At 36.4% G+C, this 144,179-nt stretch overlaps 8 protein-coding genes, 1 long non-coding RNA gene and 1 pseudogene across 10 annotated transcripts; 6 read left to right on the top strand and 4 right to left on the bottom strand.

Moving 5' to 3' along the window:
• The first annotated feature begins 6,499 nt into the window (after window positions 1-6,499).
• On the top strand, window positions 6,500-12,798 carry LOC143608971 (hydroxyproline O-arabinosyltransferase NOD3-like). 2 transcript variants are annotated; one of them, XM_077083855.1, is made up of 9 exons: window positions 6,501-6,667; window positions 7,759-8,240; window positions 10,440-10,507; window positions 10,589-10,790; window positions 10,956-11,053; window positions 11,150-11,219; window positions 12,206-12,277; window positions 12,362-12,475; window positions 12,560-12,798. In XM_077083855.1, exons 2-9 carry the CDS (start codon window positions 7,845-7,847, stop codon window positions 12,620-12,622), a joined length of 1,083 nt encoding a protein of 360 aa, XP_076939970.1. In that variant the 5' UTR covers window positions 6,501-6,667; window positions 7,759-7,844; the 3' UTR covers window positions 12,623-12,798. The 2 variants fall into 2 exon arrangements, with proteins under 2 accessions (XP_076939969.1, XP_076939970.1); XM_077083854.1 differs by having other exon boundaries at window positions 6,500-6,667; window positions 10,440-10,790.
• Window positions 12,799-29,911: 17,113 nt separating this feature from the next.
• Window positions 29,912-32,513, top strand: LOC143608953 (aspartyl protease AED3-like). The gene is made up of 3 exons (XM_077083843.1): window positions 29,912-30,377; window positions 31,316-31,790; window positions 32,049-32,513. Exons 1-3 carry the CDS (start codon window positions 29,916-29,918, stop codon window positions 32,393-32,395), a joined length of 1,284 nt encoding a protein of 427 aa, XP_076939958.1. The 5' UTR covers window positions 29,912-29,915; the 3' UTR covers window positions 32,396-32,513.
• Window positions 32,514-33,577: 1,064 nt separating this feature from the next.
• Window positions 33,578-36,994, bottom strand: LOC143608969 (uncharacterized). The gene is made up of 2 exons (XM_077083853.1): window positions 36,114-36,994; window positions 33,578-34,204 (listed from the first exon to the last, which is right to left on the bottom strand). Exons 1-2 carry the CDS (start codon window positions 36,819-36,821, stop codon window positions 33,791-33,793), a joined length of 1,122 nt encoding a protein of 373 aa, XP_076939968.1. The 5' UTR covers window positions 36,822-36,994; the 3' UTR covers window positions 33,578-33,790.
• An 18,259-nt stretch (window positions 36,995-55,253) lies between these two features.
• Window positions 55,254-56,015, bottom strand: LOC143608987 (uncharacterized). The gene is made up of 3 exons (XR_013149359.1): window positions 55,976-56,015; window positions 55,685-55,772; window positions 55,254-55,551 (listed from the first exon to the last, which is right to left on the bottom strand). It is a non-coding gene; the product is annotated as an uncharacterized LOC143608987 (long non-coding RNA).
• Window positions 56,016-61,551: 5,536 nt separating this feature from the next.
• On the top strand, window positions 61,552-62,268 carry LOC143609008 (uncharacterized). Its single transcript, XM_077083885.1, has one exon. It carries the CDS (start codon window positions 61,552-61,554, stop codon window positions 62,266-62,268), a length of 717 nt encoding a protein of 238 aa, XP_076940000.1.
• Window positions 62,269-68,733: 6,465 nt separating this feature from the next.
• LOC143609007 (U-box domain-containing protein 4-like) lies at window positions 68,734-69,797 on the bottom strand. The gene has a single exon (XM_077083884.1). The coding sequence runs from the start codon at window positions 69,697-69,699 to the stop codon at window positions 68,734-68,736; it is 966 nt and encodes a 321-aa protein (XP_076939999.1). The 5' UTR covers window positions 69,700-69,797.
• An 18,539-nt stretch (window positions 69,798-88,336) lies between these two features.
• Window positions 88,337-99,213, top strand: LOC143608974 (E3 ubiquitin-protein ligase KEG-like). The gene is made up of 16 exons (XM_077083857.1): window positions 88,337-89,232; window positions 91,343-91,705; window positions 91,832-92,062; window positions 92,179-92,304; window positions 93,237-93,573; window positions 94,272-94,429; window positions 94,508-94,665; window positions 95,284-95,405; window positions 95,564-95,698; window positions 95,776-95,900; window positions 95,965-96,069; window positions 96,146-96,379; window positions 96,549-96,882; window positions 96,964-97,152; window positions 97,263-97,568; window positions 97,674-99,213. Exons 1-16 carry the CDS (start codon window positions 88,502-88,504, stop codon window positions 98,895-98,897), a joined length of 4,878 nt encoding a protein of 1,625 aa, XP_076939972.1. The 5' UTR covers window positions 88,337-88,501; the 3' UTR covers window positions 98,898-99,213.
• A 2,703-nt stretch (window positions 99,214-101,916) lies between these two features.
• Window positions 101,917-104,496, top strand: LOC143609006 (uncharacterized; annotated as a pseudogene).
• A 1,708-nt stretch (window positions 104,497-106,204) lies between these two features.
• On the top strand, window positions 106,205-114,156 carry LOC143608988 (DNA-directed RNA polymerase I subunit 2-like). Its single transcript, XM_077083871.1, has 27 exons — window positions 106,205-106,549; window positions 108,465-108,547; window positions 108,642-108,770; window positions 108,915-108,991; window positions 109,091-109,154; window positions 109,250-109,320; window positions 109,426-109,503; window positions 109,583-109,628; window positions 109,698-109,878; window positions 109,981-110,033; window positions 110,118-110,191; window positions 110,258-110,375; window positions 110,458-110,545; window positions 110,634-110,749; window positions 110,827-110,954; window positions 111,055-111,134; window positions 111,218-111,453; window positions 111,528-111,692; window positions 111,784-111,948; window positions 112,037-112,111; window positions 112,193-112,296; window positions 112,371-112,446; window positions 112,525-112,653; window positions 112,733-112,873; window positions 112,967-113,179; window positions 113,249-113,491; window positions 113,561-114,156. The coding sequence occupies exons 1-27, from the start codon at window positions 106,342-106,344 to the stop codon at window positions 113,972-113,974; spliced, it is 3,555 nt and encodes a 1,184-aa protein (XP_076939986.1). The 5' UTR covers window positions 106,205-106,341; the 3' UTR covers window positions 113,975-114,156.
• Window positions 114,157-119,994: 5,838 nt separating this feature from the next.
• LOC143608982 (stromal processing peptidase, chloroplastic-like) lies at window positions 119,995-128,129 on the bottom strand. The gene is made up of 22 exons (XM_077083866.1): window positions 127,891-128,129; window positions 126,661-126,855; window positions 126,330-126,580; window positions 126,055-126,253; window positions 125,881-125,928; window positions 125,282-125,389; window positions 125,020-125,208; window positions 124,655-124,942; window positions 124,477-124,578; window positions 124,035-124,394; window positions 122,957-123,160; window positions 122,697-122,864; window positions 122,463-122,612; window positions 122,235-122,372; window positions 121,910-122,137; window positions 121,662-121,814; window positions 121,437-121,563; window positions 121,220-121,352; window positions 120,940-121,141; window positions 120,740-120,841; window positions 120,510-120,663; window positions 119,995-120,414 (listed from the first exon to the last, which is right to left on the bottom strand). The coding sequence occupies exons 1-22, from the start codon at window positions 128,065-128,067 to the stop codon at window positions 120,323-120,325; spliced, it is 3,768 nt and encodes a 1,255-aa protein (XP_076939981.1). The 5' UTR covers window positions 128,068-128,129; the 3' UTR covers window positions 119,995-120,322.
• Between the last annotated feature and the right edge of the window lie 16,050 nt (window positions 128,130-144,179).

Below are 144,179 nucleotides of genomic sequence, written 5' to 3'. Positions count from 1 at the left end.
TTTACCTTATAATCCTTTAAAAACATGCAACAAATGTTGTATCATTAACGATAACATTCGTAATAATGATCAAGTAATTTAATAGAGGTGCAATTAGAAGATAAAGAAATTATGATGTCACAAATGAAAAAGTAGGTTTTTACGTATTTATCAACTATTGTTTCAAACAGAATTAGGTTTGTGTTTGTGCAACAAAAGTATACAACTAACTTAAATTTCTTAATCTTCTTTCGGAAAATTGTATGTGATCATTGACTAATATTAGTTTAAATCCTTATTGCACATGTTTTGATGTCACACTAGAAAAATAGTGAAAAATAATCTTGGTGAAATGGTTCATATTTGGATTTAAAGCTACACATTTGTTTTTTCCCCAGACTATACACATTAATTTGTGTTATACTCCCACTAAGAGGTGAAACACACGAGTTAAAAGCGTGTTTATATGTTTATGCACTCGTTTAACGAAGGCGTTAAAACTAAATACCATTTTAAAAGTTGAACGCGATGAGTAACAACTAACAAGATGTGTCTGAAATGTAAAATATGAAAACACCTTTATTTAATTTTTAAAAATGAAAAAATGATAAATAATATTATAGAGTTTATTAAGCATATAGATTGTTTTCATGCAAGGGACTATATATCTGTCACTACCACTTAAAGTTATATTTTAGGCCACGTTTATTGTATAGGGCAACAAGGTATGTTAGCTAACTTTGGTACATATAACATGGAACATCTTAAATATGGAAAAAAGTAATTCAGACGTTTCATGCTTTCGCCCATCCATGTGTCTCTTGTTACACATTATTTTCTTCATTTACATGTTAATAATGTTCACAGATCACATGAACACACCAGAATGCATTAAAATGAAAGTGTCGTTTGTTAATCAAAGTGAATTAGTGGTGAACTAACTTGCAAATATGGATGTAAATAAGAAGAGCTCAGTAGAGCTTTTCGTGAGTTAATCGAAGTCGACTTGCTAGACGTTTGAATCGAGTTGAACTTAAACGAGCTTGAGCCAAAATTTGGAATTCATTTAATAAACAAGCTTGAGAACTGAGCTTCACATAATGCGTTTGACTATTCTCAAGGGGCTAAAACGAGTCTCTTATTTGTATATATATAAATTTTGTATCTTATTTTATATGGTGCATGTAGGATTACAAATTAAATATGTGTGTGTGAGGCATAAATAGATATTAAATAATTTAGTAAATAATAATCGTATTAGGCTCAAGCTGAACTTGAGTTTGAAAGTTTATTAACGAGTTGAGCTCTAGTTTAGCTAAAAAAATCAAGCTCGACTCGGTCGTTTACACCCGAATTGTGAATTACGGTAGGAGAACTTTAACATGATTTTAAGAAAATTCTAATATTTAAATAATTTAATAAAAAACAATAAAATTGACAAAAATATAAAGCTAAATTCTATGTCCTCTTAGTTTGCAAGTATTATTTTCGTAAAAGTTGTAAATAAAATTGACAAATATATAGAACTAAATTCTATGTCCTCTTAGTTTGCGGGTATTATTTTCGTAAAAAATGTATATAGCTTTGTTGTCTTCAATGGACATGATGTGGTTGTAATGTGTCCCCTCTGTAATTTAGAGATGAACGAGGATTCGAATCATATATAATTATGGTTTTAATTTGCCGTTAAAAAAATATATAGCTTTGTTGTTGACTTGTTGTATCACGTTAATTATTGTATTTGGAGAATTCAAGAACGGCACCATTTATGTGAAACAAGAATACTACATATTGTAGTTGAATAATCAAACCACCATTTGTGGAAACGATATATTTTTTTTATTTTTTCTAGAAATTAGAGAAATCTCACTTTATAAATAAACTAAAACCAATATCCTATGTACTGATGTATATAAAGAATTAACGTTGGAGGATGACCCTAGGGAGTTACAACTTACAAGTGCTGGAAGTCACATGTGAATAATGTAACACTTTTTTTTCTTTTAAAAAGCAAGTTCACACACATACTTTGCACATATGTCATTGATAAAACATGTAAAACCAATATAAATGAGAGAAACTTTAATCTAAACATTAATAGATAGGTCACCAACGGATTGTGGAGGATAATTAGATAAAGATCATTTGGTATACACGTGAAATAATGGCGTACAAAATTATAATATTGTCAACGGGCATGGTGTTAAACTTTTATTTTAATGTATCAAAAATATGAGGACGAGACATGACATGAGAGATATATGAAATGAAGTCTTTACTATTATTTAAAATAATTTTTATCAAGCATTGAACAATCCATTTGAATAGTTTTCGTTTTATCTTTGCATCTAACTAATCACATTATTATTAATTTAATTTAAATTACATTAGATAATACACGTTTTTTTAAACAAACAATGAAATATCACTGTTAAAGAGACTCAAAATGTTCTAAATGATATTGACAAGTTTGCCTAAACAAACGTGACCACATAGACAAATATTTGAAAGATATCGTTACACACATATACATTCACACCTAGATACATTGATTGTACATTGGGCCAAGAATTAAACCATCCATTTAACTTATACTATAAATTCGATATTGTAACACAAGCAAAAGAACCTTTTAAATGAGTTCAATTATGCATATATATATATATATATATATATATATATATATATATAACTGAAATTTGTTTCATTAAAGGTCAAATTAAGTAACAACTTTACGTAATACAATGTCAACCAAAATTACAAGTTTTCTTTATAGAATAGGGTGTATTAATAGTTGAAGATAAGATGTATTTAAATGAAACTTGACAACCTTTTATTATACACACCGCAAAACACATGTCAAATCATCAACGTCTATTCCAGAATCTCATTGTCGAGATCTTGTGAAGAAGCGTAATAACCTTCTGATATCACACATCCAAATACTCATTTTACTTATATGACCATCATATACCATAATTAAATGTTTCAACATTTTTAGCGTCATGTTATCAATGTAAATTTCAATTAACTTATAACTTAGTGACTCGATCCAAATTAAAATTCAGTTCATTAACAACACCTATATCATAACTTGTTACACTCACATACATGCAACCAGTGGCGGATTTAGAACTAAATTACAGGGGTAACCTAATTTTTTTTGTTTTCATCATACATTCATGTAAAAAAAAAGACGATAACAAATAAAGTTAAACACGCCTACCTAATAAATGATCTCTCCTCTTTGGCATTTGATAGCTTGAAATCGAGTCATTACATCGTCTTCCATTACTTTATCAAATGTTTCTCTTTTGACCGCACAAATTAGAGCATTGTTCAAATAATCGTCACCCATTCGATTGCGTAAATCGGTATTGATAAGCTTCAATTTAGAAAAACATCTTTCAACGGTTGCGGTTGCAACCGGTAAAACCAACGCTAGCTGTCAACCATCCGAACATGTTCTTTTAAAGCACCTGGTTTACTCCAATTACAAAGCCTTCAGTTGAAAAAGTATCTCTTCCACCTTGACTACCAACACTTTCTTTAAACAAGTAGCAACATAAGCAATATGCTTTGTCTACTTTTATGCTATACTCTAACCACTGATATTTGCTTTGAATGGAAAGTTATGATTTCGTGGTTGAAAAGCCTTTTTAACAAGATAATGTCATCTTATGTCATCTCTTTGATTAGGGTGATAACTAGCAATAGGTGGACTATCAAATTGATCCGAATGAAGATCATTCAAATCAATTGTATGTGGAATTGTAGGACTTGAAGTTGAAGGAATGTTTAGACCAATATTATCATCATCATCTTGTTCTTGCACATCATTACCAATATTTGGACTTCCATTAACGTCGTCAAAGCCTTGAAATTTTCCTTTAAAAAATTTGCCAATAAGAACTTGTTTAGGATGTGGTTTCATCTTCAAAGTTCCAAATACCCTAATGGCCTAATTATATAAGAAAGTAAGAGTTAAAGTCTTAATTATAAACAAAGACAATAACTAAAATTAACAACCAAACCCTAACCCAAAGTCCAATTTCATCTCTTTTACATATAACTATATAAACCCTCAAATAAAAAAAACAAACAAGAACAAAACCTTTGAAGAAAGGGTCGGCGGACAGCGGTGGTGACTGGAGAAAGGGTCGGCGGACGGCGGTGGTGGCTGAAGAAGGGGCCGGCGGTGGTGGCTGGAGTGATGGTTGGTCTGGATATGGTGGGAGCAGAGACCAGGACCAGAGGGAGGGATCGATGGTAATTGTTTTATTATATTATATTTTTGGTTTTATTTATTTAAGTTGTGTGGGCTTTTAACTAATGTGTGGACTTATAAAAATCTTTGAGGGGTAACCTAGTTTTCGTTTAAGGGTAACCCGATATATAAAACGACGAAAATAAAAAAAAATTTACACTACGGAATGGAAGTTGAGGGGTAACCCGGGTTACCCCTGCCTATACCATATGTCCGCCGCTGCATGCAACTCACATAATTCATTTATGTTTTATAAGCTTTAGGGAAGATGTACCGGCTTCACCATTTATAACGTATAAAACATTTTAACAAGAGATATCACCAACTATGCACTCTGATTGTGTCTAACTTGCAGGGCCGTCTCCCAGAACTTAAATACCTCGGCCGAGTCAAAATAAAAAGGCCCGTAGGCCTTAACGAAAAAATTTTATTCGCTAATGTAGTGAATAAAACTTTTATCGACCGATTTATTATAAGCATAAACCATTCTGAACATGTAATTATCTCATAAACCATTGTCAATAACCTTATTTTTTACACCAAAAAAACATATATAGGTAATATGTATAAAAAAGTTTGTGCCCCCAAAACTTATGTGCCCCCGCCGATGGTGCGGCTCGCACACCCTCCAAGGCTCCCCTGCTAACTTGTATAATTAAATGCTTACACCATCTTTTTCTTTATGGCATACCTAGCACGACTATAATGTTACTAAGGTCCTTACACACGATCGTCGATTATGGTACAAAATCACAATGTTGTTATAATACGTATCAAAATCCATTTTATTTAACAATCTCTACTAGTTATTGATTTCATTGCAAGTGCATGACAAAACAATTACAAACATTTAATGTATATGTCTTTTATCTATTTGTCCGTCAATTTTGCATCAAGTTATACATATTTCACATTCTATATTGGTTACTTATTATTACCATGTATACATCGAATTAAAATATGAGAAAATCTTTCACCAATTACCTTCAAGTCAATATGGCTCCATATACAATTATAATACACGTTTATCAATATAATCATTTTAACATGTGTACAAATATAATTGATGGCTCAGATGAATCAAACAATCAGATCAAACAAACAAATGTATAGGAGATATTGAGGAGACAACCCATACTCGTTTATAATAATCAAACTAACTTAATAAACTTACAAAGAAAGAGACTTAGTAAAAACAATAATCAAGACCCATATTTATAAACCTAATTAACTTCTTTTCCAATACATGCATTTTCTAAATCTAATACAATTCAATTAATTCACATAAATAAACTCTAATAAAACATAAAAACTAAACCTTTAACTTTACTAATAATTAGAAATTAACCTTCAGTAACTTGATTAACATAAATCATTTTCACATTCTTTAATTAGCTGAAGTGTCACGATGACGTCAAAAGATGTCTCGTGCATGACGCTTGGTTGCTCGAGGTCAACCATCATGGCCCACTTACTGATATAAGTAAATGGTTTCATCCTATCATAGACTCATTATGTTAGTGGCCACAATTCAAACATAACGGTATGTGGTCATGCGTGAAGTGCAAGCACTTCCAAATTAAAAAAAAAATCATCATAATTATTTAACAGAAGAGGGAGACGGGAAATCAAAATTTAGGCTTCATCAAAAGTCGACACGTGACATCTAGGGGTGCAAACGAGCTGAGCTACTCAATCTGAGATCCATAAAAAGCTTGAAACGAGCTGAGTTTTTTTCAAGCTCGAGCCGAGTTGTGCCGCAAATAAAGTTCGTTTGGTTTTCAAACCCAAGCTCAAGCCTTGCACGGAATGCTCATTTAGGCTTGTCGAGCCTTATATATTTTTAAGTCTTATCACTTTTGGACTTTGATGCATCAGTTTCACACTTCACAACCAAACTCGACCCTAGCTTTGGCTCGTCTAAGGTACTACACGAGTTCGAGCTAGTCTTTCTCACAATAATTAAAAAAAGTACAAAAAACAATTAACAAGTAATAAATAAGCTGAGCTCAAGCTTTAGAATAGCTCGTGTTTACACACGTAGAGTAACATCCATTAAATACAAGAGACGTAAAAACCAACTTTTAGACCGGTCTGCAAAACCGCACAAACAAAAATAAAAATCAAATAATATTACTCGTTCCCCCCGTGGCGCACTAATTATATATACTTCGTCAAATCACAGATGCAGGCGACCTGTAACAGTTCCTTTTCGTCTCTCTCTCGGATCTAAACTCTCATACATAATAATATTATTATTATTATTATTATTATTATTATTATTATTATTCACACCGTTGAATCCATTTGCCTATACACACACCATATTCAAATACCTTCATCATTCTTCACTGCGTGTTTCACCTTCACGTTTCATTTCTTCTGCTCAAAGCTTCTTCGGCTATCATTTACTCAATTAAGGTATAATAATAAACCTAGATTACTCATATATTACTTTATAATTTCATGTTTTATCGTTTCAAGTTTCAACTACTCGTAATCTGCATACTGTTACAGTCAATTTTGAATCACAGGCGTTTGTTGAGTCAAATTTGGCGATCATTACACTTTTCCTAGGGTTTATGAAGGTTTTGTAATGGAATTATTCATGATCCTTAGGTTTTGAGGTTCAATTAGAGAGTTATGTGTAGGTTATTGTAGCTACATTATACTTAGGGCTCATAATTTCAAGTTTTTAGAAAATTTTGTATGCTAATTTAGGTTTTAATGGCTCGAGTTGACCGAATCGAGGTTTTAATGATTTTAGGGGAATTTTTTGTTTTTATGTTGAATATATGTATGTGATGTATTTGCATGATTAACTCATTAAAGTCAACTGGTTGACTTACATTTGACTTTTATTGTGTTGATGCAGATTGATTTGTGAGCATAATGTCAAGTTTTTAGAATATTTTGTATACAAATTTAGGTTTTAATGGTTTGAGTTGACGGAGTCGAGGTTTTAATGATTTTAGGGGAAGCTTTTGTTGTTTATGTTGAATATATGTATGTGATGTATTTGTATGATTAACTCATTAAAGTCAGCTGGTTGACTTACATATGTTTGACTTTTATTTTGTTGATGCAGATTGATTTGTGAGCATAATTTGAAGTTTTTAGAAAAGTTTGTATGCAAATTTAGGTTTTAATGGTTCGAGTTGACGGAATCGAGGTTTTAATGATTTTAGGGGGATTTTTTTATGTTTGTTGAATGTATGTATGTGATGTATTTGTTTGATTACCTCATTAAAGTCAACTGGTTGACTTACATGTGTTTGACTTAAATTGTGTTGATGCAGATTGATTTGTGAGCATAATTTGAAGTTTTTAGAAAATTTTGTATGCAAATTTGGGTTTTAATGGTTCAATTTGACGGAATCGAGGTTTTAATGATTTTAGGGGAGTTTTTTGATGTTTGTGTTGAATATATGTATGTGATGTATTTGTATGATTAACTCATTAAAGTCAACTGGTTGACTTACATATGTTTGACTTTGAACGTGTCTATGCAGATTGATTTATGAGTTTTGAGACAAATTAAGGGGATATATGTAAAATTTGTAATTTAAAGGCTTGTGTTTATGTAACGGAAGCGAAAATGGCAAGGAAAAGTTTTAGTTGTTCGTCGACGTTGTTTCTTGTTCTTTTGGCTGTTGGATCATTTTTTGCGACGTATAATTTGTTAACAATGGCGGTTCATTACAAAGCAGTGAATTCTCTAGGGTTAGCTAATGATCCGATTGTTGAGATGCCTGATAATATGAGAAGATCGAGGGGTGGCAAGGCGTTGTATCATGTTGCGTTGACCGCTACGGATGCTCCTTATAGCAAATGGCAGTGTCGGATTATGTATTATTGGTATAAAAAGACGAAAGATATGGCTGGATCAGAGATGGGAAAGTTCACCAGGATTCTGCATTCGGGTGTACCCGATAATCTGATGGATGAGATTCCAACCTTTGTTGTTGACCCACTTCCGTCTGGTTTGGATCGAGTAAGACCGAATCTTTCTTTATTCTTTTTCCATCCCCTTATCACAGACAAATATATATTGATTGTAAACGGTAATAATCAAACCAACTAGTAATATAATAAGTAAATGAACACCAAAACGTCTATATATCTACGTGAGTAGTGTGTGGGAGTTCCCAACATCCCATGACGATTTACACTCTACTTTACTTAGATACATATAAAATAACTATTAAACTATATGTAAACTCACTGCAATATGCAAGCAGCAAAAACTACCCTCCACTAAGAACCTTTTTTAAGTCTCGGGTTTACGAATCGACAATTTCAAATTGATAACAATATGTGTAACAAAATACAAGTTTCTTAACAAGAGGGTTGTACAACATTGATCCACGAACACATAGAAGAACAAGTTGCAAAGAAACAAAAAAAGGATTGTGCGAACCCCTTGAAAGTACCTATGACTCCCTATATAGTATGTACGCCAAGACCCATCTAAGGCAAAAGTAAGGCTTAGGCAAAGGAAAATGTAGGTAAAAAGTAAAAGAAATCAAGTGTGGGCAAACCTAGGGTCCCAACACAATACTAGGCAAAAGATGTTGCTTTTTAAATTTTCTAGATGATGTGAAGAGCCTTTCACTCTTCAAGCTGGAAAATTTATATATCAATTCTTAAAAGGAATATAACAAGCCTCAAACTTAAACGGGTCAACCTACAAACCCTAAACATCACCATTTTTTAAATGAGTCTAATTGAACATGGCTCGTTTAATAAACAATTTATACTGATCAACCCAAACCTTATTATTTTCTTGTCTTTTTAGGAGATGCAATCCCTAATACACTATTTATGGATTACTTTATAGTATTCACAAGTGAAGACACTAATTTCCATTTTGATTAGGTACAAATAAATGCTCAAATTATTCAAAGAATAAGTAACTTAACCAATATATCCACTTCCATGCAAGTGAATAACCAAATATTGAATACATTTCACCCCGGGCGTTAGATATGTTGTAGGTCACTTATTTGTCCCGCTGCATCAAATCGCACATAAGTTTTTGTTAGGCTACTATTCATTAAACAATATAACTACGATTAAGCAGCTATATGGTTACTTATAATTATTAAACAACATAGATTTGCTTCACTACTATGCTTAGCTAGCTTTGTGGTTACCAATTATTAAACTATATTTTACTTTTGAGGCTTTACCAACATTGTGGTTACTTAAACTATGCACATGCAGATGCCGAAATGTGTAAACATAAATAAATCACAATTTGATGTAATTTGACAACTTACTATATCATTTAAAAAATCTTCCTTTTCATTTTATTAACTTTTACTAAGATACATTTTGATGCGTGATCTCATCTAGAAAATTTTTTGTACTCGCCTTTGCCAAATTCAAATAAATTCCTAGCTTCTTCAATCCAAGCTTTAATCTTCAGCATTTGTCTAATGCTTCAACTTATTTACGAATTGAAAATTGCTTATACATAAGCATCCTCGTATGTGTTCCTATTAATCATTTTTCATTCTACTGGTCTGCATAACATCATAGTGACGGGTTAAAAGATATAGTTATGCTTATCTGAACAATTTTTAAACCCAATGTTGCATCAAATCTAGTTTGAAAAGGTTTAGTCGAACAAAAGTGTCATAGGTCTGTATATTGTCGTTAATACCATTTGATTCTTTGAATCGTTTCTAGTTCATGGTAGTTTAATTGTGTAATTGTGTTGAAGGTAAGTTCGGTTAGTCTTTTTATGAGAATACAAACAATTGATTGCTTGAAGTCCATTTAGTTGATCAACTAGTTCAAACCAAATTATAATGTATACTGAGTAATGCATGTATCCCGTTGAAAAAAAGTATTAAAGTTGAGACAGTTCCCAAGTTTCCTAGGAATCATGTCTATTTATATTTTCCCCAATATTTCTAGGCTTTTTGGTTATATACATGAAGGATATTTAGAAGCATCATGTCTATTTATAGAACTTATTGCGGCTCGCATAGAATTGATTAAAAAAAATAATAATAAAAAAATAAAAAATAAACCTTTGTGTTGCATGCGTATGCTTGTTTTCCATTATGACAGACACCTATTTGTGCATGTTGGAAGTTTTAAATGTTGAATTAATAGCTTTCATATCAATTTATATATAATTATATATCTTTGGTTTATGACATGGATATTATTTGGTGTACAGGGATACATTGTTTTGAACAGACCTTGGGCATTTGTGCAATGGCTGGAGAGGGCTACTATAGAAGAGGAGTCAGTATTCTTTTCCCACTCATGCATTCCTATATCATATTTTATACAAAGAAATTTTAATGACTATTTTGCCCTTTGCAGTTACATATTGATGGCAGAGCCTGATCACGTGTTTGTAAATCCACTGCCTAATTTGGCCCGTGGAGAGTTTCCTGCTGGATTCCCGTTTTTCTACATCAAACCCGCTGAGAACGAAAAAATTATCAGAAAATATTTTCCTAAGGAAAATGGGCCTGTAACTAGTATAGATCCAATTGGTAATTCTCCTGTTATTATAAGAAAGGTACTACTAAAATAGTTTTCATAGATTACATACCTTCCATGTTTCTTGAAATAATATTTGTATAAAGTAACAATTGCAAAGTGGACCGAACGGGTTAAAAAATATGTTTTTTAGTGCCACTTGTACTCAAAGAATGTAACAGAGAGACTGATTGAGTTTACACAGGATCTACTTGAAAACATTGCTCCCACTTGGATGAATGTTTCTTTAAGGATGAAGGATGATCCCGAGACTGATAAAGCTTTTGGATGGGTGCTAGAAATGTGAGTTAAAGTTCACGAAGATAATTTTTAATTTTACACTTTTGCATATTTTGTATCTAGTCAACAAATTTGACTTTTATTTTGGTTTTCTCTTAGGTATGCGTATGCTGTGGCCTCCGCATTGCATGGCGTACAACACATTCTTCGGAAAGATTTTATGCTCCAGGTATTTAATTTACTAACGATTGCTAATATTAACGGATAGTACCATAAAAACCAACTTTAGTAATTAAATCCCTGAATTTGTATAAAATGAACAAACCTTAAATTAATGGTGAACATCATTTACTAGCAGAATCATCACTATTATTTGTTGATGTGGATACAATGTAGGCTATGTTGCTGACATGGAACACCACCTTATGAAAAATGACAAATTTAAATAAAAATTCATATTATCAAACATAGTACAATTATTGTCCACATCATGATTTTTGCATACTTGTAACATCACCTCATCAGAATTTGATTGGTTCACAAGGGGTAATTAGTCATTTTTTTAAAATAAAATTTCTTGAGTACGTTTAACTTTGACCAAACAAACGATCGAACACAAACAATTAAACGTACAGAGTTTCCTCTTTGTGTTTTTCTTCGTTAAGAAAATGAGCGTGTTCGTTTTCCTTTTATGTTCGTTCATAAATAGTATAAACAAACGGTTCAAGAACATATACGAACGAACATAACTGAAAACAGATGGATGGACATAACTGAGTGTTCACTAATTAAAAAGAAACATGAACATCAATGCGTTAGATCAAAAAAATTAGTAACACTAGACTAAGTTGTAATAGGTGACATTTTAATTTCATAAAGCTAGACTAAATTGTAATGTGTTATATCTTCATAAACATGTAAACAAATGAACATGAACGAACAAAAAACAAATTTAAATGAAGAAACTAAATGAATGTTCACGAACATATATAAACGAACGAGACATGTCTTCATGTTCGTTCGTTTAACTAAATAAACTAAAAAATATGTTCATGTTCGTTTCTTTTAAATAAATGGACATAAACGAACTTCCTGCCAAACGTTTCATTGAACGTTCGGTTAGTTTGCAGTCCTAGACTTTAGTTTCATTGAAAGTATGTTGGGTATTAACCCTAAAGTTAAATGTGTTCTTAAAACTTAACTTCAATTTGTCAGCCCCCATGGGACTTGGAAGTTGGCAAACGGTTTATCATTCATTACACATATGGATGTGACTACAACAAGAAGGTAATTGTTAATTAAATCTTTGAACGGGCCGGTCTGGTTGCCTTTTTTTTTTTTGTTTCAAAAGTTGGGCTGTTAATTTTGAAGGGTGAGCTAACATATGGAAAGATTGGCGAATGGCGGTTTGATAAAAGATCACATCTACGCGGGCCACCACCAAGAAATCTGTCTTTGCCTCCACCCGGGGTTCCTGAAAGTGTGGTAAGTACTAAGTATACTTCTGATAGACCAGTTAATGCATTGTTATACGTTTATACTCGAGTTCTCATTATATGCATGATGCAGGTGACTCTTGTAAAAATGGTGAATGAAGCCACTGCCAACATTCCAGATTGGGATACTTCATAGCCGATTTTCATATACAAAAACAACCGAAGATTATTAAACAATATCTAAAGTGAAGAGGAGCTAACACAGACAAAAAACTAGATCATCCTTTTGTTCTCGATACGCCTTAATGAATGTAATTAGTTAACTTTTTGGTTGGTGACTCGCTTTTACTATCTTTTTTACAGGAACGTAACGTGTCTCTCGCTTATCTTTTATCTTTTACCTTAATGACTGTGTTTAAAGTTTTATTTGTCGTATCATTTTAATGTTTTTTTAAGAATGGGTTTACATTTTATAGATTTGAAAAAAAAGAAAAATGAAATGTTTAGACTGACTGACAAGCAGTTGGCCTTCTGTTCCAATGACATGGGGTTGATGGTTATTGAGATTTTTTGGTCTCAGGTTTTAAACCTGATTCGATGGGGGTTTTCCCACATTGGTGGGTTTCTTCATTGATGGTGTTTTTGTGTGAGGCAGACAGCCAGACATAGAGCGTAAAATTAGTATGGACGATTGATATCCCGTCTTAGAAATGTTCACTCAGGTATCGAGATTTGGGAGTAGTTTCTTAAAAAAATAATTGACTGGCAAGTCAAAGGAGGAGACAAACCGAGTTGGAATAATACAGGCAGGCTCAGTCGGTGGTCGATCACATGGTGAAGTAGTAGTTCACAGTTCACGCCACACCCAATCACTGAACCTTTTGACTTTTACTCCACCATCATTTGTTTTCTAAACAACACAAAAACTCACTTTTACGACAAATCAAGGAGATCTTTTATGTTTTTTATAGGCATCAGAATATTACTGATTTAACAAGAAGAAAAAATAGAAGGGATTGGTACGTTTGACATAATCTTTTCTCGGTCAAAATGTTACACTTTCGCCTTGTCCATGTAGGACTTTAGCCCCTACTACACCACGCCGGGTGAATCAAAGGGGAGTGTCAAAGTGAGAAGCGCCAACCCATAAACGCCGGTGAAGGAACCATTGAGAAGGGGCCTACCTCTAATCAACCAATCACACCTCAATGTTTTTTTTTAATAAATAAACCGCAACAATGGTTTGTTAGCTAACGCTTATTGTCCACATAGCAGGACATTATGCATTTTTTTAAAAACCATCACACATAACCTTACTGCTACAAATTTAAAGAGAGTGACAAATAAAATGAAAGAGAAGAGTTACACTTCATTATTCATCATTCTCCACCATTTCATTTATTTATACTATTTAAAACCCAAAAGAAAAGAAAAGAAAAAAGGGGACTGGGCAAAAAACAGGTGAGGCTTCCGTAAGGTGTGTGATGGTGATCAGGCCATCACGTCACGCATGAAATGGGGATAATGATACCATTCTCCATCATTTTGTCCATGTACGATATCATTCCCCTAAGGGTAAAAACGTAAAATGACATGATGTGAGCAAAATGCAGCCATGCAGTGTATGTGGCATGGACTGTGCACGAGGTCCAAAAAGTCTTAACGCGTGAATCAAATGTACCATTTTGGGCCTTTTGGCAAATTAAAACAACTTGAAATCAGATAGTCTTGTTTTTATTCTTATTGTTTATTAGTATGCATACTCTTTGTAATTATTAGAGAAGACAAAAATCTTGTGAGTTGTTTTTGTAATTTTGATGATATCTCAAGATAATTGAAACGTAAATGACCATCATTGGTTTTTGTTATTGATGTTATTGTTATTGGCCTTACTTTGAAAACAAACCATATATTATTCTAAAACAATTAAAAAATGTAATTAATAAAAGTTTTATAAACTTTAATAGTGGAGTAAGTGAGTAACTTTTCTTCGAACCATAAAAGTAACTTTTTCTATCAACCTGGCTTTTTACGAATTAAGAAGATAAAAATGAAATATATCAAGATAATCAGTTGATTTTAGTTTATAAGAGATCTTTAATGCGAGTTATTTGAAACTTTCAAAAACACAAAATATCTTTAGTAGACGTGTATGCATTGCGTAAGATACAAAACATGAGAAAATCAAAAAACTAATAAACTAAACAACCGACGTCCAAAATAGCCAACAACGTATAGAGGATGAACAAATAAGAAACATGAAAACCGCAAACAACGCTACTTATACTAGCAAAAGGTTGAATATGTGAGACATCCCAAGAGTCTAGGTCTTTGATATCGTCCGACACTTTTGAGGTTGGATATTGTACTTCATTAAAAACGAAAGTAACAAGTGATTTTCACACGAACAAGAAAAAAATTATAACTTTTCTCCTTGCATTTAGCAAATCATGTAAGACTCCGTTATGGTGAGTGAGTGAGTGTCTCACCCTCACTGCCATATTATCACCACGTTACCAAGCTTCTCACTCGCTAAATAAAAAAAAGAATATAAATAAACATGACATTAATTAAAATACTTAAAATCATTAGATAATATAAATAAATTCCATATATTTGTTTAATTTTAATTTCTACAATTCTATCATATCTGATCTTATTAGAAGATCTGTGTTGTATTTTAGGTAAAGTTTCGAATTTTTTTAATTTAAGTTGTAAAACGACTATTTTCTCAATCGTTGAAGAAAATATAATCCTCGCTTCCTCTAAAGCGCGTGAGCTCACTCACACAAAACAATACAACTCATGGATGGCTACCGCAGCATGCCCACGTGAGCCATCCGACATGTTGGCTCTCGCCCGAACCTCTTATGCAGTACTCTAGATAGTCTAAACTCTAAAGGTAATATAATATTGTTGTCACGTCAAAAAGATTTAAAATATACTCCATATGTTTTATCTAAACATTTTATGTTTTATGATGACGCTAATGTCAAAAAAGTATTCGTAGCTAATATTTAAACAAGTCTACCACATGGACTATAAATATAAACATTTTAGATCTTTTATAAGAAGTTTGGTCATTTCTCATCTAATCCTATGAGGAATTCAGGTGAAGGAGAGGCAAAAGAGAGTGAAAAACATAAGATACGTGAGTTAGGGATTAGCAAATTCGATATTAACACTGATTGATAATGGTACCGAATCGGTAACAAAGTTTTGAGTTTTTGGTAGTACTGGTATCTGTATTTCTCGAAGTTTTACCTTAAATACCGGTTCTGTCCCGGTACCGATACCTAACTAAACATTTCGGTACCGGTATCGATACAAAAGATTTACGATTTTCGGTATCGGGATTTTCGATACTAGTCCTGACATGAGTAGAAAGATAGAAGAAAAATGATTGAAGGTTTGGATCTATGGGAATATGGGATGCAATGGCCCATGGATGCTTTAAGAATATGATGATGGATTACTCTTTTAAATATAAAATCTTACATCCTATAGTGACTAATGTTTTTGTGCATGTACTAATAAATAAAGTATTATATGTATTCAAATATATATATTTATGTTAAGTGTTATGAGAGGTGTGAATGTGCTATGTGACTTTATCATATAGGCAACACATAGGCATCGGAGCTTTTATATTTCATAGTAAGTTGAATGTATTATGGTGAAGTGTAATGCGATCGTGGGCTTGGTTGAGATATATAAACAATTGATTTTATAATTAATAAATAACTAAAAACATAAATAAATAAAATTAATCATGTAACTTGCACTAGCGCTTACTGAGAGCCTCGCGCTCCCACGCCAAATTTAGCGCCAACATGTGATTGTGTTTGTTAAGGATCATGCTAAGTGACATTTCTCGTGTTCTCTATCAACGTCTCCATAACAAATAGCCCTAGAATTCACATAATCTACTTATGTACCAAAATACTAGCTTTGTAATTTGTGCCAAACTATTTGCATATGATATCCCACAAGTTTCATCTTCTTACATAATTAACCTCATAACTTTTTAATATGTTAAATCTCAAATTTCATTAACTATTACTTAATTAACACCACAACTTTTTAGTATGAAAACTCTTAAGCTCCATTAAGTTATACAAACGACCCCACAAACTTTTAGCATGGTAATTAGAAATTTGTAAAATTTTTAAAATGGTAGCGAAGCAATACTGACCGAAATACCGCCCGTTACGCAAGATTTTCTTTCACTCTATGTATACAACTTCCCTGCCGTAACATGAGGATACAAACAACCAACCAGTTTAATAAACATACTTTATAATAAAAGCAGCAATCAGTGATAATTAAAAAATTCAGATAATGTAGACCCACCAATTATTTAAAAAGATTTATTGGATTTGTGATTTTACCTACTCATTAGTGAGATCACTTTATTTTAAATATCACATTCTTTTTGTTTTATTTCCAAAAGTAGAATAATTAGTACGTATTATAATCTATTAAATTACCTAGCAATTCTTACATTTATTTAGATAGTATAAAAGACAGAAAAAAGTACACCGACAAAACACATGCAATGTTCATCGTATTCCGAAACCACTATAACTCGTATTTTATACCATCATTTACATATATTAATGAATGTTATTGTTAGGGTGAGAAAAAATTGAACAATGACTGAAAATCGACCCGTTAACAGAGAAAACTAACTAAAACTAACTAAAACTAATCATAACCGAACAAAATCAACATTTATGGTTAAATGAATATGATTAACTGACCAATCGATTATGATGATGGTTAATGGATCTCCGTTAACCGACTTTAACCTTAACAGAACTGAAGCGAACTTTTTATATTTATGTTTTTTTTCCAAACTTTATACCTCTATGTACATCTTTTACACGTCAATTTTCATATTTTATAGCTCTATTTTCATCTTTTATACATCTATTTTCAAATTTATAACTATATTATCATTTTTTACTCCATAAGTGAAACAATTTCAACTACAACAAAGGGGAAAAAACACATAAAAAATACATTAGACAATTAACCGAACTTAACATAAATCGACACATAACCAATGGTTAACCGATTTATGGTTAACCTACCATTCGATTATGGTTAAGCATTCTTTCAAAACCGAACCTTGGTTATGGTTATTGTTGAGCCCCCATAACCGAACCAAATTTGCACACCCCTAGTTTTGGTTGGTCGCTAAAAAAATTGTTTTAACAAAAGACTTGTATTTACAAAAAAAAAAAGGAAAAAAAACATTATTAATGTGTAATATTAATAACATTTAGATATCAGTTATGTCCCTATAAAAATAGTATGAGTAACTTATTTGATACAGTGAAGTTTTTCCAATGATAAATTGCACCATATGTTATAGGCCATAATTTAGAAGTACATGCTTCTTTAAGATAAACAACAAAAACCTACATTATTTTGAGGAGACAAAAAGACTCACACTAGAAGAATATAATGCAGATGTATAGCCATGTAGACCCCCTCTTTTTTATAGCTTTTCTTCTGTATTAAATTATTTTGGTTAATTATTGGTATGGTTTGTTTTGTTAGACTATGTGTTATGGGAGTAATGAAAAGGGTAATTTGAAATGGGCAAATCACGACACGGCGATACGTAAGCGCTAAGGTGGTAAAAGGGGTTTCACATTTCACACATAGTTAGGTGTGTTATACTAGATTGAAAGTAAAAAAGTGATTGCGGGTGAGAAAGAGATATATAATTGGTTTAATAACTAATTAAAAATAAAACAATTAAAATCCCAAATCTTTGTTTTGCACCCGTCATTGCTTTAGTGCTAAAAACGGGGAATACTTTTCATGCCCAGTTGTGTAATGGTGGTAGCATTGATACATGCTGACGTGGAAGGTACATAGTGGTGCGGTGGTGCCCTGCTTTGGTGTTTCCACAAAACTCATATATGGCTCTCGGTTGCCTTGGCTCTCTTCCTTTCTAGGTCCTGACGACACGCAAACTTCTTTCCTCGCCTCGTCCTCTACAAGTCTAGCAAGAGCGATGGGCTATGACATGGTAGGATGATGACAATGATGTCATTGAGTGAATAGAAGTGCATTGATTTTGAGTTCACTTGGTTGTAAGTAATATTCATTTCCTTCCACCACTTTATGACATAGTGTTGAATTTTGATTTGGCTGAAAGAGGTTTGTTGCCTTGTTGGTTCTAACAATGTGTTTCTGAGTTCTACTTAATGAATGTTATGATTGACCATGTTTGACTTTTAAAAAATAATTAGAGACTTGTTTTTGTGACTTGAAGTTCGGGATGGATTGGGCATGAATATGGCTTTCTTGATTATATAATTCTATGTATGCGTATATTATTACTATTAATTTTGTTGCTAATCTTTAAGCATAAGTATAGATGTTAAATTAGTTATATGTAATTTGATTGTGCTACACTTTGGTTAGAGTATACGAGTGTTTGTTTAGTTCGAACTTAATTCTTTTAGCGTGTTATAATTGGCCATCTTTTACCTATATTTGCTTTTTAAATCTTATCAGAAACTTGTATCTGTTGTATTGTATGCAGTTATTTTGCTTGGAATGGGAAAATAAACAATCTACGTGATATGACATCTAAGCGATGAAGCACATTAAAATGAAATAGTTATGTATTAATTTCTACAAAGACCAAATCTTTAATCTAATTACACAAGTAGCATTTCAACATATAAAAAGACTAAATTGCCCTCCTGTGCAACCCAGTAAGTCACACGACCAGACATAATTGACAAATTTGACTTCCATTAGTGAAAATAACGAACCAGGCAAAGGTTTTTGAACATAAAGTATGATTCCTGACATTTTTAAAGGTGAAAGACATACACCGAAGAATTGTGTAAACTTAAAGGATGGAAAATGTGATTTGCTATCTATCTTTTCTTTTGAAATTCTACTTCATAATATAAACTTACTTGATTTGCAGTTTCAAGTTATGACATAAAAGATTCACAGTTAAAAAAAAATAATAACAATTTAGATGTTTAAATAACATATATGTGTGCAGGCTTTTCAATTGAAATTGAAATTATTACATTACATAATCCAAATAAAATGTCTTCTGATACCAGAACACATAAAAGATCCATAATTGGAAAAAGCAAATAAAACCACCACTAATTATTTTATCTGTTTCAACTCAATGTGACAACACTTCACATGTAAACAACACAAACAATCCTTTCTTGCACAATTGTACACCACCACTTGCCATGTCATTATTAGGTGGATCTCTTAGCATCATTATATTATTATGAAAATTATATGTATCAAAATGGATCCATGTTTGTAGTTTTCTGCTTAAAATAAGATTTAGTACAAAATGTTCGTAAGTTTGCGGGTAACATGTTTGATTGTATAGCGAAGACACGAAGTGAAATATCAATCACTTTGTCCTTGCTTATCCCTCTCCAAAAAAATAATGTTAATGTGTATGCGCTCAAGCTTGTTCATGTATATGTCATATACATTGTACACATGTTTTTGTTAGTGGATGTTTTCTATTACATGTAGCGATTGAATATAATAAACAAATAAACAATTCTATCAGGTAGAATTCCACTAATAGCAGTATTTATTTATAGGGTATGGAGGATGGGATGGGAACAAATCTTACCTCTATCTAGCTAGAGAGATTTCTCTTGATAAAACTCTGACTCCCGGCTCTAAAAAAAATTTACATGTTCAATATAATATAGTTTAGTAATCAAGATAATATATAATGTGGCTATGGGAATTGGATAGACAATCATTAATAGTGTTTTATAAAACGAAAATTAACGAAGTAGCAAACATGCTACTATGCTAGAACTCGTCATTACGTCATAATTTTTTTAAGACAAAAACTTGAAATTATAACTTTAAATAATCAGGGCTGGCTCGGGGAATGTGCAATCCGCACCGTCGGTGGGGGCACGTAGGTTTCAGAGGCCCAAATTTGTTTATACATATATGTTATATAAAAGTACTTGAGTCAAACGACATCGTAGATTAGTTGATTCGTTCATTAATTTGGTGTTTAAAATTCACTGGAAAATCGGTTCGCCGGATCATTTTGCAGGAAAGTCGTGGTGGAGAAGATAACAACAAAATCAAGTTTCAAATAATAGCAAAAATAGCCATTGTTCTTTATTTAATAATTAAATCTATTATTTACATACTCACCCCTTTTAGTTTTATTTAGCATTGCTATTGGTGGGATATACCTGAGTACGATGTACTTTAAACGCCCTGCTTGCGGTGCGCGCATATAATGTATATATGTGTGAACCCTCGGGTGGGCAAAAGTAAAATTGCACTAATTTTGACATTATTTTACTAATCTCATGAAAATAACGTTAAAAGTGGCGGAAGGTTAATCAGGCATCATGTGGTGGCGTTGATAGCCGAAAGACAAGGGCACATGCACCAATCAGCCGGTGTCCCGATGATTGAGTGTTATGTGCCTTATGTCCAAGGCTTGATGCAAAACTACTATCGAGCCGGGGGTCTCACCGGAAGCAGCCTCTAGAGGTAAGGCTGTCTACATCTTACCCTCCTCAGACCCTACCATAGCATTGCTATTGGTGGGATATACATGAGTACGATGTACTTTAAAATCCTTTAAACAATTTAAAAAAACTTAGTTTATATTAAAATAACTATGTTAGTTTTAATAAATTTTGTATTAATAACCGTATAAGCATTAAGTTTTAGGGTTTCGAAATTTTGGGTATTACATTCATATTATATTTTTGTTATATTTATCGTTATAACATTAATCGTCGTTTATAAATATTAGCTTATATATTTCGTTATTTGTTAAGATCTACAAGCTTTTTTTTATTTCGGCTCGGCCGAGGTATTTAAATCCTGGAGACGGCCCTGATGATAATAATAATAATAATAACAACTAGTGGATGCCTGGCGTGTTGCGCCGAGGGTATCCGACAAATAGCCTGTATAAATTACAAGTTTACAATTATATACAAACAAATCTAAAATTTGCTCGAATTTAGTTGTACAATCTGTAGGCACCAATTGTTCTGTAAACTCCTACATATATAAATATAAAACTCAACACATAATAATCGAATCGTTATAACTTAAATCCATCAAGTCGAACAACAACCCCCAAATCCAAATAAACATTACGACTTAGTATAATCGATCCTGCAATAGTAAAAAAAAACATAGATAAATTAGCATCAAAATTATATATATAAAAAAAGAAAGATAATTTGTTATAGTAATATTTGCGGGTTTGACATTTCATGTTATTACCTTTTTAAGACTTAAAAGAGTATATGCCATGTAAATCTGCCTAACCACACCTATAGTTGTCACACCAAGTGATCGTTAACTTATTCTTGAGCTGCACCCGAAAACAGAACTTGATCAAAACCTAATAAAACCCTCAATTAGCGAAAACAGTTGAAAATTAATATGATGATGTATACATACTGAGCATAGTGTACGATGATGAAAATAAATTGATTCGAAATCCGTAATCACTGATAGCATGATCAAAGTAAACATCAATGATTGTTTATAATTCATGCTTTTAGAACACAACCATAACCACACAACAACCTAAGGAAACAAACAAATACAATATGTAGAAAGCGTAAACTAATAACTAAGACACAATAACAACACATGTTAATACAAAGTAAACATGCTTAATAAAAACCAAAAAGAAAAAAAAGAAACAAAACAAAAAAAAAATACACCCTACATGCAAACATGCATAACAACCGCCTTTCTTACATCCTATGCACATGTTAGTCCTAAACACACACGACTACAACCCTAAGTATGCGCTATACACACAAAACAGTTTACAACTTACAATCCATTAGACTGGGGGGGCTTGAAGAGGTATGTGCCCGCCTCAACACCGAGCGAGGCGGGTCAACCCAAAAGATATAGACAAGAGGCTTGAAATCAAGAAGGCACAAAGCCAAAACCTATGCGCATGGCGCATATCACATATGCTCAAGCATATCACATATACTCATGCATCACATGCTCAGGCATCACACATGCTCAGGCATCACATATGCTCACGCATATCACATCTGCGCGTGGCGCATCCGCGCGTGGCGCATCCGCGCGTGCTTGTGCATATCACATCTGCGCATGAAACATCTGCGCGTGAGAATAAAGAGAAGACCCCGCGCATCCTCAGGATAGGCGCGTATCACACATGCATATAATCAACCTCGTCCTTATCCAAATCAGGATTAGGGCAACCTTGATGGTGCACGTCAGACAACCTTCCAGAAGGTATCTTTTTAAGGAATAAGAATATGCTGATGTTGACAGCTGCCAATGAAAGGTGGACAACTCAGCAAGACCCATGTGCTACCACGTGATTATAACCAATGAAAAAGCACCAGGTGTCCCAGAGGACACGTGGCGCAAAACAATTGGAGGAGGCCAACAAGGCTGAGCCCAATCAGTGGAAACCCTAGCACTATAAATATCACATCAACTCCACAAGGAAGATCGGACAATCACATCTAACTACAGAGTATTCAGCTATATTAAGCAATACACTCCCATTTCCTTACTCTCATATTATTATCTTCTCCTACAAACACTTATTCTCACACCGGAGGGTTACCCCAAAGAGGACCCCTCTGTCCCTTTCTGAGGGGTAAGTTTACGGTGCTGTTCATTTTGTAGGTGGAAGAACCCAGATCCCAGGAATCCATCGGTGGAAGAGCATAATCACACCCGAGGAAAGTAGATCGTCTACCAGTGAGTCGATCCACGCTTCATCAAGTTATATGTAATTTGATTGTGCTACACTTTGGTTAGAGTATACGAGTGTTTGTTTAGTTCGAACTTAATTCTTTTAGCGTGTTATAATTGGCCATCTTTTACCTATATTTGCTTTTTAAATCTTATCAGAAACTTGTATCTGTTGTATTGTATGCAGTTATTTTGCTTGGAATGGGAAAATAAACAATCTACGTGATATGACATCTAAGCGATGAAGCACATTAAAATGAAATAGTTATGTATTAATTTCTACAAAGACCAAATCTTTAATCTAATTACACAAATAGCATTTCAACATATAAAAAGACTAAATTGCCCTCCTGTGCAACCCAGTAAGTCACACGACCATACATAATTGACAAATTTGACTTCCATTAGTGAAAATAACGAACCAGGCAAAGGTTTTTGAACATAAAGTATGATTCCTGACATTTTTAAAGGTGAAAGACATACACCGAAGAATTGTGTAAACTTAAAGGATGGAAAATGTGATTTGCTATCTATCTTTTCTTTTGAAATTCTACTTCATAATATAAACTTACTTGATTTGCAGTTTCAAGTTATGACATAAAAGATTCACAGTTAAAAAAAATAATAACAATTTAGATGTTTAAATAACATATATGTGTGCAGGCTTTTCAATTGAAATTGAAATTATTACATTACATAATCCAAATAAAATGTCTTCTGATACCAGAACACATAAAAGATCCATAATTGGAAAAAGCAAATAAAACCACCACTAATTATTTTATCTGTTTCAACTCAATGTGACAACACTTCACATGTAAACAACACAAACAATCCTTTCTTGCACAATTGTACACCACCACTTGCCATGTCATTATTAGGTGGATCTCTTAGCATCATTATATTATTATGAAAATTATATGTATCAAAATGGATCCATGTTTGTAGTTTTCTGCTTAAAATAAGATTTAGTACAAAATGTTCGTAAGTTTGCGGGTAACATGTTTGATTGTATAACGAAGACACGAAGTGAAATATCAATCACTTTGTCCTTGCTTATCCCTCTCCAAAAAAATAATGTTAATGTGTATGCGCTCAAGCTTGTTCATGTATATGTCATATACATTGTACACATGTTTTTGTTAGTGGATGTTTTCTATTACATGTAGCGATTGAATATAATAAACAAATAAACAATTCTATCAGGTAGAATTCCACTAATAGCAGTATTTATTTATAGGGTATGGAGGATGGGATGGGAACAAATCTTACCTCTATCTAGCTAGAGAGATTTCTCTTGATAAAACTCTGACTCCCGGCTCTAAAAAAATTTACATGTTCAATATAATATAGTTTAGTAATCAAGATAATATATAATGTGGCTATGGGAATTGGATAGACAATCATTAATAGTGTTTTATAAAACGAAAATTAACGAAGTAGCAAACATGCTACTATGCTAGAACTCGTCATTACTTCATAATTTTTTTAAGACAAAAACTTGAAAGACAGAATTACAAATTTTGTCCTTTAAAATAAGACGAATTACGGTTCGTGTCCTTTTCTAAGTTTCCTTGCAGGCGGTGTACTTTAAACATTTTTTTCCTGCACGTTATGTCCTTTACGCTAACTGGGTTAGAAAAACTCAGTTAAATACCCTCACATGAGGCGCATGTGAGGGTATTTTTGTCCTTTCGTCTTTCTGACTCCATACTCTTTCCACTGTTCCTCTTTCTCTCTCTAATCTAAACCACCGGAAATCCAAGCTCAGATTGATTCATCATCATAGCCTTTATCATCTAAATGAGATGATTACAGGGCTGCCACCGCCACCACAATACATGGCCAGAACGTCGCGGCAACGGCAGTGAAAACCCCATTTTCTGTACTTTTTTCCACTGTACAAATATATAAGTCAACATGACACCACCAAACCGCTGCCACCTAGGGTTGCAAAATTGAACCCAGCAACAATAGGGTATTATGAAGTGTGACACCGGCAACGAATCCTCAACACTTAACCAATCGAGGCTTAGTCCATTCAATCTCCATTGCAATTCTCACATACCTTTCTCACTTCATGGCTCCACCACCGTCGCCCCTTCCAATTCCGTGTATTGAATCACACGAACCGTAATTCTCACATACCTTTCTCACTTCACGGCTCACATACCTTTATATATCAATCTATGGAGCCGTTGGTGGATGTGCGTGTATTGAATCAGAGCCGTTCATGAATTAGGGGTTGGGTGGCGGATGGTGATTAAGGGTTTGGTGTGGGTTATTGGGAAGGATGACGTGGAGGGTTTGTGGTGGTGGAGGAGGGAGGTGACGGTGAGGAGTGGTACGGCGGCGGTGGTGGTTTCAAAAACCCAGTGCTGCTGCAAGGGGTGTCACTGGGAAACCGAGGGTCGCCGGAGCACCTCCTATGCCTTAAAAAAGATCATCAGAACTTCCAAGTTCGGCCGGCGGCGAGTAATCCACTCCGGCGCTGGTAAGCCCAACAACCATGGTTTGTTTATCTCTGATTTTAATGGCTTAACTTTGATTGGAAAATGCAGCTCACTAGAATCAGAACCAGATTGGTGATATTGGGATTAATCAAAGGTTTGATACAGGAATTGTTAAAAACATAGTTAGATTGTTATAAGAGTGTGTTGGTAGGATTTGGGGTTATTGGTAGCAATGGAGATTGAAAGGTCTGCCAAGTCTTTGATGAAAGAACAAAAATGAAGAAGAAAGAGGAAGAAGAAGTTCAGGTACAGGTGAAAAGACAAAAATGCCCTCACATGCGTCTCACATGAGGGCATTTAACTGAGTTTTTCTAACCCAGTTAGCGTAAAGGACATAACGTGTAGAAAAAAAAAGTTTAAAGTACACCGCCTGCAAGGAAACTTAGAAAAGGACACGAACCGTAATTTGGCTTTTTTTAAAGGACAAAATTTGTAATTCTGTCAACTTGAAATTATAACTTTAAATAATCAGGGCCGGCTCGGGGAATGTGCAATCCGCACCGTCGGTGGGGGCACGTAGGTTTCAGAGGCCCAAATTTGTTTATACATATATGTTATATAAAAGTACTTGAGTCAAACGACATCGTAGATTAGTTGATTCGTTCATTAATTTGGTGTTTAAAATTCATTGGAAAATCGGTTCGCCGGATCATTTTGCAGGAAAGTCGTGGTGGAGAAGATAACAACAAAATTAAGTTTCAAATAATGGCAAAAATAGCCATTGTTCTTTATTTAATAATTAAATCTATTATTTACATACTCACCCCTTTTAGTTTTGTTTTAGCATTGCTATTGGTGGGATATACCTGAGTACGATGTACTTTAAACGCCCTGCTTGCGGTGCGCGCATATAATGTATATATGTGTGAACCCTCGGGTGGACAAAAGTAAAATTGCATTAATTTTGACATTATTTTACTAATCTCATGAAAATAACGTTAAAAGTGGCGGAAGGTTAATCAGGCATCATGTGGTGGCGTTGATAGCCGAAAGACAAGGGCACATGCACCAATCAGCCGGTTTCCCGATGATTGAGTGCTATGTGTCTTATGTCCAAGGCTTGATGCAAAACTACTATCGAGCCGGGGGTCTCACCGGAAGCAGCCTCTAGAGGTAAGGCTGTCTACATCTTACCCTCCTCAGACCCTACCATAGCATTGCTATTGGTGGGATATACCTGAGTACGAGGGTTTCGAAATTTTGGGTATTACATTCATATTATATTTTTGTTATATTTATCGTTATAACATTAATCGTCGTTTATAAATATTAGCTTATATATTTCGTTATTTGTTAAGATCTACAAGCTTTTTTTTATTTCGGCTCGGCCGAGGTATTTAAATCCTGGAGACGGCCCTGATGATGATGACGATAATAATAATAATAATAATAATAATAATAATAACTAGTGGATGCCCGGCGCGTTGCGCCGAGGGTATCCGACAAATAGCCTGTATAAATTACAAGTTTACAATTATATACAAACAAATCTAAAATTTGCTCGAATTTAGTTGTACAATCTGTAGGCACCAATTGTTCTGTAAACTCCTACATATATAAATATAAAACTCAACACATAATAATCGAATCGTTATAACTTAAATCCATCAAGTCGAACAACAACCCCCAAATCCAAATAAACATTACGACTTAGTATAATCGATCCTGCAATAGTAAAAAAAAACATAGATAAATTAGCATCAAAATTATATATATAAAAAAAGAAAGATAATTTGTTATAGTAATATTTGCGGGTTTGACATTTCATGTTATTACCTTTTTAAGACTTAAAAGAGTATATGCCATGTAAATCTGCCTAACCACACCTATAGTTGTCACACCAAGTGATCGTTAACTTATTCTTGAGCTGCACCCGAAAACAGAACTTGATCAAAACCTAATAAAACCCTCAATTAGCGAAAACAGTTGAAAATTAATATGATGATGTATACATACTGAGCATAGTGTACGATGATGAAAATAAATTGATTCGAAATCCGTAATCACTGATAGCATGATCTAAGTAAACATCAATGATTGTTTATAATTCATGATTTTAGAACACAACCATAACCACACAACAACCTAAGGAAACAAACAAATACAATATGTAGAAAACGTAAACTAATAACTAAGACACAATAACAACACATGTTAATACAAAGTAAACATGCTTAATAAAAACCAAAAAGAAAAAAAAGAAACAAAACAAAAAAAAAAATACACCCTACATGCAAACATGCATAACAACCGCCTTTCTTACATCCTATGCACATGTTAGTCCTAAACACACATGACTACAACCCTAAGTATGCGCTATACACACAAAACAGTTTACAACTTACAATCCATTCGAAAGCTATATGAAAACTTACAGTAGAAATATCTGCACAATCCACTTAAAATCCTTAGTTTAAAACTACTTAAACCTGCTGAAAACATCAAAATGCATGTCAATAAGTCTATGTTGCATAAGAAAAAAAGGTAAAAACATGTTAGGTAAAGAAACATAAGTTTGACCCATTTAAAATCATCTGCTATAAAAAAGTTTATAAATCTGGCCCGTTTAAAATGTGACCAACAATCTCAAAGAATGTCTTTAATGGTTGAAGGACATACTGTATTGGAAATCATTGCATGCACAAAACTTCAAACACCATGGTTAAGTGACTTATTTAACATGAATTGTTATTTATATTCAACCATGGGGTCGACTCAATATCTAGCAACGTACCCAACTATAAAAGTATATGTACCAACGTAGTCAATTTCATCCAATTGGGCTCACTCGTTGTGGCTGCAAAACAAAAGGTACTTGTTGCAATGAAAAAACAAAAATGTTTCCATAGTGCCATCACGGTTCGAACAAAAATTATAATTTTTTTTATCACCGTTGCCTCCTATCTTTATACTGCATGTAATTGCGAATTGAAATTGCTAATAAAGAAACACAAATTGGTTTCTAATTCGAATTCCTCAAAATATAAAACCTTAAAGATTGAAAAAGAGAAACCACCCAAGAGCTAGATAAAGGAATATATATATATATATATATATGTGTGTGTGTGTGCTTATAGTTCTGAGTGGCAAAAAAAAAACCTTAAAGATGAAAACCAACCTATCAAAATATATGGTCCGGGGAAAAAACCCTAATCACGAACCCGACGGCGATGGCAGGTAAAAAAAACGGCGATAGTTGATGGTTCTTCTTCTCGCCAGATAAATGGCGAAGCACAAAAGCAGGGAACAGGGAATAGGAGCTGTGGAAACATAACACGAATACAAAATGCAAAACACAGGGGGGGGGGCAAAGAGTATTATTGCTATAAAATAAAGGGCTAAAACTGACTTATAAAACATGTACTGTAGCTTTATGTTTGCAATTATAATAATAATAATAATAATAATAATAATAATAATAATAATAATAATAATAATAATAATGGTGTGGTGTTGTAAAGTAATATTATTGTGATTTTTAGAAGTATCTCAATTGGACATGCCTCACATGACTACATGAGTGCTTATCATTCTTCCCGTGGGCCATAAAGAAATGGAATACACTCTGTTTATTTATCTAGTTTTAAACAAAATAAAATAAAGAAATTTAGCTTAAAAGAATTAGTGTTTGGGTTTTACACCCATGATCAATTAATTTGCTGGTATGGTAAACCCATTGCAAATATAAGGTTGTGATTGTGGGTTCAAATCCTTACAAGTAGATAAAGGCAAATGTGAAATTTTGTTGTTAAAAATATTACTTGATTTTTACGAGTTTATATTAACGTTTTTTATAATCTATCATAATACACACACAAACGCATCTAATACAAAACCAATTTCAAATAAAGGACGGTATAATCATAGAATATTATACGGTGCACATGGAAAATAATCACATGTAGTGAAAGATATGATATACGTGTTGAGCATTCTTCCCATGTATATATGTTTATATATTATATACGCGTATATGTAATATGATGTAACATGCAAATAGCCAAATACATAATCATTCCTAATAGTACAAAGCTATTGTACAAATTAAATTAATTTTAACTTGTCATGGGAATGAATCTAGTGAAGACAAATGAAATGTTGAGGAGTATAAATGTAAATAGTTCAAAGATGAAGGTAAACAAGTGTAATTACACCAAATATATATACACACCAACTAACAAGCATACACCACACAACACACTCATGGAGGCTTTACACATCACCCTTCTCTTCCTTGTCTCCTTGACAGTGGTTCACTCACTTAACCCAAATTGTGGCACAACTAGCCAAGGATCAACCCTTAGGGTCTACCATGTGTCTAGCCCATGTTCACCATTTAGGTCAAAGACCTCACTCTCATGGGACGAGAGTGTACTCCAAATGCAGGCCGATGACAGGACCAGGCTTGTTTATCTCACAAGCCTGGTCGCTGGACGGTCTTTCGTGCCCATTGGATCAGGCAGACAGATCATACAAAGCCCTACTTACATTGTGAAGGCTAACATTGGGACACCGGCTCAAAGCTTCCTTATGGCTTTGGATACTAGCACCGATATAGCATTGGTTCCTTGTGCGGGTTGTATTGGTTGCTCATCGGTAACCTTTGATTCGACTAAGTCGGTTACCTTCTCATCACTTGCTTGTGGTGCTGAACAATGCAACCAAGTAAGTATACATTTCTATGATTCTATCTATTTCATTGCATCAATAACAATCACACATGTTTTATTCATGCATTTTGTACCTTTTCATAAAATTTGTGTATCCACTACTATGGTTTATCTCATAATTATTTAAGACTATGATGGCCTTTTGGTATAGCTGATATGATTGATATCAGGTGCTGACCCTCATCAAAGTGGCGCGACTTCGAGTCATACAAAGTTGTCATTAGATGAATTTTAGGAATAGATTTTAGAGTATGCATATGTTCATTATTAAAAAAGATCAAAACCTAAGATGCATTAGTGGGGCCCGTGAGTTTTTGGGTCATAAGTGTTTTCATAGCCTTGGATATTTAGAGACAACTCGAGTATAAATAATAATAATAATAATAATAATAATAGTGGTAGGTAAAATGGCTTATAATAATAACTAAGTTTTAAAAAATGTTTTACTTAGGTTACTTACACGCATTTATTAGTAATTTTTTTAGTAAATAATAATACTAATGATAACAATTACAAATTAATATTGGTGAGATTTGTTAACTTATCTTAAAATAAAGTTGTATTTATTTGACTTAAAAGTTTAAAACTCTAATATTGTAGTTACATATACTATTTTATTTTTATTTATATATTTTGTCTGAATTAAAAAGTAAGGAAATTGACAAAATAGGAAAGAAATTCAAAGCAAACTCGTGAACCGGTTTTGTTTGGATTTATGGGTTGTCCATTAGTGGTGGGCCTACCCCACCCGAGAAGCCCATGTCTTTTAACCCGTGACTTCCGGGTCATATTTGCTTTTATTTCACACCATTTGTCATTAAAAAAATAAATCATTTTTATTTTAGATTGTTTTAAAATAAATAAAAAGAATTGGTAGGCTTGAAAGAAATAATTAGCTTATGTATAGTGATAACTTGGCTATTGTGTTTGTAGGTCCAAAGTTCAAGTTGTTTAGGGACAACATGCTCCTTGAACATGACATATGGAGGCTCTAGCGTCACGGCTAACTTGGCACAAGACAACCTAACCCTAGCTACCGACTCAGTCGTTGGCTACTCTTTCAGTTGCATCAAAAACGTCGTTGGAACTTCGTTCCCCCCACAGGGCGTTTTAGGCCTTGGTCGTGGCCCGTTGTCATTCGTGTCACAATCTAAGTCGCTTTACACGTCCACCTTCTCATACTGTCTGCCTAGTTTCAAAAGTTCAAACTTTTCCGGAACCCTAAGATTAGGTCTAAATGGACAACCGAAAAACATCAAATTTACCCCGTTACTTGTTAACCCTAGAAGAACTTCGCTTTACTATGTGAATTTGATTGGAATCAAAGTTGGCGCCAAGGTTGTTAACATTCCCCCGAGCGCAATAGCTTTCAACCCTAACACCGGCGGTGGCACCATCATCGATTCAGGTGATTCTTTCAAAATTCAATGTTTTTTTTATATAAATAAATATATACACCGCTACAAAAACAGATATTTGTTATGGCTAAATCCGTATCAAAAATTATTTCCTTTTTATATCTGGCATTTACGAAAAAGACGTCACTATTTTAGTCACGGACACACGAATAATAATTTTTACATGTAAAATTGTAAATACCTATTATCCATCACAATGTCATAACCATGACATCACTATCACATTATAATGTTACTTTTTATTATAGGCACTGTCTTCACTAGGCTAGTAGACGCCGCCTACACCGCAGTTAGAGACGAGTTCAGAAGGCGAATGGGTAAAGCCGTCGTGTCATCCCTAGGCGGTTTTGACACATGCTACACTGTCCCGATCGGGAAACAAGTCCCGACCATGACTTTCATGTTCCCGGGGCTAAACATGTCATTACCACAAGACAACTTCTTGATCCATAGCTCATCCGGGTCCACCACCTGTCTCGCCATGTCATCGTCGCCCGCTCTCAACGTTATTGCGAATATGCAACAACAGAACCACCGTGTCTTGTTCGATGTTCCGAATTCTAGGCTGGGGATATCACGTGAGATATGTTCGTAAGAGTCATGTGAAATATGGTTTCTTGTAACTTGTCTTGTTGTTTCATAATATTATGCTTTTAAGTTGTACTACTATATAAATTATTGTTCACTATGATAGTGACTTTGTTATTACCTTATGTGCCAGAATGTGACGGGGTATTTTTAAGAGTTTCTCATGCATGCAATTATTATAATGTTTTTTTATTATTTTTATATTTTATGTATTTACTGAATTAATATTTATAAGCTAGAAAATTGATTAGGGAACATAACTAATCAATACTCCTAGAATAATTATAAATAATTTAGTAAAGAAAAGATAAAATACAATAATTGTTTAATGTACATTAGTACAAGAATACTTATATTCATGAAATCGATGCATGAAATCACATCACAAAATCTCGAAATCGTCAATACATATCTAATTAATCACTGGGTTCACCAAAATAAACAGTTTTGGATATCGATCAATTTTTTTACTTTTCTTATAGAAAACCGTTTTGAGCGTTTTAGTATTTTGGCTGAGCTTTTTAGTATTTTTGCTTTTGAGCGTTTCGTTTTTGCCTTTGATTGTGATTCGCGTACGTTAAGGTACGTTAAGGATTATTGTACGTTATCCTGACCCTAATTTAGTAATTGAGGTGAAATACTTAAAGACTTCAGTTTAAAATTGTGGAGTTGAGTTCAAGTCCCACTGTAAAAAAATAGTAGAGAGTTCTAGGTTGGGGTACGTATGGGTTTTCTCATTTACGATGGGTTTCATCCGAATGAGAATTTGTTATTTGTTAGTCATCAATTTTGACTACTTTAAATAATTGCTTTTCTATTATAAGTTTGTGACAAAAAAGCAATTCCTTTTGACTAATCATACAATAACGACATGTTAATGAAAGTTAAAAAAAACAATTTTGCTAGATAGTGTCAATTTATTTTCCCAAAATTAATTAAAAAATAACACACAAAGTACAAACCACCATGGTTCTAGTTTCGGTTTTAATCAGTCAGTTCGGTCTGGTTATGACAACATGTCAACATTGATCCGTAAAGGTGATAAAACGAAAGTGATGTTAATTCCAACATATGATTTAGTCATTTTTTAAAACATTTCTTATTGATTTTACTAAGTCTAAATCTTATTCTTACACATAACTTTTTTAAATCTATTTTTGACCATCTAGCTTAAGATATGAAATAAGTATTAAGCAATAGGTTTGTCAAATGTAACCTTATCAAGTCTTTGCTTACAATTATAAGGTACAAGCCTCCATCAATATGACATAACAAGCTTTTACATCCACATTTACTTAGATGTATAAATTTGCTTGATTTCTTGTAATAATTAATACATAAAAGTATGCATAAAATTATAAAAGGGTATCATAATAATAATAATTCCGACCCGAACCTCCCCTCAATTTCGCCCAATCCTCAAAGACGGGTCAACGGATTTTCCCAAACATGAAGCGAAGAGCCTAGCAATCTCCAGCTGATTATGGGCGATTATTTCAGTTCTTTTTAGGTCAAGTTCACCTCTCTTAATCTCAGCATCCGCTCTCATTTTCTCTACTTCCCTCATTGTCTCGGCTTTAGCTTGCTCAGACCTCATCATTGCTTTTGCCAACCATCGTATGCTCTCGGCAACGTCTCGGTTTTCACCCTTCCTTCGTCTTTTTCTGCTGTCTGGTATCCTCGACTTGTGGTTTTTTATTTGTACCTTGTCTTTTTCCTTGTCGTTGCTATACAATGCCGGTGTGCTACAATCAGTCTCGATCTCCATCTTCTCGGATGGTTGGTTTTCGATCATTTTTGTAACGACTACTTCTTCCTGTTAGAAGTTTAAGGAAAAATATGTAAAAACTAAAAAAAAATAAAAAAGTTGATAAAACAATAGTCATGGGTCCAATTGTCCAAAGTCTATACACCTTTTACTAATGGGCTAATGGGCCCATGTGTTTTAGACTTTTAGTAGGTTTAAATAATGGTCACAGACTCACTAAGGAAATTCGAATGTTCATTATTGATGACCATCATCCAACAAGAACATGCCAAGTGTAACATAAAAAATATATTAAATACACATTACTGTACTATCTTATATAAGCCCATGAGTGAGCCCATGGACCATGGGTCAGTTGGAGAGTGGGGACTGGGGTGGCGAGTGGCGACCACTTAAAAGATAACAACACATCAGCCCATCATTTTAATGTTTTCTATGATAAAAATAGAAAATACAGGAACAGTATGTTTTTTACAAAATTAATATGACATGACCAAATAGTACTATGTCCACCGAATTGTATTAATTAATGGGGTGCTACCACAAGGCTATGTACAGTAGAAGGGCTACAAATTGAACGAATTCTGACACGTGACGCCCAACAAATAGTAGGATTTTGTTTTTGAGGTATACTGGTGTTATAGGCTAATATATATATATACACACACACTACACAAAAACATATATAATAATAATAATATTTAATATATATATATATATACACTGCACACACAAACATTATCGCCCAACAAAAGTTTGTACCCCCCCCCCCCAATTTCGCCCCCAAAGTCGCCCAAGGGGGCGATGTTGTAGCCCCAATTCGCCCAAATCCATCGCCCACTACAGGTAGCCTAAAAGTGTCGCATGACATGAAAATCAAATCAGACTAAGCTTAGAACCTAACAAATGATCAAACACGAACAACTAAACGGGGTTTTCTTGTTCTTATGCGTTTGTGTCCGTTTGTCAAATGTATAAACTAATGGTTCATGAATACAAACGCATAAATGTAATTGAACGTAGGTTTACAAACACAATCGAGGGAACGAGAAGTAATTGTGGACATCAATATGTTGGTCCTTAAAATATAACAAAATTATAATAAATCATAAAGGGTGATATTTTAACTTCATAATACTAAACTAAATTGAAATGCCATTGAAAAATTTATTGGATATACAGATGAATTTAAACAAATGAACTTAAAACAATAATAAACTAATGAACACAAGTGAACAAATGAGACATGTGTTCATCCTCGTTCATTTTCTATAATAATCCTTGACATACACTACATCTACCTATTATCGTATGTAATATATGTGGCTTTCAAATATAATCAGTCTTAAACAAAAAAAATTGGGGGCCCTCATTGCGTGGCGGTAAAGGGGAGAGGCAAAATGACATGGCCCGGTTTTAATGCCCGGCTCACCGTGTCGGGCATTACAGCCTGAGTGATAACAAGAGGACTTCAACACATTAACGAGGCCGAAAAGGAGAAAATGGTGGGCCCAAAATGATTAATGGTGGGGCTTGAGCATGGTAACTGTTCTTTAAATCACAACACGGTGGTAAAAAGGTGGGGCTTGAGCATGGTAACAGTTCTTTAAATCACAACACGGTGGTAAAAAGGTGGGGCTTTAACATAAGGTTTAAAGCTCTTTCACAAAAACCACTCTTTAAAACCGGTTTCATTTCGGTTAACCGGTTTTGATGGAGAAAATTACAAACCGGTTCCAAACCTACGGTTTCAATCGGCTCTAACCGGTTTCTACATAATCTGTTTCAAACCGATTCGATTTCAATTCAATATTCAGATCGGTTCGATTAAACTGTTTATTTGCCCACCTCTATTCCTATGTGTATGTTAAGACATGTGGTTAATGAAAATAATAAATAGTTTTAACAAAATAAATTAAATTAAAAAAAATAAATAAACAGAGATTTTTCCCCTAACCTTATTCTCCGGTTCAAAGCCATCGGAATCAATCGAATTCCGTTCAATTCCTTCATTCACCGGCGCCGGTGCCGCCACACTCACCGGAACAATCTCCGAGCTCACAATCGCCGTCTCCGTCGTCATCGGCGGCGGCGGTAACGCCACCGCCACAGTCGCCGGCGACTGATCAAACGCAATCAAATTACTCAGAACCGGCACCGAACACACCGTCGGATCACCACCACTACCTCCGGCAACAGCCTTCGAACCACCACCGGTGCCACGTAACAACAGATCCAGCCGCGGAAACAACGGCCACGACGACACGTCAGCAGTAGCTGACTCAGACCGGTACCGTTTCTTCATCGACTCAATTTTATTCTTACACTGCGTTTGCGTCTTCGGCGACTTGCCCGAGTTCGCGCGTGACGACACGTACTTCGCCACGTCCTCCCAATCATGTCCTTTTAGCTTGGCGCGGTTTCGCAGCGTCCACTTGGTTTCATAAGCCTCAAGTAAACTCGAAACCGCGCCTTCGCTCCACTCGTCTCTCTTCATCCTGTCTCCGCTGTTAGGAACAACAGCAGCGGAGACAGGAGAAGATAGTTGTTGCTTCCTAGGGGAAGGATGATCATTTTCTTTGGGAATTTCTTGCTTGATTATTGCTTTGTTATTATTATTAATATTATTATTATTGTTGTTATTATTATTATTGTTGCTATCCATTGTGATGGTGAGTAATAGAAGTGGTCTTCATGCTAATAAGCTGCTAACATGAAAGGTGAGGGGATGGGATGTATGTGACATTTTTGCAATGTTAGGAGGGTGACTAAAGAAAGGGAAAAAGCCACTAGCATTTAGATTTCTATAAAGTACACACACAAAAAAGCTACTTTTAGTTACATTACAAGTTCTACACATTTTGGCTTTTATTTTCATAACAGTTTCATTCTTTTTATTCATTCTTTTTTGTAATTTAAGTGTGTGGAGAAAAGGTAACGTGTTAATTATGATTATTAAATAGTGTAATTATGTAATTATATCGTAGTGTAATTACACTATGTTATATATAAGTACACTGCTTGATCATCTTAATTAACACGTTATTTTAATTCGTATTTGATCCAAACCCTATGTGTGTATATGTTCAATTTGAAATTCATGATGCAATTTTGAATAAAAATGGTCCCTTTAGAGTCCTAGCCAACTTTGACGACTATCATAGAGTAGTTATTTACGTTATCAAAGGTCAGTGAATTATGAATTGTTCGTGATAAGAATGTCTTAACTATTTATATGAATGAACAGTTTGATCTTTAGATGTCATGTATGCTTTTGGTCTATTCGAATGACAAGTTCATTTTCGGTTTGATAGTTTGTTTTATGATTATTCTGATCACCTAAAGTTGAATTTTGAAATATTTTGCATGCAATAGGTCTTAATGTAAATGCATTTGTTATTGTATGTTTTCTTAATGCGAACTGGGATTAAATTGCATGAGACGTTGGTATAAATATCCTTCGACCAACCCTCTCTTGTTTCTCGTTATGAATAGAGGAAAAGGTGGTGGGCAGGGTCGCATGGAAGGTAGGTAAATTGTTGCGAAACATGTTTGCTTGTATTAAAGCTATGGTACTCATTCGTAGTAATTGAGGATCATGTGAAGGTTCATTGCTATGAGTTCAAAGTACGTAAGGATAGTGCTAAGTGCTGAATATGTAACTTGTAACTTCTCGTAAGTCGAAAGTACATCCAAAAAAACAAAGGTCATGTAAACGTTTAAGTGGACGTGTCAAAAGTTAGGGACTCTATAAGGGTTCATAGATGGGGATGGAGCCAACAAGTGTTAGAGGTAGGGGCCTGTCAGGTAATCGTTTGGACGTCTTAAAACGTCAAGAGAAGCATATGGTTGACAAATGATACAGGGAACACAAATGTTTCTTAAACAACATTTAATTAGCGTTTTATTTTTGATGTGAAAGAAAGGAGTTGCATCAGAGTTCCTGATACAGAGAAACTATTAAAACATTTAGTTAGCATTTTATTGGTATATAAGGAGCATAAAAGTTTAGCATTTAATTAACGATTCACGGATTATTCACTTAAAGAAAGGCGTAACATCGAAGGGCATTTCACTCCCATTGGTGCACATGTATCATTGTATGGAAATACTACATAGGCTAAGAGCGCACCATATGAAAACCGATAGAGATAATCATACGTTATCGAATAACCTAAACATAAACAAAAACCATATTTGAACTTAGATAATGTATAAAAAAGTGTTACTATTTAAAAAAAAAAGAATAATTGAACTGGTTTTCTTTTAAGAACCTGATGCACACTTTATTGTAGACCATATCTCTTATTTCTGTTTAGTAAACAAATTTTCTCCCAATGTCATCATGCAAAAGAATCAGAAACTTATGCAGTGTGGTTACAACTTACAACCACTTTGCAACTGTCATCTGGATTGTTGATTGGATCAAATTGATTCACTTAATTATACTAATTGATCACTGTTGTGTATCTATTATGGTGTCTAAATTTATTTCTACTTGATCTTTATTACAAATCCCATATTAAATTAACGAATTAATCAAAGTAGTCTATTAGGACACCTTTTTGAGTATCTTACATAACTTTTCCTATGATATTTTATGATTAAAATATCAATCTATTATTAAATTAGACCGTACAATAATTAAACCATGTGTAGTAGATGGAGTCTCTATAGGACGTTTTGCGTCATGTGGTGCCACGCCACCATAAGGGCTTTTGACAACAAAAGGGTGTAGTAGATGGTTGAACGGACAATTAGGGAGGCGCTTTGTAGGAAACACTCCCAACCTAAAACCAGTCCAAGCCCCCCCCCCCCCCCCTCGAGGGGGTGCCCAGACGCATTTGGGTGTATTTGTGGGTTAAAGGCGGCCACTACACATGATCTTATAGGTTTTAATGTATTTAAAAAAGAAATCGCTAATCACATATTATCTTATTACATCAAATGACAATACTCATTACGAGTTTTTTATATTAACTATGTAACACCATAAATAAGTCTCACATCAATCGTAGATAAAAAAGAGGTTGAATTCATAATACTTCTAATGTTACCGGCGTGTTTTGAGGACATCGAATGAACTACACTATTAAACATGTTTTCTAGACCAAATGGACAGTACTAATAAATATTTTAATACAGTTAACTCATTAAATTTGTGTATAGACAAATAACTTTTGTATGAAACATGACAATTGGAAATAAAGTCGAAAGGTAGTAGACAATGACTCAAACCATATATTGGAATTTTTTCCCAAACAAGTGTTGGTGAAAAAACTATTTATAATTTTAGTGTTCATTGAAAACTATTTACCAAACTAGTGTTTTTACATTTAATTTAATTTGTATTCACCTTTTACTTTTAATTAAAATACATTTTTTTTTTTTCTGTTTAGTTATATGCTAATCACATTTATTATAATAATTCTTATCAATCAACCTGCTTTTTATTACTTTAGTAACTCGTTATGTATCTTTTTATTTTTTATTTGATTTTTAAATGTATTCATTTTACGAATTTGTCTTTTTGTTTAGTTTTGGTAGCGTAACAAGCCTAACTAATGTTGATCGTAACGCTCTGTTTTTGTTTGTTTTTCTTATGAATTTATGTTTTTCTTTAGTCCACTATCGTAACGTTCTGGTTTTACCAGCGTCTGGGTTTTAAATACGAAACTGAACTCGATATGGATAGCAACCACTAAAGCGACACACAAATTCCAAATTATCAGTTAGGTTCATTACGTCACTGAAGCCAAAAAAAATTATTAAGAAAGCAACAAAAAGAAACACATTTAAGACAAAAATTTATAAAACTAGGTTTTACCCAGACTTTGCGAGGATTATTCGATGTGAATTCAGTCAGGTTTGTCACGCTACTGGAACTAAATCAAAACATTAATTCATAAAATAAACATATTTAAAACAAAAAATAACAACAAAAAATAGGTAAAACCCGAACGTTCGAAAACCTGAGTGTTACGACGGCTATTCGAATTTGGTCGGTATCGGTTAGGTTGATATAGTATCTGAACTAAAAACAAATTCGTAAAATGAAGAAATTTAAAAAAGAAAAAGAAAAGAAAATGCATTTGAATAAAAAATCAAACGAACGAAAGGTAAATGACGAGTTAGTCGTACAATAAAAAAAAGTTGATCAATTTACAAAATCTATAATAAATATGATTCGGCAGTAGATAACATGTTAACTAAATAGAACAATTAAAATGATTTTAATATTTTGATTAAAATGTAAAAGGTGAATACAAATTAAATGTAAAACACTAATTTGGTAAATAGTTTTTATTGAACACTAAAATAAAATAGTAAATAGTTTTTCTACCAACACTAATTTGAGAAAAAACTCTCATATATTGGCAGTATTGTTGATGGTTAGATGATTGAGAATTCTCTTGTAAGTGGTTCCTTTTCAATTATTTGTAATGTTTATGCACTAACTTTGACATAAATATAATATTATCATGGTAATATTAATGGTTAATTTTTAATTAGTGTCTCATTTAACGTGCCGAAAATGGTTTTACCTGATGTTAGAGATGCTAGCCTAAATGTATAACAAACAGTTAATTACGGAGCATTAACAAAGTTTAGGCACAAATTCATTATTATTTGTCAAATTTTTCTTTCGGCCCAAATTTTCAAATCCATATGACAAAATCCAAAGAAACGAAACTGAACTCAAACTAAACATAAAAAAAATAAACAGAAACCAAAAATTTTCAGAAACTCAGTTATCAAATCTTCGTGTTTGGTTTGTTTTAACCAAAAAATCTACCATGCACACATCTATGTTCGGTTAAAATACAACTAATGCAACGTATTTTAATTATTACTTGAATATAATCCAAACGCGGTTTATTTATTAACTAATGGAAAAACTACACAGGTAGACCATATATCAAAAGATTATATTATGATTATGGTTCCTGTTTTTAAAATTTTACACCTTTGGTCCAACCGTCATGCACTCATGCTCAATCATAATAGTTTTGGTCTTAACACTAACAGGCGTTATATTTTTCTTATTCTTTTTACTTTTTACGAATCATTCATGCACCACTTTTTGACCTCGTGGAATGGATGGTTGTGACAGTTGCTATCGGTAACAGGTCCCGATAAAGAGAGGAGATTATGTATGTGAATAATGAAATGGTTGTGACAGTTGCTATCGAATCATTCATGCACTATTTTCATATACGATAAAGTAATTATGAAATGTTCTAACATAATTATAACACCAATGAATTTAACCCATGCCATAGAGACTTCTTATCCTTTGTAAAAGTCTTTTTACAATGGTATAGCTAGCCGTGTATAATAACTTAGCCCATAAGGGCATAAAGTATAAACTAGTTAAAACTATTACGTGATGTAAAAAAAAAGAAAAATAAAAGAAACATAAAAAGTGATTAAATGGGGAAGTGGGTTATAATGGTAATGGAACAAAATAATGGGGAATTTGGTTAAGTTACTTTTTTGGGTTTAAAGAAGAGTGAGTGGGTGATTGCATTTTGGCTGTTAGCGTGGAAATGAAGCCAACTGTTGAATCATCCCACCGACGCGTCTTCACGTGACACTGTCATCCACTCCTACCGGTTTACTTTAGTGCGCTACCTCCGTCACCCTCTTTCATTATTATAAAAAAAAAAAAAAAACTCGTCTTAAGTATAAAATAGGAGGTCATAAATTCAAACTCCATATTTTTTTTCCGATCAATGACTTTCACAGTTAAATTATCTCACTGTGCGACCACGTCGCGCCCTGGCACCCCACTCAGGCCAACTATGTTGACATGATCGGGATCCACGCTGGCATCCAAGTTTGGCTTGGTGATCCCGGTAAAACCCAGTTGGCTCGCCCCGCCCCAAGGCTTGATAGGTTTTAATGCTTTGGTAGAATCCGGTCGGATTCAGGATTCAAATCCGGGTCATCTATCATGTTTCTGACCATTGGAGCAAGCACTGCTGGTTATTCAAACTCCATATTTGATTGTTCAAAAAAGATATGTTATTATTATTATTGTTATTGAAATTAAGTTATAAACTTGCATGTTTATGTCCTATATATAGTTCTATAGTAAATTAACTTAAAAAAACTTAAAATACAACCTTATTCTTAGGTTTGATTTTGGTTGTAATCTTGCCTTTTGAGACTATATTTTTTTTTCTTTTATTTTTTACATTTATTTATTATCATTTATTTGAGTAAGTTGAATATTTGTTTCACTTTTATTTTATTAATCAACTTATTTATTTTAAAAAGACATGTTTTATTTCTGCACTTTTATAATTTATATACTATTTATGTTTTTAATTAATCGAGCAATGTTTTTTATTCGTATGCATTCATTAAGAATATAATGATTTCCAAATAAATAAATAATATATAATATAGTGAGAAAAATAGACAACTTATTCGTACAATCAAAATTAATATAATTGAGCATCCATTAAATCTGTGCTCGATCGATAACAGGGCCTCAAGATTGAGTGTACAACCAAAAAATAAACTTTAAACTCGTAACTCTCTAATATTAAAAAAAAATAGTAGAAAAGATTATAATAATTGTAAAACGATATAGCAATGCTCACTCAAACGCCACTGGATTTGTGCATTTGCTTAAAAGACAAACCATTGGACACAATGGAATATGGAGCGTATACAACATGTTGGAAGAATTGAAGGCGACCCCCCCCCCCCCCCCCAAATAAAGAAAGATATACGTCATGTCGTCAGGAAGAAGTGAAAATCGAAGAAACGTCCCCTTCATCCAATAAAGAAATCGATTTTGATCAAAGGACGTGCAGCTCGTATGCCAAACCCAATAGATACCTACCGAAGATAAATGAAGGATTAAAGAACACACACAATCCAAGTCGTTCAATTATATTTTATATTTTAGTTGAATAATTAAAGATTGTTTTTTTTTAAATTTAAAACAAAAATAAATTAAAAAATGTATTTATCAAGTATATTTAACATTTTTATTTTTTTTATTAAAACTCGTTATAGGTTACCGGTAACCTAATTGGTTTCTATGATTATGCATTTTAGGCATAGAAAGTGGGTACCAACCGTAGCCTGTGGCAAATCCCGGTTTTGACGGTTTGAATAAAAACCAGTTGCGGTTAGTAACCTATCAGTAACCGGTATTTGCGTCTTTATTCATAATTCCCTAGTCAATCTAGCAGTGCCTAGCGACTTCTGCAATTACTTGTATCACGTGTATATAGGGTGAGTCTTCCATAGAAGATGGGAAGATGACACTTTTATTTTATTTTTTGTGGGTTTAGTTCCTTATTACAGAGAAAAATGGCTTTATATAGGTAACTAGGTACGTGTGAATTGTGATTACTGGTTACTAGTCCCATATGGGTTTGGGCCGGTCAATATAAATTCTACTACTAGTCGGTGTGAAATTGGGCTGGTTACTTTTTCCTGTTAGGACCGGTGTTGACTTTACCATTTGGAGTACTAGAGAGGTAAAAAAAACCGGGTCGGGGCTGGTTAACCGGTTTACGAAATAGCCCTACAACACTCAAAACCAGTTAATAAACCGAACTGGTTCAAATCGATGTGAAAAATCAGGTTAAGATAGTTGGGATCGAATTTAAAGGTATACATTACTATTTTTATTTTTTTTTTTACCATTTGAGGCCTTTTTTATTTGTACCCCTTAAAGTTAATAAACCGAACTGGTTCAAATGGTTTTCATCATTTGTGAAATCCTCTTTTGGTTTTGGTGCTACTAGTGGCGAAGCTTGGATATATATGTCGAGGGGGCCGGACTCAATATGTATAAAACATTTATAAACTTTAGGGGGCGGGCTCAAAATTTCGGTCGGAAACGGGTAAATTTACACAATGTATAAAAATTTTCGCCCGAAAAATGATAAATTTACTCTGCCAAGCAAAAAACAGAGGGGGCTGGACTTAAAGTTTCGGTCAGAACGGGTAAATTTACACTAAGTATAAAACTTTTTTGATCGAAAGGAGATAAATTTACACAACCGAGCGAAAAACGGAAGGGGCCAGGGCCACCCCTAACCCCAACTAAGCTACGCCATTGGGTGCTACTTCAAGCTATACGACGGTTAAAGTTCATCTTAGCAAGATTATGCCTGCTCAATCTCAAAAATTTCTACCTCGGAACTTAACAACTCGTATGAAAATAGTGGACATTGAAATTAAAAGTATCCCATTAGGAGAGAGATGAAATATATTGTGTGGGAAAATGCATTTTTTTGGGGTGAATACATATAGATTGGAAGTATGTATGTATGAGGTTTGAAAAAGTGTTTATATTTAATGGAAACATATATTTATATACTTGAAACTGGAAAAGAAAATTCGTCGGGTCGAGATTTGTGTTACCCAGAGAGAGTTGTGCGTGGCCTTATAAATAATTTGATACGAGGTAAAAACTGAAGTTACTCATCGGTAGTCTATTTCATAACAATCTGTCTATAATCCGTCAATCATATATCTGTTGGTAATCTGTTCGAAAAAAATGTGTGTAGATGACGCTACAAAAGTTGTCACTAATCCGTCGCAAATTAGTTCAATCGCTCAGCAGTCTTTCGCAAATCAGATTTCCCACAATATATCCATATATTTTTTACAGATTAGGTCGTATTGATTAGTAACGAGTGTTTTACCCGGTGCGCTGCGCAGCGACAAGTCGGTAAAACATGGGTGGTGATAAACTCAAGCGCTGTCGGCCACTGGCGTTGAGGTGGTGAGTCTACGCAAATTCAGTTGGTTTCCGTTATGTGAATTATGATACCGGTATTAAAAACCAAAAATAAAACAAAGAACTAAAAATCGAGGTAGACCAATTGTAACATCCCTAAATTTCCAAGAATAATATTTAATGTTTTATTCGTTAATAGTGGAAAAGTTTACTAGAACTGGTAGAGAAAGGATGACGTAATAATAAGATGGTTCAAGTAGGCTAAGTAGATGGAATTATGAACCAAAAAGGAAAGATGTGCCTTAGGCCCATGGGCATAAGGGAGTATAAATACTGTAACACCCCGACCAAAGGCGGATTATACATCGGGGCGCCACATATTGTTTCATTACTCGTGACACTATTGGGTGTCAATATTTAATAAATACATTCATTCGCGCACGCGCAAAGCAAAAATAAGATAACATAAATCGTCATAAATCAATATATTATAAATCATAATATTCGAACAACAATAACTTGTCTTGATACATTTTAATCTAGGTCCAAAATAAAGAAAACTTCCTATGTGTCCACAAGCTCCAAAACAGCTACTGCAAACCTGAACATGTGTTAAAATAAACGTCAAACACTTGCGTGTTGGTGAGAAATCAAGTTTAATACAATACATAGATAACAATAAATCTGCGCGCAACATGTGTATGTCTGGTTTTCAACAAGGGTGTAATCTGATCGGGACCAACTCTAAGAGACAAGACTGCCAGTGCTCACAATTGAGCTCACAAACAAGACTAACTGTGCAAGTGTAACAAAAGAGAAAATCATAAACGATAGTTCTCCCGTGTTCATCTAATGGTACCATGAAAACTGCGGAATAGACCGACAAGACGGTTAATGATCCACACATACAAATAACAGCCAAGTCTACGTCCTCAACACATGGGATACTGCGCGACTAAAGTTCATAAACAAGTTTAAGACTCTAAGTTTGTATGAACACATGAACATCCCAAAACATTAAAAGCAAAAAGGGATTAGGTACGAGATTACTCACTTGATAATCGGTGCGGTGTAAGGTAAAGCAAGAACCAACTTTAAACAAGCACAAGTTAACCTATAATTAAAGATTATTGTTTTAACGATTGGTTTTAAGTCTTGAATATAAGTTAGCATAATTAATAAGTAAATTATTATATATATATATTACCGGAAAACAGAGCAGAACAGGGAGGAAGACGGAGGCAAGAGAGGAGGGAGGCGGCTGAAGAACAACGGCAGAGAGCAAAAAGGGAGGAAGAGAATAAGTGTAGTGTGTGAAGTGTTAAGAAAATAGTACTATATATAGGCAAACCCTAGGGGACACAAACCCTAGAAAAGATCTTCAAAAGTAAAAGAAAAGATATCAACAGTAAAAAGTTCTGAAAAGTAAAGATATCAAAAGATATGGTAGCAGGGAAAAAGAGAAAAAGGCTGACAGGATTCAGAAAAAGGCATGGGAGAGGACAGATAAAGTACTGGTCAAGCATGGCAAAAGCAGATCCTCAAAAGATTATGTCAGTCACTTTATCTGTCAACCAATGGGGTTGGCGCGCATGCTGCGCCGAAAGCAACTTTTAAGACATAAAGCAGATTAGGTCAACAGCTCAAAAGATAAGACAACTCAAAAGCAACGGCTAGATTAAACAGAAGAAAACTCAAAAGGGGTTTAGCGCGAGAAGGCTGGAGCGCGAAGGCAAAAGTGCGCGAGCGCGAAGGCAGACAGAACCAACCTTAACGCGTCGCGGGAAGAATCACAATTCTTAGCGCGCCGCGGGAGGAACTAAAATTCCTAGCGCGCCGCGGGAAGAACTATAATTCTTCGCGCGTCGAGGGATGAACTACGATTCTTAGCGCGCTGCGAGAAGAACTACAAATCCTTAGCGCGTCGCGGGAAGAACTACCGTTCTTAGCGCGCTGCGAGAAGAATTACAATTCTTAGCGCGCTGCGAGAAGAGTTCGTCTCGCGAATCGCTGTACAGGTGGTCTTCACGCAGGATTCCTTGTAAGGGAGTCTGGCGCGTGGAGCTGCGCAGACAACCTTAGGCGGGAAGGAACAAAGGACAAGCAAAGAGTTAGAAGAAAAAGAGGGAATCAAGGCGTAAGGGCGGGACGGCGACAAGAGGGAAAAGAAGGCGGAAAGAGAGAAGGAGAGGGACGGGACGGCGGAAAGAAAGAGAGAGAAAGAGGCGGGAAGGAAAATATATATTATTATTATTAAAAATAAAATATAAGTATAAATATTAAATAATAAAAGAAAGAGATCGGGTCAGAGAAACGGGTACCTGGGTCGGGTCGGATCGGGCAGATGTCACAGTCTCCCCTACTTTAAGAAATTTCGTCCCGAAATTTATCTCGAAGTAGGTTGCGCAGAGAACAGGTGCGGGTACTTGATCTTCATTTGATCTTCCCTTTCCCATGTAAACTCGGCTCCGCGCTTGGACTCCCAGCGAACTTTCACGATAGGGATATCGCGAAGCTTCTTCTCTTCAGCAGGTTTAACCACATGGGCTAAGAAGGCAACACACTTCTTCCGCATGAGTCTTTGGGCTTCGGCGCAAGACATAAGTTTAAGACCGCGGGAGGGTTTCTCGCCGTAGATGTGAAGATCACCATTTTCTCGAGGTATGCGAATCAACTTCTTGGCGCAAATAACTTCGGCGCGATTCTTTGAGAGCCAGTCCATACCAATAATAACATCAAAGCTTCCAAGAGGCATAGGGATGAGGTCAATCAGAAAATCGTTTTCGTTAAGGTTAAGCGTGCAATCTTTAATCACAGAGTTAATTAAAACAGTTTCACCGTTAGCCAATTCAACTGAAAAATCTTATTTTAAATCGTTGCGCGGTCGCGCAAGCTTCTGCTCGAAGGCGCGAGAGATAAAACTTCGATCGGCGCCAGTATCAAAAAGTACAGAAGCATAAAATCCGTTAAGCAAAAATGTACCATTAACTACGTCATTATTCGCTTGCGCTTGGTGCGCGGTTATATTAAAAGCTCGTCCACGCGTCACTTGGTTTGAAATCTGGTTCACCGGATTCGCTTGTGTGATTTGCACTTGCAGTCTCGGGCACGCGTTCCGGAAATGACTGGGGTCACCGCAGTTAAAGCACGATCTGGGTTGTGGGTTTTGGTAGGTTGGTTGTGGGTTCTGCGGGTAGACTGGTGGTGTTGGCGCAATTGGATTGGCGAGAAGGACTCTACAGTTTTCTGCATGGTGACCAGTACGGCCACATTGGGTACAAAGTCGACACGGGGTTTGGGTTGGGTGGTGAAATCTACAGGTTGGGCAAAAGGGATGGTTTCCTGTGTAAGGTTTCTTAGGAGGCGGGGCAGGGAGTGCGGGATTGGTTAAGGCATAGTTGTGGACTATAGGGGGAGTTGGGTAGGCTGATAGTGGGTTAGGCGCATAAACTGGAGGTTGGTAAATGGGTTGCTGGACAATGGGCGGGTTGGTAAGCGCATAGGCCTTGCGCCTGCGCTTGAGGTTGTTACGGTTTGAGGGTTCAGGTTTGGTTTCTGTTGGTTCAGGGACAGTCTTGGTGAGTTTGGTCTTTTCTGTTCCCCGCAGGAACAGGGTTCCTGCTCTGACATGGTTGTCGCTGAGCACAGCGGCCAACTCGATGGCGTCGGAGAGGGTAACTGGGTTTCTGGCCCATACAGAATCTTGAATTTCCATGGGGAGACCCCCAAGGAATTTCTCTATGGCTCGGCGGGAAGGGGTAACAAGGTGAGGGACCAGTAAGCTTAGCTCGTGGAAGCGCGTCGCGTACTCGCGCGCTTCTCCGCTGTACTGCTTCAAGTTCCAGAATTCTTCCTCCAGGCGCTTAACTTCGTTGGGAGGGCAGAATTCTCGCGTAAGAATTTCCTTGAATTCCTCCCATGTCATGCTAGAAGCAGCCTTTGCGCCACGCGCATGAGCTACTCCATTCCACCATGTAAGCGCTCTGGATTCCAGGACACTGGAAGCATATAGGGTTCGTCTGTCTGAGGGGCATTGGGTGTGGAGGAAAGTGTTTTCTATTTTCTCAAGCCACTGGAGCATCACGGTGGCTCCTTCAAGACCTGTGAACTTTGGAGGGTTACCCGCGTTAAAGGACTTAATGTTATAACTGGAGGTATTGTTTTGGCTCAAGGCTTGGGCTATTGCGGCGGCCATTTCCTGGGAACGTTGCTGTCTACGCATGCGCGAGGCTTCTCTTCTCTGAAATCGGCGAGATAGCGGAGGCATTCTATAAGAATTTTAATTTGTTAATATCTTGGTTTTAGCGCAAAGTATAACTTTATAAAGCTTGGTTTCGCAGAGTTAGATACTATCAAAAGTTAAAGTAAAATAGATGACCCTAAATGCAGACTTAATAAAGGTAACAAATTCGAATCAAGAATCGACAATTCATGTATCACCATGACTTTCCGAATTCCCAATTTAAAATATACGAGCAAACGAGTATTGGAGATTGACGATTCATGTATCACCATGACTTTTCAATCTTCAATATAAAATACACAAGAAAATGAGTATTGGAGGTTGACAATTCATGCATCACCATGACTTTTCAAGCCTCCAACCTCAGAACATAATCGTAAATGGAAATTGAAAATCAACTATTCATGTATCACCATGACTTTTCGGATTTTCAAACCCAACAAACGAATATGTAAGAAAAATCAATAAAAATCGAAATTCAACAAAAATCGAAATATCGCGAAATAAAACATAAAATCATATACTGCGCAAGCGCGAGCATATTCATAAATAACGAGTAATTAACAATAAGCGCGCAAACATGAGATTTCTCTCATGCGCGAGAAGGGACTCTTAGGTATTCTAGGCCGTTACGTCTAACCACCTATCCTAAAGTCAACGAGCTCTGATACCAATCTGTAACACCCCGACCAAAGGCGGATTATACATCGGGGCGCCACATATTGTTTCATTACTCGTGACACTATTGGGTGTCAATATTTAATAAATACATTCATTCGCGCACGCGCAAAGCAAAAATAAGATAACATAAATCGTCATAAATCAATATATTATAAATCATAATATTCGAACAACAATAACTTGTCTTGATACATTTTAATCTAGGTCCAAAATAAAGAAAACTTCCTATGTGTCCACAAGCTCCAAAACAGCTACTGCAAACCTGAACATGTGTTAAAATAAACGTCAAACACTTGCGTGTTGGTGAGAAATCAAGTTTAATACAATACATAGATAACAATAAATCTGCGCGCAACATGTGTATGTCTGGTTTTCAACAAGGGTGTAATCTGATCGGGACCAACTCTAAGAGACAAGACTGCCAGTGCTCACAATTGAGCTCACAAACAAGACTAACTGTGCAAGTGTAACAAAAGAGAAAATCATAAACGATAGTTCTCCCGTGTTCATCTAATGGTACCATGAAAACTGCGGAATAGACCGACAAGACGGTTAATGATCCACACATACAAATAACAGCCAAGTCTACGTCCTCAACACATGGGATACTGCGCGACTAAAGTTCATAAACAAGTTTAAGACTCTAAGTTTGTATGAACACATGAACATCCCAAAACATTAAAAGCAAAAAGGGATTAGGTACGAGATTACTCACTTGATAATCGGTGCGGTGTAAGGTAAAGCAAGAACCAACTTTAAACAAGCACAAGTTAACCTATAATTAAAGATTATTGTTTTAACGATTGGTTTTAAGTCTTGAATATAAGTTAGCATAATTAATAAGTAAATTATTATATATATATATATTACCGGAAAACAGAGCAGAACAGGGAGGAAGACGGAGGCAAGAGAGGAGGGAGGCGGCTGAAGAACAACGGCAGAGAGCAAAAAGGGAGGAAGAGAATAAGTGTAGTGTGTGAAGTGTTAAGAAAATAGTACTATATATAGGCAAACCCTAGGGGACACAAACCCTAGAAAAGATCTCCAAAAGTAAAAGAAAAGATATCAACAGTAAAAAGTTCTGAAAAGTAAAGATATCAAAAGATATGGTAGCAGGGAAAAAGAGAAAAAGGCTGACAGGATTCAGAAAAAGGCATGGGAGAGGACAGATAAAGTACTGGTCAAGCATGGCAAAAGCAGATCCTCAAAAGATTATGTCAGTCACTTTATCTGTCAACCAATGGGGTTGGCGCGCATGCTGCGCCGAAAGCAACTTTTCAGACATAAAGCAGATTAGGTCAACAGCTCAAAAGATAAGACAACTCAAAAGCAACGGCTAGATTAAACAGAAGAAAACTCAAAAGGGGTTTAGCGCGCGAAGGCTGGAGCGCGAAGGCAAAAGTGCGCGAGCGCGAAGGCAGACAGAACCAACCTTAACGCGTCGCGGGAAGAATCACAATTCTTAGCGCGCCGCGGGAGGAACTAAAATTCCTAGCGCGCCGCGGGAAGAACTATAATTCTTCGCGCGTCGAGGGATGAACTACGATTCTTAGCGCGCTGCGAGAAGAACTACAAATCCTTAGCGCGTCGCGGGAAGAACTACCGTTCTTAGCGCGCTGCGAGAAGAATTACAATTCTTAGCGCGCTGCGAGAAGAGTTCGTCTCGCGAATCGCTGTACAGGTGGTCTTCACGCAGGATTCCTTGTAAGGGAGTCTGGCGCGTGGAGCTGCGCAGACAACCTTAGGCGGGAAGGAACAAAGGACAAGCAAAGAGTTAGAAGAAAAAGAGGGAATCAAGGCGTAAGGGCGGGACGGCGACAAGAGGGAAAAGAAGGCGGAAAGAGAGAAGGAGAGGGACGGGACGGCGGAAAGAAAGAGAGAGAAAGAGGCGGGAAGGAAAATATATATTATTATTATTAAAAATAAAATATAAGTATAAATATTAAATAATAAAAGAAAGAGATCGGGTCAGAGAAACGGGTACCTGGGTCGGGTCGGATCGGGCAGATGTCACAAATACCCCTTAAACCCTAATCATTTCCATTATTATCTATCACTACACCATAGCCTACACCTTGAGAAACACACACACACCATCCTTTAACCCGAGCCAAGATCCGAAGGCGAAAACCCAAGCTTGTTGGCGCTAGATCGTCGTGTCAAACCTAAACAACATCAAGACCAGCTCGTGTTTGTAGAACGACTCGTTTAAGGTACGTTTATATTTAGAAATCGTTCATATAGGTTCGGCTTGGTTTGGGAAATCATAGATCTGTGTTAGCATGATTAAAACGAATCTAATGAAACAAACCTTACTGAATTTGATTAGCATTTGATAGGTTAATTGTTAACATAATATAACCCGTAACTAGATGCACAAATCGCACCCCTTAAACATGGATATTTGGCCGATTTGATGGTTAGGGTTTGTAGGCGCTGCATAGACGATTACAATGATACCAAAATCATGATATTTCGTTAAGAATTGAAGGTTTAATTGCAGATCTAAGATATGTTGACTGTTATTGTTCTTGACGATTTTGACTTTGACCCTTGAGTCAAAGTCTGGATAAGAACTAGATGATTCGTTATAATTAAGATAACGAATCAGGTAGTTCGTTACTCCCATTCGTTCTGTCAAGATAACGAATTAGCTACCCAGTTCGTTATGATTCAAATAACGAATCAAGCTATTCATTACTCACCATTCGTCATAATTCAGATAACGAATTAAGTTGTGTCTGGGTAACGAATCAGATGAAGATAAGGTAACGAATCAGTTAGCGAATCAGACTCAATTCGTTATAATTGAGATAACGAACTAGGCCATTCGTTATAGTGAATGTAGGAAGATTTTGTAACGAATTAGACTGTGAATTGATAACGAATTAGGCTTAATTCGTTATAGAAAATGAGTTAACGAGTTAGATAGTAATTAAAAATCCTAATGGAAAATGTGTTAAGCCAGGGGATCTGCCCCTTGGACCCTGCTAGGGGCTGCCGCCCCTAGACCCCGCTGCCAGGGGCGCTGCCCCCGGACCCCCGTTCGTTGTGGGTTATGAATAAACTAGAAACGCGATATAGATAGTGATAGTTAATTGATACGTGTAATTGTTATACAGTTAGTCGTGCACAGCTCAAGAAAGGAATAACTACTATCGGTGAACGTAACAGATTTCAGGTGAGTTTCTAGCCCCACTTCTTTGTTATGTTTTCGGGGCTGTGTGCATACTCGATGTGACAGTTAATACACTTAACTTAAATGGTAAGTGTATGCCATGTATGATATATGTGTTAGATACGATTGATTGCTTGTCGGTACGTGAACGATCTTCGGATATTGCATGTACCATTAGGTTATAAATAAAGATATGGATATTGTATGTAATGCAGGGATGATTACTTGTCGATACGTGAACGATCTTCGGATATTGCATGTATTGCCAAGAATAGCGATGATTGTCTCCTTATATGGATATTAAATGATAACTTATATATAGAGTTCCATCTACGGATAATATATAGAGTGTTCCTTTGATGGAAAACATAGTGTTCCTTTAATGGAAAGCCCCGTGTTCCTTTGATGGAAAGCATAGTGTTTCTTTAATGGAAAGCTCAGTGTTCCTTTGATGGAAAACATAGTGTTCCTTTAATGGAAATCATAGTGTTCCTTCTATGGAAGTATATAGGATGCTCCTTCTATGGAGAATATATATATAGAGTGTCCTTCTATGGAGAATATAGACAGTAGGATAATAGTAATAGTTCTTTTGATAGATATTATGTGACGCCCTCTTATGGATATTTATACAAGGTTAAGATATGTATGTATGTAAGATATGTGTATGTATTGTCTGTCGCCTGATTAACTGGAACTCACTCAGCGTAGCTGACTTTTAGTATGCACGTAGGTGTATATGTTTATCGAGAAGGCATGAGGATGACACATGGCATGGATTGAACGGCTGGCATATGAAGATAGAAGAAACGATGTTTTAACTATGATGTCTTATGTTATGGTTTTAAGGAAAAGATTAAATGTTTTGTAACGAATGATTAATATTTTATATTCCGTGAAAGTTTTAATTAACTCTGATTTATAAGAACTGTGTTTATGAGTAAATCCGATGCTAAAGTAGGGCTACCGGTAACGGGACCTTACACCAATGGGGTGTCGTTGGTTGGTAAAACTTTGATGTTGGGAAGACCCGAGTGTTGTCGTTCACGGACGTTGAGGTGGTGAGTCTGCGCAAATTTGGTCGATTGCAGTCATTTTCGTTACAGTACTGGAACTAAAACTAAAAAATAAGTTGTCATTCGGTCGGTTTTCTTTACGTTCGTTACGATACCGGAAAAAACAAAATACAGTAGTCTGCGCGAAATCGGTTGGTTTTCTGTTACGCTTGTTACAATACCATAATAAAAATTAAATCAAAAGAAAATGATATTCGGTTGGTTTTCATGACGATACCTAAAGTAGAAAAATATTAACAAAAATAAAATGATGTGGACTAATATGGTGCCACTAAATGGCCTATTAGCAACACCAAAAATCTTAAGTGTTATATATAATAATGATATAAATAAATATTATTTTCTTGAATAAATTAGATCCGAAAGGACAATGGAGGAACAAATCACTTTAACAAATTGCCAAGCAAAAAATTGGGAAATAATATGATTTCATTAAGTATCAAGCAAGGCCGGATTCGAGAATTGAAAAAATATTTTGGGTGAAGGCGAAAAATATTTTGGGCCTAAAATAAAAATAGTATTTTGTTGAGTTTATACAATTTAATTTTTAAATTGGCTTCATTAGTTATGATTTGGGTTGTTTATACAACTAATATATAAAAATAGGCTAACACATGATTCAAATGAGACTAGAACCCACAACAGGTTGGGAGTCATACCCCTTTGCCACTGGACCAAATTAGTGTTATGTAATTGTGTTAAAACATTAAGTATAGATATAGTTTTTCATAAAAAAAAAACGGGCCTAGCGGGTAGTCGGACCTATGGCCGTCGACTACCCTGCCATATGCCATGGCCGGCCTTGGTATCAAGCACTGGCCAGGATCACGTCAAAGATTATTCGATTTCATTATATTTACGTTAAAATAGATAAAACCGTTATTATAACAATGATCAATAAATATTCTTTTACTCAAAAAAACCATTCAATAACCGAGCGAGTCTTCCTGAGAAATGTCCATACAAGTTTTGACGCTTAAGGCCCGACTCATTCAATAACATGCTACTAGAAAAAATGCCTTCAATTACACGCATTGCGTGTCATTAAGGGGGACATATGACATGCAAATGTGTGTCATTGAAGCCCCATCATAAATTGAACATGATACGCATCCTGCATGTCATATTTAATGACACGCATTTAATGACATGCGTTTATGACCGTGATATATGACATGCATTTATGCGCGTCATCGAAGTATTTTTTTTTAAATAATATATTTTTAATTCTTTTTGCATAATTACTACTAATTTTTACATTATTGACAATTATTAAATTCTCATGGCAAACAACATAAAATAAAAATATAACAAAATTATTCATTTCATTTAATAAATAGAGTTCCTAAGTCAATATTACAAAGATTTCCAAGTTAACAAAAATATTGGTTAATTGTCAATACAAAATACACCACCGGAACATAACCATGGCACATAAAGCGACCATTTTTCTCGAATTCCATCAATATCCGCCTCCCCGCGTTCATCTTTGCCTCCCTTAATCTGAGAAAAAAAATTAAACGGAAAAATGTTAAAAAATTTGATGTGGTCAAAACGAAATGGGTCAAAACAAACCAATATAAACCTAAACTTAAAGTCAAACATGTTTCAAACAAGAATTTGCAGCACAACTTACCTTGTGATTGTGACAACACTCCAAAGTTATTTGCTACAAGTCTCATGCTCTTTTGGATTCACAAACTTGGTCAAACCAAAGTTATTTGCTGCAAGTTTAATGCTCTTTTGGATTCACTAACTTGGTCAAACCAAAGTTATTTGCTGCAAGTTTAATTGATAAAAGAATAAATTAAGTCAAAGTCATTATCACATGGTAGTCAAACTCAATTGTTAGTAGCCGTCAGTTATACAAAAAGACAACTTTTTTGTGTAAAAATAATTAAATATTTTGCAATAAATAAGAGATGACCTGCTAAAAAGAAGATGATCATAGGTGTTTTTAGCTTCCTGTCAAACCTGAAAATTGTATTAATAATAAAAAATGAGAAAGTACTGGATTAGTATAATCTTATAAGGTTTAGCACTATATTGAAAGGGTCCATCTAACCATATATGAACGTTTATAACTAAAACACCAACTAATTTGTCCAACTTTTTAAAGTATGGAATCGGTTTCCAATCTTCGGGCAAAGGAAGCTTAACTGCATAATATAAAACATACAATAAAGGTTGTGTATCCCAGACATATATATGTGGAAACTTCAAAGTCAAGTAGTGGTTCAGTCAACATACCTGGAGTGCAAATACATAAGCATCACCTTTGATGATATTCCCATCAGTCAGTAGAAAGTTTTTAAAAGTTTCATCTTGGTTTAACTCAATTTTTTGTATCCATGAGTTCAGTCTAACTTGGTCAACAATTGGCTGGCATAGTCTTTCAGGTGGGCTGCCATCTAAAAATGCCATCTTAGAACCAATCTGTTCCTGTTTGTTAATTTAATACCAAGTTAGTAGACAACAATAACTAAAAATATAGTAAGCTTCAAGATAATAATGAGTTTACCTTAAGAAACCGGTTCAGAGCAATGAGAATACACTGCATTGAAAGTTCATCCGAATTCGCACGCGTTGACACACCGCCGCGACACCCGGGACCGATAACGCTTGGGTTTTATTTTACCAACCGAAAGTTATTTTTTGTTTTAACTTTGGTCCAAAACCGACCGAATTCGCGCGCGTTGACACACCGCCGCAACACCCGGGACCGACAACACTCATGTTTTTCAATACCCGGGTTTTACCGATTTAATAAGGCGTTTTAACCATTTTTAATTTTTTTATATGTTATAAACGGCGTCTTAACCATATTATTTTTTTATATTAAAATCTTGTTATATTTTATAAACGGCGTCTTAACCGATATTTATAATCCGTGTCGGTTCCAGCCGTAACCCAATTTTTTTGCTTGCAATGGGTTTTGTTGCTGAATTCTTTTTTTTTAGTTTCCGTGTCGTATACCGATACCCATCGAGTACGTGTCGGATGTCACATCAACACACGGTTTTTCACTAGCTCGACGCAACGTGGCGGTTGCAATAGCTAGTTAACTTTTAAAGCTAGCCACCCGCTCCATTTTAAGTTACTTGAAGAACTGACTAAAAACTTACAGAATATGTGTAACCCTGTCTCATACCAATTTCCATCATCATCTTTCCAAGCTGCTACCTTTCCACCAAGAGTGTCTCTTGCTTCAAGCAAAATCGGCTTGTGACCTGCATCAGCCAAATACTTTGCAGTGGAAAGACCAGCCAAACTTGCATATGCAAAACGTTAACAAACTACATTAAGTGTGACTGTAATAACTTAGGGGTGTAAACGAGCCGAGCCTAAGCTCAACTAGGCTCAAGCTAGGCTGGTTTCGACTTACGAGAGCTTGAGATAGAACTCGGCTCGTTTCAAGCTCTTTTCCTAAAGCCCGAGCTTGACTCGTAAGCTGTTTTCCCAAGCTCGAGCTCGAGCTCGGCTCATATCTTATTTATTAATTATTTTATATACATTTTCTATTACTTTTATATGTTGTGAAAAGCCTTAAACGAGCCTAATCTTGGCTTGAGCTCGTGTGCAGTACCATAACAAGCCAAAGCTCGGCTCGAGCTCAGTGTGTGAAATTAACACATAGAAGTCCAAAAGAGTGTAAATTTAAAAATATACAAGGCCCGTTAAATCTCAATGAGCCTAAATGATCCTCTCATACAAGGCTCGAGCTCAAGCTCGAGAAATAAATGAGCTTTATTAAGGCTTGGGCTCAACAAGACTCGGCTTGTTTCAAGCTTTTTATCAATCCGATCTCGAGTAGCTAGCGAGCAGTTTGTCTCGTTTGCACCCCTAGGCTGTATAAAGGATGATACCCAACCCAAAAGAAATAATAATTACCCGCACCAACAATTACAATGTTTAACAGCTTAGCTGGACGTGGAGAAGCTCGGAAGGTTGAAGACAAGTAAGCTGCTTCCAAGAAATTAGATGTGCTGTCAAGGTCTGGTCTTGGATAGTCCACGCAAAACACCTATGTAAATTAATATAAATATAATTAAAATTAATCCAAACAGAAACTGTATTAATTATCTATGTGACTATGTTATACATAAAATCAACGTACCTTGAACGGGCGGACACTTCAGTTGGTAGTTGATATAACTAATTGGGCACCTTGTTGTGAAGCTGTTCGAGCAGCTGAATAGATAATAAGCTGACATTAGTAAAAATCATATTATTATTATGCTATCAACACAAACCCTAACTGAGAAACAAGAAGTTTATAACAAAACCCCTAATTTGGGAATTAGTGTTACTGTAACTTATGCCTAATTATATCAATCCAGCATCAATTAACATTGTAATGAACAAAACCCTATATTCGAAATCCGTCAATTGCAAAACACAAATTTATGTTCCGGTAAGCTTTAATTCGAGAAAGTAAATGGGTATCGAATGAATTGAAGGTTGGATCGGATCTTACCCTTCTTCGAAGATGTTCTTCCGGAATACCCGAAACAGTGCCGAGTTCACCTGGTTTGTGCCAATTTCACATGGTGACGGCCGTCGTGGCTGGTGGTGGTGGCAGAATGTTGTGGTGGTGATGGCGTTTGTGGTGTGATTTCTTAAGAGAAGAATGTTTGGAGAAGAACAATGATGGTGTTTTGAACGACTGTGGTGTTTGGTAGTTATTAGGTCAAAATGGGTCTAAGATATTTGGGTGGAAGACGACCCGCATTTATGACACGCAACTTATTTTTGTAATTTATGACAATGGTTTAACGACACACAAAAATGAGTGTCAAAATCCTTTATTTTCAAAAATTATGACATTTTCTTAATGTCTAGCACAATTGCGCGTCATAAATCGGCGCGTGTCATTATGCACATGTCATGGAAGCCATTTTTTCTAGTAGTTATCAAAAAGGAAACCCACTAATACGATATATTATTAATTAAGTTTAATATATTATTTAAGTACATCTATTATTTAGTTTCCTTATCATATTATAACTAGATTTCTTTATTGTTTATATTTTTCTTATTTTATGTGTTTTCTTCTCCTATAAATTGTAATTGTTTCAAGAAGAAAAATAATAAGAAAATTGTTTCAAGTTTGGTATCTCTTCTTCTCTCTTGTTCTGAGTCTAACCCACTCTACGGGTCTAGTGGGAGATTGATCATCTCGAATCGGTCTCTATCACTCACCTTTTTGAAAAAACTCTCTTAAGTTAGGTTTTAAATCTGAGACCTCAAAGATCCCAAACACTATCCATCACCGCATGACAACTAATAAACTTTTGGGAAATTTTACATACCTCACAAATCTATTAAAAAAATAAACCAACTAATAACTAACATTTTGATTCATATATTGTTAGAAGCTAATGTCTAAGTTTTTAGACATACAACTTAAAATATGGTTGCTTCTTGAAGTCTACATCACGTTTAACTTTGCATTATATGTAAGACGGTTCAAAATGGTTCAAATGTGATAGTGAATTCAAATCCTTACGGATGAAAAGTTGGATGGACTTTAAATGACAAAAAAAAATTGTTGAAAAAATGCAAGAGTAATCATTTATTTAGTCTTAAAAAATAATGCTCTACACATAAGGATGTCTGGTAGTTAACTTAAAATAAACTTATACCTAAACCTTTCGTCCAGTAAAGAATAAAGAAGGAAGATTCACATATAAATTTACTCTAGTATATTATCCTTTATACACCATTCTTAGTTATCATTGATCTTTTCTTTTTGCTATTAGGTTCTCTAGTTCACTTTGAAAAACATCTCCTCTTCTTTCTTCAATATATTGTTAAGTCTATTATCAAAAGAAAGAAATATAATCATACAAATGGTGGTGTTACAACATGAACATTCAATGTCTCTCATAGACATGAACCCAAAATATCCGCATGTTGAAGCAGTGTACGATGATGAGGAAGATTTGATATTTGAACAAGCCTTTCGATGTTTATGTAACCGTTGTAATCAAGAAATCACCTATTATCACAGGTATTACTATAAATGTGATCAATGTGATTACTCACTTCATAAATTGTGTGGAGTTGTTCCAATAAAGTTACAGCATGCATCACATAGTGCGCATATTCTTACCCTCTTTTTATACGAGCCGCAAGGAAAGTGTAATACGTGTAATAGTACTTCACAATATCATAAACTCCGATATCATTGTTCTGCATGTATGTTTAACATATGTTTAGATTGTGCTCTGGATGAGGTACAATACCATACTATTTATCACCCTAGCCACCAACACCCTTTAATTCCTGTTTGTAGGCATAAACAAATTATAGCAGAATGTGATGCATGTGGAAATGAACATAAAGGGGATTTTTATGAATGTTCCACATGTTTTCGTTCTCTTATCCATAATGATTGTTTATTCCGGCCAAAAAGGTTGCTAATTCAAGATGACACATATAGTCGTTTCTTTCATACTCATCCACTCGTCCTTGCCTACACGTTTCCAATAGTATATCAAAAGGCAAAATATTATCCTACATGTAGGGTATGTGACATCTCCTTTACTGATAGTGAGAATCTTTGGGTTTACAAATGCGAAAAATGCAGATATTATATTCATCTTAAATGTATAGAATCAAGATGTGAGCTCTCCAGTTCAGGTAAATACATTACTTATTTTTTAATAGTTAATTGCATAAAATGTAAAATACTATCTAGTTCCCAGTAAATATATATCATTCTTTTATAAATTGTTTATTCTAAGTGAAATTTCGGTACTTATTTTCATTCTTCATGGATTAACCTTTACTATTTCTACTTATTTCTGTTTAAATATATCTATGTTTATATGTCAATCTTTAAACTATATTAAAAAAACAAACAATAAGTTAGTATAAAAGTTTTTCTATCTAATTGGTTTTATTGTTTTATCTTAGACACCTTATTTTATTTGCTATGCATATCAACTTGTTTACCGTACTTTATACGGTAAAAGAAATAAGATAAAACACTTCTTTTAGAGCCGAGAGTCTTAGCCCTCGTCCTAGTGTCCTACCCTTCATGGACTACTAGTTAGACAATAAGTAAAACTCACATGTTTATTAACTAATCTAATTAGCCATCATAAATTAAATACAACTCATTTAACTTATTTCTCCCTAACTGATTTAACTAATTGACCTAATTCTATAACTCGAAATTGGCCCGCTCGACCCAATCCGGCATTGTCTAGTGTGGGAAGGGAATTAAATCCAACATATACGTTACATATTGTCTACGCAATAAACTGTTTTCTTTTCATATCCTTTTGTTCAATTAATTATTTAATGAATAATGCTGGTTCATGATCAGGTGCGGTAATTGAAACCTCAAACTACCAAGGCAACAATACTATTATTTTCCATCTCCCGTTCCCTGATCTAACTCAAAACACATTCACAAAGCTCTTTCCCAAAGAAACTAACGCGAAGAGCATAACTCATGAGAGTCATCAACATCCGCTCATTCTAGTGGACACAATGACTAGGGTTGAAGGTTCATGCGATGGATGTTTGAGACCGATCATAGACACGCCATTTTACAAGTGCAACACACAAGAATGCAAATTTGTTCTCCATGAGTTGTGCACACGGTTGCCCCCAATACTACAAGGTCAAGCGGGACATAAGCTTTATCTCTATCAAGATCCAATTCATGCTAATGCGTTTTGTCGTGTCTGCAACCATTTTTGCAAAGGGTTTTTTTACCGTTGTTTAAATTGTCCTGATGATGATTATTACACGGTGGACATCTCGTGTGCACTTATTGGAACAATCACTCACAAAGCTCATCCAGATCACTTACCTTCAAGAGTTGAGACAAGATTGCACAAAGATTATTGTCATATGTGTTTGGCTGGTTTCAAGTCTAAAAAAGAGACTTCATTTAGTTGTGGCGTTTGTAATTTTCATCTACATCGTGAGTGTGCATTCTCATTCCCGAAGACAATTAGGCACAGGTATGACAAGCACCCGATGACCCTAACTTACTCCCCAGTAGAAAACCATGAGGGTGATTATTTTTGTGAAGTTTGTGAGGAGGAACTTAATCCTAACGCCTGTTTCTACCATTGCCATAAATGTGGCCAGTCCATACATTCAGCTTGTGCTCGGTTAGAATCTCTACCCAAATCAATTATCTTGTATGGCTTGATCGGTGAGACAGGTGGTTCTGAAGAGTATACTCATCAGAACTGATTTCACCACCATCCTCTTTCGTTTGCCAAAGGCACTTGGCGTGATGGTGCTTGCTCGGTGTGCCATAACTTGCCGTGCCACATCTACTTGGGTGAATCTCCTATCTTCAACTGTCTGCGATGTAGTTATGTAATGCATGCATATCATCTTAAAGAGAGATATCCATCAAACTGTGACACTATTTATAAGAGTCAATATCCGTATCACCCACACACACTTCGGTTAGCATTCAGTATTAGTTATGGTAGTTGCTCGATGTGCTTAGACAGCTTTAAGATCAATGTTGTCTTCAGTTGTGATGCATGTACGTATGCAATACATGCATATCATATGAGCGTATTTGATGAAACGTATGCAGTTGATTTTTGATCATAGAGTTAAATAACAACATATTACCAATACAAACTTTACTAATCTTGCATTGAATACTCGAAATTTGATGTTTTGGAAACAATATCTTATATACCAATTAAGCCAACTATCTTTTTGCTAAACTGAGCCAGTCACTTTAACTTGCAAGAGTATACTAATATATTACAATTTTTTTTAGACAAAGTTTTGTTTTGTTAATTAGTTTTAGCTGTGTAATTTCATAAGTCATAACAATTGTAACCATTTAACAACTAGTTGAAAGTTGAAACAAAACTTACTATGCAATCCTTGATGACTATTGATCATGCAAAAGAATCAGAAGCGTTTGCAGCGTGATTACAACTACTTTGCAATTGTGATCTAAATTGTTGATTGGATCAACTAATGATAATTGATAACTAGAATAACTTATGGTGAAACATGTTTTAATATCTTGCTACGTTGCCTCGGTCAATTGGCAATTTAATAGCAATTGGTGCCACATTACACGACATACGCTTTTGAGGTTAGAGATCTTCTTAAAGAGCACTTAAATCTAAGGGTACAAGTTGGAAAGAATAAAGTAATCCAATCGACAATACTCAAACATATTGGTGCTTGTTAAAGGCAAGAAATGAGACGCTTTTTTAATAAGACGAAGTATCGATCACTCGATTGAAGAAATATATCAAATACTTCTCATTTCTATGGATAAAGCATAGGGGGAAATGGATGGTCTATCATTTTGAACAATTTTGTATTTGGTGTAAAGTTCTTTGAACTAAGCTAGGTGGTTATTGTAAATTTGGTGTTTGTAAACTGTTGGGACTAGCAGCTTGCTACTCCCTTTTGAGTTTAACATAATTTGGTCGTTCAAAAAACTAGAATACTATATAGTAAACACGTAAGAGCATCTTCAATAAGATGTTTAGTTCAGACGTGCGATTGTTCAGAATTCTAAACTAAATAACTGCATATTATAGGTGATGTTCAGTTTAAAGCGTATCAACAAAACTGGATGGAAGTAAACATGATAAGTGGGTCAAATGTAATTTATCTTTCATTTAAATTTTAAAACCAATTTCAACCCTCCACTTTAATTATCTTTCTTTTTAGTTTAAAATATATTTTTTTATTTGTTTTTACTTTCAATGGTAAACTTTTTTAATAAAAAAATATGATTGTTTATGTAATTTAAAAAAAATTAATAATTTTATTTGTGTGTTTGCGTGTGGTTGTTTTATTTATTGTTTATGTAATTTTAAATTTTTATTTATATAACTTTGATTATTTTTAATTTAAATCTATTTACTAGAACTTGTTTTATTTTTAAAATATATATGAAATAAAAATAAGATACTTATAAAAGTGTTTTTAGTTTATAAAAGTATTTGAGTTTATAGAAATAAAATATAGAAGTAGGTGATTATATAAAAGTAAGGGTGTTTAAAAGTGGATGTAGTATTTGAGGGGACCCACTTTCGTCCAGGACTTGTTCGGCGCTGCAAACTTTGGAACCGACTTTACCTCCACAACGGAGGTTAGTGCATGGAGTTGGAGTTCATCATTGCCACATCAGTTCGGTTGCTAACCTTGTATATGGTTACTTATACATAGGGTTTCTAACCTTGTGTATAGATACTATTAGATATGCCGTTTTAAGGTAGCACTAAATGTGTTAAGACAGCTCATACAAGATAATAAAACTATGTCCGTTGTATTTAGAGGTGCACAAATCGGGTTCACCTTGAAAACCCGAACCGGTTCGGAACCGGTTTTTTTCACACCGGGTAGAAAATGAAACCGGTTCCAGTCAGGAACCGGTTCGGTTCCCGACCCGAACCGATGCCCAGAAATGCAAACTTTTAGGAACCGGGTAGGTTGGAACCGGAACCGGTTTTTACGTAAAAACCGGTTCCACCGGTTTTTTTTGAAATTTAAACATTATAGCCGTTAGGAACCGGTTCCAACGGCTATATAGCCGTTTTAGACCGTTGGAACCGGTTTTTTAACTATAAATAGGTTATCTTCTTTCTATAAATAGCAAGGTTTGTTTGTGTACTTGTTAAACCACTCCCAAAACTATAAAACACACTCCAAACCACAATTAACCTTAAACCGTCAACAAATGGCAACCAATGATGACGTTGTTATGGTGATCGAAACAACAAGATGCCCCGATGTTTGGGTTCATTACGATTTGTGTCTCATGACCGACTCACATGAGTTGGCACGTTGCAAATATTGCTCGAAGTTTCTTAAAGCAGCGTCCAACTCGACATTATGAAAACATACGAATAAGTATTGTCGAGAGAAAAGAAGAATGGAAGCTAAAAAAACGGAAGTGGGAGAGTCGTCCGGCTCTACAACCCAAAAATAAGTATTCCCGGGTTAAAACGACGGACTTTGTTTTTTATGTTTTAGTTGTTATGTTTAGTATCGTTTATGTTTTAATAATGTTTGTAATAGTTATTTTTTAGATGAATAAAATGTTCGTCGTTATTAAAAAAGTAACAAACAATTAATCATGAGTAACAAAAGTAATTATAATAAAACAAATCAAAACTAAATATTAGTTGAACAAGTTACAAATAAGTTTACCAAAACAAATAATTACAACTCTTCTTCGTCTTCGTTCTCGTCTTCACCCTCGTCTTCGTTATCGGAAGAAACCCCGTCCTCCGCCTCCTCATCATGAATATGACGCTCTATTGGTATTTCGTCTTCAAAGTTCGCCTTGTGTTGTACACGATCCACCGCATCCAAATGGTCCTTTAGGCAAATGCAAACCTCTAGAGACACGGGAGTTAGTTTTGTTCTACCAGTTGTAAGTGGGTCATTGCACGAATCCCATTCATCAAGTTTATAAGTGGGTCATTGCACGGCCTACCAGTTGTTTTTTTCACAAAAGACGATCTCGTGCTTGGACCATACATTTGAAAATAATGGTCATAAAGGTCTTGAAGGTTTTTGTTGAACTTGTCCTTCGCTTCCGTCGACAACTTCGGGTCAATCTCGTGCATACCTAAGTTGTCGAATATTTCCTCAATCGTTGTTTCAACCCCATTAACATTCCAATAGGGGTTTAATGCGGCGGCACAAGTGAAGACCGGCGGTATGATTTCAAAATATTTTATGAACTTTTCTTTCATCACCGCAACAATATTTTCGAAGAGTTTGTTCTTCTCCGCAAAGCTTTTAAAAACACAAGACATATAGTACAATTCTTGCAAAACCCAACAACTAGTAGGGTAATAGACTCCCGATAATTTTGTTGTTAACTTTTTGAACATATCAAGATACTCCAACAAATAACCGACTTGGACCCAAACACTTTCCGGAAACATATCGGCCTCGCGTTCTTCAACAAGATTGTTATGAAAAGCTTGTAAAGTTTGGCGTTGGGCAAAAGCACACTTTAACATATGACAAGTTGAGTTCCAACGGGTTGGAACGTCCCAATTCGGCCCCAAATACTTTCTTTCAACCGACTTGCAATAGTTCTTATATTCAAGATGTCTTCTTTTACCACTTTTGAAGACATCTTGTAACATAAGTCTAAAGTATTTTAAATCATCACAAATGTGTTCATTGTCAAGACCTATTTGGACAACCAAGTTGATGATATGTGCAACACATCGGACATGAAAAAAATCCCCGAAACAAGGTGGTGAATATTTAGTGATAAATTTTTCAGCCGCCTTAGTATTGTTTGAAGCGTTGTCAAACGAAATCGAAAATATTTTATTTCTCAAGTTGTAAGTCGTTATAACTTCATCAAGTAATTCAAACAATTTTTCGGCGGTATGTGGGAACGGGAAGTTTTCAAAAGCGATGGTGCGTTTCATCAATTGCCATGTCACCGGATCAACCCAATGAGCGGTGACACATATGTATGATTCGGGCAACCCGTGTGGTGCCGACCAAACATCGGTAGTTAAACTAACCATGGCTTCTAAAGAATGAAAAGACTCGATTAACTCTTTTTTAGCACACTCCCACAACCTGATACAATGACGTCTTAAGGTAGTACGACTTACATGTGTGTATCTCGGTTGTAGAGTTTCGCGAATCAACGACGTCAACTCCGGGTCATCAAAGTGGTTAAACGGCAAACCTCGTTGAATAACGAACTTTGCCATTCTATCTTGAACTTGAGTCGTGTTGTAACGAAATAGTGTACCATCTTTACCCAAGTCAATTTGATCGGTCGCGCCAATCCCTTTCAACGCCTTGCAATATGGCTTCTCGATGTGCTTTCTCAAAGTAGAGTTGGAATCGTGCTTTAATATTGAACCACATAGTTTGCAACGAGCCTTTTGATAACCTTCGTCATCCACAATCAAATCCCAATTCTTCCATACGTCTTGGTTGCGGTTATGGTTGACTACCGTAACAACCCTTGGGTCCTCCGTAACAGGAACGGGGGCAACAAAAACACTCTTCTTAGCCTTGTTGTTAGTTTTTTTGATGGGTGCCATAATAATATTTAGTTGGATGGTCGGGTAAAGGAACGGGTTTGCTAAAGGAGTAGTATTGTAGTTTGTTTTTGAGTTTGGTGGTGAAACAAGTAATGGAAACAACTTATATATAGGTTTGGCCCAAAAACCGGTTCCAACGGCTATATTACCGTTGGAACAACGGCTAATTGGTGTCTAAAAAAACCGGTTCCAACGGCTATATTACCGTTGGAACCGGTTCCAACGGCTAGTTTGACTTTTGTTTGACCCTTCAAAAAAACCCGTCGGAACCGGTTATTCCGGGTACGAACCAAACCGGTTCCAATTAAGAACCGGGTAGGAACCGGTTTGGAACCGGTACTGACACATAAATATTAGAACCGGGTACGATTTTCGGGTACAAAAATACCCAAACCGGGTATTGTTCCAACCGGGTTGGAACTGGAACCGGTTCCGGTTCGGTTCCACCGGTTAGGTTCCGGAACCGGTTTTTTTGTGCATGTCTAGTTGTATTTGTTTTTTTTTTTTTGTTTTTTTTGCAAATTCGATTAGAAGATCAAAGGCTTCCAAGTCCAAGAATGGGTTGTGACTCATGGGTTTAGGCCAGTTACTAACCGAGTAACCAGTAAGTAACTGGGCCGTTTACTTTATTCCGTTCGGCACTTACGCCTAGTGTTGATCTTACCATTAACCATATAAGAGAGTACATGGCATCCAAGATCAACACTGATGTCGAGTGTCCAACCCGGACTAGCTATTTGACTAGCGTCCAGTCTGGACCCGTTATTTGGTTATCCTAGCTGGAACTTACCATTTAACGAGTATCCGACCTGGACTTACCATTGAAAGAATATCCCTTGTTTAAAGGATATTCTTCCATTTTTATCCAGACACTAATATACACACTACCCTCTTGCTATGCTCTCTGTAGATGCTATGTATTATTATAAACCCAATAAACCTAAGCCCATACGGATCCAATCAAACAGCCCATTCCAGTGAGCCCGGCAAGCTGAAGCATTTGAGAACCACGAAAAAGAACCCTTGCGAGTCGCAGTAATATAACTTGGGGAAGAATGAGATTTTATGCATGAATATAAGTGTTAAATCGGTGATTGCCGTCTCTTCCCATCTCTTTCTGTAATCCGATTTCCCATCTCCTTCCGTTATGATTCTAAAGTGTAATTTGATTCAACTACTTAGTATCACTATGTAGCGTCAATTTGAGTTCACTTCATATATACATGTTTAACCGTCAGAGAGTAGTACAGAGACCTCCGTCTCCACCCCCTTTTAACCAGTTCCCTTGTTGTTGGCTCGGCAATAACCAAAAAGTGCAAGACTAGGATCACACGAGACCAAAGCCCGAACCCAACAACCTTTGCTTCAACAAACATATACAGAAACCACCAACTTAACCTTTTTCAAGTCGACACATAAACTAACGCTACAATTATAGTCATTTCACAACTAGGTATTCATCGATCAATTCATCCACTTCGGTAATATTATTAACTATAAAGTTATAAGTTGTCATATCATTAAATTAAGCAAACATACACTAAAGGATTGTAACTTGTAAATATTTACAATAACACAAAACCACATTGTATCAGTATCGGTATCAGTATCATATCAGTATAGCAAACACACCTCAAAAAGACGCTTGTGCAACCGCACTATCAACCTGCCGCACATCCTCAACCCCATTCACCCCAAACTCACCCGACCCACCACCGCCACCACCGATCAACTTCAACAACTCCGCCGCCTTCTTCTTCCCTTTCCCACTCCCATTCTCCGCCACATCCGCAATCCCATTACACACCACCCCCGCCATCCCCTTCACATACCCCGCCACCTCCTCCCTCCCACACTGCACCAAATTCAACAACCCCGATACCGCATTCTCCTTCACCCGTCCACTCGACCCCGTCGACAAATCCAACAAATCCACCAAAACCCCCACCCCACTCACTTTCCTAAACGCCTCACCCGCTTCTTCACACCCCGCCAATTGAGCGATCACCGCCGTCGCATCCTCCACAATCCCAACCCGCCCGTCCTTCACAACTAACTTAAACAAAACCGGGACCGCTCCCAATTCAATAACCGTAGCCCGGTTCAACGAATAAAGCGAAACCCCAAATAAAGCTTTCAAAGCATCCTTAACCGTTCTCGGGTGCGAATTCGGGTTTCGGATAATATCAATCAAAGCATATAAAATATCTCTTTTCGACCCGATAATCGGGCGGTAGGAGTCAACAGTTAAAAGGCTGAATACAGTGGCGGCGGCGGCCTGGGCGGATGAGGGTGACTCAGGGTAACGAAGCGCGTGGGATAACGCGTCGAGAAGGCCGCGCGTGGACATTAGTGGTTCGCGGGAAGAGATTGAGATGTTGAGGAGAGTGGCGGTGGCGTTTTCTTGGGCGACGGCGGAGGGGGAGTAAATGATTTCGGACAAGTACGGAATGGCGCCGGCGTCGGCGATTAATAAGCGGCTTTCCGGGTCGTTTTTGGAGATGAGGCGGAGCTCGCATAAGGACTCGGTGCGGGTTTGTTCGGAGACGGAGCTTAGTTTTCCGACGAGTGATTTGGCTGTTCGGCGTTTGACTTCCATTTTGTGATCTGAAAAATATGTGATATGTAATAATAGGTTGTGGGTTGAATGGATTTGTGTGTTTTTTATGGTTGGAATAGGTCGGAGAATAACGGCGGTGGGGGGTTGGGTTGGATTGGATTAATATTATTTAATGGATGAATGAATGTGGATGGTGGCGAGTGGTCAAAGGGGAATCCACCTACACAACTCGGTGGCGTGACGCTCTTGTATTATTATTTTGTTTGATGCACTGACGTTATTTTGTGTTTTAGGTTTTTGATCGGAACGAGAATATGAATTGATTGTGGTTAAACTTAACCCTAAATGGTTATTCAATAAGTTTGATTTTAATACGGGCGGTGGTAAAACTCAAATTATAGGTCTCGGACGTTGATGCGGTAAGTCGGCACGAATTTGGTAAGTTTCGGTTATTTGTGTTATGATATTAGAACTAAAACAAAAAATAAAAATTGAAGTAGGGTAATGGGTGGCGTCAGTTGATAAAACCGGGGCATTGGTAAAGTCTGAGAACTGTCAATCATGGGAGTTAAGTCTACACAAATTTGGTAAGTCGGTCGGTCTTTGTCACCTTTGTTACGGTACCAAAATTTTAAAAAATGGTATTCGGTCGGTTTTTGTTACGTTTGTTACGATATCGGAAGTGAAAAAAAATGCTTCAAGTCGGCGCGAATTGGGTTGTTTTTCGTCATGTACGTTACGGTACCAGAACTTAAAAAAGAGGAAAAAACAAAATTGGCATTTGGTCGGTGTACTTAAAATAAAAAAGACAGAGAAAAACAAATGGCTCGACCACTAAGGTGTCGCCAGGTGGCCCAATCGGGTACTTGCGACACCAAAGTTGTGTTTTGTCATTTATAATAATAATAATACGATGAGTCAGAATGTCTACTGTTCATATTAAGTTTGACGTTTTAAGTGTTGCTCATCTAGAAACATTTTTTCTGTAGAAAAATTCACTTAAGTTAGATTTCGAATAAGATATAATAAAATATCAAGTCTTTAAACTATCGACACATACTAATGGACTAGAAGGTCGATGGTGTTGTGTATTATTGTAAGCTCCTGTTAAAAGTTAATTATCTAGTTGACTACTTCTGAATATCTTTTGTGGAAAAACAACAAGTTGCTCCACTTAAGAGATTGGTGAACTAATTAACGTGTTGACATGTATCAAACTGGTTTATGATATAAGTATTCAAATCTATACTATATATAATATATATAATGCATGAAACATGGGCAAATTAAGACATTTATATTTTAAGTAATTCACAACTTGTAAAGCTTAAGTTACATCTTCTATAGCATGTAAGATATGGACAAACTTGTCCATTAGAAAATAGACATAAAAAAAGATATAACATTGCCCCTCATCTTTACTCAACTTTTGTATGTTTTAAAATTTATTACAACTTTGAACCTTCATCTTTAACTATGTATTCTTTTTTATTTTAATTGTAACCAACTTCCCACCAACGATTTTCCAACGGCCGTAACTTTTTCATACGTTAATACATTTTTTTAAAAAATTACACCACAAAAATGAGCATTTTATTGTCTTTAATTTGGGTATGGTATTACTATAGTTTTTTTCAATTAAAAAAATTAACATGTTACATATAGGCGTTCACAGTTCAATTTTAACGGTTTCTAGGTTAAACAGTGAGCTAAACCGTTGGTTGGATTTTTTTCATTGAAAACGAAAACTAAAGCGTCGAAAATTTAAACTGAATCGTTACTAATGGTTTGGTTTCACGCATTGAGTTTCAATAATAAGTTTACAGTCCGGTCCGGTTTTATATGGCCTGTTTTTGGTATAAACCGTAAACCGAACTGTTTTCTATGGTTTGAACATTCAGCTTCCAACTAATCAAAAGTGCCGATTGGTTTAAACGTTTTCAAGATTTCAAACGAACTTTGAACATCCGTAATTGTTACACGAACTTTGAACATTCGTAAAACAATGATTTGTTGAACACTAAGTTAGTTGAAGTAAGATGGTAATTACTATTACTATTACTAACCAATATAAATAAGAATTTTGGTGTTGTAAGTGCGTTATTGGGGCGTCTGGCAGCACCGTATTAATTCGTGAAATTTTGTTTGTTTTATTTAGTTTAGTTACTATAACAAATGTAATGGAAACCGACCAAACGTCAAATTTATTTTATTTTGTTTTAGTCCCGGTACCATAATGATGCTAACGGAAACCAACTGAATTTGCGCTTCGCATAGACTCGCCACGTCAACGGTCATGACTTTGGTTTTATCAATGCGCAAGTTTACCAATATACCCCCCCGGGGGGGTGCTATTGACCATTGGTCCACCTCAAATTTTATATGTTTTTCGTTGTTTATCTATAGTAACGTAACGAACGTAATCGAAACGGGCCGTATTTGTGTCGAGTTACCTCTTCAAACCCAAGCGTTGTCGGACTCGGGCACTAAGGCGGTAACGCGACACAAATCCGGCCGGTTTCGGTTACATTTGTTACGCTATCGGATCTAAAAAAACATAAAATATAAAAGTTGAGGTGGGCTAATGTGGTAGCGTCGGTCGGTAAAATCGGACGTTAGTAATATTTGAAGGTTGTTGGTTCCGCGAGTTGGGCATTGATGCGGCGTTCGTTACAATACCAAAATTAAAACAAACTAAAAAAACAAAATTGACTCATGTTTGGTTTCGTTATGCTCGTTGAGGTACCATAACTAAAGCAAAAAATGTCATTTACCACGCGGTACCGCCAAGTGTCCATTACGAGGGCTTAGCTGCACCAAAACTCTTCTTTAATCTACAATTATATGGTTATAATATAATAATGGTTTGTTAATTTAGATTAGTGATGCGACTTTGGTTAGTATCGCTTATCCTTGTAACGGTAACGACGACAAACTCATAAAAGTAAAGGCACGGAATAGTATTAGAAAACCTCAAAGGATTTAATATGACAACTATAACCTATAAGAAAAAAGAGTACGTTTAGCCTCACAGACAATAATATCAGTCTCGTGATTATATGATCAAATGGTTGTTAATGTAACATGTCACATGATATCGACATGACGGTCTTGTTTTCTTAGGTGTTTATCACTGTATAAATTTATTTAAGGTCGTGTTTGAACACATGTGACTTAAAATAAAAAAAAAATATTTTTTAAGCAGTGGAGGAAATTACCGCTTGACAAGAAACATGTAGTTGTACTCGTTCATAGTCTAAAGGGTCAAGTCAATTAAAAAATGAAATATTTTTAATGTTGTACTGTGGTGGTACATGTATTACGTATGTGCAGGAATCTATCAAGATCAATAACTTATTTTTAAATTACATTACCCACTCTTATTAAAAAGATATATTTGCTAATTGAAAAGGAATAGAAACTTCTGCGAAGCATCGCTACCTACTAATAAATACAGGAACTCAGATAGAACATAGCGGCAGCGGAGGCCCCACCTTACGCCACGTATCACCTCTGACATTCTAGAGTGATGAACTCTTAGATTATCCTAGGTATGACACAAAAATAGAGTATCTTGGTAAAAGGGAACATTCAGTCAAGTTACTCCTCTCAAATTAACCGGATTGTGTATCACCTTCGCGGGAAGTACTAACCTTAACTTGAGGACTAGTTATCTAGGATGAGAGTTGAACCAGTGTTTCTTCACTAATAGTATGTTTTTCTATGATGAACTTATATGTTGAAAGACACTTATGAGCGAATTTAAGAGAAAGAAGTATTATTAACATACTAGTCACAAATATTCATAGTAGTTCGAGTATTGTTAATTAACTCGTCTTAAATCACTATTTGGTATCCATCAAGGGTATTTCACTATGAACTTCTTGCTGAGTAGGTAATCATCTTTACGAGCTTCTTGCTAGTAAGGTGGCGACCGCCTTTTAGCCTCTTATCAACACTAGCAATGCTAAAAGAAAATGATGGTAGTGATTACCTTTGTGAATTATCCATAATTTAGAAGCATGCCCTCTCCCAAATAGACATAAATGTATGAATATAGATGTTATAGTAGGGGGTGTTTGATTGAGCTTCGAAAATTTGTTTATTTATTTTTTAAAAAGTAAAAGCAACTTTGAAAAGTTCTAATTAGAAGCTTTCGAAGCTTTAAAATGAAGGTTTAACAAACATTTTTTCCTTTTCAAAAGGCAAATAAGCAATTTTTAAAATATCTTAATATGAAATGTGTTTAGGGAGTAGGATATCATTTATAAATGGATTCGAGGTAATGAGTTTAAATGTGTTAGATCATGTGAACATCAACTTTATGAATTCTCAAAATTATCAATCAATCAATCAAGCATGCCCAGTAAAATCCCACCGACAGCAAAGCTATAAGTAGGGTCTGGGGAGGGTGGGATGTAGGCACACCGTACCTCCATCCAAAGGAATGAAGAGGTGGCTTCCAGAGAGACCATCGGCTCTAAGTACATGTGTATGAAGCAAAATAAAGGAAATCAAAGTTTAACAGTTATATACAAACCACTACTAATTATAATAATATTAATAATAAGATCACAGTTTAACAGCTATATAAAAGCTAATAATAATTATAATAATAATAATAATATATGTAAGGGAAAAACCATTATGGTATGCGACCTAAATAAGTTAAGTCTAAGCCCTAAGGTATTCAATTCTCTCTAAAAATCCTTAACTTTAATTCTACTTCTCCACGAATTCCTATCCTCAACCATGTCCTCGGAGAGGTTTAGGTCTATCAAATCATGCCTAATCCTCTCATCCCAAGTCAATTTCGGTCGTCCTCTACCCCTCCTCCCCTCTATAGTAATGTTTTATACGGATCTAACAGGATTCGTCGTCTGTCTTCTCTTTACATGTCCAAACCATCTCAATCTCCACTCTCTTATCTTGTCTGCTATGTTCGCCACCCCTAATCTCTCGCGAAACACAACGTTTCTTATCTTTCTCTAAATTATGAAATAAGTATATTTTAAATTATAAATAATCACCCTCTCTTATAACTCGTGATAGGCTTTCAATGGAGTCGATGGATTACAAAAACGAAAAACAAAATGGTGTTGGCGAGAATATAGACGCTATAACATAGAGAAAGAGAGAGAAATGGAAAAACATACACATAGCCAAAACAAGGAGAAGATGGGAAAGAAATGCACAAACACTATAAGCACATGGTACAACAGTCGGTGCATAAACTCAAACGAAATTGTAATATTATAAATTAGACAAATATATAATAAAATGAAAAACTTTAGAACTTTAACATGACTTTTTTTTTTGTTTTTTGTTTTTTTGAACGAGTAAATAATGTCACATCATAACATGATTATAAAGAAAACAAATAATATCACATCATTACAAATAATTTATTCAAAAAAGATCAGCGCAATTCAAAATTGTGGGTTACCATATACCATCATCATGGAATAAGTAAGCTCCTAAACTATTACTAGTCAACACTGAACTCTACGAACTTGAATCAATAACATAGTAATTTTCTTCCTTAGACTAACTGTTGTGGAAGGGAATTAGTTAACGAAAAGTGATGTCATGTCACTATCACAAATGCAAAAGGAGGTTAATGAACCGAGTGAATGGGTGTAATGCTTTAACCAAAAAACATTTTATATATATATATAAAAGTATGAATGAGATATTTTGATTGATTGGATTTATAGTTGGTCCGACCATCAAATGCATTTATCTCATTGCTTCAATGACAAACACATGTATAACATGATATGATAACACATGTCTTAGCAATGTCGACTCACTTCAAAGTATACCTCACATGCCTAGCCATGTTAAGTGAAAAAGTAGAGTCTTCAATCTTCATAACTTACTGAAGAAACACTAAGCGACCCCGGGCAGATTACGGATAATCTGGGGGTTAAATAGATGTTTCCCACGAGGGGTTATGTCCGGCAAAGATGGTTCTTCTGGTGACCTGCAAAACAGACACCGTGAGCTCGTCACTGAGAAGGGGGGGTACCTCCTTGTGACCACCCTCCGGCGTGAGAATCAGACTAGATTGCTCTTGAATATAAGTGTATATTAAGAGATTGCTAGAAAAGATAAGATGTGATAAGGTAATGTAATGTGTCTATACCATTCCAAGGTGTTGGAGTATTTATAGCCGAATGTAGGTTTCCAAGAAGGTACAGCCGGCTGAATAGTATTCCTGTTCTGCCAACTGTGGGCTACGCACATGCCATGCTGGCAGTTGGTGGGTAGGCAGCGGCTGATAGGGACCAGGCCGGCTGTGTACTATTCCTTTTCCACCAACTGCAGGCTATGCACGTGCTACGACAGGTTGGTGAGTAGGCAGCGGCTAATAGTGACAGGGGTTGGTGAGTAGGCAGCGGCTGATAGTGACCAGGCCGGCTGTGTACTATTCCTTTGTCACAGTGAGCTGTCGCTGCTTTGGTCAGACCTTTTGTCCATACCTCGTCAGGTACAGTACAAAAGGTCCTCCAGTAGCGTACGGACTGGCTCATTTGGGCGGGAGTATTCCCGGCTTTGGGCGGGAGTGTTCCCGGCTTGCTCACTCCTTCTTCAGGTGACATTACTGAATTATTCAAGAGTTAAGTGCTTTGTGCGTGTAGCCTTGCTGCGCAGGTAGCCTTCCCTGATGGCTTGTATCCGCAGCTGCGGGAACAGGCGGGGTACTTCACCATTGGGAGGCTTTTCCTGCGGGAACAGCTTGCGTACTGCGCGTAAGGACGTCACGTCTCTGAGCATGGTGGGTCCTGCGGATCCAGTTGGTTTCTGCGCAGACGTCTCTCTTCAAGGTGAGTCTTGCGAGTTTAGCCTTTGCGCAGACGTCCCTGTTGAAGGTGAGTCTTGCGGTTTCAACTGCGCAGACGTCCCTCTTTGAGGTGAGTCTTGCGGGTCCAACTGGGCTCTGCTGGGACCTACCTCTTCAAGTCCCCCCAGTCCAATGTTCTTCTCATGAATTGTTAATAAGTGAGGTGAACTTTTGGACTTAAACAAAGGGTTTTGAAAAGGGTTTAGTTTTAAGGTTTTCCATGGGGATTCTTCCCGCGGAAGTCCTAATGTCACATGCAGAAATTCCCGACTTTTCTGCTTGATCTTTGGGTATGATGCGGGTAGGTCTGTAACCTCCTCGTAAGTCAGGAGCGCTGAGTTCCACTTGTGTAGATTCTCCATGAGGTTTTGGTAGTTTTGAACATAGTGATCAATTATGTTTAAACAACCAATTCCATCTTGGAGCTTCAAACAATCTAGTTCTCGACGTTCCCGCTATGCGGGGATGTTATTCCCGTTTCCGCAAGCATGGTCCAGAAGATCCTTCTTGGTTTCAATTCCCTGCGGAGTGCTAGGTATGTGAAAGGTTTCGCCTTGACACTGTACCCGCACTCGTCTTATAGTTACTTTACTACCAAGGTATTCCTGGCTTCAATTCCATGCGGGTGCTAAGTATGTGAAGGGTTTTGCCTTGACACTGTACCCGCACCCGTCTTATAGTTACTTGTTTGCCGAGGTATTCCTGGCTTCAATTCCCTGCGGGTGCTAAGTATGTGAAGGGTTTTGCCTTGACACTGTACCCGCACCCGTCTTATAGTTACTTGGTTGCCAAGGTAAGGGGTATAGTCCCGCTTACTTTTGAATCTTTTTTGAATCTTTTTGAATCTTTTTGAAATTTGAAGAGTTGGTGAAAGGATAAGAACAGTCCAAACTGTTGAAACGTCGTCCGACGGTTTCTTCTGACAGTGTCAGGACGTGCAGGAAGTTATGGCGACGTGACAGTATATGGTCATTCCAGACGCTTTTTCAGGAGCGTGGGCGCGAGTTTTCGGGCGCGTGGCCGCGAAGTTTACGGCGCGCGTTTTGTCAACAGCTGTTGCCAGCTTGCTTTTTCCACGTGTCATAGTTTCATTGCACCAGCGTTTTCCTCTCTCTTCCGCATTAAATTCATCGCATTTATTGCGATGAGTATATAAAGGGAGGAGAGGATGCATCTCAACTCACAGTTTCACCTCTCTCTTCTTCTAAACGATTTCCGGCGAATACTCTAACTTTTCTGTCGAGCATTCTCCTGAAATCGTTCTTCTTTACATCCAAAACATGTCTTCTGTTCATGATCTTGAGGCTACCGCCGAGGAGTCTGACGTGTATGCCGAGAATCCGTCGTCTACTTCTGATAAGGACGATAAGAGTATTGCTGGTGAGTGCCAGTGTGCTCTTACCGTCGATCTGTACCAGTAAATTGTTAGGAAGTTCATGCTCGAGCCTTTCGAGCCTGAGTTTCCTAAGCCTCATCAGACGGTGTACGATACCCCCAAGGGCAAGATAGGGGTGTATGCCGCCTTCTTCGTGTATGGGAATCTCAGGTTCCCATTGACGAAGTTTGTGTACCGTGTTCTGGAGAGACACGGTGTACATCTGACGGAGGTACACCCAATGGCGATCGCCAAGAATCGCCATTTTGAATGGGTGTGCCTCATTCTGGGCGTGGAGCCCCATGTCGACCGCCTGATGACCTTCTATTCCTGGAGGTGCATCCAGGGGTGGTATACCTTGGTCACCCGGATCAAGGGTTTGAAGATTTGTGCTACCGAGCGCAGTCTTCGGTCTTGGAAGCGGGAGTTCTTTTACATCTCTGCCCGTGTCGTCCCTATTGCGATGACATTCAAGAACGGGAGAGCACTCCCCAGCCTTCACGCCTCCAACTACCAGGAGGCGGAATGGTTTGCCTAGATTTCCCGGATCCAATCTCCGGTTTACCGCTTTGCGGAGTCCGGGATGGTGATGCTCGGGATGAGCCGGGTGTGGAAAGATGCTGGGGCGGAGACGCCACAGATCCCCATCGTCCTCGAATACGGTTTGAACTCTATCCCTTACGGTATGCTTCATCTTCTTTGCTGATTTAAAGTTTTCTTCTAACTGTTTTTCTTTTGTTTTCAGAGGGAAACGACCTACAATCGCTCCTCCATCCGCGGGAAGCTGGTGGTCCCGCTCGGATGGGTACCCGTGCTCTTGATGAGAACGAGTTGCCCATCTTGGAGCAAACGGCGGATCGGTTTGTGGAGGTCTACCCGCTGGGCCACCCGATTCTGAGCGCCACGCGGCCAGGTAAGGAGTTATTTAACCCTCGCCCTGTGAATGCTCAAACCTCTGCTGGAATTCCTCTAATCTTGTCATCTTCTGATGAGGAATCCGCAGATGGTCCTTTCTTGGTGAGGAAGAAGAAGGCTGCTGGCGCGAAGGGCAAGGCGAAGGTTGCCTCTACTGCCGATCCGATGAATCGGTCTGACTCAGAGACCGAAAGCGAGGAGGTGGCGGGGAACCCTGGTGGTGGTGAGACAACAGTCTCGGAGGTTGAGACAGCTGCCACTGCCGCGCGACCAAGTTCTACGACGGTGACCGGCGTGAAGAGGCCGGCTCCGTCGGGTTCGTCCCCGCCGGTCAGAACCTTCAAGTTGAAGAGAACTCGTAAGTATAAATTAATCTTACCCGCAATTTCTTTCCGCCATTGTTTTTAATATCTTGTCTTCCGCTACCGCATTCCAAGGTGATGCGGGGAGGAGCAGCTCTGGACCCATGACGGTAGGTTTGGTCAACCTACCCGAGGCGATGACCCAGTCGGCTGCGCCTGCTTTAAGTGTTGGTTCAGTTGCTCACTCGGTTGAGGCAACTGTTCCAACTGTGACGTCGTCTCCGCCGGCTGTCAGTGCCATATTCACTGATTCCTTCACTGAGCCGGCGGTGAGTTTTTCTGCGGGCTCTTCCGCAGCGGCGACCACGGTTGTGAGTTCACCTCCGGTGAGTTCACCTCCATTGGTTCCGACGACGGCGGCTTCAACCGCGCCTCCGGCACCGGCGACCACCTCGCCCCCGGCCGGTTCAGCAGGTATGTTTGGGGTTGGGGCGTCTAGCCAATCTCTGCCTCCTTCCCATCTGCCTGACCTCTTGGATGGATATCCGTTAGGTTCGGGTGATAGGTTTGGCGGCTACAGGCCTGTCGTCGACCCTACAGGTGCGTAGGGTTATTTTGGCCTGTTATGTTTTTTTTTTATCATCTTTTCCTAACTGCTTTTTGTTTTTGCAGTGTCGGATTCGAATGAGGTGTTTGTTCCGCGGTGGAACATCCGCCCGGGAACCACCCTTCGGACGGCTGTGGATTGCGTCGAGTTGGCGCGCCACGCCGCCCCCAGTGGTGCACTGGGAGAAGCTATGTCGAGCTACCAAGAGGGTAGGCTGACAAACGAGCTTCGAATTCTCCTTGCCCGGATGCAGCCGCGCGTCGAGCTGCTTTGTCGTGAAAACGACAAGTTAAAGGCGGCTCGTATCCAAGAAGTAGCTCAGGCGCGGGCTATCCGGGAGGAGAACAGGAGACTCTCCGCCGTTGCTGCGGAGAAAGAGAAGGCCTTCAAGGCCCTCGAGGTTGAAGTTCAGGCCCGTCTCGAGGCTCGTTCCAAGGCTACCCAAGCTGTTAATGAACAGCTTCGGTTGGCTAAGGAAACTGCACGGAACGCAACTGAGAGGGCCACCAAGGCTGAAGCTGTTGCTGAGCCTCTACGCACTGAGAATGAGGAGCTCAAAGCCAAATTAGAGAGGCTCCAGCAGGCTCATGATGCCTTGGCCATGGAAGATGCCAAGAAGCTCCAAGAGATCTTGGACCAGAGGGGGGTGCTTGACCACACTGAGCGTAAGCTAAAGGGCGTCGAAGAGGCTGCAGCCAAAGACGTGTTGCTTGCCAACCTTACAAAGAACGAAGCCGAACGCGCCCGTAATGAAGCTCAAGCTGCCCTCCAGGAGGCTCTGGTTACCAAGGAATGGCTTCTACGAGAAGCGCTGTCGCAGGTATGCATAGCTTCATAATATCTTTACGCTTTTCTTTGTACTTAGAAAAGGTTTTGATACTTGTATTTTTGTTTTGTAGGTTGTGCATCGGGTCTTCACGGACACATCATATGACGATGCCATGAGCGCAGCCCTCAACACTTCTCATGAGGATGGGGAAAAGGCTGGCTTCCTGCTTGGTTTAGGGTTCGTTGAGAAGGGCATCTCGCCTTCCAACTTCCCTTTATATAATGTGGATACTGAAGCTGTATATGACCAAGCAGTGAACCAGTATGCCGCCTTCCCGCACCCGGTGGTGGAGAAGGTGAACGAAGTTGCTACTGCTGATGATGGGCTAACCATTCTCAAGACCTTCCTTGAACCGCCACAGCCAACTGATGGTGCGGGTACAAGTGGGTTTGGAGGGAGTGGCCCTGAAGCTTGATCTTTTAAATCCTTTCCCACTGTTAGGATAGATTTACGTCTTTGTATAGATTTATATTCTTGTAGGCGGGTAGATACCCGGCCATTCTTGTAACAGTTGAATTTTTATGGAATATAAATCTTTTGTGCGGGTAGGACCGTCATTCTTGCTTTATAAACGTTATACGACTTGCTCATGCATATTATAGTTTAATTTGGCACTTGTTTTGCCGCATAAACAATATATGATTCGCTTGTGCATACTTTAGTTTAACTCAGCAATTTCTTAAGTACTTTGAATAAATTAACCTTTCAACGTGGTAGATAATAGGTTAAAGTTTTGCTTCCTCTTTCGTGATTGTGCGGGTAAGACCGTCACTTTCACTTAGTAGGATGGCTAAACTTTACCTATATCCGACCTGCGTGAAGGTTTTCCTCATCATTTCCTTAGAAATTTTGTAAGTGTTTTGAATAACTTATCCGTTCGACGCGCGGTTGTCAATAGGTTAGTTCGGTTTCCTCTATCATGATTTGTGCGGTTAGGACCGGCACTTTCATTTAGTGGGATGACCCAACTTTACCTATAACTGACATGCGTGAAGGTTGGCCGTTTTTTGTGTTTATGCGGGTTTTGCCGCCTTCCACACGCAACGATTTCTTCACACTTATTTATGCGGTGAAGACCGGCATATCAGTGTGGAATAAATTAACCGTTCGACGCGCGGTTGTCAATAGGTTAGTTCGGTTTCCTCTATCATGATTTGTGCGGTTAGGACCGGCACTTTCATTTAGTGGGATGACCCAACTTTACCTATAACTGACCTGCGTGAAGGTTGGCCGTTTTTTGTGTTTATGCGGGTTTTGCCGCCTTCCACACGCAACGACTTTTCACACTTATTTATGCGGTGAATACCAACATATCATTGTTTTGAATAAGTTAACCGTTCGACGCGCGGCTGTTAATAGGTTAGTTCGGTTTCCTCTATCATGATTTGTGCGGTTAGGACCGGCACTTTCATTTAGCGGGATGACTGAATTTCACCTATAACAGACCTGCGTGAAGGTTGGCCGTTTTTTGTGTTTATGCGGGTTTTGCCGCCTTCCACACGCAACGACTTTTCACACTTATTAATGCGGTGAATACCGACATATCAGTGTTTTGAATAAGTTAACCGTTCGACGCGCGGCTGTTAATAGGTTAGTTCGGTTTCCTCTATCATGATTTGTGCGGTTAGGACCGGCACTTTCATTTAGTGGGATGACTGAATTTCACCTATAACTGACATGCGTAAAGGTTTGCCGTTTTTTTTTTGTTTATGCGGGTTTTGCCGCCTTCCACACGCAACGACTTGCTTTCCCACTTATGTACGCGGTGAAGACCGGCATATCAGTGTGGAAAGTTCATAAGTATAAACGTAAGACCAGCGTCAATGTGATAAGGAGAATCATTTCCATTAGAAGTGGCTCTGGGCCTTTTCTTTTACAAGTTTGGAATTGATCTACATGCAGACTGTGTAATTGAGCTCCCTTCCATGTTCTTGGGAGTGTCATCGAGCCTTTCGAGCCGATATGCACTTGGTTCGGAATCTCGTTGTTTATGCAGTATGTAGTCTCCGACATTGAAGCTGCAGTTTTATTCGTGTTTTCCCCAACTGGGGTTCTACACGCATTAGCCTGCTCAGCGTTCATTACGCCAAGAGGTGCGTGAGCGTCCCATCTCTGACAAATGCTTCGACGATGTCCTTCAAGTCTACGCATTCCTCGGTGTTGTGGCCTCTTGTCCTGTGGAAGTCACAGAATTTGCTCTGATCAGCGTTGTGACGCTCTCGGATTATTGGAGCCTTTGGCCATGGGAGTCTCTCGGTGTCGAATATCTCGGTGACGCTTTTGGTGAGTGGCGTCCATCTGGAGTTCCGGTTCGACGACTGCATGTTATCCTTTCCGCTTAACCGAGGGTGCGAGCCGGATGAGGTGTCAAAGTTTACCCTTGACTGCCAAATACCTAGCTTCCTCTTTTTGTTTAGTCGGGCGGTAAGGACATTGTTTTCTCTTGTTTTCTAGGTGTAGAGGTTTGTGCTCTGGGGAAGATCTCTACCCAGTTGCCTTTCCGTTTCCGCGAAGCGTTTAGCTGCTGTCATGATGGCATCCCATGTGGATGGCATGCCATCTTTACCCGTTAAGGTGCGGATGAGCTCTGGGTCCTTCGCGCCCTGGATGAAAGCAGCGCGAACAAGATCTTCGCTAATACTGCCCAGACTTAGCTTCTTTGAATTGAAGCGCGTGATGAAGTCTAGTAAAGACTCATCTTCCTCTCGGATGCAGTTGAGGATTGTCCATTGTTCTTCAGTGTACTTCCTTTGTTGACTGAAGTGTTGGCTGAACTTCTGTTGGAAGTCTGTCCAATCGTAGATGTGGTGGACCGGTAAACGGTCGAACCACGCTCTGGCTGCTCCAACCAGCGTCATCTGGAACATATAACACCACGTGGGTTCCGTCCAGTTGCTGACGGTTGCCCCCGCTATGAATCTGTTCAAATGATCGTCTGGGTCGGATATACCATCATAAGTGCCGATGTTGGGCATCTGCTTGGCACTCTTCGGGGCGATTGCTTCCGCAATGTCCCTTGCAAACTTAGACGTTCCCGCATTTGCAACAGTTGGTCTAAAAGCTTTGGAGAAGTCACGTGGGTTTCTACCCGCGTTTTTTGGTTTGAAAGTTTCTCCAAAATTCCTTCTCGGTTGGAAGTCCGTTTCCTTACGCTTCCCTTTCGCCCTATGGCGAGGGTTTGCGTCGGTGTCGGATTCCTCCGAATCATCGTCCAAGTACTCGCACTCATTGCTCATGTTGAGCTGTTGAGTGCTTCCGAATTCGTCAGCCTGTTGGAGTGAACGTAAGCGTTCATCCAACTCAGCTTGGAATTCCTTTTGACGTGCTTCCGCCCACGCTTTAACTTGATCAAGTGTTTGGTGGGGGAACCTCGTCTGTCGTCTTTCCGCCTGGGTATTAATGAATCCCAGGGGATGATTGTTTACTGCACTTGCCCCGGCTCGAGTGACCGGGGTAGTGTTTGTAAAATTTACTGCACTTGCCCCGGCTTGGGAAACCGGGGTAGTGTTCGTAAAACGTGTGTATTCGCTGGTGTTCCCCCCAGTAGCTGGGGTTGTGGTTACCGGGGTTTCTTGGTTACTCCCTGGCCTGGGAACCGGAGTAACGTTAACCATCTTTCCAGAAGTTTTGAAAAACTGAAAAGGAATAAGTTCTAGCTTTTATGCACGGATGGCGCCAATGAAGAAACACTAATTGACCCCGGGCAGATTACGGATAATCTGGGGGTTAAATAGATGTTTCCCACGAGGGTTAAGTCCGGCAAAGATGGTTCTTCTGATGACCTGCAAAACAGACATCGTGAGCTCGTCACTGAGAAAGGGGGGGGGTACCTCCTTGTGACCACCCTCCGGCGTGAGAATCAGACTAGTATATTTTAAATTATAAATAATCACCCTCTCTTATAACTCGTGATAGGCTTTCAATGGAGTCGATGGATTACAAAAACGAAAAACAAAATGGTGTTGGCGAGAATATAGACGCTATAACATAGAGAAAGAGAGAGAAATGGAAAAACATACACATAGCCAAAACAAGGAGAAGATGGGAAAGAAATGCACAAACACTATAAGCACATGGTACAACAGTCGGTGCATAAACTCAAACGAAATTGTAATATTATAAATTAGACAAATATATAATAAAATGAAAAACTTTAGAACTTTAACATGACTTTTTTTTTTGTTTTTTGTTTTTTTAACGAGTAAATAATGTCACATCATAACATGATTATAAAGAAAACAAATAATATCACATCATAACAAATAATTTATTCAAAAAGGATCAGCGCAATTCAAAATTGTGGGTTACCATATACCATCATCATGGAATAAGTAAGCTCCTAAACTATTACTAGTCAACACTGAACTCTACGAACTTGAATCAATAACATAGTAATTTTCTTCCTTAGACTAACTGTTGTGGAAGGGAATTAGTTAACGAAAAGTGATGTCATGTCACTATCACGAATGCAAAAGGAGGTTAATGAACCGAGTGAATGGGTGTAATGCTTTAACCAAAAAACATTTTATATATATATATAAAAGTATGAATGAGATATTTTGATTGATTGGATTTATAGTTGGTCCGACCATCAAATGCATTTATCTCATTGCTTCAATGACAAACACATGTATAACACGATATGATAACACATGTCTTAGCAATGTCGACTCACTTCAAAGTATACCTCACATGCCTAGCCATGTTAAGTGAAAAAGTAGAGTCTTCAATCTTCATAACTTACTGAAGAAACACTAAGCGACCCCGGGCAGATTACGGATAATCTGGGGTTAAATAGATGTTTCCCACGAGGGGTTATGTCCGGCAAAGATGGTTCTTCTGGTGACCTGCAAAACAGACACCGTGAGCTCGTCACTGAGAAGGGGGGGGTACCTCCTTGTGACCACCCTCCGGCGTGAGAATCAGACTAGATTGCTCTTGAATATAAGTGTATATTAAGAGATTGCTAGAGAAGATAAGATGTGATAAGGTAATGTAATGTGTCTATACCATTCCAAGGTGTTGGAGTATTTATAGCCGAATGTAGGTTTCCAAGAAGGTACAGCCGGCTGAATAGTATTCCTGTTCTGCCAACTGTGGGCTACGCACATGCCATGCTGGCAGTTGGTGGGTAGGCAGCGGCTGATAGGGACCAGGCCGGCTGTGTACTATTCCTTTTCCACCAACTGCAGGCTATGCACGTGCTACGACAGGTTGGTGAGTAGGCAGCGGCTAATAGTGACAGGGGTTGGTGAGTAGGCAGCGGCTGATAGTGACCAGGGCGGCTGTGTACTATTCCTTAGTCACAGTGAGCTGTCCCTGCTTTGGTCAGACCTTTTGTCCATACCTCGTCAGGTACAGTACAAAAGGTCCTCCAGTAGCGTACGGACTGGCTCATTTGGGCGGGAGTATTCCCGACTTTGGGCGGGAGTGTTCCCGGCTTGCTCACTCCTTCTTCTGGTGACATTACTGAATTATTCAAGAGTTAAGTGCTTTGTGCGTGTAGCCTTGCTGCGCAGGTAGCCTTCCCTGATGGCTTGTATCCGCAGCTGCGGGAACAGGCGGGGTACTTCACCATTGGGAGGCTTTTCCTGCGGGAACAGCTTGCGTACTGCGCGTAAGGACGTCACGTCTCTGAGCATGGTGGGTCCTGCGGATCCAGTTGGTTTCTGCGCAGACGTCTCTCTTCAAGGTGAGTCTTGCGAGTTTAGCCTTTGCGCAGACGTCCCTGTTGAAGGTGAGTCTTGCGGTTTCAACTGCGCAGACGTCCCTCTTTGAGGTGAGTCTTGCGGGTCCAACTGGGCTCTGCTGGGACCTACCTCTTCACTTACTATGCCTCTTTAGCACAAAACCATTGTATAGCCAACATAGATCATTCAAAAGGTAGCATTTCATCATAACCTACGATGGTTGCTCTATACTGCAAATTATGACGATCCGAATAACAAATTTATTAAAAAAACTTTTCAACAACATATAAGGAAATCTTAGTGTAACCCTGAATAATACAAGGCAGAGTATTTTAAAATAAACCAAAAAAATTACAAAATATAAAATAAAATAAATTAATCAATGTAATTTTCAACACCTTAACACAATCTTTAAAACATCTAGTTGGAGCATTCACACTGAAATTCCCATACCTAAACTACAAGAAAAGTATGTAATTTTTTTAATTTTTACTTATACATCGAAGCCCTCATCCTCACACCCTATATTCCAAATTATATGTGTGTGTGAACTCTATCTATTCATTTTATATATTTGTTGTGAGTGTAAGAAATAAAATTCATATAAAGAAAATAGGTATTATCTAATTGAATATACGGAAGTATAAAGAATTAAATGTAGGTAATTTTAAAAGATATCAAATGTTATAAATAAACCAAATCTTAAAAACATAAACCGACTATGCAATGCTTATTAAGGATTGGTCCGAGGCAAATCTAAGAAACATAAACCGACTATTAAGGTGCTTCCTGTTGGTTTCCAACCTTAAAGTAAATATGGGAAAGGCAGTTTATACGGAGTGGGTGAAAAAGAAGAAGAGTTGGTCGGAAATGATGACATCGATGGTTAAGTGCGGTGCAAGGGAATTGCTGTTCACCTATCTTGAACTACCTATTAGAGTGGATATGAAGAAGACGCGTTTTTGAAAACCAGTGAGTGATCAGTTTAATTCATGATTCTTGAGTTGGATGGCTAAGGCAATCTCTTTAGCGAGACGAGTTAACCTTATCAATTTGGTGTTGGAAAGTTAACCGATATACTTTATATCCCTTTATAAAGCACAAAAAAAGTAATTAAGACTCCGGAAGGCATCATGCGGAATTTCCTTTGGGGCTCGGCACTTAATACTTAGCTGACTAATTGGGTCATAGGGTGGCACGGATCGTATAATGTATTAAAAGAATCGTGTGGGCTCGGTATAGGTGACTTGGGTGTATTGAATATGGTAAACATAAAAGGGTGTGGGATCAGTGGTGTTGGGTGATGGAGGGTAACGAGCAGGTATTTCATACGAAAAAAGGTGAGATCGAAGCTGGAAAGGGTTAAAAGCGGTGAACAACCACAATGGTTGTTTTACATGGAATAACGGGCGCCTCTCAAGGTTAACTATATTTCTTGGAGAGTGGAATTGGATATAACCCAAACAATGAAGCACCGGTGTACTGTTGGGGGTGGGGGGAGGTTGAACTTAGTCGATATTAGGTGTGTTAATTGTGGGTTGAGGTTGTAATCTATAAAGCACTTGCTCTTTAGTTGCCCATGGGATGGTGCAGTTTGGAATCAAGTGTGTCCATGGTTAAAGATACCGTCTATAGTGGATGTTGACTCGATGATATCTTTGTTATATTGGGGGTGCTAAAACGGGTGACACTGGTCAAAGAAAAGTGATACAAACGACTTTCTTGATAACCATTTGGGTGATCTGAAAATGCATAAACAGGTTGGTTTTTAATCATTTTGCCATTAAAAAAAGAAAAAGAAAAAAGTTATCAATAATTATCATTTCAATTCAATTATATAAATTAAAAAACAAGAATTTCAATGTGAATGTGAATGTAGTGATTTTCAACACCTTACACTCTTTAAAACTCTTTTATAAAACATTTTCTCTAGTAACTTCTTTTTGTTGTGTGCCGGATGAAACGGATTCAATTCAAGTTTCAACAAAACCAGAAGAAAAAACATTAACATATACACACTGCACACACACAGACACACACATACACACATATATATATATATATAAATAAAAAAAACAAAAAAAAACATTAATCAAACCCCCAAAAAACCTTGCCCTGTGTATGCTCTCCAGCTATTCCAATTCAACCCATCAATCACTTGTATTCTATTATTCTCCCATGGATCTACAAACCCTCTAAAGATCTTACACCAATTCACCCCAAAGCACCAACCTTTATTATTATTATTACCCCCCAAGATTCAAGATTCATCCTTTATGAAGATACCCTGTTGCACAGTCTGTGAAACTCGCTACAACGAAGACGACAGGTGCCCGTTACTGCTTCAGTGCGGCCATGGGTTTTGTAAAGAGTGTTTATCTCGTATGTTCGCCTCATCGTCTTCCGACACCTCGTTGTCTTGCCCACGTTGTCGCCACGTGTCCGTTGTCGGCAACTCTGTTCACGCCTTACGCAAGAATTACGCCATTCTAGGGCTCATTTCGTCTAATTCAATTGGGGGTTTTAGTGATGAAGATGAAGAAGAAGATGATGATAACATATTGGGTAATAATAATAATAGTAGTAGTAATAATAATAATAATAGTAATAGTAATAATAATAATAATAAAGGGTGTGGGACACACAGGTCGGGTTTTAACGGGTTAATTGAAGTTGGGTGTCATCAAGATTTGAAGATGGTGAAGAGAATTGGGGAATTCGGGGAGATGTGGTTGGCGGTGGTGGTGGGGAAGTCGGGGCGGTGTAGGCACCGGGTGGCGGTGAAGAAGTTGAAGGCGGTGATGGGGGAGGATACGGATTTGGTGTGGGTGCAGAGTCAGCTTGAGGAGTTGAGGCGGAAGGCGATGTGGTGTAGGAATGTGTGTAGGTTTCATGGTGTGATGAAGGTGGATGGGTGTTTGGGGTTGGTTATGGATAAGTGTAACGGGTCGGTCGAGACCGAGATGAAGCAGAATGAAGGCAGGCTTACTCTTGAGCAAATCTTGAGGTATGTTTAATTGTTTATGATAATTTAGGGGAAATAATAGGGATTTAGGGTTTATATTGATAATCTTGATATGTAAAAAAGTGTTATTGATAATCCGTTGAACCGCAAACTAATGGTATTAGATTTTATAAAGATAATATCTTGAGCGAACGTTGAGGTATGTTAACATTAATTTTGGGGAATTGGTATTAGGGATTTAGGGTTTATAATCTTGTTTGTTTTTTATGCAAATATGCAATCTTGATATGTACAAAAGTGTGATTGATAGCCCGTTGAACCGCAAACTAATGGTATTAGATGTTATAAAGATAATATCTTGCCCGAATGTTGAGTTATGTTAACATTAATTTAGGGTAATTGGTATTAGGGATCTAGGGTTTATAATCTTGTTTTGTTGTTTAATGCAATCTTGATATGTAAAAGAGTGTTGTTGATAATATGTTGAACCGCAAACTAATGGAATTAGATGCTGTATAGGTAATATCTTGGCAAATCTTGAGGTTTGGTTTTTAAAAAATTTGATCTTGATTTAGGTTAATTTAGGGCTTATAGTTTTGGTTGGAAGAAGTCACTCAAACATGTTAGTTAATGCTACCTTGATGTATAAAGTGTTTTCGATAAATCGTTGAACCGGTTGAGACCGAAGTGAAATGAATTAAATGAAGGGGGGCTTACTCTTGAGCATATCTTGAGGTTTGTTTTTGAAAAAGTTGATCTTGGTTTACATTTATTTTGGGTGATTGGCATTAGGGTTTATGATCTTGATATGTAAAAATGTGTGTTTGATAATCGTTAACCACAAATTAATTAGGAATTTTATGATTTAAAGGTAATATTTTTCCCTTTTCAACAGATGCGATACGGATATATTACACTAAGTTAGGGTAATTGACATTGGGGTTTATAATTTTCGTTGGAAGAAGCCACTCAAACATGTTATATAATGCTATCTTGATGTACAAAAAAGTGTTTTTGATAAATTGTTGAACCGGTTGAGACTGAAATGCAACAAAATGAAGGGACTTGAGGTTTGTTTTTTAAAAATTTGATATCAATTTAGGGATCATAAACTTGGTTGGAAGAAGTCACTCAACCATGTTATTTAATGCCATCTTGGTTTATAAAAAGTGTTTTTGATAAATCATTGAACTGGTTTGAGACCGACATGCAAAGAAATGAATAGAGTTACTCTTGAGCAAATATTGAGTTTTTTTTTTAAATTGATCTTGATTTAGATTAAGTTAGGGTTTATAATCTTGGTTGGCAGAAGCTATTTAAACATGTTATTTAATGCCATTTTGATGTGTAAAAAAGTGTTTTCGATAAATCGTTCAACTGGTTGAGACCGAAATTAAACAGAATGAAGGGATTCAAGGGAAGCTTACTCTTGAGCAAATCTTGAGGTTTGCTTTTTAAAAATTTGATCTTGATTTACATCTATTTAGGGTAATTGACATTTTGGTTTATAATCTTGATATATCAAAAAAGTGTTCCTGATAACCGTTTAATCACAACCTAATGAGGATTTATATGATACAAAGATAATATTTTTTCCTTGTTACATTAATATAGGGTAATTGACATTAGGGTTTATAGTTTTGGTTGTAAGAAGTCACTCAAACATGTTATTTAATGCTGCTATCTTGATCTATCGAAAAGTGTTTATGATAAATCGTTGAACTAGTTGAGACCGAAATGCAACAAAATGAAGGGAGACTTGCTCTTGAACAAATCTTGAGGTTTGTTTTTTAAAAGTTTGATTTTGATTTAGGTTAATACAGGGTTTATAATCTTAGTTGGAAGAAGTCGCTCAAACATGTTATTTAATGCTGTCTTGATGTATAAAGTGTGTTTTTGATAAACCGTTGAACCGGTCACACTAATGAGGAATTGTATGATATAAAGATAATATCTTTCGCTTTTTAATAGATACGGTGCTGATATTATGGTAATTGATATCAGGGTTTATAGTCTTGTTTGTAAGAAGTCATTCAAACATGTTTTTAATGCTATCTTGATGTATAAAAAAGTGTTTTGATCGACCGTTGGACTAGCTTACACTAATGAGGAATTATGTGATATAAAGATTATTTTTTTCCTTTTTTAATAGATATGGTGCGGATATTGCACGTGGAGTTGCGGAGCTTCACGCAGCAGGTGTGGTTTGTATGAATCTTAAACCATCAAATCTTCTTTTGGATGAAGACGGTCGTGCGGTGGTTTCTGATTACGGGCTTCCCGCCATTCTAAAAAAGCCCTCTTGTCGAAGAACTCGTCCAGAGTGTGATTCTTCAAGAAGTCATTCGTGCATGGATTGTACAATGTTGAGCCCAAATTACACGGCTCCCGAGGCATGGGAGCCTGAAAAGAAATCATTGAATTTTCTTTGGGATGATGCGCTCGGTATATCGCCAGAATCAGATGCTTGGAGCTTTGGCTGTACTTTGGTTGAAATGTGCACCGGTTCTGTTCCGTATGGCTGTTCTCTTATTATTATTATTATTATTATTATTGCTACTACTACTACTATTATTATTATTATTATAAGTTTCTGTATTTAACCCGTTTGAGATCCTAAAAAAATGATATTCGTTTGTAGATGGGCTGGTTTAAGTGCTGAGGAAATATATCGGGCAGTTGTAAAGGCGAAGAGACAACCTCCACAATATGCAAGTGTAGTTGGTGTTGGAATACCGAGGGATCTTTGGAAAATGATCGGGGATTGCTTGCAGTTCAAGGCACCTAAAAGACCGACTTTTAGTGCCATGCTGGCAATATTTCTCCGACACCTACAAGAAATACCTCGCGGGTCCCCTGCAAGCCCAGATAAGTAAGTAGTAGGGTTAGATTTTAAGTCCAATAAATAAATTTTAATGCTTCTGATTATTTAACATATAGGTAAAATGAAATTTTTTATTTACCCTTTGTTTTAACCTAAAAATGCAGTGATGTAACTGTACTACCAAAAGCAAACGGGTTGCCGCCTTCTCCTTCAGTTAACTTAGAAGTTGTTCCTGATTACCAAAGTCTTTTACATAAAATGATCTGCGAAGGCAATGTTTCTGGTGTGAGGTCAGTAACCATTTTGTCTTTGCTTATAAATTACTAGTTTTTATCCCCCGTATTACGGGGTTGTTTTACATTATTCGTTTATAATATTTATATTTTTTTATATTTTAATTTTTTTTATCGTAAGGATGCTAATAATATACTTAAGATTTGATGATGAAAGAGTTTCACAAATAAATGAGATGTTATATTCCGGATTTAAAAGCAATTTGGGTTTGGTGAGACCCATGACCCGTTTTTTTTACTATCAAATTCTTTCTTAATTATAATTAAATCTTTTTTAAAAAAAATAGGATACTAATTTTAAGTATATCCCTATTTTAAAGAATTTTCATATCAAATATTTGGTGAGATTAGTTTTTAGTTTAATGAGATTTTATAACCTGTTTAAGAGCTATCTGTGTTTGGTGTTACCCATACCCGTGACTTCGGGTCAAATGCATGATAAGCCTTCATTTATGAATAAAGCAATCCGGTGGCTTGAGAGAATGTGGGGAGGTTTCGTGTATATATATCATTACAGAACTGTAAAATTATTTAAGAACTTGAAGGAACTCTTGAAAACTAAAGTTTTTTATAAAAAATTTTGTATGTTCATGTTCTTTGAGATTAGTTTTATCATTTTTTATATCTATATCTACAATTACAATTTTGAAAATTAGTTTTTATACATATCTATGTTTTGTTTGACACCTATGTAAATTTGTTAGTACATAAATTTTACATATATGTAAACTTGTGATTTATATATGTAATAAAAAATTTTTATATAAAATATGATAAAACTACTTTTAAATAATGTTAATATATAAAAAGAATTATAAAATTGTTTGGTTGCTAAGGGTTCCTAAGAGTTCTTAACTTTTTTAGAGTTCTCAAATGATACCAACCCTTACATTTTAATTATGTAATTTACTAATTTTCTTTTAATACAGTGAGTTGCTACAAAGGGCTTCATCAAAGAATGATGGCAACTCGTTTCATTCTCTGCTCGAAGCACAAAATAGTGATGGTCAAACCGCCCTTCACTTGGCGTGCCGACGTGGCAGTGCTGAACTCGTTGAGGCTATTTTAAAATATCCCGAGGCTAACGTTGATGTTCTTGATAAAGACGGGGACCCGCCGCTTGTCTTTGCTCTTGCAGCCGGGTCCCCAGAATGTGTCCGGGTCCTTCTTAGTAGATACGCTAATGTCAGGTCTAGGTTAAGAGACGGGTTTGGCCCGTCTGTTGCTCACGTCTGCGCGTATCATGGTCAACCCGATTGTATGCGTGTAAGTTCTTTAACCACCTTTATATAAAGATTAAGAATTTATATTATTATAATAATAATATTTAGGGCTGTTCACGAGCCGAGCCGAACCGAGCGAAGGCTTGCTCGTTGCTTGACTCGTTTAAAATCGAACCGAACGAAAACCGAAACGAGCCAAAATCGAATCGAGCATTTTTCGATCGAACATCGAGCGATTTCGAGCATTATTTTTTTTTTCACTTTAAAATTTTCAATAAGAAACAAATTTGAAGGTTGTAAATAATATATTTTATAAATAAATTAGTAGTTTTTAGACAAACGTGGTAAAAGATTGTAAATTTTTTATTAAAAATAAGTTTAAAGTGAGATATAATGATCATGTAAACAAACTTCTAGTATTATAAAAACTTTAAGTGAACAAATAAAACTATAAAATTTACACAATATGAAACATTTTAAGGGGTAAAAATAATTGTAAGCTTATATTTATGTGTTTTGTCAGTTTGTCTATATATTTGTTCAAATATAATTATATATAAAATAATTTAAAAATATTCGAGCCGAACCGAACCGAGCAGACCTTCGCTCGTTGCTTGGCACGTTTACAAACCGAACCGTGCAGAGAGGCTCGTTTTCAATCGCGTGAAAAACGAGCGAGTTCAAGCGACGAGCGGTTTGGACGGCCCTAATAATATTGTATGAAAATGGCATTTACAACAGGAATTGCTATTGGCTGGTGCGGACCCGAATGCGGTTGACGATGAAGGTGAATCTGTATTGCATAGAGCCGTGACAAAAAAGTATACCGAGTGTGCTCTTGTTATATTGGAACATGGGGGGTGTAAGTCTATGGGGATTTCGAACTCGAAGAATCTAACGTGAGTACAGATTCGTTTATTAATGAAATATGTTAAGACGGTTATATGTGGTGGACTAATAGGTGTATAATTGGATAGGCCTTTACACTTATGTGTGACAACATGGAATGTAGCTGTTGTTAAAAGATGGGTTGAAGTTGCAACTTCTGAAGAAATTGGTGACGCTATAGACGTACCGAGCCCCGTTGGCACTGCGTTAAGTATGGCGGCTGCTTTAAAGAAAGATCATGAAGCCAGTAAGTTTTAGTCTCGTTTAATTTTATTAGATTGCTTATGTATTGTTAGTACTTGAAATATGTATATACATACGCTTAGGGGTGGCAAATGTGACCCATTGGGTTGTATTAAAATGTATATAATAGGTCAGAATGGGTCAAACTAATCAAACTAAAAAAGAATATGATTAAAACGGGTCAAAACGGTTTGACATTTCTTGAAGAAGTTTTTATGTAACGAGAAAAACGGAAAAAACTTTTTAGTATTTTTACATTTTTAGTTTTTTATTTATATTTCAAGTTATAATTTTTGAAGTTTTTAATGAGGGGTTTTGAAATTGGGTTGAGATTTCAAAAACCCCTCATTAAAAAATTAAAAAAAATGATTAAAAAATTATAACTTGAAATATAAATCAAAAACAAAAAATGTAAAAATACTAAAAAGTTTTTTCCGTTTTTCTCGTTACATAAAAAAAAACTTGAGATATGTCAATCAGTTTTGACCCGTTTCAATCATTTTCTTTTTTTAGTTTGACCCTTTATATACATTTTAATACAACCCATTCAACCCATGGGTCACACTTGCCACCCCTACTTACGCTAAACAAAAAGCAGAGGATTTATATAATTATATTGTAGGTGGTAGGGAACTGGTGCAGATACTGCTTGCTGCTGGAGCTGATGCTACTGCTCAAGATACGCAGCATGGATGGACCGCTTTGCATACTGCTGCTATGACTAATGATGTTGAGTTGGTTAAGGTATGCCGTACGCCAGCTGGCAATTCTGACCTTAATAGACGGACCAAAAGTTCTAAAAACTGTAACTTGTAAACATTATTTTCTTACAAAATTAGATTAGTTTTTGCAATCGTATTCGCACAATAGCTAAACGTAAAAAGTTTAAACCGTTTGAACAGATTATTCTCTATGCTGGAGTTGATGTGAATATAAGGAACGTGCACAATGCAATTCCGCTACATGTGGCGTTGACAAGAGGATCAAAATCATGTTTCGGAATGCTTCTTTCCGCTGGAGCAAATTGTAATTTGCAGGTATGCCAATAATTCAGTTACATAAAATTGTCATATTATTATTTTACTGCCTATAACCGCGTGCTGCTTGTTTATAGGACGATGAAGGTAACAATGCTTTCCATATAGCTGCCGATACAGCAAAGATGATTCGTGAAAATCTTGATTGGATCATTGTTATGCTTAAGTATCCAGGGGCTGCTGTAGAAGTTAGGAATCACAGGTAATAATTTTCATTAATTTTTCATTTTTGAACAGTAGTATTTATGCATATCTGGTGGATACAGTGGCATCACGCTGCGTGACTTCTTGGAGGCCCTTCCTCGGGAATGGATTTCAGAAGATTTGATGGAAGCACTTGCAAACAAAGGGGTTCATTTATACCCCACAATGTCAGTTCATATGTTTGTTTTGGGATTCTTGAACGTTTTTTGTAAAATGACTAACTTTTTTTAAAATGGTTTTTAGATATCAAGTAGGAGATTGGGTTAAATTCAAAAGTACAGTTGTCACTCCAACGTACGGGTGGCAAGGCGCAACACACACGAGTGTCGGTTTTGTTCAGAGTGTTCCCGACAAAGATAACCTGTTTGTATCATTTTGTTCTGGTGAAGCTTGTGTTCTCGCGAACGAAGTTGTGAAAGTCATACCATTGGATCGCGGTCAGCACGTGCAACTCAAACCAGATGTCGGAGAGCCAAGGTTTCATCACATTTTTTATTTTGTTTTTTATTTTTTTTGTAGAACGAGAAAAACGGAAAAAACTTTTTAGTATTTTTACATTTTTAGTTTTTGATTTATATTTCAAGTTATATTTTTTTTAATACTGATTTTATAATCATGGTTAATCGTGAACTTATTATTGTGACAGGTTTGGTTGGAGGGGTCAATCACGGGATAGTATTGGAACCGTACTTTGTGTTGATGACGACGGGATTTTACGAGTCGGTTTTCCTGGAGCTTCCAGAGGATGGAAGGCGGATCCTGCAGAAATGGAACGGGTTGAAGAATTCAAAGTTGGAGATTGGGTTCGGGTCCGGCCCGCTCTTACTACAGCTAAGCATGGATTAGGATCGGTCACACCTGGAAGCATTGGCATTGTATATTGTATTAGACCCGATAACAGTTTATTATTGGAACTCAGCTATCTTCCACATCCATGGCATTGTGAACCCGAGGAAGTTGAACCCGTTGAGCCCTTTAGGGTAAATATAATTTATACTCATTGCGATAATACGTTTCACATTTACTAAAACTAAATGTTTATGGGATTATCGTGTCTACAGATTGGTGATCGGATTTGTGTAAAACGGTCGGTTGCAGAGCCGAGGTATGCTTGGGGCGGTGAGACACATCACAGTGTTGGAAGAATTATCGAGATAGAAAGTGACGGGCTTTTAATAATTGAAATTCCAAATCGGCCTATTCCGTGGCAAGCCGATCCTTCTGACATGGAAAAGGTGGAAGACTTCAAGGTATATTAATATTATAAATCTTGTACTATGTTTTTCTGTTTTGACCCGTTAGAGTTAAAACATAAACCGAATCGACCCGTTTGTTTGACAAATATTTGGTGACATGGCAGGTGAGGGACTGGGTGAGAATTAAGGCTTCCGTGTCATCCCCTAAATATGGATGGGAGGATATAACCCGAAACAGTATCGGATTAATCCATAGTTTAGAGGAAGACGGTGATATGGGGATTGCCTTTTGCTTTAGAAGCAAACCCTTTTCGTGTTCTGTGACGGATGTCGAAAAGGTGCCGCCTTTCGAATTGGGCCAAGAAATACATATGATGTCGTCGGTCAGTCAACCCAGACTCGGATGGTCAAACGAAAGTCCCGCCACCGTCGGTAAAATTGTTAGAATCGACATGGATGGAGCTTTAAATGTAAAAAAGACTCTTCCTTTACTTGCTTTCTTTTGTTCAAATAACGGGTCGGGTCACGGGTCAAAACGGGTTCGAGAATTTTTAAACTTTTTGTTTCTTTTTCAGGCGAAAGTGGCGGGAAAACACGGATTGTGGAAAGTATCTCCTGGAGATGCGGAAGTGCTTTCCGGGTTTGAAGTCGGTGACTGGGTTCGTTCAAAACCGAGTGTCGGTAACAGACCGAGTTACGATTGGTTAAGTATTGGAAAAGAAAGCTTAGCGGTGGTCCATAGTGTACAAGATACCGGTTATTTAGAATTAGCTTGTTGTTTCCGTAAAGGCAAATGGATGACTCACCACACCGACATCGAGAAAGTTTCCGGCTTTAAAGTCGGGCAGCACGTGAGATTCCGGGCAGGTCTACAAGAGCCCAGATGGGGTTGGCGAGGTGCCCAATCTGATTCTCGAGGAGTAATAATCAGTGTAAACTCGGATGGTGAATTACGCGTCGCGTTTTTCGGGTTATCGGGATTGTGGAGAGGCGACCCTGCGGATTTAGAAAAAGAACCGACGTTCGAAGTTGGAGAATGGGTTCGTATGACGGATAACGCGAGTGCTTGGAAATCAATCAGGCCCGGTAGTATTGGAGTCGTACAGGGTATCGTGTATGAAGAAGATATATGGAACGGGAACATTTCGGTTGGTTTCTGTGGAGAACAAGAGCAATGGGTCGGGCCAAGTACCGATCTTGAAAAAGTCAACAAGCTGACAAACGGTCAACGTGTGCGGGTCAAGTCGTCGGTGACTCAACCTAGGTTCGGGTGGTCGGGACATACACATTCAAGTATCGGTGTAATATCCGCGATAGACGCAGACGGGAAGCTAAGAATATACACGCCCTCGGGTTCAAAGTCATGGATGCTCGACCCGTTTGAAGTCGAAGTAGTGGAAGAGGAAGAGCTTCATATCGGAGACTGGGTTCGTGTCAAACCGTCGGTCTCAAACCCGACGTACCATTGGGGAGACGTGACGCATTCAAGCATCGGGGTGGTGCACCGCATTGAAGACGAGGATCTTTGGGTCGCCTTTTGTTTCTTGGAAAGATTGTGGCTTTGTAAGAATATTGAAGTGGAACGGGTCAGACCGTTTGCGGTGGGGGATAAAGTCAACATAAAAAAGAATCTGGTCAACCCGAGATGGGGGTGGGGTATGGAGACGCACGCGAGCAAAGGTCAAGTGGTCGGGGTGGACGCTAACGGCAAGTTAAGGATCAAGTTTCAGTGGAGGGAAGGAAAGCCATGGATCGGTGATCCTGCGGATATTGCTCTTGATGAAGATGAAAGCCCGTGACCCGAATGATGAAAAGTGACGAAAACCGAGCATCTGGGCCGAGTTTTGTAGGTGTTGGGTGTTTGGATGAAACTAATGTGGATAGAAAGGAAAGTACCATGAAAGTGATTGCAGACAGGTGACAATGAGGTAAGTAAAGTAAGCTATTTAGGTAAATAGTCTACAACATATGAATTGGTGTTTTAATTTTATTATTATATTATTATACAGAGGAATAACATCTTCATTTGATTATTATCTGTTTTGTTGTTAGACACATTGTGACTGGCTTTCTTTCTTTTTATGTACCTTTTAACTCATATGTTGTCTTGTTCATATTATGTTATATACACCCATTTCTTATCTAGTCTAGTATTAATATTCATAGTTCGGTGATTTTATCAAAAGATTTATATTTTTGGGTTAGGCTGGTTGACGTGTGATGACAATTTATATTTACTATGGGTGTGTAGAGTTTGGCTCGGTTATTAGCCTTAACCAATTGGTTTTCGGTTTGGATTATTTTTGTTTTGGTTTCGATTCGGTTAGTTTCGATTAATGAATTGGAGGTATAAAAACTAGAATATAAGGTATAAAAACTAGAAATATATGAATGGTTTGGTTCTGTTAATTTTGGTTAACCGAGGGTATAAAAAATGGCAACTCATTTTAAATTAATTTGGTTAAATTTGTTTCGGTTTTGTTGGTTTTTAGTTTGGTTTGGCTAACCATTCGATTATTGATCACCGCTAATAGACGTGCACAAAAAAACCGGTTCCGGAACCTAACTGGTGGAACCGAACCGGAACCGGTTCCAGTTCCAACCCGGTTGGAACAATACCCGGTTTGGGTATTTTTGTACCCGAAAATCGTACCCGGTTCTCATATTTATATGTCAGTACCGGTTCCAAACCGGTTCCTACCCGGTTCTTAATTGGAACCGGTTTGGTTCGTACCCGGAATAACCGGTTCCGACGGGTTTTTTTGAAGGGTCAAACAAAAGTCAAAACTAGCCATTGTAACCGGTTCCAACGGTAATATAGCCGTTGGAACCGGTTTTTTTTAGACACCAATTAGCCGTTGGAACCGGTTCCAACGGTAATATAGCCGTTGGAACCGGTTTTTAAGACAATAGATCCGTTGGAACTGGTTCCAACGGTAATATAGCCGTTGGAACCGGTTTTTGGGCCAAACCTATATATAAGTTGTTTCCATTACTTGTTTCACCACCAAACTCAAAAACAAACTACAATACTACTCCTTTAGCAAACCCGTTCCTTTACCCGACCATCCAACTAAATATTATTATGGCACCAATCAAAAAAACTAACAACAAGGCTAAGAAGAGTGTTTTTGTTGCCCCCGTTCCTGTTACGGAGGACCCAAGGGTTGTTACGGTAGTCAACCATAACCGCAACCAAGACGTATGGAAGAATTGGGATTTGATTGTGGATGACGAAGGTTATCAAAAGGCTCGTTGCAAACTATGTGGTTCAATATTAAAGCACGATTCCAACTCTACTTTGAGAAAGCACATCGAGAAGCCATATTGCAAGGCGTTGAAAGGGATTGGCGCGACCGATCAAATTGACTTGGGTAAAGATGGTACACTATTTCGTTACAACACGACTAAAGTTCAAGATAGAATGGCAAAGTTCGTTATTCAACGAGGTTTGCCGTTTAACCACTTTGATGACCCGGAGTTGACGTCGTTGATTCGCGAAACTCTACAACCGAGATACACACATGTAAGTCGTACTACCTTAAGACGTCATTGTATCAGGTTGTGGGAGTGTGCTAAAAAAGAGTTAATCGAGTCTTTTCATTCTTTAGAAGCCATTGTTAGTTTAACTACCGATGTTTGGTCGGCACCACACGGGTTGCCCGAATCATACATATGTGTCACCGCTCATTGGGTTGATCCGGTGACATGGCAATTGATGAAACGCACCATCGCTTTTGAAAACTTCCCGTTCCCACATACCGCCGAAAAATTGTTTGAATTACTTGATGAAGTTATAACGACTTACAACTTGAGAAATAAAATATTTTCGATTTCGTTTGACAACGCTTCAAACAATACTAAGGCGGCTGAAAAATTTATCATTAGACACAAATCGTAATGAACCCAAACATCGGGGCATCTTGTTGTTTCGATCACCATAACAACGTCATCATTGGTTGCCATTTGTTGTCGGTTTAAGGTTAATTGTGGTTTGGAGAGTGTTTTATAGTTTTGGGAGTGGTTTAACAAGTACACAAACAAACCTTGCTATTTATAGAAAGAAGATAACCTATTTATAGTTAAAAAAACCGGTTCCAACGGTCAAAAACGGCTATATAGCCGTTGGAACCGGTTCCTAACGGCTATAATGTTTAAATTTCAAAAAAAACCGGTGGAACCGGTTTTTACGTAAAAACCGGTTCCGGTTCCAACCTACCCGGTTCCTAAAAGTTTGCATTTCTGGGCATCGGTTCGGGTCGGGAACCAAACCGGTTCCTGACTGGAACCGGTTTCATTTTCTACCCGGTGTTGAAAAAACCGGTTCCGAACCGGTTCGGGTTTTCAAGGTGAACCCGATTTGTGCACCTCTAACCGCTAATATTTACTTCGAGAAATCAACAAAGAAAACTTATTGAACATTTATCACATGATATTAGGCACGAAGGTCGAAAATACGTTAAGCTACTCTTCATTTGAAAAAGAATAAATTGTCGCTTTAATTCATGGAATTTGATCAATTTCGTCACTTTTATAAAAAAAAAATTCGGTTTTGATCCATATGATTTCATAATTATCAACTTTAGTCCAACATTTTATATATTTTATTTTTGACATTTATAGTACAATAGTTTTATTTTACTATCAATCATCTAAAATATTGCTAGTAAACCTAACGTGGGTTTTTTTTTGTCATTTTAAACCGTGAGTTATCATTATTTTATATTTTAACCTAACAATTTTAATAGTCATAGGTTTATTCATACACACCATGTAGGTTATTTGGATATTTGGACGCCAAATTGTATAGAGAAAATGCAAAAAAAATATTATGTCTTCAAGTTGCAAACGTCATTCACAAACATTTAAACCCATAACCAGTCAGTCTGCAATCAATCAATGGGATCCATCGATGACGCGATGAAAGCATTGGTGGTGAAACTGCACCACAGCATCCGTGTAAACAACAACAACGTGGATGAGACCCACAAGCTGCATGAGACAGCGAACAACATTACGTTGCCTTGTGTCGAGGACGTTGCCGAGTACGTGAACAACGACGATATCTTCTGCTTGCTGTACGGAGAGTTGTGGTATCGCCAACTCTTTGCTACCACATCATCTCCAACCCTTATACACAGGATTCATGCTTGGCGTAACTACGTCAATCTCTTTGAGGTACATGCTTGGGTTAACCCGATTAATACCTTTTAACCCGACCTTTGTTGGCTTATTAGGCTTTGCATATGTGAACCACCTTGTTTAAACTGCTCCGATCCTTATGTTTTTGTAAAAACTGAACTAAGGGTTCGGCTTTGGTTTTGCATAGGGCTGACATATCATGTATACCCGTACACGACGAATACGATAAGACATGAGCTTGAAATGTGTATACCTGTACAGGACACAAAAACTTATCGTGTACATGTATCCCGAACACGAACCTGTTACTACCTGGTATACATGATAAAACACGATAAGAGCGGTTTAGAAACACATATATATTTGACAACCTTTTTAGTGAAACAAAAGCCGGAGAGGGAATGTTCGTGAGTGGTGAGTGTTGACGGCTGAGAAACAGAGAGTGGGAATGTTTTAGGAATTTAGGGTTTATGATAACTTATAATTATATATATATAATTATTTAATTATAAAAATCTAACCAGGTACTTAATATGTATTTTACTTGTTTAGACACGAAAATTAACAAGTAAATTCGTGTCTACCTGTTTAATACACGAAAATAAGGCCTTACCTGTTACTTGTTAAAGTCGTGTAGTTACGTGTCGTGTATTCGTGTCTCATGTATAAATTGCCAACCCTAGTTTTGCATGTAATAAAAACAAAAGCAAAAAACGAGCCGAACCGAATTCCTAAATTTTTATTTTTTATTTTAAGTAATTTATAAGAATTTAATAAATATGTAACTCAAATATTTTTTGTCAAATGTAATGTATAATAGTTTATTAGTTAACAATTAACAAAATTATTTATACCTAAAATAATTATTTTTGCCAATTTTTTTTCCGGCCTAAAATTTTCAAACTCAAATGGCAAAAACCGAATAAACTGAAACCAAAACAAAAACCGCAGAATTGAAACCAAAAAAAACAAAACCGCACCACGCACACCCCTAGTTTCGGGTCAGGTTAATCATGCTCCGGGACACCCCTTTATTATGCCCTGTCTTGTAGTAGATTCTTTCTTGGCATATGTGAATAAGGTGGGCTTTTGTTTATTTTTTCAGCTCCTGTTAACCGGCATGCTGCGTATTCAGTTGCCTTCCGAATGGTTGTGGGACATGATAGACGAGTTTGTCAATCAGTTTCAGTCCTTCTGTCACTATCGCGCCTCGGAAATCAAAACCGAGCAGGATGTTGCTCTACTAAAACTACGCCACAGGGTCGGTCAGTCAGGCATTCATACCATCTTTCAGGATATTGTTAATGATAATATTTTGAATGATAATAATGGTTTTTTTGGTAGGCTTTGAGTGTCAAGTGTGTTCTCAGCCTCTTGCAAGCATTCGTGAACAAGTCTTCGATTATTCAGATTCTAGAACGTACAGAAGATGTTTGGACCGGGAGTAGTAGTAGTAATGTGTTAAATGTCTTGGGCTACTTCAGCATGGTTGGTTTGTTAAGAGTCCATTGTTTATTAGGAAGCTATCGGACCGGACTCGGCTGTCTAGATTTAATTGACATAAGCAAGCTAGGATTTTACACCAGTCTTATTACCACTCACATCACAACCGTCTATCATTACGGCTTTGCTAATCTTATGTTGGGGAGGTATGCAGACGCCATACACGAGTTCAACAATTTTCTTGTCTACATTTTAGAAAATACGCAGCCCCAACAGGAATCGCCACAAATACGAAACAAGATTGAACAGATGTATGCTCTGCTAGCGATCTGCGTCTCGCTTTGTCATCAACGCCAACTTATTGATAAAAATGTCTACTCTCAACTAATGGATAAATACGGTGAAAAAGTGTCGAGAATGCAAAGATATGATGACGAGTCGTTTGCCCTTTATTAGGAGCTTTTGTCGTATGCGTGGCCCGCATTTAACACGTCCTTTGCACCAAATTCTGGTCACCAAAATCAAATTTTCGACACGGTATATGATTCTTTTGCTCAAGTGAAAATGGCAATGCTGTCGTTTTTTTTTTTGAGTTTTTTATTTATATATTGTTCAGGAAGGACGCGCCCGTTATGATGATGATGATGAGGAGCTTTCAACTGCGTATCCCGCATTTTTTGTAAATCATAACCAGGTACGAATCTTCAATAGATTAGTCTTGCGACTTTTTCGAATTGTGACTTATTTTTTTGTTTTGTTTCGTTGCAGCTTGAAGCAGTGATTGCCAATATGTTAAAATTAAAACTGAAATAATCTTTGTCCATAAACTGGGAAAATGAATTTAGACTACTAAAATTTTGTAAAGTTTTATCTTATTTGAGTTGAGATAAATATGTTTTAGTGTATGATCTTATTATGATTCTTATCTTTGTTTCACGTGCATTCTTAACCTGTGTAGTTCGATATAAAAACACATATATTATCAGGTGTTTTCACACTTTTAACGCATTTGGGACTAACAAATGCGAGATGCACAAAATAAAAGGATACTTCAAATCGTTTCATTTGTATTACATCCAATCTAAGTAGGCAAACATAACATCAATCACCAAAAAGACATATAAACAATGCTTGGTTGTAGTGTATGGTACTTGCCACCGCCCATCGATAGGATTTGAGCATATACTTATACGATTGAGCTCCGAGTACGTATAACATGAATTGGTTGATCAATCCTACTAGACAACCCACATTTAGCCCCACCATAGGAAAGGGAAATCTCTCTATGATCAAATTCGGGATGAGAATAAATACTGAATCTAATTGGAACAATTAGTATTCGAGAGAAACAATCGTGAGAGAGTGATCACCTGAATCACATATCCTCGCGTAGGTAACTAGGTATGGTCACATATTATTGTTAAAGGGTGATGGGCCCCACATGGGTACATGCATATTGGTAGTGGTAGGCTGGTAGCCAAATATTTTATTGGTGATCTTGTAACATGCAATACATAGCTTGCCACGCAGACGAAACACCGTGATAGTACTTAACAAACCTTGACCCGACCGATCAGTGTATCGTTAACTAAAACGATTTGAAACGCCTACAATTTTTGTCATTTAAAATATCCAATTATGGAATGAATCATTTTTAAAATGACTTTTCCTTTATGTGGATCTTCACTTTTCTTTTACTCCTTTTCATTAATTTAAATTATCCTTTATGTTAAGTCTTTTCATAAGGTTTTCATTTAATTTGTCTTACGTGCATTGCACGTGAGAGTGTATGTAAGGACATTTTAGTCTTGTTACTATTTGAATGACGTTTTAACTGAAGGAAAAGGCCATCACTTTAAAAACTTTTGTTAACCTAAAAAAAACATAAGTTATTAAATAAAAAAGTATATTGGTTTTTACTAATTCAAATTATCATTTTTTGGTAGCTACTTGTCCCAACTCATGAATTAGCTGCCGACGGTCTCATCTTTTAACGTATTTGTTCTCAAAAGTTCACGACTAACAGAATCCTAATACCATTACTTGCAAGTCACGGGAAAACTCATCCTGCGCCACCACCACCAACTGACTCACCACCAACCAACTAGAGGTGGGCGAACAAACCGGTTAAACCGAAACCGAACCGGTTTGGTACCGATTGAAACCGTATGCTCGCAACCGGTTTGTAATTTTCTTCGCCCAAAACCGGTTCCAAACCGGTTAACCGAACCGAAACCGGACAAAACCGGGTCAAAGCCCGGACCGAAACCGATTGTAACATGGTAAGAAACCGGTTTCAATCCAAACCGAAACTATTTATAAACTAGTTTTGACTTTTGTTGACCAACCCAAACCAGTTTCAACTCTAACCGGTTTTAAGTTTTAAACCGATTTATGCACCTCTAAATTGCAACCTACCCATATTGGTGCCCGCCTTCTTTTTCTATTTCTTTTTCCTTTTCCTTTTTGTTGTAAAAATAATAAAACTTTATTAAAGGACGTAAAATGTCAACACCTTAATACACACGTACCAAACCACACAATACTCAAAACACATTGTCCAAAACTTCAAAAAAAAAAACCCCAATTAACAAACAAAACCCTTAAAACCCTAAAAACCTCACAACCCATTTTCATTCATTCACCAGCTCAACAACAATGGCGACTAAGCCAGAAGCTAGGGTTTCACGTGCGAACAGGATGACGCCACACTTACCGAACGAACCTGACTACGAGCCGTTACGTGAGCTCTTCAGCCACCATATTCACTCCTTCGATCACTTCATTGAGTACGGCTTAGAGAAGGCGCTTATGAGCATCAAGCCGATTGAAGTTGTCGATCCTTCTACTGACTTGAAGCTAAGGAATATCCTTTTGTTTTGTTGTTGAAGTTGAATTGGTTCAGTTAAGCTAGTTTAGATATTAATTTGCAGCTTGAATTTTTTATACTGTTGTAGAGTTGTTTCAGTAATTGTGTTCGGTTGATTTATTATTATGCTGTCATAAATTCGGTGAAGTTAGGTTAGTTTAGATATTATATGCAGCTTGAATTATGTTTATGTATATGTATACACACACACACACAATTAACACACAGTAATTGTGTGTGTTTGATCAGTTTTGACTTCGTAATGAAATCGGTAAAGTTAAGCTAGTTTAGATAGTTATTTGCAGCTTGAATTTTGTATACTGTTGTAGAATTGTTTCAGTAACTGTATTTGATTGATTAATTATTATGATGTCATGAATTCGGTGAAGTTAGGTTAGTTTAGTTTAGATATTATATAGAGCTTGAATTATGTGTGTGTGTGTGTGTGTGTGTGTGTGCTCACAGACACAGTACTTGTGTTTGTTGAATAGTTTTGACTCTGTAATGATCTCGGTGAAGTTAGGTTAGTTTAGATATTATATGCAGCTTGAATTGTATATATTGTAGTATAGTTGTTTCAGTAGTTGTGTTTGCTTCATTAGTTATTATGTAGTAATGAAATCAGTAAAGTTAGGTTAATTTTGATATTATATGTAGCTTGAATTATATTTATGTATATGTATATATATATGTATATACACACAAACAGACACGGTAATTGTGTTTGTTTGATTAGTTATTATGCAGTAATTAAGTTGGTTTGGTTAGTTTAGATGTTATATGCAGCTTGAATTATATTTATGTATATGTGTATACACACAGAAACAGACATAGTAATTGTGTTTGTTTGATTAGTTTTGAGTCTGTAATGAAATTTGGAAAGTTAGGTTAGTTCAGGTATTATTTGCAGCATGAATTATATATATTGTAGTAGAATTAATTGTGTTTGCTTGATTTGATTAATTTTGAAGCTGTCGGTGAAGTTTGGTTAATTTAGATATTATAAGCAGCTTGAATTATACACACACACAGTAATTGTGTTTTATTGTTTAACTTTGACGCTGTAATGAAATCGATGTAGTTAGGTTAGTTTAGATATTATATGCACCTTGAATTATATATATATTGTAGTATGATTGTTTCTGTAATTGTGTTTGATTGATTGATTTTGACGCTGTCATGAATTAAGTGAAGTTAGGTTAATTTAGATATTATAAGCTTGAATTATACACACACACAGTGGCGAAGCTTGGACTGAGGCGTCGGGGGGGGGGGGGGGGGGGCGAGCTCAAAATGTATACAAAATTTTGCAAACGAGGGGGGGGGGGGGCGGACTCAAATTTTCAACCAAAACAGGCTAAACTTACACTACGTATAAAATTTTTTTGGCCGAAAACGGAAAAATTTACACTACTGCGCAAAAAAACAAGGGGGGGCGCCCCCCCCCCCCCCCCCCCGCCCCAATGAAGATTTGCCCCTGCACACACACAGTAATTGTGTTTCTTTGATTAGTTTTGAGTTTTGACTCTGTAATGATCTCGGTAAAGTTAGGTTAGTTTAGATATATATGCAGCTTGAATTAAATATATTGAAGATGAACTGTTTCAGTAATTGTTTTTGCTTGATTAATTTTGGCGCTGTTATGAATTCAATGACGTTAGGCTAATTTAGTTATTATATGTATGCACACACACACAGTAATTGTGTTTATTTGATTAGTTAGGTTAGTTAAGGTAATATGTGCAGCTTGAATTTTATATATTGTATTAGAATTGTTTCAGTAATTGTGTTTGCTTGATAAATTTTGAAGCTATAATGAAATCGGTAAAGTTAAGCTAATTTAGATATTAATATATTTAATACAGTTTGAATTTGTATATATTTTTTTGTTAATTCTTGACCTGTAACTTACTCTGGTTTGATAAACCTGAGTTATATCCTCCTCAAAAGGAACGCAGTTCTAAACAAGTTCGTGAAGCTTTATATCCTTATGAGGTAAAGTGTGTACATTGATAGATAATTTAGTTTATTCTACGGTGTTTTTGATAGATAATTTAGTTTATATCCTTACTCTGTATTTGAATTACAGTGTAGACAAGCTAAAATTTCGTATACTGGTAAATTTTTGGTGAATGTATGCTTCCAATATGGTGATGGTTCCAATGCACCTGTTATTAGAGAGCAATTAAATTTTGGGCAGTTGCCTATTATGTTGAAGGTAAGGGAATGTATATATTTTTTAGGTTTATAGATTGTACAGTTAATTATACTAAAGTTTTAAGGTGTGTAGAGTTACTAAACATCTCTTAATAGGAAAGGTTTAACATGGCTGACAATGAGGGTTTTCTGTAACTTTTTGCAGTCAAAACTGTGTCACCTTAGAGATGCTGATCCTCATAAACTGGTGTCCTGTAAAGAAGAAGCATCAGAAATGGGCGGGTAAGTTACTTTATACTTTTATATTATAACTAAAGAATGTAATTTTGTCAGTTTTTTTTGGTTGAAACGTTCAAGCGCTCATCATATTACGTCATGTAGGTACTTTATATTAAATGGACTTGAGAGAGTTGTCAGACTATTAATTGTTCCAAAGAGAAACTACGTAAGTTACTATTTATGTGTTACATATATATTATTTTAGTATTTTAATGGGTAAAGACTTTAGCCAAATAAGCATTTTACATTGGATATTTGCAGCCAACCAGTATGGCCAGAAGTGCATTTCGCAACCGAAGAGAAGGGTTCACTGATAAAGCTGTGGTTATAAGGTTAACTTTTTTTTTTTGTAATATATGGATATCTTTAATGTAGTTTTTCTGTACATTGAACAACAAATATCTTTTAAACTTGTTGATTTTCTGTTATTTTCTCAGATGCGTTAGAGAAGATCAATCAGCTGTAACCCTCAATTTGTATTATCTTAGCAATGGGAGTGCAAGAGTTGGATTTCGGTTAGTATGAATATGGTGCAAACGAAAGTTTTATGTTAATTAATAACTACCATTTATTCTTCCTTTGTAATATGTGTAGGATACGAGGGAGGGAAAGTTTGTTACCCATAGGTCTTGTTTTGAAGGTACCAAATTGCCCATTGTCTAGTAGAATCTAATTACCTGTACTAATTTATTCACTCTCGTTTCAACAGGCTCTTATTGATGCTTCTGATAAAGAAATTTTCTTAAGTTTGACATCTGTGTACAATGAGAAATATGAAAAGGCAAAAGGTTCTGTTGGCACTCAGTTTTTGAATGAAAGAGCAACGATTATTATTGATGAAGTTAATAAACTGGAGTTATATACGCGCATCAAGTGTCTGGAGTACATTGGTAATTATTTTTCTTTTTATAAGTTTTTGTTACTCTTCATATTTCATTAGTCAACTCATTTTTCAGACGCATAAACTTTATTTTTTTTCTCATTTTAATCAGGAGAGTACTTTAAACCTTTTATGGAAGGAATGGAACACAAAAGCGTCGCTGCTGTAAGTCTCATTTCTACTTCTCTATTAATTTTTGGATTTTACTCTCCTTTTTGTTGTCTTACATCAACAATATTCTTTCTATAGGTTGCTGCAGCTGTTCTGAGCGATTTTGTATTGGTTCATCTTGATAACAATTTTGATAAATATAATCTATTAATGTAAGCACTTTTTGTTTTTGTTATTATGTTTTGGATTTGAAAGCATTGACATATTCTTTTATTCAGTTTTATGGTGCAGAAACTTTTCTCGTATGTTGATCAGACCTCTATACCCGATAACCCTGATTCCTTGCAAACTCATGAAGTTCTGCCTCCAGGTCAATTGGTTACAATTTATATTAAGGTAAAATACAAGTTGATTATAACTTTATACAATTAAATTGACTAGAAGTTTGTGTATTAACATTTTTTTAACTTATTTTCAGGAAAGGTTACAGGACTGGCTGCTTAAATCTAAACGACTACTTCAAGATGAAATTAAAAGCCGAAAGAATAACTTTGCTTTTGGCAGCTGTATGCTCTCTTTTCTTATATGGCTTATGAAGACAGACTTTTCATTAACTTAACTATGCTTTATGTTTTTCGGTTTGGATTATTTCAGTAGCTGACATAAAGAAAGCATTGGATAAAAATCCTGGAAAACAAGTTGGTTCAGCTATTGAAAATATGTTAAAAACTGGAAGATTAGTTTCACAGATGAATCTTGATCTGAAGGAGGTATTTATATAACTTGTAAAAAAAGCTGTTATCTGTTTAGTTATAAACTTTGTTCTGGTATCTTAATTGTTTTGTAGAAAGCTGGTATGACTGTGCAAGCAGAAAGGCTTAATTATCTTCGGTTTCTGTCACATTTTAGAGCTGTTCACAGAGGCTCATCACTCGCTGGACTTCGCACAACAAGTGTGCGTAAGTTATTGCCAGAGTATGTATATATGTTTCTCCTCCAATAATATTCATGTAGTTTAGATCTCTTTTCTTCCCTTCACAATGTTTTATGCTCTTTTTCATTGACATATTCACAGGTCATGGGGTTTTGTATGCCCTGTTCACACACCAGATGGCACTCCATGTGGACTGCTTAACCATTTAACAGCCTCATGTCGTAAGTTTTTTGAAAACAATTTTTTATATGTTTTTATTTTATAAGTTAAGTTGGCATTAAGATGATTTACAAATTGGTTACAGGTATCACTTCCTATTATGATTCAGAAAGAAAAATTAGAGATTTCTCAAAAATACAAAAATCTATTGTGAGTGTTTTGATAGCTGCGGGTATGATCTCTTCATCATCTCCCAAAGCTGGACCTCCTGAATTCCTTCACGTTCTGCTTGATGGCCGTGTTGCTGGTGTTATGCAAACTGATAGAATCGAGAAAACTGTCAGCCACTTAAGGAAATTAAAACTATCAGCCACATCAATGGTTTGCTTCTGTTCACTTAAAAAGAAGTCTATATGTTTTTTACTCTCTGTTAGTTAATTTACATTAATAAACAGATCCCTGAAGATTTAGAGGTGGGATATGTACCTATTAGCATGGGGGGAGCATATCCTGGTCTGTATCTTTTCACAAATCCTGCAAGGTTTATTCGACCCGTTAGACAGAAATCTTTGTCTTCAGAAGAGGGTAACAATATTGAACTGATTGGACCGTTTGAACAGGTAAGTTTATGAGTATTTTTATGGGCTTTGTTAATATGACTATCAGTATTTTCACTATTATTTAAGGCCATATGTTGATTCATATTGGTAGGTCTATATGGAAATAGAGTGCCCAGATGGAGGAAATGGTGGAAGATTAGACGAGTTTCCTGCAACTCATGAAGAAATTCATCCAACTAATATACTTAGTGTTGTTGGCAATCTTACCCCTTGGTCTGATCATAATCAAAGCCCTAGAAATATGTACCAGTGCCAGGTCTTTATCTTATTATTCAAATATTTTTTTCTATGTATGTTTGTATGCCCGTGTCACCATTTTTGTTGATTTACTTTTGAACTTGTAGATGGCAAAACAAACAATGGGTTTCTCTTCACAAGGAATCAATTGTCGTGCAGATCAAAAGCTGTATCACCTTCAGGTTTGTATTGTCTGATTAACTATGAATTGTAAGTATATCTTTTAGTTATATATATATAATATCTTGTTTTGGTTATTGCAGACGCCTCAAACCCCAATTGTGCGCACTGCTACTTATGAAAAATACAGGATCGATGACTCACCATTAGGGACAAATGCAATTGTGGCAGTGCTGGCTTATACAGGGCAAGTGTTTTGTTAAATATGTTAACTATGTTTTTCTCTTCATGGTTATTTATTTGATTCAATATGATAAGCAGATACGACATGGAAGATGCCATGGTGTTAAATAGATCGTCTGTTGACCGTGGGTTTGCTCACGGTCACATTTATCAGGTACTAAATATATCTACTTATACAATTAAGAAAAAAAATGAAAAAAAATGATTAATATGCTATAAATGTTAATTGCAGACTGAATCTATTGATTTGGCTGACAAAAAGATAAAATCTGGTGGTGCAAGTAAGATCTTTAGAAGAAGCACTTTAGATAAGAAATCACATTCGTTTATCGATGCAGACGGTCTTCCATATGTTGGGCAGGTTCGTCCTTTTTCTTTATTTTTTTTTAAATACCTCATATGATATATTTTTCTGTTAACTGTCAACTACCAACTTTCAGAAAATAGAGCCTGGAGAACCATATTATACCACATATAATGAAGTGACAGGCACTTCATTCAGTCAAAAATTGAAAGGTTCAGAACCCGTAGTAGTTGATTATGTCAACGTCGATATCAAAAACAAAAAGCAGCTAAACAAGGTGCGTTTTTAAGTCTTCTATCTTTCAGTTACTATCAACACGGTCCACTGAAATTAATTTTTAAATAAATTTTATTATATAATATCATTACAGGCAAACATACGTCTCCGCCGTCGCAGAAATCCTATAATCGGTGATAAATTTAGCAGTAGACACGGGCAAAAAGGTGTATGTTCTCAGCTATGGGACGATGTTGATATGCCATTTTCTGGAGTTACTGGAATGCGACCCGATCTTATTATCAATCCTCACGCGTTTCCTTCTAGAATGACAATTGCAATGCTTCTAGAATCTATTGCTGCAAAGGTATCGATATCATAATCTGGTATTTGATTAACTTGTATGCATGTAGTGCTCATATTATGTTAATTATAGGGAGGTGCGTTACACGGGAAATTTGTGGATGCGACACCGTTCCCAGAGTCGAAGAAGTCAGATGAAAACGAAAGTGTTTCACTTGTGGATGAACTTGGTTCCATGTTAACGGCTCGTGGGTTTACTCCCGGTGGTACCGAGGTTTTGTACAGTGGAGTTTATGGGACGGAATTAACGTGTAACATTTTTCTTGGTCCTGTTTATTATCAAAGACTAAGACATATGGTTTCCGATAAGTATCAGGTACGTTTTTATACAAAATATTTAATTATAAATATTAATTTGTAGCTGATGATAATAACATTGTTTTAGGTGAGAGCAACCGGAACTGTGGATCAAGTGACACGTCAGCCAATAAAAGGAAGGAAGAAAGGAGGCGGTATTCGATTTGGTGAGATGGAACGCGACTCCCTTCTTGCGCACGGGGCAGCTTATACGTTACATGATAGGCTTCACGCAAGTTCTGATCGTCACATTGCTGACGTGTGTTCACTATGCGGAAGTATTCTGACGACAACACTAATTCAGAACCAGAAGAAAGTAATGAGGGAGATTGCCGGGCTGCCACCTGGCAGAGTCCCGAAAAAAGTGAAGTGTGTTGCTTGCGATACGAGTAAAGGTATGGAGACTGTTGCAATGCCGTATGTTTTTAGATATTTGGCTGCTGAGCTGGCTGCTATGAATATACAAGTGACACTCAAACTAAGTAATGGAGCAAGTGATTGAAAGTTGAGTCTAATTTAAGTTAATTTTTGGGAAGGGTTAATTTGAACTTTTACATTTTTGCTAGTTTTGAGTATGAGAGATGTATCATGTTTTTAATTTTAAAGCTATGTCTTTTTTTTAACCGGAATATTTATAGCGTTGTTCTCATATGATATTCATCAATTTTGGTTTCGTTTTTATCTTGGTAGTATATGGTTCGTGTAAAAAGTTTTAGTCTTGACTTTGGCCGCTAAGAGTCTATATTACCATTCACAAATCAACTCGACTAATTGTTTATTATAAAAATTAATTTATATTCCTTTCACCGTGATGTTTGTTAGAGCTTTTAGATTTGTTTTTTGAAAAGCAAAATTCAATTTTGAATAACTTTAATTTGAACTTTGCCACACTTTGTTTTTCAATAAACAAATAAGCGAGTTTCAGAAGTCCGTTCAAACATATTCAATCAAACCAAACTTTTCACATTTATTAACTTAGATTTCACTATTTTTTATTAAATGAATATAGTTTATAAACTCTATTTTTTTATTAGAAGTGATTAGAAATATAAAAAATAATTTCATTATTTAAAATACACAATATATGTTTATTTAAACATATTTATATTCATCTACATAATATTAAGTAGATAAACAAGTGTGAGATTATATAAATAAGTATTATAAATATTTATTTTATATTAAAAACATATATTTTTGTACAAACTTTGTTTCTTATTAAATTTATACATGTGTGTTCATAAAAAAACTGAACAAGACTATATTTTTAGATTTGTTTAAAAACTTAATTATTATAAGTTATTAGAAAAAAAACCAATATTAGAGTTAATACTAATTAGTGTGAAAAAAAAGAGAGCAACAAGTAAAAAGAAAACTACACATATCTTGACATGTGGCAATGAAAAAGATTAGAGAATAGGTTGCAATCTTGTTTGCTACAATGAACGGTTTAGTTTATTTTCTTGTATTTTTTTCCCAAACGGTGAGACAATTCACTTAAAGTTCACCAATAAAAGTAGCTTAATAAATTCAAGTGATCCGAACAAGACTTGATTATCTAGATGAGTTGATTGTGTTGTAAATGGGACAACTGAACCTATAAAATAGATCACTGTTAAATGTGACAAATATATAATATGGTGCTTTAATAAAAAAAATTGGTTTTTATAACTAAACGTAAAATTTTGAACACAAAAATCAAGTCATTTTCTCAATACCATTATTAAAACGGGTGGCATTTTTCTAAATTTAAATGTTAGATACTAAAAAGAAAACAACTTATTCTTCGTTTTTTTTCTTCCACGTTCTTTCAATTTTTCGCAAATCTAAAGTCGGCTCGATATGTCTTCCTCGATGTCATCTTTGTTGATTCTCAAACCCAATTTTGAGTTACTTTAAAATCATCAAGTAATGAAGAAAAAAAACTAAAAGATGAATCTAGAGTTAACACATGAGATAGTAACATTTTTTCAAACAGCAACTGACACACATTAACCCACATCTAGTTATAATCCAATGTCTATAGTAGGACTTGAACCCTCGACCTTTAGAGGAAGGGCCACCTTATAGCACCCTAAGATATCATTGGATCAAATACCCTTTGGTACTTTAGGTAATAAATAAGTAATGCAAATGACACGTGTCAAATTTCTGACATATAACCAATTAATATATTAAATTCCTATTAAATAAAATAAACTTAATTAATAAATTTAAGATTTCATAATTTATAGGTTGATAAGAGATTGAAAGGTAATTAAAGAGTTGCCTCTTAAGAGGAAAAAAAGAATACAACTTTTGGTAATAAATAAATTCATATATACGGAATAAGAAAATTAGCCTCTTCAATTTTGGTAATAAATCAAGACCCAACAATGTACCAAATATTTATGTTACAAAACTGTTAACAATTTTTTGGTCTAAAGAACAAGAACACGTAGCAAAAGTCATACTTTGACTTTTGATAATTTTGACTTTTGTAACTTTTAAAACGTGTATTCTTTGACTCTCTTCTTCTTCATATTCATATTCATGTTCATGCTCATGTTCAATGGCAATGACATTGATGTCATCTTCGTCTTTAATGTTAACATAAGCTTCTTAGTCGTCGTTAAAGTTTTTGTTTTCGGTTCTCTTACAATTTTCTCTTCCGCATATAACGGACTTGACACGTCATTATACGACAAACACTTCCTAATTAAGTTCTTCAACTCCACTTCTGGTGTAGGTGGTGGTGGCGACAGTGATGGCGGTGAAGCAATGACAATGATGGAGTCGGTTGATGTTTCTACTACACCTATAAAATAAACAGTAAATTACATATAACCAAAGTAATTATCAGGGTCGTTTCAAAGAATTTAAATACCTCGGTCGAGCCAAAATAAAAAGGTCCGTATGCCTTAACGAAAACTTTTTATTCGCTAGCGTACATGAATACAATTTTTATTGACCGATTTATTATAAGCAAAAACAATTCTGAGCATTTAATTATCTCATAAACTATTGTAAATAACCTTATTTTTAACACCAAAAACATATATATGTAATATGTATAAAAAAAATTGTGCCCTCGAAACTTATATGCCCCGGCTGATGGTGTACTCGCACACCCTCCGAGCCTCCCCTGGTAATTATTATTTGTAGTTGTTTACAATATAACATTACAAAAGATGACGTAAAATAATAATAATATTATTAATATTATTATTCAAAAACCATAAAGTAATGATTTTTAATCTGATGCCAGCATAATTATGCTAGTTATTTGTACGCTTAACACGTTAAATCTATTTGTATCTGATTCTAACACAACTCTTGGAATCAAAATGGTAAACATAATTGAAAAGTTTGGATACCTTGAGATTTTGGAGTGTGGTTGTTGATGGAAGAAATCAAATATTTGTATACGTAAATAAACATGCAAAAAACACCAAACATGTTGGCTAGTTGAGGAAAAACAATGGCAGCAAACAAGGAGAGAAAAACAATGCAGGAGAAGATCCAGTTGGAAGATATGTTGATTTGATTCTTTAGAATTATGAATTATAATTATTGGAGGTGATGGTTTTATAACTTTTATAGCACATTACTTTCCATTTGTATTTTAGGGAACTTATTCTATTTAAGTAAATTAGTTCAATATATTTCAATTAGACCCTAAATAAATATTGGTATGTCTAATTATTACTTAATTTCAATAATCATGGTGATCCATATTCTCTTGCAATTTTATGCAAAAACCCTATTTTTATTAGTTTGGCGTATGTTTATTAATACACAAGACGAGTAGTTTAGAAATCCGTGTATTGAACGAATTAAGTAAATAATGAAATTACATGTAAGTTACAAACTAATAAGTTTTAATGTTTTAAAATTGGTTTATACCGGCTGATTGAACCGGTTATGCTAGGTTTCGAATAGATAGACGGTATTTAAAGTCCGGTATTTTAGGTAGTTTAATAGAGTGTTGAACCGCCTGCTCTTTAAAAATAACGGTTTAAACCGGCATAACGGTTTTAAGCTCAATAAATTTTTAATATTTTTACCTAGCATATAAAAAAATTGGGATATTGGTTTTTAATACTCCCAACTTTTACTCATTGATAGATAACACTCCCAAGTTACGCTTTGTCTCCCACCACTCCCAACTTGTAACTTGTTTTCTCCCGTCACTCCTCAACCTAACGGGACCTAACTCCATTAATTTTGTGGCAAGTTTTATCTGATGTGGCATAATTGTAATTTCAACCCTGTTATTATAATATATTATTAATAATATTAAAATGGCTAATAAATAATAACAAGTTTGATTAATAAAATTTTTTGTTAGTACGTTCAAAAAAAATAAAATTAAAATGGCTAATAAATAATAACCAGAGAGAAGTCAACGGCCACCACCACTTGCAGCCACCGCCGGAACCCACAACCACTTCGTCTCTTTTATCCCTGTTACAAATAAAAACCCTAATCAATGAAACTAAAAGAGGAGATTTTAATAACACTATTGAAGCTCACCTCCTCCATCCATTCATTGAAATTATTCAAAGCTTCAAGATTTTGAAAGAACCAGTTGAAAATGATAGGCTTAACTCTCATACAAGAAAAGCAATTACATCACGTTGTAAACCCCTGTCGATTTTCTCGCCGATAACACGATTCCCATACATTGAATTCCTTTCTTATTTGCTATTCTTGAATAACGTCTTATACAAGTGGTGTGAGGTGGCGATGGCCGTAGACGGGTCGGCGTTGATGGCGAGGGCTTGTATATATAGCTGGCTTTATTAGATTTTCTTTTTAATAGTATATTTTAAAATGTTATTTATTGGTTTATAATAAATAACATGCCACATCAGATAAAACTTGCCACGTCAGCAAAAAAAAAACTAACGGAGTTAGGTCCCGTTAGGTTGAGGAGTGACATGAGAAAATAAGTTACAAGTTGGGAGTGGTGGGAGACAAAACGTAACTTGGGAGTGATATCTACCAATGAGTAAAAGTTGGGAGTATTAAAAATCAATATCCCTATAAAATTAAAACGAGTAAACCAGTAAACGATACACTTTATTTTTTTTTAAACTTTGTCTAAAAATAAGTACTTTTATGTTATTTTTTATTATGGATTAGCTTTTGAATTATTTTTTTAAAGGCATTTACGTATTTCTCTTTGCTAAAACTTTGTTTACAAAGCTTTATTATATAATTGTTTTTTCTGTTATTACAGTTTTAATTTAGTAGCATCAATATGGATGGTATATCTTTTTCGTAACCATTATACATGTGAAATAAAAAATATATTGCATGGAGTTCAATTTATTCTTATGTTTATGTAACGTGAATTGTGTAATTGGGGGACTAGTTTTGTAATTTTGGATTTGATAATGTAAAATAGAACAAGAGGTGTTTATAAACATTGTACATAAAAGTTGTACTTTAATGCTTCATTGACTTGTACAATATAATCACAAATTGGTTTTGAATTTTTTTTTATATGGAAACGTCAACAAAAATAAACACGTCGTAATGGTTGGTTCGTTCTTTTAATAGCATAATATATTTAAAAATATAGACAAAAACATAAAAATGTAAGTTTTGTCAATTATTTTGATAAAGATAAAGAATAAATGTGTAAACATTCTTAAATATTACAAAAGTTAACTAAAGTTCAAAGGTATATATTGTAAACTAGTTTTTATTCCCCGTATTACGGGGTTGTGTTTCTTTTTCGTGTCTAATATTCATATTTTTATACATTTTAATTTTAGTTATTATAATAAAAGTTAATAATATACTTAAGGTTTGATGATGAAATAGTTTCATAAATAACTGAAATGTTATAACCTGTTTAAAAACTATGGGTTTTGTGAGACCCATGACCCGCTTATTTTTTTACTATAAAATTGTTTCTTCCGTTTGTATCTATAAAATTGGTTTCTTAATTATAAATAATATATATATATTTTTTAAATAAATCATATATTAATTTTTAGTATATCCCTACTTTTTAGGATTTTTATATCAAATATTTGGTGAGATTAGTTTTTAATTTAATGAGATGTTATAACTCGTTTAAGAAATATATGAGTTTGATTATACTCATACCCATGAATTTGGGTCAAATGCATGAGAAGCCTTCATTTAAAAATCAAGTAAACATAGTGACTCCGAAAAAAGGGGGAACGACCACATCGCGACACATAAGATTGTTATGTTTTTGTTTATATATATTATAGATATATAAGTATATATTGTAAGTATAAACTAACAATTAAAGTTACTTACTTTGTGTAAAGTCAAAAATGCCCTTAATTTCTTTAAAATATAATATAGAATTTATTTATTAATTGACTGTGACATTACATTACATGGTAAACTATTCAACCCGGTTGAACCTCCCTAAACAGTTCAACCGGTTGTACTATTTTTTAACCCTATCCGACACGATTAAAATACCGTTATTTAAAACACTGAGTTACCACACTTGATATAGTATGTATTACTGCAATAAATATGAATTGAGTGAAATAAAGAAAATCAAAACATCATTTCCCAAAAGTTTATGGTCATACTTACTAAAGTGTCAAATGAATATCTACATTACCATGCAATTATTCAAATACCTAGTGAAAAAAAAACCCGAATGAGTTAAAACAAATATTGGTCATCTCTTGATATAACATATACATCCTATGACTCCACCAGAACACACAAATTTATTGCATACACTACAAGAGTCATGCTGTAATTATGCTGTTTGTAATCCATCCTGCTGTAAATTTTCGACACGTTTGATAAACCTCATCGCCAGACTTCATTCAGGCACTAGATAATGTCGTAATCTAGAACACGATTATGTTGTTGGCATCGTCATCATGTGGGACCCTCGTCCCACCGGCATAACGCCATGAAGACCTCCGTATTCTTCCTCCTCTTGTAACAAACCTGCATCATAGAACATGTTATTATTCATGAAAAATAAAAAGATAAAAAGAAAAATTATTTTTAAAAAAAAAAATCAAGCAGAAATTTGCTTTAACCTGAAACTTCATCATCACCGGCCTGGGCACCAGCGACGCCAATACAGCAGTACAATGATTGTTCATCAATTTTCAGTTGTTCATATGCGAGATAAACATCCTCGATGGTCGCAGCTCCATATAGCATTACCAAATCGTTAATACATGAAATATCCTGTACAAATAACGAAATTTGATTATGAAGGGTAAAATAGTCTTTTCAACATGGTTACAAAATCAAATACCATTACCTTCCTATGGACAGATGCAGCCTGCAAATGAGCTATCAACCCGAGCCAGTACGCGTTTGACTTGCTTTCAGCATCATGTTTCATCAACAGCGTTCGTTTCGCCTGTAAACATACAAATTGAAAAAAAAAAATTAAAAATATAAAATATGAATTTAAGAGAACTTTAGTGGATAAGTGATATATAAAACATGTAAACGAACCCGGTCCAGTTCATGTTCGGCTATCTTTTTAGTATGCAAGCCTCTTAGAACGTTCTTACAAGCCTCAACAGCCCTGTGTACCTTGCTCGGTGTAGAAGTTACTGAGATAACATACCAACCGAGATTCAATCTGTCAAATAGGTTTATCTCGAACGATACATCATACGTTAATCCTTGCGAATCTCTAACTTCAGTAAAAAGCCTGCAAAATTTAAACCATAAGTTAATGTAAAATTAAATCATTATTCGAAGAAACAAATATATTTACTAAAAAAAATACCTCGAATTAATTATCTCTGCCAATAACCCAACTGCAATTGCAAAGAATAGCGGGTGATTCCGGGATCTTCTTTGCAGGTCGAAATTAGTGTTTTCTGCCTTCACAAGCTGTTCTTGGGTTTCCGGATGTACATCTGTAATAGAAATTTTATACATTTAGTTAATATAATAATATACATATTCAACAAGTTATATTATATATCGGGAATGTTTTATACCTTTATTAACCGACATGTTCCTTACAGACTCAAGAAAGTCTGATCCATCAACTCTATATCCCCAACGGTTAGGTGCGGGGCCCGCAATGTAAGCACACGCTCTCTCGTCAGTGTCCTTCAAGAACACCTGTCAAATAAAAACAAGTCATAACACCATGGGAAATTTATTAAAAAAATATTAAAATATATAATCACGCATAATGGTGTAAAAAAATGTCAACTCACTTGCTGAAAGTGCAAATCGTTAGGAGACGGTCTAAACATGATTGGATTGTAACTCAGTGCCTTGTCAGCACCTTTGGTTGGTCTAACGGTGCCTAAATAATCCATTACACAAGACTCAATATCCTCTTCTGAAAAATCACCAACAATGCTGACCTGTTAAATGAATAAAATTTGGCATCAATATTAAAAACGAGAATAACAAAAATTTTAAAAATATAATTATAAAAGAGTAATTTAGTAATTTGCACCTCCATGTTATCACTGACAAACTGATTCATAACCGCGTCTTTTACAGTCTGTAACGTTAGATTTTGTAACGAATGTGGCGTGGGCTCCACGAACCGTTCGTCTTCATCCAACATAGCGGTCATGAGCTTGTGAGCAGTTGACCGTTCCAAGCTTTTTGGAATAGAGCGGTAGTATGATAAATATAGTTGTCTTGCTCTATCAAATGCATCCTCAAGCCAAACACTATGCTGCAAGTGGTCAACAAAAGTCAAACCTCGGTTGACCATAGAATATTATTAACATGTTATGTAATAGTGTAATACTAAGATGATATTTAGTATTTACCTCAAGTACCATATGAAGCAACTGAAAAGCCGCACGCATTCCGTTATCGCGTGTAGTGAAACGGAACTCCATACAAAGAAATTCTTCGGTTGACTCGAGTGAACAGTTAATCAAATGATTCACGCAAAACAGCTCAACCTGAAAAAAATAAATAATTTTTTGCATGTTTTTTAATAAATCATTTTTTTAGTACCAGAGCGTTTGTAGTTAAAGAGACAAATATATTACCTGTTCCCTTGTAAAATTACCAACACGCCCTCCTTCACTCAAAGTTCTAACACCCAAAACAACCGCCCCCTTTGTTTCTGGTGTCTCTGCCGCCCGTCCACCGCCTACAATTAGCCGCATCACCCCACCACATTTTTCGGTTTTGGATATCTTAACAAAAAAACAAAAACTCGGGTCATATAAGACAAAAAGGTGAATTTGAAAATTTTTAACTTAAAAAATGAATATGCATACCTTGTAATTAATAGCGATCCCGTTTGAGAGACGACACTGAGTGATTCCTGTTTCTATATCATGAGACCTAATAGCACTTGAATGTAATGCAGGCACAAAAGACGGTTGAAGCTGTAACTTCAAATCCTCCACTTGTGTTGAGGTTATCAAGTCCTTTGGTACCTCAAACTGCATATAAAAAAAACATAAAGAAACTCGTTAAATATATAGTTATATACAAGTGTGAAGTGTCATAGATATTAATAAAGACGATAATATACCTCAGCCTCGGGCTCTATGGGTTCCTTCAAACCTTCTTGAATTGCAGCAGTTATCTCACTTGGTGATATCTTGAAATCAACTTCACCTACTCCATCAACATACACTTTTCTTGGAACACAAGCAACAATGGCTGCAGGTACGGGTGCAGACTCTTTCCCATAATCTGATATGTACTCCAACACTTGTGCACCAATGAAATTCACCTGCATAGATTATGTTAAAAAAGGGTTAGGCTAAACGTACCCCCCTTGCGTACTTGTCGTACCCCCTCCCCTAGACTTTCAGTTCCTTCAACAATTTTATTTGATATATCACCACCCTCTAATATTTTTAGTCATTTCAAGTCTCCTTTAAAATATCAAATCAAATACTACAAAGTTTATTTTTTTTTTGTCATTTTCTATCTTTTTGTGTTTATTGTTCTTTATCATATTAATAATATTTATTATCATTATAAAATGTATTTAAAGAATAATGATATAACAACTTTATAAAAACGATAAAACGTTTGGTTATATTTATTTTATCATATGCCTCACACCCGACAAAAAGATCATTTAAATATTTTTAATAGGTTCGAATGCATGAAATTAATATCACATGAGAAAAGAACCAACTTGTTAATCAAGTCTTATGTTTTTTAATCTGTTTTATTGATGAAAAAAAATGTGTTTCTTTTTTAAAGTAAGCTATCTCTATTTAAAAGAAAAACACACCCTAAAAGTATTAAAACACTTACAGAAAAAAAATGTTTTTTTTCTTTTAATTTAAAAAAACGTTTTTTACATAAACAACATTTGTTATTTAAAAAAAAAAAAAACTATTATATGCAAAAAAAAAGGAAAAGAAAAACTATTTAAATGATATAAAAACTTTTTTTAATTAATAATGATAGTAAAAGATGACAAAATAACAAATAATAAACATAGAGGTTTTAATCGTATTAATGTAAAACTTTAAGGAGGGGGTATGTTTAGTAAAAATTAAGGGGAGGGGGGTACGTTTAGCAACACCCTAAAAAAATCATTCCAATATGTGATTTACGGCTTGTTTGCTTTCGTTATAAAACAAGCTTACCTCTTCAAGAGTGATTGTCCCGGCAACACTAATCAAACTTTCATAACTTTGTTTATGATCCATAACCATATGTCCAAGTGCGTCACTTTCCATAACAAAATCCAAATTATCAACAGATGATATGTTATCACACATTGCAGCCAACTGTTCACTATCTTTTAACAATGCATCAAGATAACGCGCTAATTCTCCTTTTGTAACACCAAATTCCTTAAGCCTGCGAACCTCTTGTGTAGCCACTTTTATCGCGCCTTGCCAGCTTTTCGGTTCAGCAGTTACAGTTAAAGTCGTAACTGTGCATCCTTCTCTTCCTGAGTCACTATGATCCAATTCGATTGATGTGAATGGAGGGCTAGAACTCTGTAAAATCACCTTTAATTAGCAAAATATTTACACAAAAAAGTTGAACAATAAAAAATTCTTGAGAACATATGTGCTCGACCTTATATCTTGAGTTGATGCGAAAATGCAAAGCCGAAAGGAATATTCTTTTCATAAGAACGTTACGCAAATCACCATACGTTTGGACCTTGTTCACAGGAATCTAAAAAAACACGATCATTAGAAAATGTTGACCGAACATTAAAACTATCATTAGAAGCTTCTAGAACACTTCCTACCTTACAGAACATGTTGACCGAAAAATTTTGAAGCAGCTCATGCTGAAATATCTGAGGCGGCTTCAGATTTTCGTGTTTCCCGGGAAGGGACCAAACATGCTCAACGGGAGGACGAATTGCGTGTCTTTCCTTTTTAGGAATTTTATTTTGAAGTGATTTGTCAAGTGAGTCAGCAGATATCCCGCCGGTGAACTTAGGCACGAGAAAATTAGCCATTGCACCAAATGCACTGGTTTTCGGTGGTGCTACAGGAGCCTCGATTTCAGCTTGCTTCTGTCCAAAAACTGCCTGCGTATAAAGTATTTAAATTAATGTGATTTTATAAATTAATATTGAGAATTGTTTATAAGCAGAGAATAACATACTTCGATGTGGTGAACAATCGCTGGAATATTATCTATATCTCCCACGATATACAAAGTCGCGTTTGCTGGGAAGTACCATCGTTCGTGGAATTTCCTAATTTTTTCCGCATCCCATTTTTTGATTTGTTCTTCAAGTCCAATTGGGAATCTTTTACTCAGTTTATTCTCAGAATGTAAATGTTGCAGCAACTGTAAATAGAAAACATGTGTGTTATTTTCAAATTATCAGAAGCAAAAGAAATATAGATGGTTAAAAATATACCTGACAATCAACACGGTACTCAATAGTGTTCATCATTTGCAGCTCTGATAATATGGCACGTCTTTCTTTCTCAACCCGAGAAGCAAGGAACTTCGGGTAAAAAGCAATCTACAACATTTAAAAAAGATACACGCGTTATATCTTAAATTGCATTTCAAAACAGATAGGGGTGGCAAATGTGACACATGGGGTTGAATGGGTTGTATCAAAATATATACAATGGGTCAAACTAAAAAAAATGATTGAAATTTCTCGAGTGTTTTTTTTGGAACGAGAAAACCCCATTTTGACCCATTTCAAAAACCCCTCATTAAAAATTCAAAAAAAAATAATTAAAAAATCATAACTCGAAATATAAATCAAAAACTAAAAAAGTAAAAGTACTAAAAAGTTTCCTCCGTTTTTCTCATTCTAAAACAAAAAACCTCGAGAAATTTCAACCCGTTTTGACCCGTTTCAATCATTTTCTTTTTTTAGTTTGACCCATTCTGACCCATTATATACATTTTAATACAACTCATTCAACCCAATGGGTCACATTTGCCACCCCTAAAAACAGACATGAAAATGGTAAATTATGTTTCTGAACTGATTCTTACCTCGTTTAAAGCATCCAACACCGATGGAAGTAGATCCTCATCAGAATCCTATTAAAAAGATGCAAACTTTATTATGTAAAGAATGATGGAAAGCCTATATAGGTTTGTATGTTCAAATATAACAAAAAACCTCTAGAAATATAATAAAAGTAATTGAAATCTTCAATTACAAACCTGCATGGAAGTTGGCGAATGGATATGAAAAACCGTATGATGAAAATCCGTATAAGCATTTGAGCGTGCACCGGTTCTTAAAAGCTTTTCACGCTTCTTACTTCCAAGAAACGCAACATGTTCAATCATATGTGCGATACCTTGCTCATCATCCTCCTCGTCAATCGATCCCGCGTGTATCTCCATGTGGGCTTCAAATCTTCACATAACAAAACGTTATGTTAAAAAAAATAGTTAAATCACACTTTGGTAAATACAAAATACAAAATTTCTACCTGTTTTGTGGAACTTTGTTAGGCAAGATGAGGTAACGAAGACCATTTTCCAGTTGACCCCTAAACAACTTCGGGTGAGACGGAAGTTGAGCACTCAAAAACGCTTGTAACTCCTGCCATTGACTGTTTTCTGAGTCAACCATAAAATTATCAGAAGATTGCTGCTCCAAAAGACCCTCGGGCCAGGCTGTACTTGCTGCGTGTGGCTCATCGGGACCCACAGCTGCACATGGAACTTGAACCCGTTTCCCCTGCAAGGTGTATATATCAGATACATACAGTACTATACGCATTTAAATTTTCACTTCAATATAATTTAACAAAAACTTACAAATACATTGTCTAGTCCATGTTTTGACAGATGAAATATAGACTTGTCAGAGAATGCACTCGGGGTCGACTTGCATATGGGAAACCGTTTTCTCCGCCCGTGATGAAAGCAAGAGAACCGTGTACATTGATCAAGCAATGGCCTTTGAATCACTGGTTTATCCACCGGGAAAACATATCTATACCCACCACCAATCTATACCATAAAAAAACATATAAATATATGTTAAGGTCAGATAATGAAACTAAAAAACAAACCTCTACAATAATAAATCCCCAAAAAAATATATAATTTAAAAAAAAAATACAAATAATATATGTATTGAGTATTTCAAGTTCAACTTCACAATCACGTAACAATACAAATCTCCAATTAGAACTTCTACTATAATCAGTTAGGCTGCCCTTAGTGGGCAAGAAAAATGGGCTAAATGGGACGATTTTCATTTTAAACCCCCCCCCCCCCCCCGGAGCGATAGAGGGTGCGAAATGTGGGGGGCGACAGGCAGTTCTCGCCTCACTCTCTTTTGTTTTTTTATTATTATATTGTGTTTGTGAGATATATATATGTGTGTGCGTGTGTATAGGGCTACAACACCATTACACCCCAAAAACAAAAACCTACCATTTGCTGACTGGGCGCCACATGGCGCAAAACACCCCATTTTGTAGCCCCTCCACTACACATAGCCTTATGAATAGGACTGGCATAACATGTTAGACACGACACAATACCAGTGATGCTAGACACGAACAAGACACTATAACTAAGTAACTAACTGTGTCGTGTTTTCCAAACATAAACACTACTGTTAAGAAACATGTTAACACGACACGACCTGTTTAGAAACCCGCTAGGACACAAATTTTAACAAGTCTTAAACTCGTCAATTGTTTAAGACACGAAACCTGATAAGCTCAAGCCCAATTACCCAAACTTGTTAATATTCATATTTTACTATCGTGCAGTGTTAACAGGCCCGTGTAATAAACCGCCAGCCCTAGTTACAAACATCCATTACCCCCTCTGATCCCATCAAGATTACAACTTTCTACCCACCCATAACTAATCAAGCTTCAAAATTCAATAAAACAATATATACCAGCTCAAACCAAACCAACGCAATTGGACTCTATACACAAAAATACAAAAAACCCACAAAAAAAATCCAATCTTTTTAATTCTTTCAGCAAAATTAAAAACACCCAGATAAAAAAAAACAATAACAACCTTAGGGGTGACGTAACGCGGCGGCGCAACGGCGGTCCGGCGAGTGTGAGTGTTGAAACGGCGTAAAGTAACAGTCTTGTGGTTGCAGGGTGAGAATTGATTTGTGGGTTTGTTATTAGAGCTGAAGTGTAATGGTGGTGTAACAGAGAGACGTATGATTGATGAAGCTGATTCCATGATTGATTGATTTGTGAAGAAGAAGAATTGAAGGATGAAAGAAGAAGATAGAAGATATGAATTGGGGGTGTGCGACTTTAGTTTTTTCTATTGTTATTATTTATATTTTTATTTTTTTTGTTTTTGTTAAAGATTATTATTTTTTGTGGTTTTATTTTGTTTTCACGATTTTTTTAAACCCAGTTAGAGTTATTATATGGGCTTAGGCAGTGTTAGGAGTGCAAACGAACAGAGCTACTTGAAAGTTGAGATCGGTTTGTTAAAAAGCTCGAATGACCCGAGTTTAATCAAGTCAGAGCCTGAGCTCGAGCCTAAAAGTAAGTTCGTTTAATAAACGAGCCCGAGCCCAAGCTTCACTTATCGAGCTCGAGCCGGCTTGCGAGGCTAAACGAGCTTGTCATTTATATAATTTTTTAAAATATATATTTAATCATTATTAATTAATATATATATAATGTAATAAAAAATAAACAAAAATAACTAAATAATATATATTATTTTATACAAAAAATTATAATAGAAAAATATATAAAAATAATTATATTATTTAAAAAATAACTTGTAAATGGTAAACGAGCCGAGCTCGAGCTCGAGCTCTATGTAAATTAAACGAGACGAGCTCGAGCTCGGCTCAGCTCGTTTGCACCCCCCTAGTTAGGGTTTAATTAGGGGTGACAATCTTGACTCAAATAATTTCAAATGGGTCAATTTAGGTAGTTTTAAAAATTAAATGAGTTGGTTTGGGTAAGAGATTTTAACTAAATTAGACAAAACGGGGCATTTGAAATTCCATCTTGTTATTTTTTAATCCAAATGGGTCGACAATTCAAATAAACGGGTCGATGTGAGTTGGTGTCCTAAGGAAATTTGTGGCATGTTTCGGATCAGAACGGGGTTTCGCACGAGACAAGTTTCAGCACGAAGTGAGCTTCAGATTGGAACGGGTTCGGTTCAGGTTTCAAGCCAACAAGAGTTTTCACACGGGACGGTTTGGGTTTTGGTTTCTTTTGTTTCTTTTTAATCGATTGTGGACTCGTTTTTGGCTTTTTGTTTCATTTTCGTCGATTTTTCGGTTTCGGTTCAATTTCTCGGTGGGTATTTTTTTAATGGAACGAGGAAAACGGAAGAAACATTTTAGTTTTGTACTTTTTTCATTTATATTTTGAGTTATAAATTTTTTATTATTATTTTTGAATATTTTTTTAGGGGTTTTTTATCTTAATATAGCTTAGAAAAAATTTCAAAAAATAAAAAAAAAACATAACTCAAAATATACATAAAAAATCTAATAACACGAAAATGTTTCGGCCGTTATTCTTGTTCCACAAAAAAATAAAAAATAAAACTGAAACCCGTTCTGACTCGTTTCGACCCTAACATGTTTCGACCCAAACTAAAATAATCATTTTTCTAATTGTCTCATTCTGACCCAAACCCGTTTCGACCTGTGACTCGTTCGGCCCAACGCAATCCATTTGCCACCTTTAGGTTTAATATTTAAAGGCTAGATGTCTGGCATTGGGCCTAAAGGTGTACGAATAAACCAGTTTGGGCCTGCCAACCTGGTTTATAACCCGAACCGATACACCAAGAAAATCGGTTTGGCTCAAACCGGTTAGGACCCGACCCAACGGTAGTTAGTAGTCTCGTTCCTTCAACCCAGTTTGGACTCAATCCAATTTGGAAAAAGATGTCAGAACCTCGTTTATATTGTCCTAAACTGGTTTGATCGGGCTGAACATTCTTGCCTCCACGTCGGTTTTAAACACGATCAGGATTCTTCCAAACCGGTTTTGATTGTGCCTTGAGAAATCAGGATTTAACCCGCCGATTTGGGATATAACTCATTTTGTACAAGTCTAACTAGTCAAAGTTTAAAAAATCAGTTTTCAGTATCATATAATATAAGTTAAAACCATCAGTTAGTAACCGGTTGCTCTATACATGTTTGGTTAACATGTTACAATTTTCACCTTAATATGGGTTTATGAGTTAATTTGAGTGAGTCGCTAATGAGTTGTTATTAATTAGCTAAATGCTTGACATGGTTAACATATATGTATTATGAAGTTCTATGTTTTTCTCACAAATATGAGTTTTCTCATGATTCGTACCCTTTAATATATAGCATTATATATGTGTTTAATTATTTTATCATAAATATATGTATGATAACATTTTTTATGTTACTATTTAATTTAAATATTAAATATAATTATATAGATAATAGACTCCGGTATCGAAAATAAATAAAGCTAAGTATCGAGTACTTTAATGATTTTTTAGTGTGATATGGTTATGGATACTGGCATCGGTACGGCACCTGCTTTGTTGTCTTTTTCATATCTCCAATTATATTGGTTCTGGTATGTCGCATGGGTACGAATAACAAATAAAGTGAATTGGTACGGGTGCCAATATGAAAATTATTTTTACTGGCAATTTTCGTATATTTTTTTTATTTAGATGTATGATAATAAGAAGTTAATATGTTCGACCACATTCTATGAAAATTTTGTAACACAAGGGGTTTTGAATTTTGATCAACTTGCAAAAGATGTTGGGGTTAACAGTTAAATTTGAAACACCCATTTTAGATCTAACCAAAACTGTTAATTTTGTGCGAACTATTTGACTAAAAATGTGGTGTTTCAAATGGGGGACTAATACCAAAATTTGTGCATACTATATGGACCATTTGTTATGTTCAAAGTTAACATGTATATAGACTTTATTGTACAAAAAGTTGTTAAGAAACGTTTGTGATAAAAAAACATAAAACATGTTGGTTTTTTTATGGTATTTGCTCGAAAGTTATGGTCATTCACACTTAGGTGGAATGGTAAGGTGGCTAGAGTCTAGAATTGGAGGTAAAGAAATAAATCCATGTGCAATGTAACTTTTAGCCGATAAAAGAAGGTAAAAATTTATAACCAATTTTTCATGTTCACGCATTTAAAGTCTAAATGTAAAACTGTGAGCCCCACCAAACCCACAAAAACTAAAAGCCAAAAATGTAAACTCAATGGTTTTCCAAAACTAAAATAAGTTCGATTTAAACCAGAAAACAATATGTACACTTGTAATCGCTACTTTAGTTTGTTTTTACCCATGCCATTAGCACACCTTCGTTTAGTCGTTGGCTCCTATAACATTTTAAAAAAAGTAAACTTAGAAGTGTAAACGAGCTGGGCCTATTGGGAACTACTTGAAATAGATCTCGAAACAAATAAGTTAAATGAGCCGAAATATATTTTAGACGAGCTCGAGGTTGGATCATTTAGCCCGCCCATATTTCTTATCTTGTAGCACATTATGAACCCAAGATAAGAACATTTTGGTTACCTCATCACTTAGGGAAGCAAACGAGTCGAGCTGATCACGAGCTACTTGAGATCGGCTCATGTAAAAGCTTGATCGAGCTGAGCTTAAACGAGCCCAAGCTCAAGCCTAAAAGTAAGCTCGGTTAACAAACAAGTCTAAGCTTTACTTATTGTGCTCGAGCCAGCCCGCAAGCCTAAACAAGCCTCTTATCTATATTAACCTAACTTTTATCACGGTTTTGGGACGCTTAGCAACCAAAGCCTTTTAACTCTTTCATTCTTACAATAATCTATTTACAATAAGAGGCTAATTAATCATGCCCATAATTCAAAACTTTTAAATAACGTAGAATACTGTTTTTGTCACAATGAGCCTTTTAGATGGTTTTATGTTTATGTCACATTTAGGTAATTACTAATTTTCAAATTTTATCTATCGAAAATTTACCATTGTCTTTTAAATGGGTTATTGGATTTTTAATAACTTCAACTTTGTCTTATTAGTCTGGATTAATCTCAACTGAAAAATTGTTTTTTAACAATCTCAATTGTTAACATTTTTACTTCTGGTAATCATATAAGTTTCCCATGTCACAAAAAGCCAACAATGTTAGTTAATACGGGATTGCTAGAAAAAAAATAGGTTGGAAGTTAGGACAATAAATTCAAGTTGGGACTAATCATAACCAATAGGTCAAATTGAAATTATTAAAAAAAAATCCAATTATCGGTAATGAGACCACTAGAATATGAGGTCTTAGACGGGATATTCTCTTTTGATGTATTTGAGTATTTGACCAAATGGTAGCCCAATATTATAAAACCTAAGTGGATCCGGCCCAATAGGGTTAAGGCACTCACCCACTTTATATTAAAGTGATTTCTATAAGGTATGAGGATGAATATCTCTCTCTATTTTTTTTATCTCTCATTCTGTCTTTCTCTCTCACACACATATAATTCTCTTTGCATCTTTATACAAATATGCACAAGGGAAAAACAATGATGTCTGTGACGAAACTGGATCCGAACCGGAGGATTATCTCCTTTCGCGATGAAACCAAAGTCCATTCCAAACAATTTCAGGTCTCAACAACTAATGATATATCCTTAATTGCTCCAAGATGCTCTTTAATTGTATATGTAGACGATGTTCACCATTATGGCTTTTTATCAATCAAAATAATCTGTTTGTTAGAATAACATAAGCTTATGTTATTATGACAAAGGCTGGCTTCGTTTGTGTTTGAGGTTTGGTCTGGAAACTTAACTCCGCCCTAATACTATCATAACTTATAATACTTCCTCCGTCCCATTAAAAGTTTTCACATTTCTTTTTTTATTTGTCCCATTACAAATGTCAACTTTTAAAATTTATTAGCCAATTTACAAGTTTACCTTTAAACACACACAAATAACATTAATAAACAATATTTATGGACCCAACTTCCAAGGGCATTATTGTCATTTTGTAAGGAAAAAAAAACTATAATTTAATCTACCTTAAACTTTGTATTTTTCAAACTAAGACACTTTGACCGGGACAAAGAGAGTAGTAGATAATAAAAGAACCTTGAGCAGAGCATTTACCTCATCAGTCATCACCAAGGATAAACCTCACTATGTCCAAATCCCAATCGTGTTGCTGCACAAAATAAAAAGACAGCTACATACTATGACAACCACTTAAACCTAACTTTGACAAAATTACCTCACTAAAACGTATAATAGCAACTGCTTCCCAAGTCAAAGGAGGATTGGTTCTATTAGCCCAAAGATTGATCTCATTAATAATTCGCTGCTTTCACAACAAACAATCAGAACGGCTAATAAATCATGCATTTCTTAACTTAAAGATGATAGCGTGTACCTCTTTCTGCTTTCAAAACATTAGTTTTACCCAAATAACAAATGTTTCAAATAACTTAGCTTACCTGAGGATGAGTATAAAGTCATCACTATCGTCACTATCATCACTGCTGCCACTATCATCACCGTTGTCACTGTCATCATTGCTGCCACTCCCATCAGCAAGTCCAACTACGCTTTTAACATAATGGTTGTCCGAGAAAAATGATCAAAAGGTCCAACATCACTTTCAACAGGGGCATCCTTTGAGAATAAATCACAAATTATGTTTTAAGCTTAAATAATCAAATCTCCAGCTTGATTTGTTTACGCCCCCATTGCTAAATTTGCAGCTTGATTTATTGTATATGGTATATAGAAGAGGTTCACCACTATGCCTTTTGTATCAATCAAAATAATTTATTTGTAAATCTTTGTACATTTTTTCATAATCATAATTTAATTTTGTATCAGATTATTTCAACTTAGTGCTAAGTTAAACTCAAGTGAAGTTAAGCTTAGGTGAAGTTAACCTCATGTGAAGTTAACCTCAGGCGAAGTTAACCTTAGGTGAAGTTATAAACAGGTGAAGTTAACCTTAGTTATAAACAGGTGAAGTTATAAACAGGTGAAGTTAGCCTTAGGTCCATGGGCTTTAAGGGATATAAATATCCCCCAAACCATCCTAAAACCCTAAATCCTCATTCTTATCATCCTAATCCCTACACACTCAAAAACACACACATACTTCCTACACCATATACGGCTGCGAGCTAAGGAGCAATCCGAGACCAAACCGAGCCTATAACTTAATAGATCTTGAGCGTGCAAGCAAGATACAAGATTTTAGTTCATCACCAAGCTAACCGTAACCTTAAAAACACGTAAAGGTATGTCCTTTATCCTTAAAGTTTACGTTTTTATGAACGGTTATCCGTGAAACTCGAACCTAGCAAAGATCGGGTATAAACGAGTATTAAAGTAGCAAACTTGACGTTAAAACAAACCTAACGAACCTATAAGCATGTACGGTTCGTTTAAAGAAAACCTTAGATCTAGTGTTGAACGTTTTTAGCTTAAAGGTCCAAACTTTATACTTTTTCAGGCCGAGTTTTCCATGATATCGATCATGGAAATGTTCACGGGGTTGGTTAATATCATTTCAAGGGGTTACACGTTAAAATGAAGATGATTATGGGGGTTAAGGACGAACAGTAGCCGCTGGGCAACTTCGCATGCGGCTAAGTTCGCCTGCAGCCAAGTTCGCCAAGATAACTTCGCCTTAACCCAATTTAAGTTCGCTTGCAGCCAAGTTCGCCAAGTTAACTTCGCCTAAGGTTAACTTCACTTAAGGTTAACTTCACCTGTTGATAACTTCGCCTGATGTTAACTTCACCTGTTGATAACTTCGCATGAGGTTAACTTCGCCTAAGGTTAACTTCGCTAAGGTTAACTTCACCTGTTTATAACTTCGCCTGAGGTTAACTTCACCTGTTGATAACTTCGCTTGAGGTTAACTTCGCCTAAGGTTAACTTCGCTAAGGTTAACTTCACCTGTTTATAACTTCGCCTGAGGTTAACTTCACCTGTTGATAACTTCGCTTGAGGTTAACTTCGCCTAAGGTTAACTTCGCTAAGGTTAACTTCACCTGTTGATAACTTCACCTGTTGATAACTTCGCTTGAGGTTAACTTCGCCTAAGGTTAACTTCGCTAACGTTATCAACAGGTGAAGTTAACCTTAGCGAAGTTAACCTTAGGCGAAGTTAACCTCAAGCGAAGTTATCAACAGGTGAAGTTAACCTCATGCGAAGTTATAAACAGGTGAAGTTAACCTTAGCGAAGTTAACCTCATGCGAAGTTATCAACAGGTGAAGTTAACATTAGGCGAAGTTATCAACAGGTGAAGTTAACCTTAGGCGAAGTTAACTTGGCGAACTTGGCTTCAAGCGAACTTAAATTGGGTTAAGGCGAAGTTATCTTGGCGAACTTGGCTGCAGGCGAACTTAGCCGCAGGCGAAGTTGCCCAGCGGCTACTGTTCGTCCTTAACCCCCATAATCATCTTCATTTTAACGTGTAACCCCTTGAAATGATATTAACCAACCCCGTGAACATTTCCATGATCGATATCGGGGAAAACTCGGCCCGAAAAAGTATAAAGTTTGGACCTTTAAGCTAAAAACGTTCAACACTAGATCTAAGGTTTTCTTTAAACGAACCGTACATGCTTATAGGTTCGTTAGGTTTGTTTTAACGTCAAGTTTGCTACTTTAATACTCGTTTATACCCGATCTTTACTAGGTTCGAGTTTCACGGATAACCGTTCATAAAAACGTAAACTTTAAGGATAAAAGACATACCTTTACGTGTTTTTAAGGTTACGGTTAGCTTGGTGATGAACTAAAATCTTGTATCTTGCTTGCACGCTCAAGATCTATTAAGTTATAGGCTCGGTTTGGTCTCGGATTGCTCCTTAGCTCGCGGCCGTATATGGTGTAGGAAGTATGTGTGTGTTTTTGAGTGTGTAGGGATTAGGATGATAAGAATGAGGATTTAGGGTTTTAGGATGGTTTTGGGGATATTTATATCCCTTAAAGCCCATGGACCTAAGGCCCATTCCCTTTAATCCATCTTAATTAGTTCAAGTCCATGTTCTTTATTAATACTAATTAATTATTCAGGCCCGATAACTAAACACAACTTCTTTTATTAAATACGAGAGTTTAGGATGTTACACATTATAGGGTAACTATAGGCGATGTATGTGAGGTTCTTTCTGAAAGTTTAATTGAATTATTATGAACAATATAAAGTATATTGATTAACAGGTTACGTCGGTTCGTTCAAACGAGTAATACGAATCAATAATTGATCTCATTCCATGTTTATGGTGTCAGTGGGTTCGTTATGGTATGCATAAGGATATGCAAGATTCAATTTCTAAGTTTAGGACGAGAATTATAGTGCAAGCTAGTGATTTGGGTATCCGGGTTCGCTAATCGGGTCGCGGGTTTGGGTCATATCCAAGTTAATAAATCTGGATAATAGGATTTAATATAATAAAATATAGTAATTGCATTTTAATCCAAAGGGAAAAGCCACGTAGGATTATGACACTGCCAACTCACCAGCCACATCAGCAAAAACTTAACCCCGTTAAGTTTTTTAACGTTGGTTTATAAAACAAAAAACATTGAAAAGGTGAGACTGCCAGCGGGAAATACCAGAGGTAAGATTATTATTAGCCAACCCGTTAAAGGTGGAATTATTTAGATCAAATTTTCCTTTTTATAAATTATAATCGTTTCAATAGGTAGAGGATTGTCCAAAGTTATTGCCAAGTTTAGAACGCACCTGTCACGTTTAGAGCGAACCCAATGGTAATGAATTCAGAGTTGCAAAATCCTGACTAGCCGATTAATCCCTAACTAATCGCTACTCCCCACTTCACTGATTAATTATGGGCTAATCGACCAATTAATCGGTCAATGGTCAAATCCGACCAAAATCAGGATTGATTGGACATAATTGGCTTTTTTGATGAGGTTCTGGCCAAAATCGACGGTTTCCGGTAAGATTCCGGCCCAAATCAATGGTTTATGGCGAGATTTCAGCAAAAATCAACGTTTTCCTGCGAGATTCTAGTCAAAATGTGTGTGTATGTATAAAACTGAAAATTACATATAAAAATGTGTGTTTGTATATATAAAACTAAAAATTATACATTAAAGTTTGATCCGATTAATCCTTAGTTTAGTTCTCACCTCACCGTCCGGCTAATTACTAGCGATTTTTTAACACTTTATACGTAAGGCCATGAGTTCCAAAAAAATAGGCCCCATATTAAAAATCTATTTATTTATTTATTTATATATGTATACAGATAAACATATATTAAAAGCATATAAAAACTGAGGATTAAAGCATTGGTATACGCTGGCCCAGTGGGTATACAACAAGTCTTTCTTCTTCTAAACCCATGTTCGATTCCCTTTGGCTAGATCGGTGTTAATATATATCGGACATACAATTATATTATAATAATAAATATAAATATAAATATAAAATATAAAAGGGGTTAATAGATTAGGGTTTTTCACATCTCTCAATTCGGATTGCCACAAATCTCTTGTTATCCAGGTAATTTGCAAATATATTTGATTGTTTAATGTTATTGTTAGTGTGTCGGGACACCAACTAACTGGTGCATGGTGCGGTTTAGGCTAAAACCGAACCGAAAACCAAATTTTTTGGTTTTTAGTTTTTCCAAACCGTTCGGTTTCAGTTTTTTTGGTTTTCGGGTTCAATTCAGTTTTGAATTCAGTTTTTTTTTTTTGGTTTTTCTACCGGTATTTTTGGACAAAAAAGTTTGACCCAAGATATTTGACTGGGCTTAATATTCTCTTTTTTAAAATAATGATTAACAAAATATTTGTTTACTTGTGCATAGAATATTAAGAGCTAAAAAAGATGTCATAAATTCAATATCAAACGCCAAATATAAAAAAAAAATATTCAAGTGGATAAAACATAAACGAGTCAACCAAAAAGTAATTCAACATAAACGATGCACATTTAATAGAGTAATATTATTTGTTGTTATTATTATTATTATTAATCACATGAAGAATTAAACAAATAGTTATAGGTCGGTTCGGTTTTAATGATTACGGTTTGGTTTGGTTCGGTTCGGTTATTACGGTTTTTTCAGTTTTTTTGGTTATTTAGGTTCGGTTCGGTTTTTTCGGTTATTCACAAAACACAAAATCGCACCAAAACCAATATTGCGTTTTTTAATAAAACTCAAAACCGAACTGTCGGTTTCTAATTCGGTTTGGTTTTTTCTGTTTCGAATCGGTTTTTTTAGTTCATGCACACCTTTATTGGTGCATGTACCCTTGTCTTTCGACTATCAATGCCACCGCATGATGCATGATTAACCTTCCGTCACCTTTATCGTTATTTTCACCAAATTAGTACGTCAAAATTAATGCAATCCCCCCCCCCGAGGGACAGACATATAGGCATTATTGCGCACACCGCAAACAGGCGTTGATGAGTAATATGCATAATATGGGTTTATTATGTACTGACTTATTTATAAATGTAGGCAACAGAGGGTAAGAACATGAAGCAAGTTGAAAATTTCAAAGAAATCGAGTGTGTTGATGAAACTGATACCCTTGATGATATTGATGATTCTGAGGTATAAGTCAAACTGTTACAAACTAAGAGTGATATGTCATACAAATATGATGTTCAACTTCAAGCTAGTGATAGCTAATAGCATATTGTGTGGTGTAGATCGCGGGCTACCTGCTTGACAAGGAAGAAACTCGTTTAAAGGAGATCAAATGGGAATCAGAAAACAGAGAATATATGATGCAGCAGGTGATTTTGTTACTTATGTATGAAGGGCTTGATTATCTCTGAAGGTTAAAACACGCTAATTACACGTTTAAGTATCCGTGAGTTGTGCGTACTTGTGGCTATGATAAAGATAGAGATAGAGAATTAGACGTGTAAGGTTTTTAAAAGATAAAAGAAATTTTGGAGAAAAACGTGGTTTTTTTTTGTTAAATGATGTAGATTTATAGAGTGTGAATGCTCTTAAGTTTTGGGTTTCCCTTATTTCATCGAACAACCCAAAGCTACATTAAACGATCTTTCAAATTGGTAGAATATTTGACATTTTTTTTACTAAGTAGTTATCAATTTTGAAATCATTATTATTGTAATACAACATTTTTCTAAACTCTGGATTGTATATATAGACATCTTTTGATGGTAGAATTATGTATAAAAATATTTTCTTTAAATCTATTATAAAAAGTTTTTAACTACCCAAATGGAACATAAACTCATCTAAAAGGAAACATGTCAAAAGTAGGGGTGCAAATGAGACGAGTCGAGCCCGAGCTCGACCAGGCTTGAGCTCGGCTCGTTTAACTTACACAGAGCTCGAGCTTGAGCTTGGCTCGTTTCGAGCTCTAGTTCCAAAGCTCGAGCTCGGCTCGCGTGTAGATTTTCAAGCTCGAGCTCGGTTCGCGTGTAGATTTTCAAGCTCAAGCTCAGCTCGTTTACCATTTATAGGTTCTTTTTAAATAAATATTTTTATATACTTTTTTCTATTATAATTTTCTGTATATAATTTATATTATTTAGTTATTTTTATTTATTTTTTCTAACATTATATATATTAATTAATAATTATTAAATATATATTTTAAAAAATTATATAAATGACAGGCTCGTTTAGGCTCGGCTCGTTCGAGCTTTTTAACGAGTCGATCTGGAGTAGCTCACGAGCAGCTCGGCTCGTTTGCACCCCTATTCAAAAGTTGCCATCTAATGTATTTCTATGGAAAAAAGTTTAAGAAATAGTTTAATTCAAAAATTGGTTTTATAAATACTATGATTTTTATTTTTATTTGAAGTTTATTTCACACAAATATTTGTAGAAATTATGTGTGCATCAACAAGTAGTGTTTAGTGTTTCATGTCAACTTAATCACACTCGTATTTTTTTTAATAAACTTTTCGCTGCAATTGGATTTTTTAAAATCTTTTATGATCAGTTGGCTAAACTAAAAAAAAAAAAAACAGTGGCTCTACTATGAAGTATGGATTGTATCTAGTACAAATATAGGTTTAGGGGTTGAAGGGGTATGCACCCGCCTTAACATCGAGCGGGGCGGGTCAACCCACAAGATATAGACAAGAGGCTTGAAATCAGGATGTCATGAAGACACAAAGCCAAAACCTATGCGCAAGCGCATAAAACATCTGCGCGTGGCACATATCACGTACGCGCAAGCGCATGAAACATCTGTGAGAATAAAGAGAAGACCTTGCGCATCCCCGGGATAGGCGCATAAAGGCCGCGCGTAAGCGACACACAACAAATGAGACAATAGTCTAATCCAAATCAGGATAAGGACAACCATGATTGTACTCATCAGGCAACCTTCCAGAATGTATCTTTTAAGGAATAAAGAATGTGCTGATGTTGACAGCTGCCAATAAGGGTGGACAACTCAGCAAAGCCCATGTGCCACCACGTGATGGCACATGGGTCAGGTGAAATACCTTGGTCAGAGAATAATCAATGAAAAAGCACTAGGTGTCCTAAGTACACGTGGCGCGAAGCAATAGGAGGAGGCCAAAAAGGCCCTAATTGGGTCTGAGCCCAATCATTGGAAACCCTAATACTATAAATACCACACTACCTCAACAGTGCAAGAGGAGGCAAGAAAATATATTCTAAGACCTTTACTCATTTTTACATCCTGATTATCTTCTCCTACAATACCTGATTCTCACACCGGAGGGTTACCCCAAAGAGGACCCCTCTGTCCCTTTCTGAGGGGTAAGCTCACGGTGCTGTTCGTTTTGTAGGTGGAAGAACTCGTATCTCGGAAAACCATCGGTGATATAGCACACTCGTACCCGAGGAACGTTGATCGTATACAAGTAAGTCGATACACGCTTCTTCATTGGCGCCATCACCTGTTACAACGGCAACAAACTACTATTTCATCAATTTTCTCTTCACCATGGTTTCCGGTGTTCGAAACAATGATCAAGTTCTGGAGGATAATGAGCTTGAGGATGTTAATGAGGGACATCAGGTTCTGAGGGCGCCACGTGACACTGCGCGCACCACCAGTAACCATCCCTTCAACACAACACCTCATAGTCAAACTGAAACTCCCCCAGACGATCTCACGTTCCAAAATCTGACTGGTGCAAAACAAAAAGGACCAATGGGACCGGAAGTTGAAACCAATGACCCTAAAGAATGGCTCATAAACGAACAACGGCGTTTAATGGACAAATACAATGAGTTGGTAAAACACAAAAGTTAGCCGATTTAACACAAAGGCTCGCATTTGATAAACAAACCATTCAGGGAACAACAAAAAAGACGCGCGCGCTGGAAGACGGTCATTCTGTTCACACCGAACAAGCTTATATTAGTGATGAGGAAGAGGTGCACAGCATGAAGAAGACGCGAGATACTCATGCAGGAGGTTCACAGCTTCGCGCGCACATGCACATAGCACCTGGAGCCAAAGCTTATATGGATTTATACACACCATACAACCCACAAGCGAAAGAGCAAGTGGACGTAACCACACCATATAGGCCAGCCATCTTGGTAAAACATTCAAAATTCGCTGAGCGCATTGCGAAGGCTCCCATTCAACACAAAACCAAGATGCGAAGTGGTTTAGGCAAGTACGATGGTACAACAGATCCAGATGATTTCTTACAAGGTTTTTATAACACTGGAAACTTAGAAAGCTGGACGATGCCAACATGGTGTCACATGTTTGCTCGCTGCCTCACGGGCGCAGCGCGTGTCTGGTTCGAAAGCTTGCCGACAGGACAAATCGATGGGTTTGAAGAGCTATTGGAAAAGTTCCAGGCTCACTTTGTACAGCAGCGCAGACACACGCGCGACCCCGATGACATCATGCACTGCGTACGCAGGAATGATGAAACCATTGAAGACTACATAACTCGTTTCAATCAGGAATCTCTTGCAATTGGAGGCATCACTGAACAACTCTTGCGCGTGGCCTTTATACAAGGTGCGCGCAGTGATCAACTCCGCAGAGCTCTCGTGAGCAGAGAAGGCATGCCAACCACTTGGGCTAAGCTTATGGAAGCATCGCGAGTCTTCGCGCGAAATGAAAAACAAATTGCCCAAGACAGAGCAAGAGATAAAGGGCATCAAACAGAAGCACCACGCAACAATGAAAAAAGGCGCAAACAAAACTCCGTATGGTCCAGGTTGCAACAAACCAATTATTCTCCTACAGAAAAGCAAGCGCAACAAAGTTCACCCCAACCCCAAAAAGACATTCTTAATCGCGGAGAAGGTGACAAGAAGGAAGGCGGCAGAGAGCCTAACAGACCTCTACCAAGAATATGGACTCCCATCACCAAAACGCCTTCGCAAGTGTTAAGCACAGAGAATGTCAGTTTAAAAACCCCAGGCCATTACTCCATAAGGGACCACCGAACATTGGCAAATATTGTGAGTTTCACAAATCCACAGGGCACAACACTGATGCATGCCATCATTTGAAGGATGCGATTGAAAAAGATGTGAAATCAGGCAAGTTGACTCACCTGGTAAAAAATCCAAGACCAGAGAACGAACAACCAGACGGAGCCTCAGCCAGTAAAAAATTCAAAAGAATCTGTGTAGCTGAAGGAAGAAGGCAAGGGCAAAGATCGAGGAAGAGAAGCGCGCAAATCCAAGGGGATTGGCGCGAGCAACAAGTAATCTTTCCAAGAATCAGAGGAGGCCCGTCTATCAGCAGCCCTCTAGTCATCACTGCACACATCGCTCATTATGAGGTGTCAAGAGTCCTGGTGGACACCGGTAGTGAGTCAGACATCATGTATGAGCAATGTTTCAGGAAGTTGGATCCAGCAGACCAAGCAAGGCTTGAAGTTGTGAGTGCACCAATCTCGGGTGTCTCTAACGAAATTATTCACCCCCTAGGTCAGATACAATTCGAACTAACTATGGGGGATGAGAAGCACAAGCGAGCTGAAATTGTCAACTTCCTGGTCTTGCCCACCACTTCATGCCATAGTATGATCTTGGGTAGAGGAATGATTTCCCAATTCAACGCCATACCGTCACCAGCGCATGGCGCGTTGGGGTTCCCAACACCAACAGGAGTAACATTTGTGTACCGAGATCACTTATGCGCAGTAATAAGTATACCTCGAGAGGGGAGAATGAAGCTTCCAGTGGCAAACAACGCGCCAGAGGAATGGATTCTCGACCCAAAATTCCCAGAACAAACAATCACAATCGGAGCTACGATATCAGATGACACAAGAGTGAGAATGAAAAGATTGCTCACAACGTATATGTCAGTCTTCGCGTGGCAACATTCTGATATGACTGGGGTTCCACGAGACCTGGCGCAGCACTCTCTCAACACATTCAAGTCCGTGGAGCCAATTGCTCAAAAGAAAAGAGTCATGGGAGACGAGAAGACAAAGGCCATGAATAAGCAAGTAGAAGATCTACTGCGCGCGAATATCATTCGCCCAATACGATATCAAACATGGGTAGCCAATCCTGTGACGGTAAAGAAGAGCAATGGGTCATGGAGAATGTGCATTGATTTCAAGGACCTCAACAAGGCGTGTCCAAAAGATTGTTACCCCCTCCCAAACATTGACATGAAGGTGGACTCTGTGGTGCCATTTAAGCTCAAATGTTTCCTGGATGCCTATAAGGGCCATCACCAAATTCAAATGGCACCACAGGATGAAGACAAGACTGCTTTCAGAACTGACAAGGGTAAAAAATGCCCTTTGGTTTGAAGAACGCAGGAGCCACTTACCAAAGACTCATGGATGCAATTTTCAATGAGCAGATTGGAAAAAACTTAGAAGTCTACGTGGATGATTTGGTGATTAAAAGCAGGGAGGAAAAACAAATGCTCAAAGACATCGAAGAAACCCTTCGGCGCCTAAAGGAAGTAAACATGAAGCTCAACCCGAGCAAATGCACATTCGGCGTGGAAGAAGGGAAATTTCTCGGCGTAATGGTCACCAAGGATGGTTTCAAGGTGAACCCAGAGAAGGTGGAGGCTATCCTCGGCATGCCCTCACCATCCACCATGAAGGAAGTTCAAAAGTTGAATGGTAGATTGGTATCAATTAACAGGTTCCTAGCAAACCATGCAAGCAAATCTACCCCATTCATTAACACATTGAGAAATTGCTTAAAGAAAAGCCAATTCAAGTGGACGCCTGAGGCCGAGCAAGCTTTCAGTGAGATAAAAGAATGTCTGATAAATCTGCCTGCGCTCACAGCTCCACTACCTGGTGAAACTTTAACGTTGTACCTGTCAGCAGGAGAGCGCGCCATTGGCGCAGTATTATTGGTGGATCGCAAGGGAA

This window comes from Bidens hawaiensis, unplaced genomic scaffold, assembly GCF_021521415.1.
Source record: "Bidens hawaiensis isolate Kalapana, Puna unplaced genomic scaffold, B.hawaiensis_p1.1 tig00419464_1, whole genome shotgun sequence".
NCBI lineage: Eukaryota > Viridiplantae > Streptophyta > Magnoliopsida > Asterales > Asteraceae > Bidens > Bidens hawaiensis.
The sequence above is the reverse complement of the archived record's forward strand: the minus strand, read 5'-3'. Positions and strand labels throughout refer to the sequence as shown.

Bases quoted from the DNA above. Each gene is read 5' to 3' on its own strand.
- LOC143608971 (XM_077083854.1), top strand. From the start codon at position 7,845: ATGGCAAGGAAAAGTTTTAGTTGTTCGTCGACGTTGTTTCTTGTTCTT. The intron at 8,241-10,439 runs GTAAGACCGAAT...TTTGGTGTACAG, and splicing joins TTCCGTCTGGTTTGGATCGA to GGATACATTGTTTTGAACAG. The intron at 12,476-12,559 runs GTAAGTACTAAG...TGCATGATGCAG, and splicing joins CCGGGGTTCCTGAAAGTGTG to GTGACTCTTGTAAAAATGGT.
- LOC143608953 (XM_077083843.1), top strand. From the start codon at position 29,916: ATGGAGGCTTTACACATCACCCTTCTCTTCCTTGTCTCCTTGACAGTG. The intron at 30,378-31,315 runs GTAAGTATACAT...TTGTGTTTGTAG, and splicing joins GTGCTGAACAATGCAACCAA to GTCCAAAGTTCAAGTTGTTT. The intron at 31,791-32,048 runs GTGATTCTTTCA...TTTTTATTATAG, and splicing joins TGGCACCATCATCGATTCAG to GCACTGTCTTCACTAGGCTA.
- LOC143608969 (XM_077083853.1), bottom strand. From the start codon at position 36,821: ATGGATAGCAACAATAATAATAATAACAACAATAATAATAATATTAAT. The intron at 34,205-36,113 runs GTTAGGGGAAAA...AACTTCTAACAG, and splicing joins GCTTTGAACCGGAGAATAAG to GAAGAAGTAGTCGTTACAAA.
- LOC143609008 (XM_077083885.1), top strand. From the start codon at position 61,552: ATGACTAGGGTTGAAGGTTCATGCGATGGATGTTTGAGACCGATCATA.
- LOC143609007 (XM_077083884.1), bottom strand. From the start codon at position 69,699: ATGGAAGTCAAACGCCGAACAGCCAAATCACTCGTCGGAAAACTAAGC.
- LOC143608974 (XM_077083857.1), top strand. From the start codon at position 88,502: ATGAAGATACCCTGTTGCACAGTCTGTGAAACTCGCTACAACGAAGAC. The intron at 89,233-91,342 runs GTATGTTTAATT...CTTTTTTAATAG, and splicing joins ACTCTTGAGCAAATCTTGAG to ATATGGTGCGGATATTGCAC. The intron at 91,706-91,831 runs GTATGGCTGTTC...ATTCGTTTGTAG, and splicing joins ATGTGCACCGGTTCTGTTCC to ATGGGCTGGTTTAAGTGCTG.
- LOC143608988 (XM_077083871.1), top strand. From the start codon at position 106,342: ATGGCGACTAAGCCAGAAGCTAGGGTTTCACGTGCGAACAGGATGACG. The intron at 111,693-111,783 runs GTAAGTTTATGA...TCATATTGGTAG, and splicing joins TGATTGGACCGTTTGAACAG to GTCTATATGGAAATAGAGTG. The intron at 112,447-112,524 runs GTACTAAATATA...TGTTAATTGCAG, and splicing joins CTCACGGTCACATTTATCAG to ACTGAATCTATTGATTTGGC.
- LOC143608982 (XM_077083866.1), bottom strand. From the start codon at position 128,067: ATGGAATCAGCTTCATCAATCATACGTCTCTCTGTTACACCACCATTA. The intron at 125,209-125,281 runs GTATATTTTTAA...TTCTATTTACAG, and splicing joins AGTACCGTGTTGATTGTCAG to TTGCTGCAACATTTACATTC. The intron at 122,613-122,696 runs GTATGCATATTC...TTTTTTGTTAAG, and splicing joins GGATCGCTATTAATTACAAG to ATATCCAAAACCGAAAAATG.